The sequence below is a fragment of the Sciurus carolinensis genome, chromosome 2 (assembly GCF_902686445.1).
Source record: "Sciurus carolinensis chromosome 2, mSciCar1.2, whole genome shotgun sequence".
Lineage (NCBI taxonomy): Eukaryota > Metazoa > Chordata > Mammalia > Rodentia > Sciuridae > Sciurus > Sciurus carolinensis.
The window spans coordinates 53745930-53872953 of NC_062214.1; the positions used below are offsets into that span (position 1 = coordinate 53745930).

The following is a 127024-nucleotide window of genomic DNA, read 5'->3' on the forward strand; positions in this document are numbered from 1 at the left end:
AAAAAATTTTTTTTTAATTGTAGATGGACAGAATGCCTTTGTTTATTTACATGTGGTGCTAAGGATTGAACCCAGTGCCTCACACATGGTAGGCAAGCACTCTGCCATTGAGCCACAACCCCAGCCCACCATCATACATTTGCTGTATTTTTAAATATTTGTTTCCCCTGGTAGACTGTAAGCTCCCTGAGGGAGGACTGTGTATCTGTCTTGTTCACTATTATAAGCACAGCACATGCAATAATCGCATATTATAGGCAGTCCATAAATATTAGTAAAAGGTTTTTTTTTTTAATGAGGTATCTTAGAATGAGGCTTGTTGGACTTGTTCTAAGCCCACCAAACCTGATAATTTGGTTCCCCTTGGGTTCAAAAATAGCCAAGAATTTTCTTCTTGGGTAAACAAGTGCCCAATCCACAGAATGGTTCTGCTTCTCATTGAAAATTAGCAAGTGAATTTTAGTGCGCAAGTTCCATTTTCTTCTAACTGTGACCAGAATGAAGCAATCTTCTTGTGTTTGACCAGCTCAGGGTACTGAGCACCAAATTACAAAAGTCTGGCCCAGAGTCTGCCCAGGATAGATTAGCCAGGTTAGCGACATGTGTCAAAGCCCCTGGGACCCAGCATGAAGGCCTCTCCAGGGTGATGACCCTTGTGCTGAGCCACCTGTCACATTTCCAGCAGGTTCTCTCTGGTGTGCAGAAAGAACCAGGACTCTCTTACTTTATATTCTCTATTAGCCATTTTTTAAAGGTATATGCCCCTCTGGGGGGATGAGAGGGAAGCAGAAATTATGCCTCCTGGGTCTCATGACACCCCTGCTACCCTGGCCTCAGGAAGACATATGACCAGTGCTAAGGTTGTCTTTCTTGAGTGGAAACCATAGTCACAAGGGGAAGTCAGACTTGAATTATGAGAAGGGAACATGTAGGGTAATGGCCAGCAGGGTCCTGAGGTCACAGTCCTTAGCTGACCTAGTAACCATCTTCCCTTGGGCTTATTATCCAGGGCTTCCTTCAGATCCATGGGCTACCCTGGCACCTTTGATTCTGGTGCAAGTCAGAGCTGGTTTCTGTTGCTGGCAATTAGAAACCCAAATAGATGCAGATGTTCTCACTAGAGAAGATGGTAAAGGACAGGGATGGGCTCTCCCTTCCCCAAGAACCGAGGGTTTTCTTCTGGAGGTTGTTGTGAAGGTGAGATGGGGGAAGAGCATTGAAATGCCTGTTCCTATCCTGGAAGGGGAAGTAGTCAGGATGTCTTTGTACATCAATGGACACCTTTTAAAGCTAGAGGAAGATAGTTTAAATCTTCTTACCTCAGGGCATGGATGACCTTTCTATTACTGTGTAGAACTCTCTTTACAGCTCAAATCCACTGAGTTTGTTTAAAAATATACCCAGAGATTAATTCTTTAAAATTGCTAAATTCACCAGTAGCTGAATTCACAACTCACTCCATCTCAGAAAAGGGTAGAATCCTGTCAATTGGATCAGTGATGTCTGGGAATATTCAGAGGACATAAAAACCCCGAATACAACCCCACAGAAACATTTCCTTCTGATCTCCTTTTGCAGGAGAGAGCAAAGAGCTTCCCTCCTGCCCCACACTATATTACTATTCAGATGCCACATTTGAAATAATCCTGGAGAATAAGAAGCAGAATCACAGGGCTGGGGGATGGAGCTCAGTCAGTATAGCACTTGCTAAGCTTGCCCAAGGCTGAATTGGAGCCCCAGAACAGCCAGGCAATGGGGGAGGTGGGGGGAGCAGAATCATATCAGAAAAAAAAAGTCTTACTTGGAAGAAACCGTATCAACTAGCAGATATATATTGTCAAAAACATACAGAACCAGGAGTGGTGGCGCACGCCTGTAATCCCAGTGCTTGGGAGGCTGAGGCAGGAGGATCAAAGCCAGCCTCAGCAATTTAGCAAGACCCTAAGCAACTTAGCGATACCCTGTCTCAAAAACTAAAAAGGGCTGGGGATGTGATTCTGTGGTTGAGTGTCCCTGGGTTTAATCCCCAGTACCAAAAAACAAAAAACAAAAACAAACAACAACAAACATAGGATATTTATAGAAACGTATTAAAGGTGTTTGACCAAGATGAGAAGAACATACTTCTGGTTCAGGTTGTATTTATTGATATGTTCACATGTCAGAGATTCTTCACTTGGTATAGAAACTCATGTAATCAGATACAGTTCTGTTTTAGGGGACTTGGATAACACAACTCTGGACCAAATTTTGGCTCATACTATATTAAAAGACCTAACGAGCCAAGTGTGGTAGTGTGTGCCTAAAATCCCAGGTACTTGGGAGGCTGAGGCAGAAGGATCGCTTAAACCCAAATGTTTGGGGCCAGGCTGGAAAATACAGCAAAACTCCCATCTCATAAAAACAAACAAACAAACAAACAAAAACAAAAACAACCAAAAATCCAAGAAAGGAAGTAATTCAAAGATTTCAGAAGACAAAAATGCTTTATTGAGTCCCTGGCATGTATCCAACCCACCTGCCCTCTCATCGTCCTCTAGCAGGATTGGAAGGTGGGTTTCCTCCTTGCCCTGAGAAATAAATGGGTGAGGCTCTGCTGGCTTCCTCTCTAGGCCTGGAATGCTGGTTGGAAGAGCTGCTATAAATATAAACTCCCTGACTTCAGCGTCAGAGATAGTCAGGAACAAAGTTGGATGGATGGTCATGAAAATAGACATGGACATGGAAACCAGATCTTGAGCTATGGTTAATCAATCACTGAGTCCTGGGAATGAAAAAGGACAGGCAGTTCCTAAAATACCACCTAGTAAGTGTTGTGACTGGTCGGGCAGTAATTCCCGGTTGGGCCAACAGGTCTATCTCAAGCTGCCAAGGTAAAGTCAAGATCTCCCTCTCTAGATTTTAACTGGAGAGGAAGTCAAATATCCAAATATCTTTTTGAAGGAAAGGCTTATTTTAACATTTGATGCATATCGTGACCCTTCCTTGCAGCCTTCCCCCAAAAGGATCTGTGCCCATCTATCTAGGTCCATAGAAGGCTCTGGGGGACAGCAGTTTCCCTGGGTGCCTTAGGGGTAAGACATATGTATGTCAGAGGTCAGAGATAAATCACATGAAAACACAAACAATGCAAACATTGCCCCCTTGAAAACTTTCTGGGGGTTGAACATTTCCTTCATAAGTGGGCCAAACTCCTTACCACTAAGGCCTAATTCTAGGCAATGTGTGCCACTTTGGGGGATCTTACTCCAAACCAATTACTGACTGACCTAGTAGGCTGCTAGCTTTGAGCTGCTCCAAGAGCAAGTGAAAGCTCTCCCATGGGAAAAGCCTTTAGTATAACTGGTTCTGCCACGAGTTCACATGACCTGCCAGACTCAGTGGTGCTTAATGTGTCTGTCTGTGGCACAGCAGCAAGCCATGTGGAGCCTGTGACAGAGCAGAGTGCTCTAGGGAGCATGTGGCAAGTCCTGCTAAGAGATGTTTGGTAGGGGAACCCAGCATTCAGAACCAAGTGATGCTCTGGCCAACAGGGAACCATTATCCTTTTGAGAAATACCCTTCTGGTTCTCCACAAGGCTCTGGGGAGTCCATACTTGGCTATGGCAAGGCAGCTATGCTGTCCTCTTGGAATTGTGTGATCCACCAGCCATGAAGTCAGGTAGACACAGTCACTCCAGGATGGGACTCTAAAGGCACAAGCAGTATATGTGGATGGCTTACTCACTCCCCCACTAAGCCTCCTCCTACCACACTGCCAAGCTTCCCTCAGTCTACACCTATGACCCTAAGGCGGGGGGGCAGTAACTTGTTCTGGATTTGGATTGGTTCTCCTTACTCATCATGCCTCTCCCTCCATCAACATACAGTGAATTATCAAATGCCACAAATATCACTGTGGTATCCTCACACCTTATACTCAACCAAAGAATTCAGTTTACAACAAAAGTAATGGGTTGGTGCACAGGGCCTCCACTCATCTTGTGAGATTTCCATAGACCAGAAGCAGATGACTTGATAGGATGGTGAAATGGTGTGTTGAAAACTCAGCTATAGGGCTGGGGATATAGCTCAGTTGGTAGAGTGTTTGCCTCGCAAGCACAAGGCCCTGGGTTCAATCCCCAGTACTGCAAAAAATTAAAAAATAAAATAAAACTCAGCTATAGCACCAAATACAGCAACCTGAGAGGCTGACGCAGGCCTGCAGGAGAAAGTGTAAACTGAACCATCAATCAGACATGGAGCTATTTCCCGTACAGGGCTAGGAAGAGGTGAAAAGATGGACATGCTATCACCATATCTTACTGCTTTTCTCATGCTTGAGGTTTGGAACCAGGCTGGTGTAGAGGTTTCAGTTCCCAAGGGAGAAACACATCCTCAAAGAGGGAGTAATGATTCAACTGAAAGGGAAGCCAATCTCAGGTTCCTCATGCCTCTGAGGGACAGATAATAAGAGGTTATGGGCATAGCTAGAATGATGAACCTGTGGAGAGAAAATATGGTTGCTGCTACATGGCCAGGACTAGAGATGGACATGGAAGATTCCTGGTGTGCTTCCTGGTACTGCCATGTCTAGCAGTAAGTATCTGTCATAAAGGCAGCACCACTAAGGGCCTGGATTTCAGAACTGAACTCCAACAGGCCAAAAAGTTCTAATCATAGACACTAGTTCTCATGAGTAGCTGTAGAAATGGCCTGTAGTCTTTACTTATAACCATCTTTCTTGCTGGGTTATATAATTTTAGTTGAACATGGTTAATTTTACCAGTTTCATGGTTGAAGAATTTCAAAGTGGGATTTAGTTTGACAAAAATAAAAGAGGTAGATTATGACTAGTGACAACTGGACTTTAGAGAAACAGTAGCCCTGTCATTACACCTGGACTTAGTAGTTGGATATGACCTGGAGTTCCCTAAGGATAGAGAAATTTGCTTTTGGTTGTATGTGGAAGAGTCAATATATCAGATGGGAAGAACCATGTGTGTGTCGGGGAATATCTTTTGGTTTTGTCTACCAAACCCCTTTCTACCCTTCCACTCTCCACAATTCTTCTGGTAAGAATCCCCATCCTTTGAGAAACTGCCTCTCTCTCATTCTGTGAAGACATGAGCTCCAGACCAGCTTCTCTTACCTGGAATTTGGATCCTGAGTGGAGGGAGACACTGGGACCAATAACAACAACTCCTGGGGATGAGTACTGGAGCTGCCCTGGCTCCTGCTCTCCCCAGGGCTAATAAATTGTTCAACTATTCTTTTGGTTCCATGAACTACCCCAACATTTTTCCCATGAACCCTTCTTTTGCTTAAGTTGGTCCAAGTTCATTTCTGTTGCTCAAAACTCAAGCACCCTTTAGGATGGGCATTCTCTCCTGAGACTGCCTAGACATCTTTGCCTCCCAGCATATATGGGGCTGGCATAAAGTAGGTGCTCACTATATGTCTGCTGAATGAATGGGTAAATGAATAAATGGATGAACAATATTCCAGCTCTCAGTTCACCAAAGTAAGCTGGGTATGTAGGTTGGGAGAACTAAGGGCCCACTGGAGCAAGAGAAGGAAGTCGGGAACCACCTGAGCATAAAGGAGGTAGAGCAGTTAAAAACATCAGAATGGAGGGGGAAACATCAGGTGAGGAAAGGCCCTGGGTCAGGTGAGGTGGAACTGAGAAGCATGTAAGGGTCAGTAAGTAGCTGGGGGGCAGATGCTGCTTGACATCCAGACCGGTCTTGCTGTGATGGCGGCAGCCAGAGATACAGGGAGTTTCTGTAGAGTCCCCAACTCTGTTCTTCCTTTCTAGGTTCCTTCATTCATGTTCCTCTTCCAAACAAAGGTGCAATTCCAAAGTCATTAAGTCCCCAAACACCTTGCTAAGGGACACAAGCCATCAGCTCAATTGTACAACTAGCACAGACTGTCCAATTGTGGCCACAGAAGACTGAGCTGGAACTTCAGGCGAGGAGCCAAAACGTAGATTCGTTTTTCCGGTGGACCCAGGAACTATAAGACACCCTCAGATAGACCACCTGGGAAGAGGGGATCCTGACTATAACCACACCAGATGAGGGCAAGCAGGACACACGGTTGCTGCCTTTATTGCATTCCAAGGGGAACAGGCTAGCTCCAGACCTGCCCCACTCCAGGTCTCAAGGAGGGATGTCCAGGAAGGGCCCCAGATGTTGGGCCCAGCACATAATTTCCTCAGAAGCCCATACATGACGGCCCAGAGCTGGAGCCCCAGGATCAAGAGCTAATGGTTGGGGGCAAGGGGTCCTAATTCCCAGGTAGAGAACACTCCACCCAAGCAGGTGAACGGATCCTTCCTAGAATACCCACGTGTACTTCCCCATGAGGAAGAGCCCCAGCCCTTTATCCCTTTGAGAGGCGAATACAAATCTTGCTGTGACCCCACTCCTTTCAATATTAAGCCTGAGGCCCCTCAAAGTCAACACTCTCTCTCTGGCTATTGCTGCTGGCACCCTCATGCCAGGTCTCACCTCATGAGCAGAGACTCTGGGAGAGGTAGAGGAAGAGGGCACTAAAAGGGAGGGAGAGACCAGAGGGACTGGGCCTCACCTGAATAATGGTGGACTGGATGTGGGGTCAGGGCTAGGGGAGGACTGGGACAAAGGGACAAGCAAAGAATTGATGATGGGCAGTCAGCTGCAACTCAAAGAATGGGGTTGGGATGGAGGTACAAGAGAGCATGGGAGTAGGGGAATGAGTGCCCAAGTGATGGGAAGAAAGAGCAGGAGCACACATCATCAAAGACTACGGCAGAAGGACATGACAGGCTCTGGAAGGGCCCTGAGCACTGTGCATGCTCAGGGACAGTTAGTTGCGGGATAAGCTAGCATGAATCAAGCTAAGTAGCTGGAAGAAGATACCCTGAAAATCACCAGGTCAGACCCAACAGAGAAAAGTCTGGAGCCTTGAGGACAGGAAGAGATAGAGGCCAAATGGGCAAAACAGCAAATGTTGGCCCCCAGGCCCCCAGAGTACAACATTCATTGCAGTGTTTGGCTGGGGCAAGGGATCAGGGTACAGAAATCATGCAGGGGACTTGGGGAAGCCTCCAGCAGTGGCATGTGTAAACTTCAAGAAGGGCCTAGCTCTCCAGGCACTTGGAGGTGGGGCCTGCTTAAGGCCTGCAAGCCCTGGTTGACAATGGCACCAGGAGAGGCCAATGGGCTGTATGCCGTGCCCAAAGCCATCCAATGAGGAGTTGACTGAGGAGAGGCTGCTCAGAGAGGTCCCCAAGAAGTGCCTCCTTAGGGCACCTTCTCTGGTTTGTTCTGTATTGAGAATGTCTCCATCCGGTTCAAGCTGCTTCCTGGTTGGTCTGCTGCTGGGTGGAGGCTCCCAGCCTCCTGCTGGGGCTACCGCATGCCCTGGGCCTTGGAGCCTCCATCTTGGATGGGAGGCTGTCCCAATGACTGGATAGTGACTGCCTCTGAGGCCTGAGAGGTGGCCTTGGAGCTTGGAGCACTCTTCCGGGTGCCCTGAGGACTAGGGAGGCCTTTCTTCTGGGGCTGAGGACTCAGCTGGGGGCCCTTCCTGCCAGCAGATGGACTCTTGGAGCCTTTGGCCTTGGCTTGGGGGTGGGTAGTCTCAGGGCCCTTGAGGGGTTTCAGCCCCAGCATTGCACAGTAGGTGTTGCACTGGTGGGAAGAGACAAACTGGTCCAGCAGGGCAGGGAAACAGCTCTCCTTGAGGCCTTGGTATCTGCAGCCAAACAGTAAGAGCTGAGTGGGTCCCACCCTGAGTGACAGGCCCTTGGGAGCTGACTTTGGGGTGGCCACAACCAGGGTACATCCTGTCCTATTCCCCTGGGTGCTATTTCAGGTGGCGGCATCCCAAATATCGATTTTAAAACTGGTCATATTATACCTTGACACACAGGATTCACTTGTGGGCCATCCTGTGGTGTGAGAAGAGTTTTCCTTTTAAATATAAACTGATGCAGACTTGAGGTCAAAAGGCTAATCGCAGGACCCTTTCCCACCTGCATTGAGAAGGAGCAGAGGAGTCCCTGAAGGCCCAGAATTGCAGGAGAACATATATGTGGGCATTAATTATAGGTGCCAGTCCAGACCTGGGGTCAGGGGTCTTAGGGTCTTAGGTCTAGTCACACCCATGGCTATGGGTGTGACTAGAACCATTTGGCCCCAAGCCCAGCACCTCGGGGATGGAGAATCAGAAGGAATTAGGATATCCAACATCCTAAGAAGACCCTCTAGAGTGTGCTATCCCCAAGAACCACTCACCCTCGCAGTTTGGTAGCAATCTGAACATCAGTCATCTTCCAGTCAACCCCTGAAAAGAGAGAAAGTCAAGGGTTGATGGCAGCCTGGCTGGGTCCTAGGCCTCCATGTCTCTAGCATAGACATCACTTTAGATGGGAACTTCCCAGAGTTCACTAGAGGCAGGTCTTCAGGCATCCTCTCAAAAATCATCACCACCAGCCAGACTCACAGGCAGTTCACAGGCCTCTGTATTACTAATTGTTATGGTTTTGATCTGCAATGTCCCCCAGAAGCTCATGTGGTAAAGCTTGGTACCCCAATGCAGCAATGTCTAGAGGTGGGGTTTTTAGGAAATGATGGATCATGAGCGCTCTGACCTCATCAATGGATTAACCCACTTGATGGATCAATAATTTGAATGGATTATTGGGAGGTGGTACCTATTTAGAAGAAGTAGGTCGCTGAGTGTGTTCCCTGGAAGGATTTAGTTTGTTCTCAGTCCTTCTGTGTCTGTCTCTCTCTCTTTCTGTTTCCCTGCTGCCATGAGTTAACCAACTCTCTTCTGCCATACACTTCCACCATGATGTTCTGCCTCATCTCAGGCCCAGAACAATGGAATTGGTCAACCATGAAACCACAAGTGAAAATAAACTTTTTGTTTGTGGCAGGTATTTGGTCACAGTGACAAAAACCTAACACACTGGTATTAGTCATCTTCCCATTTTTTAAAATAGGCTCAATGACTTGGGCAAGTCATACTTATTCATTCAATAACTGAGCACTAATTATGCAATGATCATTGTGAGTCAAAGTAAATGTTCTGTTTTCCTGACTCCTAGAGCCCAAACTCTTCCAGCTATGTAAGCCTGCCTCTACTAGATCAAACCAGGTCACTAACTGGACTGGATTCTGGCTTTGGACTAACAACTCCTTCCTCTTAGAGTAGTAGCCTATCCAAGAGAAAGAAGATGGGAGTGAGAGGATAAGTGTGGTGTGGACCAGCAGAAAGGTATCACTGGATAAGACTGGCTTCTACCCTACTCATAAAGGCAGCAGGCAAGTGCTCCAGAAAGCCAGATGGTCAAGACAGCCTTGGAAGAACAGAGCCTGACCAAATGATGACGGAGAGAAAAATTTTCCACCCTTCTCAGTCCACCCTAGTATCTAAGCATTCATGTATTAGATTTGTGATCCTCTTTTCCCATTTTCAAACTGCTCAGCATTTTTCTAAGGGGCTGCCTTTCACTAACAGGGCTGAGGACCATCACATAATGGAGTAGAACAATGTTAGCTTTAGAACCAGACAGATCTAGATTTATATTTCAGTTTTCTCACTTCTAGGTCATGTGAATTTACCAAGTCACATAATCCTCTAATCTGCAACTGTGAAAGAAAACAATAATGCCCATCTTACAGGGGTGGTGAGAAGATCACAATACATGTAGGACTCTAGCTCAGTGTCTGAAGCACAGCTGTTATGAAGTAAATATCAATTTATTTTCATTTCTTTCAGTATTTCTCACATTCCATTTTGCATTATAATGATCCCTCACAATTGCACAGAATTTCAGTTTGCAGGCTTTCCAAAATATGATCTCATTTAATCCTGACAACAGGTAGGAAGACAGTATTCCTAGAGAGAGAAAGGAAATAAAAAGACCTAACCTGTCTGAGCTTTGGTTTTCTTCTTTGAGAAGCAGAGAAAGCAATGGGGCAATGGGGTCTGGACCTAAACTATTCTGACTCCAAAGTCATGGTGTCCTATGACACCATGTTATCATTTCATGGCAGAAACTATTTCTCACAGCTTCTTGAAGACAGTGACTATTACCAATTTATCTTTTATCTCCCCAATATTTAATGAATATTGAATAGAAGAGAGGAAGCATGCATTTGTGACTTAATAGGTTGAATAGTGATGGCTTGATATGTTATCAAATCCCCTCCTATACGCAATAATTATTGTATAGACTAACCCAGTGAAAAGCAACTTGGAGTCCATTTTATATCTCTGGCCCTTGGTCTTCTCTCTTTTATTTATTTATCTCATTTTATTTATTTATTTATTTATTTATTTATTTATTTATTTATTATTCTTGGGATTGAACCCAGAGTCTTTTTACCACTGAGCTACATCCCCAGCCCTTGCTTTTTATTTTGAGACAGGGTCTCACTAAGTTACCCAGGCAGGCATTGAACTTGCAATCCTACTGCCTCAGCCTCCTGAGTCTCTGGGATTATAAGCATGTGCCACAGTGCCTGGCTGGTCTCACTTTTTGCCTCAGGGACAAGACTTAATAATGTGCGATATTCCCAGCTACCTCTCTTCCCACTGTAGACAGCATTTTTTCTTTTTCTCTCCCCTGTCCAGTTCTGATTAAAGAGCTTGGCCTGGAGAGAATTGGTTAAAGAATGAAGGAGAATTCATGCTTTTGGCCTTCCTTTGTTATGGAGTTTCTGGGTAATGGGCACATATAGATGCAACAAAAAGGAGGCCAAACAGACTGCATTGGCTTATATTTAAAAGCTAACAAAAATGGAGGAAGAGGACAAGTCACAATAAAGCTATTGCACTAGGATGGAAGATAGTTTGGGAGGTTTGGAGAGTGAGAAAATCCAGAGCCAAGCTGCAGCGATAGGAAGTTTTGAAAACGGAAAGGGTAATTGTGGTTTTGAAATAGATCCTATGTAACATTACTTGAAACAGATTTCTTTTAACTTTTAGTGGGCCCGAATTTGACTCCTTTAAATGCAACAGCAGTTATAGATGGGGTGACGTGAGGGCCTGGTGTATATTAGGATTGCATGCAAAATTTTCCCTGTCCAATCTACATTATAAGACTGTTGTGAAAAGCAAAGGAGAAGAGATACAAACATGCTTTGTAAATTGTCAAACATGCACTACAGTTCTGCCTTCTCTGCATGCTTTTATATCCATGCACCTGTGCATCCTCACACCCTCATACCTGCCAAATCTGTGACAAGGAAGCTGCCATTTGTCCACTGATATAGCCAGTGCTGAAAGGTCTGGCATTTCTGCAAGGCCTCAGAGTTGCTAGATGCTGTTGGAGCCCCAGCACAGCCCCATTCCCGGGAACAGTAAGACTCCAGGGGCTTGCCCAGGTCCTCCTCCAGGGTAGCATATGGGATATTGTTGGCAGGCCGGTAGATCAGATAGAGTGGGATGATCCTAAACATAGTGGAACTCTGCAGTAAGCAGCATGTGTGGCCCCAGAGAGCGCATCCCTCCAACCCCATTCTATATTATTGATTCTAAAAGGAGGGTCTTTCCCAAAGGCTCCATCCTGAGTTCAGGAAAGGAAATGGAGGCCATTGACATCAGAGTCTTGTCTATTCTCTGTGATCAGTGGGACCAGAACCAAACCCTGCTATGGTCCCAGGTTGACTGTGCTTGGGCAAGGGCTGAGGTCAGTATGTGTCAGATAGAAAAGTTACCTCCAGAGAGGATTCAAACAAATCATGGCTCGATACCGGTCAAACCCCAGATATGCAAGGGTCAGAGTTCAAGTCTCAGAACAGAAACAATTATCACTCACAGCTGACTCCTACAGAAGTCTACACTAACCCTCCTGCACACATGGGAGAGTCCTGACCAGTTTGTTTAGCTTAGCCCACCCCACATCTTCCACAGAGACCCAGAATCTGCTATGCATAAGTTACAATAGGTAAATATTGGGTTAAAAGGTGGGGAATTAGGATAGGTGGGAGGAGACTCAACCAGAGACTTTTCTCAAGTGGAGAGTGAATCTTGAGGTCTTCATTTCTAGATATTGTAGGACCTTTGAGCTGAGCATGGGGTAGTATGAGCCTATTTGCACCTGGCCACAGGATGCCCCATGGGGGGCTGGGAAATCACTGTCTTTGCATAACTGTGAGGCAACAGCTCCACACACTGTATGTCCCCACTTCCCATGCACTTACTCAGGCACCTCTCCAAAGCCAGGTGATGCCCGAGCTTCAGCTGCGAAGATTTTACAGTACTCCCTGCTCATGTTCTGGATCTTGCACCCCTGTGGATTAGAGGAAACCAAATCTAATCAACAGGAAGTTCCCCAGCTCTGCCAAGGGACTCCAGGGGAATGCCAACCCTGGGGTACAGTGGGGCTCACTCCTTCCTGCTCCTTTCTCTGTGACTCATCTTCTCAATTGAATAACAAGGGCTACGGATTTTTTTCAAATTGAGGTTTTCAGAATGTTTCTGAACTGTTTCTTGGAGCCTTAATGCCAGGTGGCAGTGTCCCCGGGGCCCCTCAATGGAAAACAGGGTAGACTATCCTCCCTATCCACATCATTCCTTTTTTATCTCCCATGTAAATAAGACCTCTACGAGAGATCAGGTTTGAAGCAGGGGGAAAAATTTCTACTGCAAAAAAAAAAAAAAAAAAAAAAAAAAAAATATATATATATATATATATATATATATATATATATATATTTTTTTTTTTTTTTTTTTAAACTAGGTCCCAAATGGTTTTGAAGCTCTCATGTTCTCTGAGGTCATGTCTAGATTCCAGGCTATATCTTAGCTTCCCCTCTAGGGTCATTATAGGAACCTCATAAGACTGATATTGAGATGGCTTCTGTCCCCACATTGGGCTTCCCAATGAAACTGGGAAAGGAGAGGAGGTGAGACAGTACAATGACAAGAAGTAATACCTGAATGGTGACATCGTAGTTTCTGCCCAGGAGAGAAGTCTCACTGCTGGGCCCAAACACCAGCAGGCTGGACACCTTGATGATGCATGTGCGGCCTGACTCAAAGATGGGTTCCAGCCCGTAGATGACCTTGGCCTGGGAGGCCTTCCGAAGGTTACACCCATGTCCATCCCCTCGGAGCTCCTCACTCACCAGTCGCCCAAAGAGCTTGTCCCCCCAGCAGCCAGAGTCAGCCAGACCCTTAGCAAACACCATGGGGGTCATCTCAATCTCTTCTCCAACTGAAGGGGAACAGGAGAAATGTGGAAACTAGAAGACCCTGTCTGAACAACGAGGGATCCACAGGGATGAAAAGGACAGACCAGCCTCCCACCTGTCCACCTGTGTGCTCCCTTTCTGTTCATAACTGCTCTTGGTGGCCTTGAGGCCCCCACCAGACTGAAAGCTGCTTGGGGCAGAAATCGTATCTGATTCAACCCTTGTCATCAATAGTCTTGTGCGGTACCCATCATATAGTAAGAGCTCAGCAAGTATCCTCAGAAGGCAGGGGTGTTTTTTTGCCAGTAGCAGTCAATACAGAATACCAGAATTACTTTGCTCTAGAATTAGGTGTTTTGACCAAATGAATAAAGATTCCACCTCAACCAACCTGTTTGATGAAATAAAAAGTTTTCAGGACCAATCCAGTAGCAGTGAGCACCCCTAATGCTCAAATTGTGATTGCTAAAGACCATTTCCCACCAAAAGGAACCAGAGCTCCCTAAAGAAATGGTAGACTGCAGCACTTAGTTGGAAGTGCACAGGATAGATCTGAAATATTCTGTGAGACCAGAAAACAAGAAAGCTGTCAAAAACTACTGGAAACTGGGCACAGTGGCACATGCCTATAAATCCCAGTGACCGGGAGGTAGGAGGATCACAAATTTGAGGCCTGGACAACTTAGCAAGATCCTGTCTCAAAATAAGATTATTATTGTTTTTTTCTTTTTTCTTTTTGTACCACAGATTTAACCCAGGGGTACTTAACCACTGAGTCACATCTCCTGCAAATGCCATCATTTTATTCTTCTTTATGACTGAGTAATATTCTATTGTGTATATATATACCACCATTTCTTTATCCATTCATCTCTCAAAGAGCATCTAGGTTGGTTCCACAATAGCTATTGTGAATTGAGTTCCTATAAACATTGATGTGTCTAACCTTTTTTAATATTTTGAGACAGGGTCTCTCTAAGATTTAGGGCCTTGCTAAATTGCTGAGACTGGCTTTGAACTTGCAATCCTCCTGCCTTAGCTCCCAAGATGATGGGATAACAGGTGCGTCACCATGCCTGGCTCAAAATAAGATTTTTAAAAGGGGTTGGAGAAGTAGCACATCAGTAGAGGGCTTGCCTAGCATGTGCAAGGCACTCCATTCAATTCCCATAACTGAGAAAAGAAAAAAAAAAAAAAACCTATTGGAGACTTGTCAAAAGGACACAGGGAAGGGCAAACTCAAGTACTTATTCTTCATTTTCTTCTGGATCTGTATGTATCAGGATAAGCAAACAACCATACAGAAAAATTCTAGCTATTAAATTTAGACAATAGTTAGTGACTGCTAAAACCCCAAGATAATAAAGGGGGTTGTGTCAGAATATTTTTTTTTGGTGGTGCTGGGGGTTGTACCCAGGGTCTCACATCTCACACATTAGGCAAGCTTTCTACCACTGAGCTATATCCCAGCCCTTTTTAAAAATCTTATTTTAAGACAGGGGCTTGCTAAGTTGCCTAGGTCTCAAACTTGTGATCCTCCTGCTTCAGCCTCCTGAGTAGCTGGGATTCGGGTTAGGGTTTTAATTTTAAAAGGGATAGATCAGAACTGGGGATCAGCTCAGGGGTCAAGGGCTTGCCTAGCATGCTCAAGGTCTTCTGTTTAATCCCTGGCACCATAAAAAATTTTTTTAAAAATTATTTGATAACTGAACAAAGAACACTTGTTGGGTGAACATGTGATCAAATGTGATGGAATGAATGAAGGAATTAATGCATCTGAAGTTCCTTGAATGTCTCCATCACTCGTACTTTCCTGGGCCCAAGCCTTAGTGCAAGTCTTACAGGAGCAATATGGACCCTCCCCCTGATTTCTGAGCCTTTGAAGTGTTTGTTACACTTTGTGGGTATCTCACCATCACCAAATGCAGTGCTCCTAGGTCCTTCCTAGGCTTTAAGGATGTCTGCTGTGGGGGCCAAGAAGCTGCATTTTTAGCAGGCTCCCTGTGTGAATCTAATGCAGGAACCCACAGAGCATGGTGAGAAACTCTGGGTGGGGAGCTGGCAGGATAAGACATGCCCTGGTGGTCAATCCTACTCTTGATCAAGGACACTGACATAGGTGGAGAGCCCAGGGTTGAATTAAATCCTGGTGGAATTGTCCTCCTTAGCCACTTCCTCCCCCACAACCTTTTGAAACAGGAGTTCCCCGCCACCATTCTCCCCCAGTCATATCCTGAACTGGGTGGCAAAAGGCAGGAGCCAAGCCCTTACTGAAGATCCTCCCTGTAGAGGGCAGGGGTGGCAGGAACACCCTCCCATCCTCCCCCAGAAGGGCCACGTACCTTCACCTTCCTCCCTGGAGACGAATCCAGACAACACTATGTAGAGAAAAAGAAGAGGAAGCTGCTGCCTTCAGACTGGTCCACCCAGACCCTGTGCGGACTCTGCACTGGTGACTACCCCACTCCCAACCCTGCAGGGGCCAGGCCGGGCAGAACCCCTTCCCCACCCCACAGGGCACACTCACCCTCAGGGCTGAGGCAGAAGTCAGTGGAAGCAGAGCCGTGCTCGTTGTGAATGGTGCATCGATACACGCCGCAGTCTACCGGGGATGCCTGAACTATGGCCAGGGCCGCAGGTCCCTCATCCCCTGCACTGCAGAGAATGGAGACCCTTCTCGTGAGGGCCATCAGAGTGACACAGGGCCTTCAACCCCACTCTCAGGAGCTGCTGTGAACACAGCTCTGGGAGCCCTTGGGAGGCAGTAAGAGGTTCCAAGGTCAAGAACTGATCCTGGATCATGCAGGTCTGATTTGCAGTTGTGACACCTACCAGTTGTGTGACTTAAGACTTCTAAGCCTCAATTTCCTAATCTCTACTATGGGAATAACAGAAATCTCTTCTTAGGGTTATTGTGGAAATTAAATGAGGTGTAGATTCAAAGCATTAGGACAATACGCAACATGCTTATTATAATTAGTGAGCCAGATACATTGCATGTGGTATACAGGCTACATACCTCCTGCCCACCTCGCCCACTGGGCGCTGATCCTTGGCCCAAGTCAGGACTGAGTCACTAAGAATGTTGAAAAACTGGCACCAGAGCTTCAGGCTACCCGAGGCATCAGGAAATTGCTCCACCCGAATCTTCCGAATCACCTGTGGAGCTGAGAGCCGGAACCCAGTTAAAGGAAGGGGCCACATCCCCTGCTCCCCGCTGCATCTTGTGCCCTCTCTGGCCAGATCCCTGCTTCCTGGGCCTCCGTGGTAGAACAGGCAAGGTGAAAACAGAATTCTAGTCTCCACACAAACCCACAACTTCATAGCCGGAGTAGTCTCCCACCTGCCCCAACTCCCAGAGCAAGCATCTTAACTTGCCCACAACTCCACCTCATCCCAGGTTAAAGAGATCCTCAAAGAGGAGGACAAAAACAGCCACACAGAGAGGATCTTCAGTGTGCATTTTGGGTCCCTAACTCCAGACACCTGCATCTGAATCCTTCTCCACTACTTTGCAAACATGAACCAAATCTGTAAAGAGGTGCTTGTGATGGTGGAGGGAGGACACAATTGAAGCCAGGCACTAAGTCCTTGATGTATCTACCTCACAATGTTATAAGGTCAGCACTGCATACTATTGTCTCCATTTTGCAGGGATAAGGAGCCAAGACAAGAGCCAGGTCTGTCTGTCTTTCTATCTATCTATCTATCTATCTATCTATCTATCTATCTATCTATCTCTACCTATCTATGGTACTGGGGATTGAACCCCGTATCACTCTACCCTTGAGTTATACCCCCAGCCTGTTTCATTTTTATTTTGAAACAGGGTCTTGCTAAGTTGCCCAGGCTAGCCTTGAACTTGTGATCCTCCTGCCTCAGCCTCCTGAGTAGCTGGGATTATAGGCATGGACCACTGTGTACAGCTAGACCAGCCCTTTCTGATAGATACATAATGAAAAAAGAACATGATTTGTAAATCCCTAGTAGGGACGTACCATCCCTTGCAAGGTACTGCTGTGAGTAGCAGGGCCTCTCTGAAATTTTCTGGAAGCCTTCTTCCACCCTTTCCGTTGCTTACCTTTTAGCAGGTCTTTGGCTTTCTTGGGCTTGGCCAGAGCTTCCTGCTTGCCTTCATCCAGGGCAGGCTCTGTGTCCTGACCACTGGCCTTGGGACTGGAGCCCAGGTCTCCTGCAGCTGACTCCTCTTCTGCCCGAGGCACCTCCAACATGCCCACCTTCCTGCCCTGGGTAGGGGAGCGTCTCTCCCGCCCTGGAGTCCCTGGAGACCCAGGTGTCAGGCTCTTTCTGGAACCCCGGGGAGAAACACTAGGGCTCTCCCTTTCTTCAGGCTTGGTTGCCTCTCCATCTCCTGAAGCTCTGACCTTAGGGAGAAATCTTTTCCTCCGGGCCCCCAGAGCCAGTTCCTCAGGTGTAGCTGCGGGGAGACCTGTTAGAGCCTCCCCTGGGACCTCCTCCTCAGGGAAGGGCTCCTGGGTTCTGCTCTCTGTTTCCTGACTGCCCCCCTCCCCCAATAGCCCGCCCACGCCACTCTCCTGGGAGGTTCCCCAGAGGCCAGGTCCCTCAAGGGAAACCTCTCCCTCACCTACACTGGAACCTTCTGAGGTCAGCCCAGAGCCCTCCTCGCCCACCACAATGGTGGGGACAGTGAGTGGGTTGGGAGCCCGGAAGCCCTGGGCAGCAGCCAGGGCCTGCTGGCCAGCCTGCACCTCACGGTCCAGGAGGCCGGTGAGGCGACGGGAGGTACAGGGGCTCAGCAGAAGGGTCTGTGCACTCTGCACCAGATGATTGTTCTCCACACGCTCCAGGATGCGTCTTGATGTCCGGGGACTCAGCCCAGCTACTTCCACAGTGGGGGCCAGAGTGGATGTGGGCTCCAGACTTCCCACAGCAGCCCCCGCCTGGGACTGGGCCCCTGCTTCACTTGGCTGGGTGCTGGATAGCTTTAGCAGCAGAAGTAGGTAGTTCTTCAGAGAATCTATGAGGCCAGGATCACAGCTCCGGGGTCCTGGGGGCCTCCCCTCCATATCTGGCTCCTTGGCACAGGCACCCTCAGCACTGATGGCCATGACTTCTGCTGGGTGACTGTGAGTGAGGGGCTTTGACCCCAGGTGCTGTGTGGGGGCAGAACTCAGCAAGGACTGATCTCCAGAGGACAGGAAAGCACTTGGGCTCATATGCTGAGAGGTCAGGGTACTGTGCAGCCCCTCCTCAGTCCCAGGAAGAGAGGGCATGGTGGGTACCTCCAGGCTTGAGCCACCCAAATCCACACCCAGCACATCCCCTGGCCATTGCTCCTTGGGGCACTGGAGCACATTGTCCTCTGGCTTGGCCTTGACCAGGCCTGACCACTCTGATCCTTGACATCTCTCTCCTCTGGCCTGTTCCAGGTTCTCCTTAGGAGGCAGCTGTGCTGGGTGCCCGAGATTCTCAGACAGGGGATCCCATGCAATATCCTGATGGTTCCTGGAGGCTGTTACTGCTGGGTCCTCAGATCTGACCATGATGCCAGGTTTTTCTAGGTTACAAGATGTTTCTGGGGTCTGTGCAAAACATTCCATAATCTGAGAAGACCTAGGATGCTCTGAAGGTGGAAGTTTAGGGGCTCTGGATGGTGGGCTAAGGCTAGTCACAGCCCGATGCTCTGATTGGTTTTTGATAGCTGCAGGAACACTGGCTGACTGTGTCCCCTTTTCTTCCTGCGTCCCCTTTTCTTCCTGCATCCTTGTGTCTTCCCGTATCGTCCCACCTGCCTGTGCCTTTCTGCCTTTCTGCGTCCTTTCATCTGCCTGCGTCCTTTCTACCTGTGTCTCCACCCTTCTCTGTGTCACCACATCTTTCTCTGAGTTCCTGTCTAATTGTAACCTCTCACTTTCTTGTGTCACAAAATCCACCTGTGTCTTCCTGTCTGCCTGTGTCCTCTGGGCTGCTTGTGTTCTGTCTCCCTGGGTCTTCCCATCTGCCCACATCTTTCCATCTGTCTGTGTATTCTTGCCTCCAGTTCTTCCATCAGCAGATGTTCTCCCATGCTCCTGGGTTTCTGTATCCATGGGTTCAATGATACCTTGACTTCCAGAGGTGCTACAGCCAACAGAGGCTACACCAGAGTTGCTATTGGCAGATATGGTAGGAGCCATGGTTGCTCCAGGACCATGCTGAGACTCTAGGACCTGAGAACACATGGACAAAAGCAAAGACTTAACTGCACATGCACTAGGATCTCTTTAAAATAGCATCCTGGCCTCCTCTGACTCATACAGAACTGCTCTGAAGGAGATCCTACCACCTGGTTTCTCAGGCCTGCTGGAAGTTAGGAGGCAGACCTACGACAAAGTCCCAAAGCCCCATGCTCACCCACCACAATCCTTGATCCCAGAACCTAGACTAGGGACTCTCCAGGATCCAGGCCCAGCTCCGCCCTTTTGACGTCTCCCTGAAAAAATTCTGCCTTGCCTTAAAGACCCTGCTCATGGAGGCTCCCACCCTCAGTCCTGCCATGTGGAGGAGAGTGACTTCTTTCCAGGGTTCCCAGAGCTATCAATCTTTTTTCTCTGATGTACTGATTACCCTAGATAGACTTATGAGAGAAGTGGGAGTGTGCTAAACTGTGTTTTGATAATGCCTCAATGACAGCATCCACCAGGGACATTGGGCACATGGTAATAAACAGATAACCATCCAAACAGAATCAATGGAACTATGAATGGCATCTGTGTCAAGAAATCAATGAACAACTGGGCACGGTGGTGCTTGCCTATAATCTCAGTGGCTCAGAAGGCTGAGACTAGAGGATCTCTAGTTCAAAGTCAGCCTCAGCAATGGTGAGGCACTAAGCAACTCATTGAGGCCCTGTCTCTAAATAAAACACAAAATAGGGCTGGGGATGTGACTCAGTGGTTGAGTGCCCCTGAGTTCAATCCCCAGTACCCTGCCAAAAAAAACAATCAATGAAATATTGTAATGTTACCTTTGGAACACCTACTATTTGCAGAGACTTTACTCTGCATAATGATGGGAAATTCTTCTTCTTCTTCTTTTTTTTTTTTTTTTTTGGTACTGGGGATTGAACCCAGGGACACTTAACAACTTAGTCACATTCCCAGCTCTTTTCATTTTTTATTTTGAGACAGGATCTTGCTAAGTTGCTTAGGGCCTTGCTAAATTGTCAAGGCTGGCTTCCAACTTGTGATCCTCCTGCCTTGGCCTCCTGAGTTGCTAGGATCACAGGCATGCACCACCATGCTCAGCCACGATGGGAAATTCTTAAGAACATTATCCCCATTTTAGAGATGAGAAGAATGACAGTCAAAGAAGGAATGTGATTTGTTCATCTTTAGATAGTAAGTGGCAGAGTTTAGATTAGAAGCCAGGTGTATCTAGTTCCAAACCCCATTTTCTTTGCTCTTGTACCATAATGCCACACATTTAAATATAATTAAGGGCTGGGCATGGCAGGGTGGGGTGCCACACCTGTAATTCCAGCAATTCAGAAGGTTAAAGCAGGATCCCCAGTTGGAGACCAGCCTGGGCAATTTAGCAAGACCCTGTCTCAAATAAAATTTAAATAGGACTGTAGATGTAGCTCAGGCCTAGCAAGTTTGAGGCCCTGGATTCAATCCTCAGTATTACCAATATAAATACATACATACATACATACATACATACATAAAATTAAGGACTAACAGCCTTAATATAGTGGCATAAGTCAGTAACTTGCCTCCTTTCCTCCTAGATACCACCGATACCAACAAAGTAAACAAAAAAGATTAAAGCAAACTCTACTGTCAGTGAAACTGGAGACAAATAAAGCAAATAAAGCCTGTAGTGTCAGAAAACAAACGAAGGGATAAGGCTGCCAAAAGCAGATACGTGAAGACACTGATAGGCTGAGGAGGAACCAAAGCTGCTGGGGGCGGGGCACTAGAGAAGCAGTTCAGCAGGTGAATTGTGATATGGTTCGGCAACCTCAGAATATGCCAACAAAAACACACATGACGCAGAGGAGGGACTCTTCCTGAGGCAATAAATCCATGTGCTTCACATACACAACAGCTGTAGGGTCTGGAGGACTAGTGGGAGCTGAGCAGAAGACCTAGGGGCAGTGTCCAGCAGAGACAGGGTCAGGAGAGTGGAAGGGCCCTGTGGCAGCAGATCTCAGAAAAATGCCATGAAAAATACACTCCTGAAGAAGACTGAAAGGTTCTAAGCTGAGAAATCTGTTTTTGAACATACAAGGACTTAAGAATATCATTTCCATGAGCACTGCTTGAGGAAACTACTAGAGAACAAGCTTCAGTCAACCAAATGTGTGATTAAGGAAGCCACAGCAAAAGAACTGATGGAAAGCACTAAATATATTCATATTATATTAACATAGAGCCAAGACTAAAGCCAAGATGAACTGGCTCAGTGGTGCACACCTGTAATCCCAGCAACTTGGGAGGCTGAGGCAGGAGGAAACCCAGTTTGAGGCCAGCCTCAGTGTCTTAGAGAGACCCTGTTTCAAAATAAATAAATAAATAAATACAAAGGGTTGGGGGTGTAGCTCAGTGGTTAGAGCATCCATAGGTTCAATCCCCAGTACCACAAAAAAATAAAATAAAACAAAAGGCTAGGAAAAAGCTATTACTAAAAGCTGAGAATCCAAGTAACAGAAATATAAGCTATTTACACAAAGATAATCACTTAACATAGAAAGTTTGGCAACTATTAGAAGGGGAACAGGAAAAAAGCAGGGAGAACATATAAACACTTTGTTATTGCTCATTGTAAAAAAATTAGTAGATACTGACTAAACAGATCAAATAATTAACTGTATTACATGAAATCCAAATTATAAATTAAATCACTACATACAAATATTTATAATTTCAAGTCATACACAAATCAAAGCAAACATCACATTAATGAGACTCTTTAAAATATATGTAACACATTTAAATTATTATAGAATTTAAAGTTCCTTTACTAAATAAAAAATTTTGAATAAATGATATAAATATGGAAAAATTCATTTTCTGAATATCTCTGACAACCAAGGAAGACACTAACAGACAAATATGCCTTAGAGTCAACAAAGAGCAATCAGTAATATATTGGGACCTTCTTTTAACTGACTTTCTAGGATCTGTAAATTTACAGTACTGACTTCTTTCAGCCTGCTTTCTGCTGTTCCCAAGACTCCTAATTAAAGCTGCCTTCACTCCACTCCTGCTTCACTCGTGCAGCCTGATCAGGTCCTTGAGCCTATGTCCCTGTTACCTCAAAATTCATCCCCTCTGTTTCCACTGCCAACTGCCCCATTCGAGCTGCCCCCAATGGTGTCTGTGACTGAACTACTGTAAAGCCTCCTGATGGGCAGCCATGACTCTAATCTTTGCCTCATCTAAACTCTTTTCTTCACTGCAGCCTAAGTGATCTTTCCATAATACAAATCTGACCGTGACACTCCCCTGCTTAAAAACCTCTCAGTGGGAGCTGGGGATGTGGCTCAGTGGTAGAGTGCTTGCCTGGCATGCATGAGGCCCTGGGTTCAAGTCTCAGCACTACAAAACAAAAACAAAGGAACAAACAACAACAACATAAACTTCTCGGTGGCTTACTATCCTTTATAGGACAAAGCCTAAAATTCCTCCTAAAAGAGCAAAAAGGTTAATAATAGTCTCTGTTAGCCTGGGTATACAGCTTCTACAGATAGCAATGTGACATTATTTATTAAAATTAAAATTTTTTTTTGTGTGTGTGTGGTGCTGGGGATTGAACCCAGGGTCTTGTGCTTGCAAGGCGAGTGCTCTACCAACTGAGCTATCTCCCCAGCCCCAAAATTAAAAATATTTATGGTCTTAAACCCAACAATTCCAGTCCTAGGAATTGATTCTACAGATAAATTTTCAGATGCAAATGGACTAATATGCAAGAATATTCACTGAAGTTTAGTTTATAATAGCAAAAGACTAGAAATTAAATAACTTTCACCAATACAGGACTAATACAACGATGATATAGCCATAGTGCAAACAAATATTCAAATAAAAAGCAAAGTGGCCAGGTGTGCTGGTGCACACCTGTAGTCCCAGTTACTTGGGAGGCTGAGGTAGGAGGAGAGCAAGTTTGAGGCCTGGGCAATTTAATGAGATCCTATCTCAAAATAAAAAATTAAAAGGGTTGGGGGTGTAGCTCAGTGGTAGAGCAACCCTGGGTTCCATCCCCAGTATTGGGGAGAAAAAAACAAAGCAAGGTGCAGGCTATGTGCACCCCAGCTATTCAGATTCTCAGTAGGAGAATCACAAGTTTAAGGTCGGTCTGGGCAAGTTAGCAAGACCCTATTTCAAAATAAAAAATAAAAAGGGCTGGGGATGTAGCTCGGTGGTAGAGTGCCCTGGGGTTCAATCCCTAGTACTACAAAAATAAATAAAATAAAATAAAATAAAATAAAATAAAATAAAATAAAATAAAATAAAATAAAATAAAGCAAGGTGTAGAAAATACAGCATTCAAACCTTGTCTAGAAAATACACTAGTACACAAAGAAAACAGCTCTGGAAAGGATACCCAAAAAACAATCTTTGTCAACTGACTTCAGGAGAAGAAACAATGGTGGAGGCAGATAAAGGGAAGTACTTATAAAATTTTATGCTATATGCGTGGCATGTATTCAACAAAAACTCAATTAAAAATGAAAATAAGTAAGGGAATAAACTCTTTTAAAAAAATTTTTTTTGTAGTTGTAGATGAACTTCATGCCTTTATTTTATATGTTTATTTTTATGTGGTGCTAAGGATCAAACAAACCCAGTGCCTCACACATGCTAGGCAAGCGCTCTGCCACTGAGCTACAGCCCCAGGCCCAGGAATAAACTCTTGTGTGATGAATGAGGCCTGTCCTTCAGAAAGGGTCCTAGACCTCTCCCTCTAGGTTCATCTCTAGGGTCCCTCCACCTGACACTAACTAACTGCACTGGTGCTATTTTTTAACCGCTTTTTCTCTGCCAGATATTCTCACACTTCTCCTTGCCAAGTTGGAGAAGATCCATTTAGGATCTTGAAGATTTCATGGAAGTTTCTTCTCTTCTTTGAGGATTTTCCAAGATCACTCCTCGACCTCAAATAGCATTACTGGCTTCCTAACCTAAATATGCATAGCAAATGTACCTAATTCTATCATTAGACCCTTATTCTGTGTGGTAGTTATTTGTCTCATGTATATGTCACCTGCTAACCTGGGAACTCTATCCCTCTGCAGAGGGCTCAGCACCCGCCCAGAGTCAGATTTTCAGATTAACAAATATCCAATGGATGACTGACTGCTTACAAGGGTTGACCCTTCTAAACACTAGGGTTTGTGTGTGTGTGTGTGTGTGTGTGTGTGTTTGTGTGTGTGTGTGTATCTATGGTGCATTTCTCTCTCTCTCTCTCTCCCTCCCTTAGTTGTAGGTGAACACAATACATTTATTTTATGTATACATTTGTATGTGGTGCTGAGGATAAACCCAGTGCCTTACATGTGTTAGGCAATGCTCTACCACTGAGCCACAACCCCAGCCCCTCTACAGTGCATTTTTGAAAAACAAAAATTATGTAAACAGAGCAAACCTAGCTGGTTCTATGAAAGTTTTTTCATACAAATAACATTAATAGGTTTTATTTGCCATCATGTCTTTCCTTCTTGCCTCATAAATTCTCAGAGATTAAGGACCCACTTTGATTCAACATTGCATCTTTCACAAGCCCAAATACACAGAGGGTTCCCAGGAATGAACAACTGAATAAGTAGTCTGGTTGCTAACTCTGCAAAGAGGTGTGGCCCTGGAGCACTGACTTTGGGGGCGGGGGGGGGGCAGGAGAAAAAGCTAGGAGCTTAATAGGCACAGGACTGGGCAGTGTCAAGACCTGACGCCAGACCCAGGGCTGCTACTGGATTGGGAGAATCCCCCAGCGAAACCTTCTGGTCCTGAAGATTTCTTTGTTAGGAATTTTTACTACAAATTCAACTTATTTAATACTTATATGATTGTTCAAAAGATTAATTTCATTTTTGCATCAGTTTTGGTAGTTTGTAATTTTTAAAGAATTGGTCTACTTCATCTAAGTTGTTGAATTTATGTGCATTTTCATAGTCTTTTATTACCCTTTAGAAATATTACCAATCTTTTCAAATAACCAGCTTTGCGTTTCATTTTTCTCATTTTCCTTTTATTTCCTTCCTTCTGCTTGCTTTGGGTTCATTCTGTTCTTTCCTCTCTAGTTTTCTAAGGTAGGAGCTTATATGATTGGTTTTAGACTCTTTTTTCCTAATATAAACTTTTAATGCTATAAAGTTTTCTTAAAGCCCTGATTAAGCAGCATTCCAAATATTTATTTTCATTCAATTCAAAATGTTTCCCAATTGCCCTTAAAATTTCCTCCTTGAGCTAGGTAAGGTGATGTGCACCTGTAATCCCAGCCACTTGGGAGGCTGAAGCAGAAAGATCTCAAGTCAGAGGGCAGCCTGGGCGACTTACAGAGATTCTGTCTCAAAATGAAATAAAAAGGGCTGGGGACGTAGCTCCATGGTAGAGAACCCCTGGGTTCAACCCCCAATACTGCAACGACAGAAATAAAAACAAAAACCTTCCTTTCTGAACCCATAAAACTATTTTCTTTAATTTAAAATGTTTGGAGATATTCCTATTATCTGTCATTGATTTCTAGTTTAATTTCATTTTGGTCAGAGAACATATTTTCTATGATTTCAGTTTTTTTTTTTTTTTTTTTTTTTTTTGTGGTGCTGGGGATCGAACCCAGGGCCTTGTGCTTGCAAGGCAAGCACTCTACCAACTGAGCTATCTCCCCAGCCCTCAGTTATTTCACGTTTGTTAAGTTTTGTTTTATGATTCAGGATAAGATCTATTTGGTGAATTTTTATGTGCACTTGAAAAGAATTAGTATTCTATGTCTATTAGCTCCATTTGGTTGACAGTGCTATTCAGTACTTTTATATTCTTTCTGAATTTCTATCTACTACATTTATGAATTACTGAGAAAGGAGTGTTAAAGTTTCCAACTGTCTATTCTTCCTTTCAGTTCTACCAGTTTTTGTTTCAGGTATTTTGAAGCTATGTTGTTAGGTGCATACCCATTTTTATTATTATGCTTTCTTGGAATTGGACTTTTTATTATTAGTTAATTCACTATTTTGTCCTAGTTATTTTCTTTGCTTTAAAGTCTTCATTTGATATTAATATGGTCACTCCAGTTTTTGTTTGATTAGTATTTACAAGATATATATAATTCTATTATTTTACTTTTACATATATTATCATATTTGAAGTGAATTTCTCATAGACAGTGTTGGGAATGTTTTTTGTTTTTTTTTTTTCCATACTGGAGGTTTAACCCAGTGGCACTGAACTACATCCCCAACCCTTTTTTATTTTTTATTCTGAGACAGTGTCTCACTAAGTTGCTTATGGCCTTGCTAAATGCTAAACAGCTGCAGTTGGCCTTGAACTTGCAATCCTCCTGTCACAGTCTCTTGAGTTGTTGGGATTAGAGGTGTGTGCCACTACACCCAGTCAGGGAATATTTTTTGATTCAGTCTCATAATCTCTGTCTTTTAATTGCTGTATTAGACCATTTATATTTAGTATTTAATTATTTATATGTTTGGGTTTAAGTCAACCAATGTAGTATTTGTTTTGTATTTATTATCTGTGTTAGTCATCTTTCCATTACTATAACAAATAGCTTAGCAAATCAACTTATGAAAAAGAAAAAATTAGGGGTTGGTGTTGTAGCTCAGTGGTAAAGTACTTGCCTCACTCATATGAGGCACTGGGTTTGAGCCTCAGCACCACATAAAAATAAATAAATAAAATAAAGGTATTGTGTTCATCTACAACTAAAAAATTTTTTTAAATTTATTTTTGCTCACAGTTTTGAAGGTTTCAGTTCATGGTCAGTTGGCCCTGTTGCTTTTGGGCTTTTGGCAAGGCAGTGGATCATGGTAGGGAGCATATAGTGAAATAAAGCTGCTTACTTCATGGCAGTCAGGAAGTAAAAGAGAAAGGGAGGAAGGGATTGGGTTCCAATATCCCTTTCAAGGCCATATCCCCAGCGACTTGAAGACCCCAACTAGTCCCCACCTCTTCAAGTTTTACCACCTCCCAAAAGTGCCACACAACTAAAACTTTTACGCATGTGCCTTTGGGGACTTTTAAGATCCAAACTACAGAATTTCCTCTGTTTTTCCTTCTTCTTTCCCCTTTCCTGACTTCTTTTAGGTTATATGAGCATTTTTTAATATTATATTTTCACATATATTATGATTTTTACTGTATCTCTTTGTATAGTGTTTTAGTTGTTGCTCTAGGAATTACGATAAACATACTTAACTTGCCACAGTCTACTTACTGTCAATATTTGACCACTTTAAATGACATGTAGCAATCTCACCACCCTAAAGGTCTCCTTACCTTCTCCCTCTCTATGTTCTAATTAACTTATATAGTCACGTATATTAAAAACTCCAGCAGACAATGCTATAGTTATTACTTTCTAGTTTCAAACATATTATAAAGAATTCAAGAGGAAAAGACTAATGTATCATATTTATCATTTCTGTTTCTCTTCCTTCATTCTTTTAAAACTTAAAAAATTTTTCTTTTAGCTTGTAGATGAACACACCTTTATTTTTTTATTTATTTATTTATTTTTATGGGGTGCTGAGGATTGAACCCAGTGCCTCACACATGCTAGGCAAGCACTCCACCATTGAGCTACAGCCCCAGCCCATGTCTTCTTTCTTGATTTTGCAAGTTTCCTTCTAAAATTTTTGTTGATGTTGTTTTGGTGCTGGGGATTGAATCGAGAGGCACTTAACCACTAAACCACATCCCCAGTCATCACGTTTCATTTTTTATTTTGAGACAAGATTTTACTAAATTATTTAGGGCCTCTCACTAAGTTGTAGAGGTTAGCCTTGAACTTGCAATCCTGTCTCAGCCACCTGGGTCACTGAGATTACAGGTGTGCACCACCACACCTGGCTCAGTTCCCTTCTTAAACATTTACATTAGCAATTCTTTTGGAAGCGATCGGCTGCTAGTGTATTCTCTTAATTTTTCTTTTATCTGAGAATGACTTTATTTTGCCTTCAATACTTCAAGATATTTTTGTTAAAGAATTATAAGTAAGTTCTTTTATTCCAGCATTTAAAAAATGTTGTTCCTCTTCCTTTTGACCTCATTGTCTCATATGAGAAATCTGCAGTCATTCAAATCATTGTTGCTCTTTTAGTTTTTATCCTTGTTTATTTTATTTATTTTTTTAGATGTTGATGGACTTTTGTTTTATTTATTTATTTGTATGTGGTGCTGATAATTGCACCCAGTGTTTCACACATGCTAGGCAAGCACTCTACCACTGAGCCCCAGCTCCAGCCCCTTTCCTGGCTATTTTAAACATTTTTTTTCCAGCAGTTTGTTTGTTTCTGGATGTGGAATTATATGGGCTTATCCTGTTTGGAGTTTATTGAATTTCATGATCTTTATGTTCAAATTTTTGCCAAATTAGGAAAGTTTTCAGCCATTATTACTTCAGATTTTTTAAAATGCCCTTTCTCCTCTCTGGTTATTTGATGACATTTTGATATTATGTCATAGGTCCCTGAGGCTGTGTTCATTTATTTTTCTATTTTTTTCTCTTTGTTGTTCAGAAATGAATTATTTCTATTGCTATAATTTCAAGTTAATTAACCATTTATATATATTTGTATTTTGAGACAGGGTCTCACTTAAGTTGCTGAGGTTGGTCTTGAACTTGCTATCCTCCTGCCTCAGCCTCCCAAATAGCTGGGATAAAAATGTGTGCCACTATGCCCAGCTGTTTTATCTCTTTGTATCTTTTCATTTATTTCCAATGTTCACCCTTACTTGTCATATGTTTATTATAGCAATTTTTAAGTCAGATAATTCCAATATCTGTGTCTTCTTGTTATTGGCACTCTTTTGTGGAAATTTTCTTGATTTTTTTCATATTCCAAGTAATTTTGATTACATTGTGGACATTTTTGAGTATTACAAGACTCTGGTTCCTATTTAAATCCTATGGAGAATGTTAATATTTTTGTCTTAGCAATCTACCTGGTTGTGTTCAGGCTGCAAGTTCCATTCAACCCTGTGAGGTTGTAGTTTTAAGGTCATTCCCAATTTCAAAGTCTTTCCAATGCTATTTGGATCTTTCTCTCCTCTGTGTGTGCCACCCAGTGAGCAGTCTGGTACTTGGATGAGGGTCTGTTAGTTCCATTCTCAGTGTTTTTGGTATGTTGTTCAGAATCAGATCCTTGTATGAACAGCCTTGGAAATAAGCCCAGAAATTTGTAAGGAGTTTATAAACTCAGTGGTCATTAATGACTCTCCAAGGTCATTTTCCCAAGCCTCTCCTCCATGATCTCCTAGATCCCTAGGGCTTCTTTTTTCAGTCCTCTGGTCAGATAGCTGGGGCTCCATTTGCCTCACTCTGCCACATTCTTTGACACATGAACCTTGCCCTGGACCAAGAATGAGACTGGGGAGAGGGTATGTAATGGGACTTCATCCCACCCTCTTAGGACCACACCTCCTCCAAATGGAGAGGAGGATTCTTCTCCTTCAAAGTTTTAGGCATCTGTGGCCTCTGCTGCTACCACTGTACCTATTAGAAGTTCCCTTTCCCATTCCTCAAGCCTGGTCTAGAGGGTTTCTCCTAGACTCTTTCTGTCCGTGTTGATGCTTACTTATAGGTTTCAGATTGCAGTAAGACCAGGCCAGGAAATGCCAGAACAGGGAAATTAAGCTAAACGCCGCTTTCGTGTATGTGGTACTTGGGATCAAACCCAGAGCCTTGAACATGTCAGTCAGGCAAGTACTCTACCACTGAGCTGTGCCCCTAGTCTTTTTTCTTTTTTCCTTCCTTCCTTCCTCCCTCCCTCCCTCCCTCCCTCCCTTCCTTCCTTCCTTCCTTCCTTCCTTCCTTCCTTCCTTCCTTCCTCCCTCCCTCCCTCCCTCCCTTCCTTCTTTTAAGAAAGGTCTTATTATGTTGCCCAGGCTGGTCTCAAATTCCTGGGCTCAGGTGATTCTCCTACCTCAGCTTCCCAAGTAGCTGGAACTACAGCCACATGCCACCTCACACAGCTTCAGCAAGACTTTAAATTCTGGACTCCTCCAATCGATCACTATTATTTGCTTTTCAAAATTATCAAATAACTGTACCATGCATTTGCCTAAGTTTTAAGCTTCATTCAATTGGATGTACAGGGTGAAGTGTGAGAATTGTAGCTGCCATAACCATAGTAAATAATTTATTTTTCATTTCTGGAATTCTAGTTGGCTTATTTTCAAGTCTTCACCACTTTCTTTTTTGCAGTACTGAGGGTTGAACCTATAGCCTTGCTCATGGTAGGCAAGTGATCTACCTCTGAGTTGTACCCCCAGCTGTTTATATTTTACTTTGATATAAGGTCTCACTAAGTAGTTGCTCAGGCTGGCCTCAAACTTCCCATCCTCCTGCCTCAGGCTCCCAAGTAGCTAGGATTACACGGATGAGCTATCACATCTGGCTACTTCATATAGTTAATAGTTCTCTGCTGGAGTTTCCAATCTTGTTTTTTTGCCCTCTTGAATCTAGAAGTAGAGTTTTATATTTTTTTAAATTTTGTTTTGTTTGTTTTGTTTTTCTTTTCTTTCCTTTTTTTTTTTTTTTTTGCAGTACTTGAGACTGAACCCAAGGCCTCGTCTTACACATACTAGGTAAGTACTCTACTGCTGAACTACATCCCCAGTCCTTTCTATTTTTAATTTTGAAATATTTTGAAACAGAGTCTCGCTAAATTGCCAAGGTTGGCCTGAATTACGATCCTCCTGCCTCAGTTTCCCAAGTAGCTGGGATTACAAATGAGTACCACCAAATCTGGCAAGTTTTGTAACTCATGTCTAATAATTTCAAAAGTTAGAACTCTGTGGGCCTGTTTTTATTTTCTGCTGGTTTGGGCTAGTTCTTTTCATGTTTTCTTTTCCTGCTCATCCTAGATTGGTGGTAAATATTAAGCTTGACATGCTTTTTAAAAGTAATTTGAGGAATAAGATGATGCTGACATCCTTCAGATATGATTTTTGTTTGCTTCTGCCAGTTGCCTGGTGGCACTAGATATCTTGGATCACCTTAATCTAGTTTCAGGGACTGAGATACTGCTTAGTCATCCAGATAACTCAGAGTACATCAATAACTCAATTCCTGGTCCCCTTATTCCTAGGGTACAATCCAAAGCCCAACGGGCCTGTCTTGAGATCACGGACTCCATTTTTTGCTTACTTAATCCCATGAGAATGTCTAAAATATTGTGCAGTCTCATTCTCCTATTTTAGAATGCCAAACGCCTCCAGAATAAAAGTTATGCTAAATAATGGGCCCACCATTCTTCATTTCCAAATCCTCCTAGATACTGGATCAGTAATTCTTCATTTTGTTAGTTTTCCAATGCTTTGAAGCAGACATGCTTATATTTTGACCAGATTTTCTAGTTGTCCTCAGTGATAAAGTTGGTCTGAATTATCTAACCCAGCACTAATGGAAGATAATATTCAATACATTTTCGTTCTTTCCCCTTTCTGTCTCACCCCTAACCCTAGATAATGTTAGAATTTATGCAGGAACAAAAAAAGGTTGGGAGTAGGCAAAACACAAGACATGGATGGGAAGAAAACATGTTGAGAAGCTTCTAACGCATCAGGCATTAAAATTAAGACAGGGTGGTTTTGCAGTCTAGCCCACCACCTTACCTATGCTTCATCCTAGTCATCTGTTATAGGTTGTCTCCTTCCTCTCTTTCAGCTATGTACAGTGTCTATCTGGGGATTGTATAAACATTCTTTTATATTTTAAAAAAAATTCTATTTGATGTTTTTCTTTTTCTTTCTTTCTTTTTTTTTTTAGTACTGAATGTTGGACCCAAGAGTGCTCTACTCTGAGTTTATTTTGAGATGGGGTCTCACTAAGTTGCTGAGGGTCTTGCAAAATTGCTCAGGGTAGTCTTGAACTTGTGATCCTCCTGCCTCAGCCTCCTGAGTCGGGATGACAGACATGCTCCACTGTGCCCAGTTATTTAATGTTTTTCTAATATGACATTTCCAGTAATAAGTCCTTTACAAGCTATCCACAGTCTGGTCACTTTCCAGATGCCTTCCCTGGTGACTCCAGACCACAACACTTTTCCTGTGTGGAAAGGTACTGCAGTTACAATTCCCTATACTCTTCTTGCTCTTATTGTCTGGTGTGAGTCTCATCCCCTCAATTCAGTACACAATTTCTCAAAACAAGGATCATGTCTCTTCTCAAGAGCCACTCCATTCAACAGCTATCAGAAAATACTTATATTCATGTATTCCCTGAAAGCCAAAGAGCTCTTAGGGTGAGCAAGGAGTTCCAACATGTGAGGATGACTGTCCTCGGGACTTACAGTGTTTCTCAGTAAGAGACATTCTTCCCCCACCACACACACATCAGTAGCCCTTTTTATATTTTTTATTTTTTGGGGGGTATCAGGAATTGAATTCAGGGGCACCTGACCACTGAGCCACAGCCACAGCACTATTTTGTATTTTATTTAGAGACAGGGTCTCAATGAGTTGCTTAGTGCCTTGCTTTTTAGGCTGGCTTTGAACTTGCAATCCTTCTGCCTCAGTCTCCCAAACCGCTGGGATTACAGGCGTGTGCCACTGTACCTGGCCCCATTTTATTTTTTATTGCCCATACTGGCCTTGAACTTGCATTCCTCCTGCCTCAGCCTCCTGAGTCACTGGGATTGCAGCCACTGCTCCCAGCAGGAAAAGACATCCTTAGGTCTCAAAGCATTCAGCAGAGCTCTCCCATACATACACTGTCCCCTCTGAAGATTTGGACAGAAGGCATTCTACCATGTCTGCACACTGCTGAACCTCAGCTCCAGAGATTGGAGGCAATTGCAGAAAAAAATCTCAGGTTAGGGCACTAAAAAGCAGCTGTTGAGGGCATTGAAGGGCAGTTTCCACTCACCAGGTATTTGGGTGAGATTGCTTCTGCTCAGGGAAAGAGCTGCTTGAACACCATGGCCAGGCTGCAGGGAAGGATCTCTGAACATTCTTAACCATGAAAGAGGCCACAGTTCTAGCATATGTTCCTCATCCATTCCCAAGAGCAAAGCCTAACTCAAGCTCCTAGAGATACTTCTTATTTCTAGGAAAGGAAATCAAAACAGATTAGGGGTACCAGCATCCTAGTCCAGAAGCAGGGACTCTTAAAGTACCCAGTCCTGACAAAATACATGCTGGGAAGAAAAAAAACAAACAAACAAAAAGAAAAGAGAAAAGAAAAGAAAATTTGAGTAATGGAAATGAATACCATGTTTCCAGATGAGAAAGCTAAATATTACTGTATTGGTTTTCCCAAACGAAGTCTTATGCTTAATGCAATCCCAATCAAAATATCAGTGATATTAGAAAGAAAGCAGATTAGTGGTTGCCTGGGTTTGGAGTGGGAACAGGAAAGTACTACAAAATGGAAGAGGGATCTTTTTGGCACGATGAAAATGTCCTAAAACTGGATTGTAAATAATGGCTACACAGTTCTGAACTGTGTACATTAAATTATACACTTAGTGGAGGCCGGGTGCACGCCTGTAATCTGAGCCACTCAGGAGGCTGAGGCAGGAGGATTGCAAGTTTGAGGCCAGCCTGGGCAACTTAGATCCTGTCTCAAGGGAAAAAAAGAAAAATGGGGCTGGGGATGCAGTTCAGTGATAAAACTGTGCCCCTCTGTTCAAGTCCTAGTACAAAAATAAGTAAATAAATTATATACTTAAAACAGGTGATTTTCATTATATCATGCCTCAATAAAGCTATTTGAAAATGTATTTCTAAAAAGTTTTCCATAAGATTATTCAAAATGCAAATCTGGGGGCAGGCACGGTGGCACGTGACTGTAATCCTAGTCACTGGGGAGGCTGAGGCAGGAGGATTGCAAGTTCAAACCAGCCTCAGCAAAACTGAGGCACTAAGCAATTCAGTGAGACCCTGTCTCTGAATAAAATACAAAACAGGACTGGGAAGTTGGGGAGATAGCTTAGCTGGTAGAGTACTTATTTTTCAAGCACAAGGCCCTGAGTTCGATCCCCAGTACCCCAAAAAAAAAAAAAAAAAAAAAAAAAACAGGATTGGGCATGTGTTCAAGTGCCCCTGAGTTCAATCCCTGTGGTATTAAAAAGAAAAAAAAAAAAGGAAATCTTGGACTGGAAGTATATAGTTCAGTGGTAGAAGCCCTGAATTAATTCCAAGCACAGTAAAAATATATACATAAAAAATTTCAAGTCTTCCTTTAGTTATTCAAGAAAGGATTTAATTGGCTTTATAATCGCATTAAAAGTAATTCATCACTTTTTAAAAAATAAAATTTTGTTAAAATGGTGAACATAAAGATATAAAGAAAAGGCTGGGTATGGTGGAACCTGCCTGTGATCCCTGCAACTCTGGAGGTTGAGGCAAGAGAATTTCAAGCTCAAAGCCAGCCTCAGCAACTTAGCAAAGCCCTAAGCAACTCAGTGAGACCCTGTCTCAAAATAAAAAATATCAAGAGCTGGGGATGTGGTTCAGTGGTGAAGTGCCCCTGGGTTCAATCCCTAGTACCACCGAAAAATAAAAATTAAAAAAAAGATTATAGTCATTAAAAAGTATTTAGAGGGCTGGGTTTGTGGCTTAGTGGTAGAGCGCTTGCCTAACATGTGTGAGGCACTGGGTTCCATCCTCAGCACTGCATATAAATAAATGAATAAAATAAAGGTATTGTGTACCTCTACAACTGAAAAAAAAAAAGTATTTGGAAACCTTAGTGAAATGCTCACAAAATGAGAAGGAAGAATGATATAAAATTAAATCAGAGTAACAGTGAAAATTAAATTTTACAAATTAAACAATAATAAAACTGTATATAGTAGAGAGTGGTAGATACATCATGATATCCCACCATTTCTTGGATAATGGCTCTCTCTGGATAGGTGAATTTTACTTTCTCCTTAGAATTTTTAGGGGTTTCTCCCATATTTTCTTTCTTTCTTCTTCCTTTTTTTTTAAGTTGTCGATGGACCTTTATTTTATTTATATGTGGTGCTGAGAATCAAACCCAGTGCCTCACACATGCTAGGCAAGTGCTCTACCACTGAGCCACAAGCCCAACACTTCTCCCATATTTTCCTTTATGATCATATAGTTCTCTTATAAGCAGAAAAATAAGATTTAAAAAAAAATCATTTGTACCGAAGATTAAGCCCAGGGGTGCTGTACCACCAGACTACATCTCCAGCCCTTTTAATTTTTTTATTTTGAGACAGGATCTCACTAAGTGGCCCAGGCTGTTCTCAAACTTGGGATCCTATTGCCTCAGCCTCCCAAATTACTGGAATTACAGAATTACGTGTGCCCCATCATGCCTGGCTTAAATTTTTTTTTAATTTGGTAGGATAAAAATATGAAAAAACAAATTTATTCACTAAAAAAGCAACAACTTAAAAATATTCATCTACATTAAATATATTTTTCATGTGTATGGTATATTTCAAATAAAACTTTTTAAATAAAAAAATAAAATAAAAATTTCTGGGCATGGTGATGCATGCCTGTAATCCCAGCATCTTGGAAGACTGAGGCAGGAGGATCACAAGTTCAAGGCCAGTCTTAGCAATTTAGTGAGGCCCTAAGCAACTTAGCAAGACCCTTTTTCAAAATAAAAACTAAAAAGGAGGCTGGGGATGTGGCTGAGCGGTTAAATGCCCTGTTCAATCCCTGGTAACAAAAAATTTTTTTCATTAGTTAATTAATTTTAAAAAATTAAAACCACATAAGGTTTTGCAGAAGCAATGAAATCAATTCAACCTCTCAGGTGCCTGCACTGCCCCTTCCCTCCCCGACCTGAGAAGGGTAGGACTGGCACATCCCACTCTGTCCTGCCTGGAGGATGCAGCCGTCCTGCTGTGGGGATCCCCATACCGTAGGCAGTGAAATCAGATTTGCACACAGACTTGGCAGTCAGCCCGGTCACTTCCTAAATGAACTCCCTAAGGGCCTACAAGAGCCATCTTTCCAGAAAGGCCTGCTGTCCAACATGTAGGCAGTCAGGCATGTGGAGCAGTCCCAGCAAGCTTTCCTGGGCCACCAAGAATTTAGCATACCAGTATCACAAATTACCTGAGATCAAGCATTAAGCAGTCAAGTAAGGAATAGAGTTCAGAGGCTAGTCTGAGGTCCTTGAGGTTTGCCTCACTTTAAAGCCCTCTGAGCTACTGTTTCCACAGTCTGACCCTAGCACCCACTGAAATAAAACATGTCCCTGGTCACCCTTGAACCTGGGCTCTCCCTAATCTCCACCAAGCACTCTTTTCCCTTTGCCCTCCTGGAGGTGCTACGTCAGCTTGTCCCTCTTGTGTTTCTCTTCACTGTTCCAAGAAACCATCTGTCCTCTGCCCATACCCTTGTGAAACACTTCTGCCCAGTGTTCTTCCTGTTCTTCAGAAAGCCTCCATTTCCCCAGCCCAGGACTCCTGCTTCCTCTACCCCTAGAAAAAGTCTACCTTAGTTTCTGCCAAAATCAGAAGCTGTCTCCCTTTAAGAGGCAGCTTTTCCACTTATGGTTGCCAGATTTAGTAAAAAGAAATACAGGACACCCAATTAAACTGGAATTTCAGATAAGCAACTGATATTTCTTAGTATAAATATGTCTCCACATGCCTGTAATTCCAGTTACTTGGGAGGCTGAGACATGAGTATCACAAATTTGAGGCCAGCCTCAAAACTTAGCAAGACCCTGTCTTAAAATGAAATAAAAAGAGCTGGCGTGGTGGCACATGCCTGTAATCCCAGTGGCTCAGGAGCCTGAGGAAGGAGGATCATGAGTTCAAAGCTAGCCTCTACAAATTAGTGAGGCCCTCAGCTACCCTGTTTCAAAACAAAAAGTTCTAGGGATGTGGCTCAGTGGCCAAGCACCTCGGGTTCAATTCCTAATATCAAGAAGTTAAATAAATAAACAAACAAATTTTAAAAATAAAATAAAAAGGGCTGAGGACAGAGCTCAGTGGTAGACTGCTTGCCCAGCATGCAAGAAGCCCTAGTTTCCATTCCTAGTACCACTAATTGAACAAATAAACAGATAGATAATTAAGTTCCAATCTATTTTATTTATACCACCCTCACTCTTGAAACTCATAAGAAATATTGTCTTCTCTCTGTCATGCTGTACAACACTGTCCCCCTAATCCCCTGGGAGGTCCTGCCCTCCCTCTGCCCCTGGAAAATAAAACACTGACCCTACTGTTAATCTTTTCAGTCCTGTTCCTCCAGCTCCATAGTGTCTACACCCATTTGCCTCTGCCCTTAACAAGTGGATACCGCAATATCCCTGCACTTCATTCAAAATCTCATCTTTCCTCTGTTGCCTACCTGCTCCCCAGAAACTGATGGTACTCCAGCATATTACTATTTTTATACAAATTGCTATTTATTTAGTTCTTAATGTGCCAGGCTAAGCACCCCAGTTCTCACAAAAGCCCTGTGAAGTTCGTATTGTTATTGTTTTATGACTAGCCCAAAATCACAACATGGTAAGGAGCCAGGTGTATACCTGACTCTAAAACCTTAGGTGAGCCCATATTAAATCAGCATGTCCCAGACATTCAAAAAAATCTAATGAGCATCCAGGTCAGGCGGGACCTGCCACACACTCCAACACACTTCTGCTGCTAGTCTTCCCCATAGGAAAAAACCAATCAAACAACAACAACAAAAAAAAAAATTAAAAAACACCTCTCCACTGGCCCATTCCTCCCCAGAGAATGTCTTCCTTCGGCTTTCTGGGGCACAGTCCCCTTGGCTGTGCGTTCCCACCCTCTCAGAAGAGAAAAACACAGTCGAGTTGTGTTGTCTACATGTGTGGCAAGTGGAGACTGGCTGAGCAAGGTCCATGCCTATGGTCCCCTGCTCCTGGTTGGCACTCCATTGCCTCCCCACCCCCTTCTATAAATAGCCCACTGCTCACTGGCTGCCAAGCTGTTACAGCAAGAGTTTCCATGAGGTCAGCTTCCCAGAGCAGCCTCCAAGTACCCAAGACCCACACTTACCTCTCCTGGAGTCCTGTGGCCTGCTCGCCCCTGCAAAGGGCTGTCCCGGGTGCCATGTCTCCGGCGGGCAGGGGGTGTCGGCACCTGGGCAGAGGCCTGAGAAGGGGCCTTCCCTAAGTTCTGGGTCCCGCATTCTGGAACTTGACTCGAAGAAGAAATGGGCTTGCTGTCAGTGGTGGGCTCACTTTTGGGCTTCGGAGGGGCAAATCTCTTCCTGTTGAAAGGCCTAGCTGGCTGGGGAGTCAAGGAGGGTGTAGGCTGACCAGCGGTGGCAGACCCCCCCTCACCTCTTGCCTTGTTGGGTACCTTTCCCAAGGAACTGTCTCCAGGTGCCCTGACACTTGGGGGTGGGGACTCCTCCTTCCCCTGAGGCCTGACAGCTTGAGAGCTCTCCATGTACATGTCCTTCAGGGAGAAATACACCTCCTGGTCTGCTCCTGGGGTTGGGACAGGGGCTGGTGTCTGGGAACGGGCTGGAGCAGAGGCATCCTGGGCCTTGTCTTGAGTGCCCACAGTAGAGGCTGGCTGCCTGGTGCTATCTTTTCCAGAAGATCCAGGTCCCCGTGCCACCCTGCCTCTGGGATGGGTCTGAACCTCTTCTGTGTCCATGGGACCCTGTGTCCCACAGGAATCAGGCTTGTTTGAACTGGGGACACAGTTTTCTGAAGAGTGGTGGCTTCGGGCTGCCTTCTCTAATTCTGGCTTCCGCAGATCTGGCTTAGATTCCTCATCTTTTCTTTTCTTCTTGGCCCCAGACTCCTTTTGGGGGGCTCTCTGAGGCCCCAGCTCCATGGCCTCACAGATGTATGTCAGCAAGCCATGCTCCCCATCCTCCCCATTCTCAGGGGCAGGTTCCCCATTGGTGGGCACCTCTCCAGGAGCAAAACTGTTGATTAGACCCAGACCCGGAAGCTGAGCAGATTCACCCTCTCCCTCCTGCCAAGCTGCCGAGGTCCCATCCTCAGCCTCCCTAGTTGGGGCTGCAGACACTGGCACTTCAGCCCCGCTCAGCCGCCGCTTTCGCTGGAAACGGTCAGGGCTAAGCTTGCGCAGGGTGTCCGCCTCGTCCACAGCATCCTTCCCATGCTTCCAGTTCTGCTCAATCTCCCGCAACTTGGCTGCAGCCTTGCGCTTCAACTTGGCGAACCAGCGCTGGTGGATCTTGTACTCTGTCATGGTGCCCACCTCCAGGACCCCTGAGCAGGACACAATGCCCTTGGAGTTCCGGGCAGAGGCCTGGTAGATGGCAGCATCTTCTTCTCGACACCTAGAGGTAAGAGCATGAAGTGCCACCCCTTTCCCTCCTGGGAGGTGACAGTCCCCCTACTCCCCACAGCCAGAACCTTCCAGAGCTGAGCATGCGCCCCCTCCCCATCGCCAGACCTGCCCTAAGTGCCACATCCCACCTTAGACATCACCACATTCCACACCCTCAGTTGAGGAAACTGAGGCCACAAGAGGGTGGCAGCTGACCAAGTTCATGCTGTCCCAGAAAGGATTAAACTTGGGGCTCAGGAGAGCTCCCTTCAGAAGCAGGTGACCAGCAGAGCCCCTTGTGAAGTAATGATGACAGAGTTGCTTTTTTTGGCTGCTGACCTCATGGAAAATGTGTGTCAGGATCTCCTCTGATTGCACTCAGCTCTGTGGCTGTCAAAAATACTCCCACCCTGGCCTTAGGAGATCCCAGGCACTGGCAGATAGACACAGTTATCCAGGTGGTTCAACTCAATGGCAGAACCTGCCTCTCATTCCAGATAGTGCCTGGGCACCTCCACCCAGCCTGCTCCATCTCTGAGGGCACAATCCAGGCACAGGACCCTCAGGAGGGCAGAGAGGGCAGAATAGGCCACTGTCTCTCACCTGTATAGCTGCAGTGTGTGACGGTTGCCCTGATGGGTGATCTCGTATTTTGGCAAACCACAATAGCGGTCCAGTTCTGTGTCATCCTTGTACCAAGTCACCTCTGGTTCTGGGTATCCTGAGAAGGAAGCAGATTGGGTTGCAGGAAAGTGAGTTCCAAAATAGTGGGAGGAGCAAAAAGGAGGACTTAGCTCCCCGAGAGCACCTGAAGAGACTGGATAGGACCTCCTGCCCCAGGCCTGCTGGAAGTACAGGGCCCCTTGTGTGACTCAGCTTATTTTTAAAAATTAGAAAAACCTATGAAAGCTGAAAACATTTCTACTTTGAGCCAAAAGGAAAATATGAAGGAGAAACTTTCTAGCTTCATGTAGAAAGGAGAGTGAAGAATTTCCAAAAATCGTTGACTGGTAGTAATAAGCTTTCTTTCTATTTGGTCCATTCTATATCCTCAATTATAGTAAGGGCTTCATCCTCAGCAGTCTCCCCAAAACCCCACTACTACCATCAGTGCCAAGAGTCCTCCTCTTTTTATTCCAAGTTCCTGGGCTGCATTATTTGACAACACAACTTAAACATCCATCTGTCCATCCATTCGTTCATTCATTCATCACCCACCTATACACCCATCTACACCTACCTACCCAGTCAGTCACTGACGTGAGACCAACTGAGGTGTCTACCCAGCCCCTCTTCTCTGGGGACACCTAGCCACCTGCAGGGAAGAGATCTCAACTGTTACAGTCAAATGTCTCTTGCCCACTTGACCACAGCTGATTGACCCAGTAATAGACATCAAAAGAGCTAATCGAATCCAATCTTTTGACCTAGGATTTGAGAAATAGAACCAAAAAACAGTCTACCATTGTGTCTATAAATACAATCTCATGAACTAAGAAGTAGATAAAGCTGGTCTGCAGTGTGATGGGAAAATAAAATTGACATTCAGGATAGAATCAGAGGAAGGAGGCAAAAACTTCCAAATACTGCTTCCAAATATTGGTTCCATTCCCTGTCTGAACACAACCTAACCAATGAATTCTGCTTCATTTCTTGAGCTACATCCAACTGATTAGCATCACTTGTTAGAAATCAAAGACTCCTAACATTCATTCACTTAAACAAACACACACAAGCATGTAACCCAGGGACTTTGTATCTTCCACTAGAAAAGATAAGACATGTGCCCACACACAGGGGCAATGTGCCTGGCAACTGCAGGTGCTCTGCCTTCCCTACCGTCTGTGGATAAACCACACTTCTATCAAAAGTGGTCCCTCACTGAACTCCCCCTCCTCTCACCAATCAAGGCCATCTCTCCAACAATCATTCCTGCTCTCTCCTGCATCATCCAACTTTTCCTCTTTATAACATCATTCCTGTCCACATACAAGCCTGCTAAAGCGTGTTCTTTAAAAAGAACTTGCTTTGGCCCCAAATCCTCCTTAGCGCCTGCCCCCATTTCTCTGCTTTCTCCTTTACAGCAAAATCATTTAAAAGAGTTGTCTATTAACTGGGTGCCTATAATCTCAGTAACTGGGGAGGCTGAGGCAGGAGGATCCCAGGTTGAAGGCCAGCCTGGGCAACTTAGGGAAACCCTGTCTCAAAATAAAAGGGCCAAGGGGCTGGAGGTATATCTCAGTGGTAGAGTGCTTGCCTAGCATGTGTGAGGCACTGGGTTTGAGCACCACATAAAAAAACAAATAAAGGTATTGTGTTCATCTACAACTAATAAATATTTTTTTAAAAAAGGGACTGTGTATGTAGCCCTTATGGTAGGCATAAGAATTGTCCATCATATTCAGTAATGCCAAATGGGTGACTTTGGCAAGAGCAATTCAGAAACAGTGATGAGTGAAAAGCCTGGTTGGAGGAGGGGAAGTGAAGATATCAAGTATAGACACATTTTTTTCTTATTTTTTCTTTTTTTTTGGCAGTACTAGGACTTGAACCCAGGGGTGCTCTACCATTGAGCTACATCCCCAGCCCTTTTTATTTTTTATTTTATTTCTCACTAAGTTGCTTAGGGCCTCACTAAATTGCATAGGCTGGCCTTGAATTTGTGATCCTCCTACCTCAGCCTCCCAAGCTGCTGGGAATTATAGGCATGTGCCACCACACCCCACTGATGCTTTTTCTATTCCTTTCTTTTGCTCACATCTACTCCCTTAGACAATCCCATCGGCCCTCCCTTTAAAATAGATCCCAAGTGAGATCCCCTCTTGCCATTCCCCACCCAGCCTTAGTGTGGTCCACAACACCATCATCTCACATTTGGATTTCTGCAATAACTCCCTCAGCTGATCTCACCACTCCCAAGCTGACCTCTTTTCAGCTCATTCTCAGCACAACAACCAGAATTAATCTTTTGAAATAGAGTCAGTTCACAGCATACCTCTGCTCAAAACCCAACAGCTCCAGTATCACCCAAGCTTTTCTGGTCTGGGCCCTAGTACTGCAGTGGCCTCATCTCCTACCACTCTCCCCATTTCTTACCACACATACAAAAAAAGCATCATGTCTCAATTTCCCCAGGTTTCTGTTCCCATGTTACCTTCTCACAGAGGCCTTCCCTATGCCCTGGGCAAAATCTTTCCCCAGAACTTCCTATCCACCCCACCATTTTTTTTTTTTTTTTTTTTTTTTTTTTTTTTTTTTGGTCAGTACTAGGGATTGAACCCAAGAGTATTCTACCTCTGAACTACCTCCCCAGACGTTTTTATTTTTATTTTGAAATAAGGTCTTGCTAAGTTTCCTAGGTTGGCCTTGAACTTGCAATCCACCTGCCTCAGCCTCCCAAGTAACTGGAATTATAGGTGTGCACCACTGCACACATCTCTGATCCCTGTTAATGTTTGTCTTCAGAGAACACATTACTACCTGAAACACACTATGAGTTTGTTAGGTTATGAGTATCCTGCCCAACACTTCCCCCCATCTCCTGTGGAATATCAGCTCTATGACAGCAGGGACTTATCTGTGTTATTCACCACTGTGTCCCCAGTTCCTAGAATAGCACCTGATATGGAATCAACACTCATTAAATATTTATAGATGAATACATAAGCACTGTACAAAGAACTCAGGGTGCAAAGAAGGGAGCAATCACCTCTAGCTGGGAATTCGGGGAAGGCTTTTGAAGTGAGTAGCATTTGAATTAGACTTAAAGAATGGGCAGAATTTCAGACAATGTGGGTTCAGCACCTCCACTCAGTTCTAACACCACCTGCACTTCTCCTTTATAACTAATCACACTATTGTAATAGACTATTTCCTTGTCTCTTTCTCCTGCTAGTCTCAGGCCCCATGTGGGGAGGAATCTAACCTGGTTAACCTAACACGGTGTCTGGTACATAGTAGTTACTTAATAAAAACCTGTTGGATAAGCAAGTAAATGAGTGAGCAAACAAGAAGTGGATGGGAAGGGCATGCTTGACAAAAAACTGACAGCAACAGAGTGTGAGGGGGAAAGCAAAGGGCACTCTGAGGAACTGTGTACAGGAGCAGGGAGGCAAGCTGCAGCTGGCTCAGCCAGGATAAACTCCAGGCAGCCCTGGCTGTAAAGTGAGCCCCATGTTTCCACTGTGAGCTAAAGCCCCTGGTTACATCACTGTGTGTGTGTCCAGGGCCAGCACAGGTGTCCTCACCATCCCTTGGGATGATCTCATCCCTGCAAGGGCCCAGCTCAGTCTCCCTGCCCCCATGACCTGCCCAGCACAGCCTTAGCCTCCAGGGCATCTAAATCCAGACAAGCTAGGGGAGTGGGCAGTGTGAGGCAAGGAGAGGGATGTTGAATGAACTGCCCAGCCCCACTGTGGGCCCTCATCCCACAAGCTGTCCTCTTGTGCCGATATACAAAGTGCAGGTCAACCTGACAGCTTAGGGCTTCATAGTGACATTATGCTTGGAAGAAAATTTATGTGGGAAAAAAACACTGCCTTGTCCCCAGATAATGTGAACTATATTCTGAAACACACAAAAGCATGAGGGCTCTGGGTGCTTTGCTCCCAGCTGCTCACACATGCATGCTCTCACGTGTGTGCTTACAGGAAGGTGTGTGCACACACACATTTGGCTCTGGGCTGGAGTGCCATGCTGGTACTTGAGCATGTGGCCCTCCCTCTGCCCTTTCACACCCGTGATCTCTGTTTCACAGCCAGCAGGTTTGCCTGGGGAAGCCAACTCAGAGATCTGCAGTCTCACCCCAGTGGTTACTGGTTTGGAGAAGTTCAGATTCAGAAGAAGAAAAAGATATGGATATTTAGAGTTTTCAAAGAAATTTCAATACATGATTTCATTTGGACCTCAGAATAACTCTGTGCAAATAACTCTTCACATTTACTGAAGACTTACTGTGTGCCAGGTACTGAGATGAATGCTTTTCACGTATTCAGGATTTTATTTTTTAACCCAGGAGCTACATCCCCAACCCTTTTTAAAAATTTTTAATTTTGAGACAGGGTCTGGCTAAGTTGTGCCAAGCCTGGCCTTGAACTTGGAATCTTCCTGCCTCGGCTTCCTGAATCACTGGTATTACAGGTGTGTGCCTCCAGGACTGGTACTTTTTGTGTATTATGTTATTCTCACAAAAATTCAATGAGGAATTCACTTTTACAAACCCTCAATTTAAGGAAGAGGACATCAAGGCTCATGAAATTAAAGCTCCTGCCCCAAGTCATCTAGCTAGTAAGCAAAAGAGCCAGAATTCAAATCTCTCTCTGCTATAAAATGGCAGGTGTTTTAATCCCTACTTTACACAAAAGGAAAATGAGGCTCAGAGAAGCTAAGTAACATGCAGAGTCACACGGGAGCATGTGACATAGCCCCAGGTTTCCTTTTTCTTTTTCCAGTGCTCTTTCCAATGGGGTTTCTTAGATCAACATATGAGTTTTTGCTCACAGCAGCCATAGTAAATATGTTTCTCTAAAAAAGACTCATTCTGGAACTTCGATTCTTCCTAAAGTCTCCATCCCTCAGTCCAGCCTGCCTACTGCTGATGCTTCCTCATCCCACTCCAACATATGTGCACTTGCATGCACACACACACACACATCCCAACACGGAACCATCGAGGGTTGAGGAGAGTGGAGGAAGGAGGCCACCAAGCCGGGCAGAGGTGGGCAGGCTCAAGGAAGACAGCAGCACTCCAGCCAGAGGGCCTCTGAAGGAGCCAGGAGTCAGAAGGTCAGACAAGACCCACTAGCTCCCTATCTGTCCACTCTGGGAGGGAAGAACCTACAGAACTTTAAGTCCCTTCTCCAGGCCCCCAAGGGCATTCCTCCCAAGTCAACCAGCAGGAACCCCAGCACAGATGACTCTCCCTCACCGATACTAGGTCCTGACCACGAGGAAAGCATCACCTTTGCCTGCGGTGCCCTGGTGGGCTCACGTGTCCCAGCTTTGTTTAGGGAATGCCCTGGTTGGGGGAGGAGAGGCACATGCGGTCACTCTATCTCCACAGAGAGAAGCCAGGAGCAGCACAACAGTCTCACACAGAGGCCAGGCCCAGCCACAGATCTGGCCACCAACCACCTCTCCAGGCTGGGGAGAACCAATTTCTAATCTTGTTTCCTTAGTTCTCGGAGCCTTCAGTACCCTCCTCCCCATCCCCTGTCCTGTGGTCTAATTTTCTCCTTGCTAGTTGGAAAAGGTTTGTTTATGGTATACCATGGTAGGGACAGAGACCACTTTTCTAATCTGCTACGTAAAACTCAGGCAACCTGAGTTTATTGTTGTCATCACTGTTTTTTGTTTTGTTTTTGTTTTTAGTGCAGGGAATTGAACCCAGGGGTACTTTAACACTGAGTTACATCCCTAGCCCTTTTGATTTTGTATTTTGTATCTAAATTACCCAGGTTGGCCTTGAACTTGGAATCTTCCTGCCTTGGACTACCTGAGTTGCTGCAATTACAGATGTGCACTGCCCGCTCTCAGCAATAACCTGAGATTTTGGATGTATGTGGGGACATACATACATCCCCACAAGGGGAAAGTACAATAATGGACACAGGGATGGATATGACATATAGCCAGAACCTTAGAACTGTACAGTCTCAATTGGTAGTAATGTAGACCTTAGCAGAGAGGTGCTCCAGGGCAGAAGGCCCTGGTTGATGGTCACAAGATATGGGTATAAAAGTTTTCTCCTGGCCAGGTGTGATGGCATGTGCCTGTAATCCCGGCTTCTCAGCAGGGCTGAGACAAGAACATTGCAAGTTTGAGGCCAGCCTCAGCAATTTAGCAAGGCTTTACCTCAAAATTTAAAAAGCGGTGGGGATGTAGGTCAGTGGTAGGGTGCTTACCTAGCATGCATAAGGCCCTGGGTTTGATCCCAAGACCTACATAAATAAACAAACAAACAAATAAATAAATAGTTTGCTTACTTGGCTTGGGCTTGAAACAGGAAAAAGCTTAGTCCATAATGACATTGGGAGTATTCAATATAATGACCCAAGATTATATACGCCAGATGAATTTCTGGCATCACCACACTGCTCTCAGAGTTCATGACTTCAAAGGACAGGAGAGAGGGGGGAGCTATCCCTGGTGCTTGCTCCTCTTGAGTGGTCTCCAGTCCCCAGAGCAGCTGCTGTTACCACAGCACAGAAGCCACAGCTGAGGTAATTAGACAATGTGGAAAGCAGAGAAGATACTGATTTTGACATCAGCACAAGTCAAGGTTCACTGTGGTCATCCAGCACTGAACATTTTCTTTGTACCAGCTCCAGAGAGGCACGATGTGTCAGGGGGGTGACCTGTCCTTGCAGATCTCATGATCTTCTTGGAGACAGGAGAGAAATATGAACAAACTGTGCCATGGAGGATGGAGCAGGGCCCCCTTGGAAGTGCTGGAGATTACTTTCCAGGGGATTAGCCTTTGAGCTGGACCTTGAAAGGGGAAAAGGAATTTGCCAGGCAAAAAGCTCCTAGGTAAAAAGGCAGATGGGCCTAGTGTGGTTATGCAGGACTGTAAGAGAATTGAAAGTTTGAGGCCAGCCTTGGCAACTTGGAGAGACCTTCAGCAACCTAGCAAGACCCTGTCTCAAAATTAATTTTTTTTTAAAAGGACAGGGAAATAGCTCAGTGGTAAAGCATCCCTGGGATAAATCCCCAGTACCAAAAACCAAAAGCAAAACCAAAACAACTACGACAACGACAACAACAAAAACACCAGAGGAAATCTCCCAGAAAGTAGAACAAAAGATAGATGAAAGAAGAAAGGATAAGAAAACAAGAGGACAGGGCTGGGGGTGTAGCTCTGTTGTAGAACAGTTTCCTAGCATGTGCAGGGCTCTGGGTTCCACCCCCAGCAGCAAATAAATAAATAAATAAAATTTAAAAATAAAATAATAATAATAAGAAGAGTAAGTCCACAGGAGTAGATTTCCAAAGAGAAGAACACAGAAAAGAGGAGTAAGAAATCAACATCAAGGGGCTGGGGATGTAGTTCAGTGGTAGAGTGCTTGCCTAGCATGTGCAAGGCCATAGAGTCCATCCCCAGTACAATCAAAATAAATAAATAAAAGGAAATCAACATTATCAACATCAAAACAATCCCACATTTCCAAGAACTAAAGGTTCTCAGTTTCCAACTAAAAGCATCCAAGCGTGTCCCAGGATGAAAAGACCCATATCAAAATACATCATTATGAAATACAACACTCATACAAGCTTCCAGAAAGAGAAAACAGTCACATGCAATGAATTAGGAGCAAACTGTCTTCCCACTCTGAGCAGCAATATTGGAAGCAAGAGGACAACAGGGCAGTGTCTTTAAAATTCTGAAGCAAAATTATCTTCAACTTAGAATTCTTCAGTCAGCCAAACTCTCAACCAAGCATAAAGTAGTAAAAAGAGACATTTTTACACATGAGTCCAACATTTACTTCCCATGAACTATTTCTAGGAAGCTACCAAAATCAGAATGTAATCAAAAGAGAGAAAAATGTAGAATACTAAAAGTATTCCTACTTTTTTTTTCTATTATACAACAGAGAAGTGAACAGAGATGCTAAGTGACAACAGTGCAGGAGACACACAATGGTGCAGACTGATTCCAAGGAGAGTCAGGCCCAGAACTTACCATTACAACACCTTCTACTTGCTGAATATGCTTCTACAGCATATTCAGGACCCAACAAAACTACTGGAGGGAGTACTTCAATAAAGCAAGAGACTAAACCAATGCTGGGGACAGTGCCAATTCCTGTATTTCCAGTGACCTGGGAGCCTCAGGCATGAGGATCACAAATTTGAGGTCAGCCGGGGCAACTCAGTGACAAAAACAACTCAAAACAAAATAAAAAGGACTGGAGACACAGCTCAGTGGTAGAGTACTTGCCTACAATGTACAAGGCACTATATTCAATTCCTGGTACCACAAAAAGAAATTTTAAATTTAAAAACTAAGAAAGAGGAAGACATGCAATCCAGAAAGCTGAGTCAAACACAGGAAAAAAGCAAAGGGAAGACTCAGGGTAACAGTTGTGTATCAGGACTGGTCAGATAAAAGTTCAGATAAAAGAAGACTAGAGATCTTTAAGGAAAGTAACTGACAGATAACTGACAGCATTAACCTGCTGGAACATTGTATTAAAAGGCTATTAGGGCATGTGAGGCACTGGGTTCATCCTCAGCACCATATAAAAAGAGAAAACAAAGTTATAAAAAAATATGTTTTAATAAAAAAAGGGGCTGGGTTGTGGTTCAGTGGTGGAGCGCTTGCCTAGCACGTGTGAGACTCTGGGTTCAAGCCTCAGCACCACATAAAAAGATAAATAAATAAAAATAAAGGTATTGTGTCCATGTAAAGTTTATTTATATTTATATATATACATATATATGTGAGTATATATACATATACATATACATATATATGTGTGTGTGTGTATATATATAATTTTTTTAAAGTTTATTAGGAAGTATAAGAAAAATTAGCTGCTGGGCATGCACCTACCCTGGAGTTTGAGGTCAACCTAAGCAACATACTGAGACCACAACACCTCCCACCATCAAATAAAAAAGCTGGGAGTTGTGGTGCATACCATAACCCCAGCTACTCAGGAGGCTGAGGCAAGAGGATCACAAGTTCAAGGCCAGCCTCAGCAACTTTGTGAGATCATGTCTCAAAATAAAAAATAAAAAGGGATGGGGGCACTGGAGTATAACTCAGTTGGTAGAGTGCTTGCCCAGCATGCACAAGGCCCTAGGTTCAATCCGTAGCACCACCACCACAAAAAAAAAAAGGGATGGGGATTTAACTCATGTCCTCAGGTTCAAGCCCCAGTAAAAAAAAGCAAAAACAAACAAACAAAGAACATTAGAAATACCAAAAAACTAAACAAATAAAAAACTTAGGAAAGCTGGACACACATGCCTGTAATCCCAGAGGCTCTGGAGGCTGAGGCAGGAGGATCACAAATGCAAGGCCAGCCTCGGCGAAAGCGAGGTGCTAAGCAACTCAGTGAGACCCTGTCTCCAAATAAAATACAAAATAAGGCTGGGGATATGGCTTAGTGGTCGAGTGCCCCTGATTTCAATCCCTGGTAGCACCCCTGCTCAAAAAAAAAAAAAAACTAAGGGAAGCACTAATTGCAGGAAAAACAGAGGAAATATAATTACCTACAGTATGATTAAAGTATACAACATATATATAATTATTATGTTAAATACACATGCTCGTATACATTATAAATACAATGTATATATAATAGTGTAATTATAACATAGTACACTATTACAGTATAACATTATGTACAACAATGTTCAGTTATGAATCATATCACAAAGGCATAATAAGGCAAACAGTAAATATTAATTTAAGCAAAAATCACATTGTAACTATATGGAAAAGATAAGTGAAGGGAAACAGAGGAAAATGAAAATAGAAAAGCTAATTTCTGGCCAGGTACAATGTCTTACTCCTGTAGTCCCAGCTATTCAGGAGGCTAAGGCAGGAGGATGGCAAATTTGCCAACCTGGCAAACTGCAAGACCCTATCTCAAAATAAAATATAAAAGGAGCTGGGGACAGAGTTTAATGGTAGAGCACCCCTGGGTACAATTCCCAGTCACACACGCACGCAAACGCACACACACACACAAAGAAGATTCAAGAGTTAGAAGTACTCACTTATTACTCAGCACAGGTGGGAAGAGTCAGTTAAAAGCTGCAAATGGTTGCTTCCAGGAAGACAAATTGGTGGGAGGCATGAACTGTTATATTTTGGTAATGCTTTTTAGTATAATTTAAAGCCTTAAACTACATGCATGCATTAATTTGATAAAATTTAATTTTTTTTTAAAATAGGGATTATTAATGTCCTAAATAGAGAAGAAACCATGAAGTGGTGAAAGAACCAAATTTTTCTAGTAAACTGTTAGTGCCACAGTGGCACAGGAGATGCAGGCATAGACACGGCAGAGAGCAAAAGCAGGACTTCCTCCTCACCAGTCTTGTGAGACTAGACAGGTCACCTAGCCAGTTTCCAACTCTGCAAAACTTACTAATAATAGCACTTCCTTTACAGGGTTTTGCAAGAATTCAACGACAATGGAAACAGACAAATGTTGCAAAATGCACCGTGCAGGCCCCAGATAGGGGATCCAGGCAACTCTGTCCCTGGAGCACAGTGTTCTCAGCCTGGTGCTGCAGGGCTCTAGGGAAGGGGGAGAACTGTCCTTGGGAATCCCAATCCCAAAGAAGCTGTTGATCTGGGTCAGGTAGATGAACACCCCAGAGTGGAAATCATCTATGCCCTTGACTAGCTGAAAAAAATGGGCTCTCAGAAGCAGCTGGGACGGGGTCCCTTGACCTGGTGCTGTGTAGCTGGGAGGGGTAGGTACCCATGGGAGTGGATATCCTACAGGCTAGGGGCAGGTCAGGCCCTGCAATGTAGGCTGTGCGGGGCAATGTGGGGAGGGAATGATGCCTGCAGCCAGCTTCCCAGCACTCCCAGTTCCCACTTTCCCCTTCCAAGGTGTATCACTCCGCTTCCTATTTTGCCAAAGTTACTCCAAATCCACAGTGGAGCTCAGTGAAATACAAACTACTATAGTCTTAATTCCTAACACTTGTACGGTACTTTCTTGTATGCCAGGTACTGTTCCAAATGCTTTGTATTAACTCAGTCTCACAACCCTATGAAGTTCGTTGTATTATTGTTCCCACTTTACAGATGAAGCAGCTAAGAGGTGATATAAGCTGCTTAATACCATATACTAGACAGGAGTCAAGCCAGGACTCCAAGTCAGGCAGTTTGCCTCTAGGATCTGCAGTCAGAATCACCACATCATTGCCTCTCAGGCTTGATCCCGGCAAACCACAAACCACTCAACTGTAAAATGGGACTTTCAGAGAGATGGCTTCAAAGATCAACTCATCAGGGATGTAAGTATGCATGAGGGTGAGGAACCTTTACTGAGGACGAATTTTAAAGAAGAGCAGTGTAAATATGGGGCTCCAGAAGGGGAGGAGAAAGGAATACCGACCCACACAGGGAGATTAAACTGGAGACAAAGCTAGAAAGCAAAGGTCAACTTGCACAGTTTTGTACACATGATCCATCACCCCACCATGCGTGTCCTCCCAGCCACCCTGGACCCCACTCCATGCAGAGGCCCTGGCATGGAGCATACAGACAGTCTCATTACCTGTGACAATGCAGGTGAACCTGACGTCGCTGTCTTCGGACACAGCCCGGGACTTGAGTGTGGTCTCGAATAGTGGCTGGGTCTCCTCTGTTAGCTGAGCAATGATGGAGCAGAAGGTGCTCCTAGGAAAGGCAAAGAGTTATTCAGAGCAGCCCTCCCCCAGGAAAGTTACCAAAGCCTGAACTTGTCCAGGGCAGCTTATCTTACCATGTCTGTCTGTCATCCTATGGCCAAAGTTCCAGCCCTGGGGCAAGTCTTTCTTCAAGGAAGCCTGGACCTCTTGGCCAGGTTGGGATAGGGATGGTACCAAGGGTTTGGATGGAATCTTGACCCACACCCGTCAACAATAGGCAGGCTGCTGCCTGTAGGCTCCTGGTTCCAAAACAGAGCCTTGGACCAGCACTGGAAAGCCAGCTGTGGGTCTCTGCTCCATCCCTGGACACCACATGCTAAAGTGAAAACAGGGCCAGCAGATCCAGGACCAACCAGCAGGACTGCCAAGCCACAAATAGGGTCGTTCCTGCAAAAGCCAGGGGCCCTTAGTCCCCTGTGACAGTCCATCTCCCAGAATTCAGGGGGACCCTTGGGCTTACTAAGTCCAGAACAAACTCACCAACAATGCTCAGGGCTTACAGTCCACTCGTTCCTGGACACAGGAAGCAAACCAAACCATAGTGCCAACCCCTTTCATGGGCCAGCAAAGAGACAGTGCGTTCCCAGGCATGAAGCGCAACCACATAGACAGGTGGTGTGGTGCTCAAGCTGTGCCCGGCCCCCCACCCCTCCCAGGCACACACCCTCTGTGAGCAGCAGGGACAGTGAGGAGGAAGAGTGGACAGAGCAGGGGAACCATGGAGAAAGACGAACCATTCAAAGGTGCCTTTTTCCAGGCCTCAGAGGAAGAGGTGGTCCCCCAGGGGCTACGCTCATCTGTCCATGACTCTCCATCAGGGATAGTGTGAGAGTTTGTGGGAGCACAAGCAACCAGGATGGTACTCAGCAGGGAGAGCCTCTATATTCCGTGTATCTTTTCTACTAATGTTATTCTGGACTTGAGTTTGAGGAGAAAGGTTGAGCCCCGGGAAGAGTGTCTCAAATCAAGAAAGACTTCGGGACTGATGGGGGTCTACTGTGGTTTCTCCACAGACAAATGGGCATTCAGGGAACTGACAGGAGCCTTTCCCCAAAAAAAATCCACGGAGGATAGGGATCCTGACCTTTCACACACCTGCACTGAGCTGGGTCTGCAGTTGATACATTCTGAACACTCTCCGCAGCACCCTCTTGTCTAGAACTCACCTGCCCAATAAGTTTCTTTTGGTTCCTTTTAAGTCACTCAAACATAGTGTCCTTTGAGACCAAAGCTCTCAACTCCCTGAATACTCAGGAAACATTAACATCTGAAAATGTTTCTTGCTGTTGCCATACTGATAGCAATTTCTGACTGGGAAAATACCAAGCTTCCATTAACACTTTGTAGAAACTTCCAGGTCAAATGTAATCCAAGATCTATGGTTCTGTGACTAATTCAAAACATCCCTAATTATGACCTCCCTACACAGTTTGTATCCTACCTCATCTGTGAAGGAGCCTGGATCCAATATTCTGCTTAAGCTCTTAGGTAGAAAGCTGCTTGGGCAAGTCTAAGAAAATCATTTCCGCCATTGGATTAGTGAATAAACAAGGAAACTTCTTCAAGAAAACTTGCAAAGAAAGTGCTCATGCTAGACTCATTTTGAATGGAAAAGAACACTTTTCTTCAAGTTTTCACACAAGGACCTAAGCTACATTATAAAATAGCTTATTTTGGAAAACCACAGGTAACTCCTCAAAGTGTGGCTAAAAAGCCCTTCCTTTAGGGAAATGGGCTTGGGATGCATCTGTGGGGAAAGGGAGACCCACTGTATACACTGTCATGTTCTGCTGAATGTCTACAGTTTCCTGTTCCTATCCTCCAAACCATTCAGATGTGCATGGACTGAGTATGCTCTATTAGGTCTCCTAGAAAGCCAGGAGGTCCATGCACATCTGGAAATGGTCTTTCCAACCCTGACACTTCTGAGTCCTCTCAATTCCATGACTTCATAAGGACATCACTCACTGTCCAAAGAACACCAGAATCGTTAAGTTTTCATGATGTTCAATGGAACCTAATCTTGTCTTAGATTTGGTATGTACCTTGCTTTGAATAAACCCCAGGTCCTCTCTCTTTCAGCACTTTGAATTAGTTGGGATATACTCCCCTTCTGACCCTGAACAGTCTTTGATGTTCATTCCCATCAAGGACCATGTGCTTAGTAGGCACTAATCATACCTGTAGACATGGTTAGCTATTTAGAAATCAGGTAGTTATTCAGAAAATTTCCCATATCATGAAAAAGTAGCCAACTCTCCCTAAATCTTCTCGATTCTGGGATGGGGCCCAAGGGGTGGGAAGTAGCCAGAAAATGTTCCCACTGTGATGGTAACAGTTTAGCCAGGGGTAGAGAGTTGTCCCCAGCTTGGGAGGCAAGAGGACAGACAGTCTTTACACAAGTAAACATCAACCATGGGCTTATTCAAGGCCTGCCCTGGTTCTGCAGCAGGCTGAGAACAAGCTAATGCAGAAATACAGTTTTATGATATTCTCTGATCTCACGGAGTTCCCAGTTGCAGGAGTGGAGAGGAGTCAAAGAAAAGGAAAAAAATCAAAGAAAGAGGAGTTGAAAGAAGAACTTAAGGGACTGTGTGGGAAAAAATAAATGTTAGAGGCAGGAACCATGATTAGAAGATGAAATAAGGTGTTGAACCTAGATATGTGGTTACAAAAACCATGAAAACCTAGGATGGGGAAGAGGTTGGTCATGTGACTGGTGGCTCCCTGCTCTGTTTCCTGGGCGTTTGTCCCAAAGGCAAAGAGAGGTCACTGCAGGCAACTGAGGGCCCCACCCATAGGTCTATTCCTGGGTCCCTGTGCCCCTTTCAAATGGCCCATGCAAGCATCAACTCTGGTCCCTGTCCATGCTCACGTGAGTACCCTCTCACCCCCCCACCCTCCCCTCAACCCATGCAGTCTGGTTAGTGCACGAGCAGTCACCCAGTGGCCCCTTAAGGCCAAGACCCAAGAAAAAAGCAGTCCAAGAAATGTAACGCAATGTGCATTTACCTTCCAGAGCTGGGGTGAGACAACCGGTTGCTTGATAAGCTAAGCAAAAACAGCAAATGGAATCATTAGGCCGAAAAAGCAAGGAGAGGATGAGGCAAAATCAACAACAGTCGCAAAGTATTAATCGGTCACCATCTGGGGCCTGGAGGCCTTTCTATTAAAAGGGACCAGCTGTCTTAGTTGGCTTGCTCCAGTTAGCAAGTGGCCTCACCACTGGACACCAATGTATCTGAAACTGAGAGCTGGTTAAAGGCAGCAGAATTCAGGAAAATGGTTAGAAGGAAGGAGGCCCTTGGGGCTGTGCTGAGAGAAAGGTGTGCCTGGGGCTCTGCCCCAGAGGGAGCCTTATGACCATTCCCTACCCCTCAGCACACCAGGCTGGGGGCAGCTCCTGCTTCCACTCTCCACCTTTTGGGAGGGAGGGCCTCTGATCCTGGAAATTCCCCTCACAAGCTGGGAAGAAAACAGGTGGCTTGGAGAACACCCACCATTAATATGTTAAAGTTGGTTAAAGAGCAAGGCAAACCAGCTGGAAGAGTGAAGAAGAAGAGAAAAACAAAGCAGTTAATCCTGCAGGAGCCCCAGGGGACCCAGCTTGCTCAGATCAACACGAGGCCCCTCCAGCCTTGAGGTGCTGATCACCCTCCTGCCTGGGGCATTAACCAGGGCCTGGTTGGGGACTGAGGGAAGAGGCCCCACACAGGGCTGCCCAACTTTCACCTTTCCCTCCACCTTTTTTAACACCAATATCTTCAGGGGAGCCCTGAATCTCAGCTCCTTGGGAGATGGTCAAGGTCACCCGTTCATATCCCCTCCAGCTGCTGAGAAGTTCTCCCTTCTTTATTGACAACCCAGCCTGTACAACGGCAATTGTGATCTATATCTCTAACCATAAGAAAGCTCTAAGATTGCATGCAGCCTGAGCCCATGTGTGCTTCTTGTTTTTGTTTTTGTTTTCCTCTCTCTCTCTCTCTCTCTCTCTCTTTATACTAGGGATTAAACCCAAGGTTGCTCTAGCACTGAGCCAGTCACACCTTTATTTTTTTTATTGAGACTAGATCTCACTAAACTTCCTGGGCTACCCTTGAACTTGTGATTCTCCTGCCTCAACTTCTGGAATAGCTGGGATTACAGGTGTGCACCACTGTGCCTGGCATGAGTTTGGTTTTGTGGTCATAAATAAATTATCTTAGCTGGGCATGGTGGCACAGACTTGCAATTCTAGCAACTCAGAAGGCAGCTTAAGGAGACCCTGTCTCAAAAAAAAAAAAAAAGAATAAAAAAGGCTGGAAATGTAGATCAGTGGTTAAGTACCCCCAGGTTCAATTCCTAAAAAAATTAAAGGGATGGGGATGTGGTAGAGTGACCCAGGGTTTTATCCTCAGTACCACCAAAACAAAACTAAACAAAACAAAAACACTCATCCTGTTCCCTAAAACCTGGCTTCCCTCCAATACTCCTGGAGTTGTGGATACCACCAGCATTCTCTCAGATTCCTAAGGTCAAAACATGCCCTCTTAGACTGCTCTTTCTTCCATGCCTCAAATCTAATAAGTTAATAATTCTTGACCTTTCTTCTTTTCTCTCTGTTCCTACTGTTGGGCTCTGATCTAGATCCTCAGGTTCCATGTTTGATCACCTCAATCTTCTTCCTCCTTAACCCCTCATATCAAACTCCACCTCTTAACAAAATGCTGCAGGATCAACATGATATTGAGACTCAACTCCTTGACTCAGCATTTAAGGCCCTCCTTGATCTGCTCTCAGTCCCACTACAACTATGGTTCTCTCTGCTTCCCAATGGAACTCAGGTTCCATGCAGTCAGACCTGTCCCTGATTGGCATGGTTGTGTCTATGCCAATGGACACACTTTTGTTCTCTCAGCCCTGAAAGTCCTCTCTCCTTTCTGTTCAAGTCCTACCCACCCAGCCATCAAATCTAGTTCTTTTTGTAGTTTCTGTAGCTCCTAGCACAGAGCCAGACAAACAGCAGGTATTTAACCCATGTTTTCTGAAAAGAGAGAGGGAAAGGGAGAGAGAAAGGAAGAGGAGGGGAAAGAAGACAGGGAGGGGAAAGAAGAGTTAAGAATACATCTGTCAAACAGGAAGGGTCCTGTCCCCAAGAGGGAGCTGCTGCTCCAGAAAAGATGGAAAGAAGAACAAGAGGGCAGCTGCCTTTGCTCAGAGCCCTGAAAATCCTCTGGAGGCTGTGTGGGCGAACTTCCCTGGTTCCGAGGCACTGGCCAACTCCATCCTTTCCTTGTCCAAAAACTTCCTTTGTCTCTCTCTTTAGAAATGAGATATCTCTCCTTTAGGTTTGGATGTCTTCCCTGGGAAGGAGAGGGGGAGAGTCAGCTTTCTAAATTGGAGAAGAAAATGACAAGTTCTAGCTGCACATGGGCAAGGAACTGAACTAGAAAAGTGAGCCCTCCCGCCAGCTCTCTCCATGCTACTTATAAACCCCTGCTTCCTGGCCCCAGGTCCCGCTTTCTCCAGGAATTGCTCTTAAGTGTTAGGTCAGGAGGAATCCTGGGCTGATGGAACTCCTTCAGAAGGTGGAAGACCTGCCAGGACCCCCACTGACTGGGCAAGACGCAGGGCTCTGGCCCAGCCAGGAAGCTCCACATTTGCTGTCTCTGAGGAGTTCAGAATCAGAGAAATCAATTATTGGGGCAGAAAGACTTTATTTAAAGAATTTTTCATGTCACTTTCATGTTACAGAATGGAAATTCAAGGCCCAGGAAAGAAAGGTTTCTGCATAAAGGAGAAAAGTAGAGCTGGGGAGGGAACCAGGAGTGTCATGGAAACTGAGGGCCTGCCATTCTTTCTGTATTTCATGTATTCTGGGACAAAAAGGTGCTTGGAAAGTCCTAGTCTGATGCCTCAGTTTCCCTAAATATACTAACCCTAAAGAGCAGCAGAGCTTGTTTCAGAGCTATCTATAATAACATGAGAGTTTTGCTATTCCTCTGAGTCCACCAGGATCAGGGCCTCCATGAAATGAAATGAAACTTCTACCTACAGCTGTACCACCCTGAATATGCCCAATCTTGTCTGAAATGAAACTTCTGTATGTCACATAAAATCAAGTTTATCATAAGTGCTTCCACTCCTTATCCTACTTTAGCTATCCATACCCCACTTTCCTACAGGGGCGAGGTCCTACAGGCTGGGTGACTGAAGAGGCTTGGTCTTTCAGTCCAGACAGCTTGGTGGAACCCTCTGCACACCTCTAACCTCAGTGAGCCCTGTAAATATCCTTGCGCTGACATTGAACGGGAAACCCCTCCAAGGGCCTTGGGGTAAAGGGCAGTAAGATATGCATAGGTTCTGGACAGGGGACCAAGGCTTCTACAGTCTCAGTCATTGCCCAACTGTCTATAGGCTCCCAGGGAGAGTCTATTCTTACCAGGGCCCTTGTGAATAATGCCTCAAGAGCTCCATGACCGATTTGTGTAAAAATACTCCCAGAAAATGTTGGGTCTCAAGGTAGACCCAGTTGAGTGGAGTCAAGAATGAGTGGGGACAGAACTTTGTCTTACAGTCAGCAGGACCCTGTGATAGTCAAGGCTCAGCTGGACTGGAGCCAGATACAGCTAACAAGTTCCTCAAAGGACCCCCTTTCTCCCTTGGGCCTTCTGCCCATCCCCACAGGCAGTCAGGCTGTTCTGAGGGATAGCAGACTCTGTGAGTGCCTCCTCCAGCTGGCCTTCCCTAGTGCATCCCCATCCACATTCTCCCCTTTGTGGTCAAAGACTTTTCCAAAGACCAAACAAGTCTCTCTCCCCTTGTCCCACAGAGCTTGTGAAGGGGGAGTGGGGCGGGAAGGGGCCTGTGTCCAGTTGGCAAGAAACGAAAAACTACAGGAGCAAAATAGTCCAAAATCCAAGACTGCAAAACCCTCTCTCCCATTGCTCCTGTCCTGTCCCTCTAAAAGAGAGGAGACTCTTTTTGGGTGTGGGGATATAGCTCAGTGGTACAGCAATTGCCCAGCATGTGTAAGGTTCTGGGTTCAATCCTCAGGACTGGAAAAAGAAAAGAAGAGACTCCTTTTAAGAGCATCCCCTTCAGGTTCAAGGGGTCTTGAGACTGCCACTTCCTTCCACCTGTTGCTCTCTGGCTGGCACACTACTTTGAGTTCATCAGACGTAGAGTGAAAAGGTTCATCACACAACTGCCCAGCCAGACAGCAGCCCTGTGTCCACTCTCCAGCCTTGTTCCCAACAGCCCTCTCCAATCTGCATGGTTTTTGAGCCACCCTTCCTTCCCTTCCTGATTACTGCTTAAGAAGAATCCTGTTTTCTTTCTCCTTGGTGCACTGGTATTGGCAAAGGCCAGAAGCAGATGACACAAGCCCAGACAAGCCAGGTGTGGTGGTGCACACCTATATCCCAGTGTCTCTGGAGGCTGAGGCAGGAGATCTCAGCCTGGGCAATTTAGGGAGACCTGTATCAAAATAAAAAATAAAAGGGTTGGGGATGTGACTCAGTGGTAGAGCACCCCTGGCTTCAATCCTCAGTACTGAAAAATAAAAAATTTTAAAAGCCCAGACAAGTCACTGTGACAAGTGTGAGGCCCCCACAGGGAATCTCCTTCATTAAAGACCAGAACAAATGACCACATTTCATTCCTGCGTTTAAGTAAAGACAGTACTTAAGAGGAAGGGGCATTCTTTCCTGGCAGCCAGGGGCCTTCTCAAGTCTGACTCAGTCACTAACAGGAGCCCTCGGCCCTGCCCCAGACATGTGACACCATTTGACGCGTTTTATGCAGAAACAGGTTCCGATTACATTTGAACTTTTCCAACTCCAAGGTCAATAGGACTCAGTCAATCCAAGAGGAAGTGCCCAGGACTTTTCCTGAACGTCCTTGATGTCTGTTTTTATGCTCTTTTATGAAAGGAGAACAAGAGATCTCTAAACAGTGTCTCAGAGGAAAGTCTGTTTTCTGCATAATACACAACAAATTCTAACTAGGAAACAACACCCATCCCAATAGCCAAACCATCACATTTCCCTTTGGAAAACAGGCTCCAGAGTGGAACAAAACTTAGTTGCCCACAGTGGGCAGGAAGTGTCTGTCTTCATGGCAATGCAAGTATCCTTATGGGTCTGTGTACCTCTGGGTGCCTGTATGCTTGTGGATTGTCTATGTGTCCTTATATCTATGGGCAGCCTCCTCCTAAAACAAAGCCTCCACACTCTAACTCTGGAAAGACCAGTGAAGGGTCCATCAGTTCTACCCCTCCCTTGTCATCTCACCCGACCCCCAACAGGGCAGGGCAATTGGCTCCCTCAGAGCTTCAGGTATCCTTGGTATCCCAGATAGAAACCAACCCTTGATTCCACCTCTTCATCTCACCAGCCCTGACATAGATCCTTGGAAGAAGATCAGTGCCCTGGGCTCAGAGGAGGACTCTTACTTATTACAAGGTTTCTTCCTGGTCAATGTCCTCCATCCTGAGCTAAGCAGGTCCCACTCAGGGGAGTCCCCATGTCCCTCTTCCCTGCTCCCAGTGCTCTCCCCCTCCCTTCCAACAGAGAGGAATTTCAGCCACTCTGATTTTCCTTATCGCTAACTGTGGAATCCAGTCCAGGGAGTAGCCGCATGTGGGGTTGGGAGATAAAGAAAACCTTCAGGCCCTGCAAAATCCCCCCAAATAGGGCCTTTCCCCTCTCTTGGGCCTCTAAGTTGCCAGAGGCCTGAGGTCCTCGGGGTCAGGAGGAGCCATGAGGGGCCATTCTGGCCTGTCCCTGTCCCCAAGACTTGGACTTTGGGCTGACCGTGCTCGAGGGTGCGGGCCCCACCCAGGTCTCCAAGGCTGAGCAGCCCCGGGCCGGCGTGGGGGGCAGTCGATACCCTGAGCCTCGCCCGCCCCAGTCGAGCCCTGCCCCAGCGGCCCGACCCCTCGGCGCCACTCACCTGGTTTCGGGCCGCACGCTGAGCAGGTAGCTGCGGCTGGCCGGACTCGGGGTCCACACCGGCCCGTCGTCCTCGCCGTCCGCCCCCGTTCCCGCCCGCCCTCCCAGGCCCCAGCCGCGACTGGGGGCCCTCCGCGACCCCATGGCGCCGCCGCCCTGCCCGCCCTCCAGCCGGCCTCCAGCCCAGTCGCCGGCCGCTGCCGCCTGCGGCGACGCGCCCCTATTTATAGCCCGAGGCCGCGCTGTCACCTGCTGCTGTCCCTCCCCCGCCGACCCGCCACGGCCTGCCCTGGAGGGGCCGGCGCCGGGTCCCTCAGCCACCCGACGACGACTGTTGTGGCGTCGCAGCGAAGAGCCCGGGGAGGCGGGAAGCGCTGTCTTTGAAACAGAACCGAAGGGAGACTTGAAACAGAACCACCGAAGGGGACTCCACGACCCCAGCTTCCCGCCCACACTCCTTCCTTGCTCCCCTCTGATTTTGCCAATGAGGAAGATTCCCAGAAGCAGCCCCTGGGATGGGGAGCCAGGCATGCTGTTTGGGAGCTTGAGCTAGATTTACAGGAGCCAAGGGAGCCTGAGAACCAGGTCCCTTGTGGCAGCACCACCTCCACACTGACCCCCTAGGCTACCGGTCCAGCACTTACACAAACCCAACCAATTCCATTAGTGACCCCCATCCCTGGGAGGCTGGAACTCTTCTAGGTATATGTCTTGTGTCTCCCCCTATCCCTCCCAGGATCTATTATAAATCAGGGCTCAATAAATGCTTCTAGAGTAATCTAACTTCCTCCACCTCTTCAGCCTTCATTCCCCAGGGCCTGGGGAAAAAAATGGGCTGAGGCCTAATAAGCCCAGAAAATAATTAAATCATCCAACAATTGCTGAAGTGAGGTGCTAAGCACTGCTTCAACCTGTTGTTAAATATTAGGAGTAATCACAATCTTTTTACCCATCCTTTGTTTTTCTATGTTCCTGAGTGCAACCAGAAAGTGTGTGGAGCTGAATGGATATAATTGTTAGAAAGTGGGAGTAAAGGAGTTCAACCCCTCAGTTCTCCAAGATGCACCCACATCCCCATTCCTCTTAGAAATGGTTTTCCCCCTCTCTGTGGTTCCAAATGGCTTCCCACCCCTGACCTCAGTCAATTGACATTTGACTCAAACCAGGCTATTCATGGAAACCCATATCCCTGACCACAGACATCAAGCTGTATCTGTGAAAGTTCTCCACCAAAGCATACTTTGCTGGAATTGGGAATGAAAGCTGGTGAGATCCAAGCTGTCAGCAGTCATATTTTCTACTGAGTGGAGGAGGCCAGTCTTCAATGAAAAGAAGGAAGTTTTCAACAGAGGTAAGGGCCACAGGGTCCTGAGGGCTTTCAGGTACCTTGTTCCAGGTGTTCCCAAGGTCCAGCTTTGTCCTTGGCCTTCCTGTAGGTTGGCATTTCAAACTTTCCTTGGAATCTGTGTGCCAAAAAATCTCTCCTTTGCTCAAGCTACTTCAAATTAGGGTTCTATTGGTCGAATCTAAGAATACTGACCAATACTAAAGTGTTTTCTCCTAGGGAGCCCAAATCCATCTCTCAATCACATGCCTCCATTCAGCCTGTTCTTGGGTCTTTAAAGGTGCACGCATTAACATGTCTTTAGTCATCTATGGTGTGATCCATCAAACATTTGAAAATCATTGGAAGTTTTGGTTCATTTGTTTAAATCAAGTGAGTACCCATGTGTCAGGCTAGGGCACCTGTGCTAGAAGCAGGGGCCACATGATCTCTACAAGAAGCTTAAGTCTAATAGGGGAGACAGGTATACAAGCAGGGTGAAACATACAATTGCAAAACTATATATAAGGGAACATGAAAGTACTGAGGAAAGAGCCAAGCATGGTTGTGCATAACTGTAATCCCAGCAACTTGAAAGGCTGAGGTAGGAGGATCACATGCTCAATATCAGCCTCAGTAAATTAGAGAGACCCTGTCTCAAAATAAAAAATTTTAAAAAGAGCTGAGGATGTAGCTCAGTGATAAAGCACCTCTGGGTTCAATCCCCTCAATCCCCAGTGCCAGGGGGTGGGGAAAGTATAGAAAAAGATAGAAATAAGAAAGCAAAAAAGCATAGAGAAAAGAAAGTAGGGGCTGGGGTTGTGGTTCAGTGGTACAGTGCTTGCCTAGCAGGTGTGAGGCACTGGGTTCGATTCTCAGCACGGCATATAAATAAATGAATTAAATAAAGGTCCATCAACAACTTAAAAAAATATTGGAAAGAAAGTAGTTCTGCCTGGGAATTAATTTTCTTTCCCTTCTTTTAGACCTGGGGATTGAACCCAGGGATGCTCGGCTGATAAGATGCATCCCCAGTCCTTTTTATTTTTTTATTTTGAGACAGGGTCTCACTAAGTTGCTGAGGCTGGCTTTGAACTTGCAATCCTCTTGCCTCAGTCACTAGGATTCCAGCTTTGTCTAGGGATATGGTTAGGACAGTTTTAAAAGGAAGGAGGAAAAGATTGAGAAGGATTTTGAAAACAGGTGCTCACCAACTAAACTGTTGTGGGTGGGGCTGGAATATTTCAGATAGAAAGGATGGTATGCATAAACATATAGCAGTATGGATGTCATTCAAGTGTACAGGAGATGGACAAATGGAGAGAGACAAGGACTAGGCAGGGACCCGAGTCCAGAGGCCTGTGTAGCACATTGTGGGATTGGACTTTTCTTTTAGACCATTTCTCATGTAACAGTGGGTATGGTAGCCCTAGCTACCCTATTTAGACCCTCCAGCTTATCCGTTTCTTTTTGACAATGTGGCCCCTGAAGAGGTTAGATTATGGTAGCTATCACAAAATTAGCATCTCTCTACTTTTGGGCTCCACCCACTAATAACTTTTTTGGCAGCCACATTGTTTCATTGACTCCTGAGTCTATATGTTTTCAACATGTACCACTGTTTACCAAAGTCCTCCCTACTCCTAACTATGTAAAATCTTTTTTTATGTTAAGTGCAAAAATCTTACCCTGGTTTCAGTTTTGTTTTTAGTTAAATCTCATCTTTTTTTCTCACGCTCACTTTTCTTCTTATCTAGATCTTTTTGAATTCTACCCTGTCGCCAGTGTTAAGCTATAGGATAATCCATCTTTCTCAGCTTTCTGTTGTCTGCAGATTTAACAAACAGATTTTCTTTGTCTTCAACCATGTTCCTAGGGCCAGGGATGGAGCTCAGTAGTAGATATCTTGTCTAGCTTGCTGAAGATTCTGGGTTTCATCTCCAAAAGGGGAGGAGGGTGGTTAGGGGAAAGACAACCAAGTTTCTGGTGATGGGTGAAAGTTGAATAAGGCTTGTGAAGCCAGAAATGGAGAGATAAATAATGTCTTTCCTCTCCAAGCTTACAGTCCAGCAAGAGGAGAAAGAACACATAAAGTGGTGTTGTCTACGGAGGGCCAGGTGAAGAGTCTGGAGACTAATCCTGTTCTGCCAACTGAGCAGCTGTGTGAACTTGGACCAAGTGGCTTACCATCCCTGGGCTTTAGTTTTCTCCTTTATTGCTCAGGCTGGCCTTGAACTTGCAATCCTTGTGTTTCAGCCTCTCAAGTCTCTCAGATCACAGGTGTGTGCTACTGTGTCGGGCTAACTTTCACCTTTGTAAAAGGGAGTAGGGTATTCTATTTATGATCCTGATGGTCATAGCTGTTCATTTGACTAGCACTTAAGCAACAACTAACTACTCCATGCCAGGCTTTATGCCAGGAGCTGAGGGTTCAGAAATGAATGTAGTTTAGTCTCTGCCCTTGAGAATTAATCTCTCAAGCCTGAAGGAAAGATAGAAAAATTAACAGCCATAAATTGCTGGAGTTGTGGCTCAGTGGTAGAGCACTTGCCTGGCATGTGTGAGGCACTGGGTGCAATTCTCAGCACCACATATAAATAAATGAATAAAATAAAAGCCCATCAACAACTAAAACATATTTTTAAAAAAATAGCCATAAATCATTTGCTAGAGATTTGTACATGGTGCTGGAAGAGTCCAGAGGAGCACATGCTCTGGTTCTCCATTAGAAATAATCTAGCACAATGCAGTCAGTGTTCACCATTAAACATGAGCACCAATGAAGCATTGTAGGAGCTTGCTATTGGTACCAGCATCCCTCCTTCCAGTTGTTTCACCCAAACTTCCTGGGTGCCCAGAGCAAACTGGGTGCTTGCAGTAGGAAAATGTTGGGCTACTGTTAACATTCTTGGCCTAACGGGAAGCTGCTCCCTGCCAGAGCATGGTGGAGTCCCCTGGACACTGGCTCACTTACCTCAGGTTTGGATGAATTTGAACATGACTTGTATTTTGACTTAGTTGCATCTCTTCTCCTTCCTACTCAACTTTCTCCCACTCAAAGTTAACAAAAGTCAAAGGGACAATTCATCCTCCTTTGAAGCTTTGATCATAGCATACATTGACCAATACTTACCTCCGATTTATTTGTTTTGGTTTGGTTTTATGGTACTGGGGATTGAACCCAAGAACTCATAGGCAGGTGCTCTACCACTAAGCTATATACCCATCCCTTTGACTTTTTATTTTGAGACAGGGTCTTGCTAAGTTGCTGATGCTGGCCTAGAACTTTTCTCCTACCTCAGCTTTTACCCCCAATATTTATTAGCCATCAGGACACTATACCACATTTCTCACCACCCTCCACCTGAATTTATTAAAAACAATGACCATCTCACATTGAGTGCCACTGTGCTACACCAGGCTCTGGCCCCCCACCATCATGCTAGCTCTTCAGATGACTTGGTCAGCCCCTTGGCAACAGGTCCATTGGCTTCATTCTCTCAAAGGCCTTCACCCTTATTTGCTTTTGGCAACCCAATCAAATGCCCTCCACTGGAACCTTGTCACCACGTCTTCCATCACCTCTAAAATGCCACCCTGTTACCTTTCGACTTTCTAAGCCTGTCCTTGGCTTTAGACCAGCACCAGACCTCAACTCCCCACTCCCCACCCCCCACCTCTACACTCTCACATTCCTTCCTGACTTTTCTCTCTTTTTTTAAAAAAGTATTTTTTTTTTAGTTATCAATGGATCTTCTATTTTATTTATTTATTTATATGTAGTGTAGAGTATGGAACCCAGGGCCTCACACATTTTAGGCAAGCACTGGTACCACTGAGTCACAACTTCAGCCCCGCTTCTTAACTTCTGTTATCCACCCTTACCACACATGGGCATAGTGGAGAGTGGACAGTACACTCTCCTCAGGGACTGCCTTTCACTTGCCCATTGACCTTCTACTGGACTGACCTTATCAATGTCTAATCTGGAATCTGGTTATGTGGCTACTTTTTGCTCCAGAGAAGGCCAATATTTCTGGTGTTCAATCTGAGGCTTGTCTCCTGCAGTTTGGCAATCTTTTGACATTCTCCCAAGCTGACCTTTTTCTTTCCCTATGGCAACTGTTTCAAACAAGATTCCAACCTCCCCTTCCCCTTCCTCACTTCTAAGGGTGAACAGTTCCTTCAACACACAGGAAGAAATAAGACCATTGGGTGAGAATGTCAACTCTGAAGGACAGACCAGCTTTATCATCCCTGTGTCCCACCAACCTCTGCCTTAAAATGTTTTATTGTTCCCTTCCATGGCTCCCAAACTTCAGGCCTTCTCAGTCATCTTGCTCTAATAGCTTCTGTCCCCTGTCTGGCTTCCCTCCCCACAGCTATGAAGACTATCCAGTGTTAATTTTTCCCTAAGACATTTATCCCTTCACTGCCAAACTTCTCAAAAGAGCCCAAGGGAACCAGTCACAATATCAAGCAGTAATGGGTTAGAAAGCACAAACATCGGCTTCTGGAACAAGGCAGAAACTGCTGGAGCTACAACATAAGCTCAGAATCAGGCATGCCCAACAAAAGCAGCCAATCACCAGTCCCTGAGGGTTAACGTGGAACTCTGAGGCTCAGGCTAGGTTCCTGGCTGGGGTCAGGGGGAAGTGAGGGGAAGAACATGTAGCTCTAACTATGTACTAGGGAGGAGACAAGAGGCAGGAAGCAGTCAGGGTGGCAGGAAAGCAACTTTGCTATTATTAAGTCTCCCCACCTCAATCCCCACCCTGCCATTGCAGAGCAGGGTCTCAGCACTATCTAGGGTACTCCTGTGAAGGTGCCCCAGCCTGTGCATGGACACCTCCAGAGGGTAAAATATGCTCCTCTCCCAGGCATCCTGTTTCATTTTTAGGAGGATTTTCCTTTTATTCCAAGTCAAATTCTGTTCAGAGGCCACATGAAAGTCTAGCTCCTTTTTCATAAAACAGCCCTGCAAAGGTGTGAAAACACTGTCTTATTTCTTTTCCTGATGAAATATCAAGTTCCTTCAACAGCTCCTTGTGTGAAATGGCACGGAGAGCCCCATGCCTGGCAGGATGTTCCTTTCTGGACATGTCTGCCAACGTCCACTTCAGGCTACTGTGCTGTGAGCAGTTACACTTCACATATGAGCTTTTCAGGGCAAAGTGTTTACAAGTATCACCAGCTTCACTATGACTGGTAGACTGCAGGTCTTACTTTTTACTTTCTTTCTTTTTTTGGCACTCACATGGACTCATACCGAGGTGGCTTGTTCCATAAACTGTAGCACAGGAGTAGGGTAGACATCAGTGAGGACTTCCACCCCAGTCCTTAAAGCTCCACAGACCTGTGGCCTGTCTCAGCGAGTCGGTAACAGCATGGTAACTAAATCAAACACCTGCGCACTCTCTCTAGGTCTCCTCTTTCCATTCTCCTCCTCTTGATGGCATTTATTCTAAAGTCAAGTCTTGGCTCTGAGCTCAAAAAACCCCAAATCTCTGCTGGTCCCACACTCCCACAGGAACCTACTCTCTTACACTGCAAGCAACCCTTTTTGCTGGCTGATCTGCAGTGCTCCTGACTGCCTGACTAATTTCCTCCTGGAGCTACCACAGGTCCCAGTTCAGACAGCTGAGTCTCTGTTCCTGAAGGGTGGAGCCTCTGGGTCCTGCTGCCCTGGGATGAGCTAGCCACTCTGGCATGCTTGTATCCAGGGACTGGAGATGTGGCCACAGCTGTGCTGGTGTAAGTGGACACCAATGAAAGGATTACTGGCAACAAGAAACCACTCCTAATTCTATTTTGATTGAAAGGGGAGTTGGGGTTCATGATAGGGCTGCCCCAGCTAGGGGTCCCCCAATCTACTTGCTCTGATTCCACAGACTGCCACAAATCTAAGCACTTTCCAGATGAGAGGGTGACTCTGTGGTCAGGGGCAGCAATTAGTCAGTTGGATTCAGGACACAGATTCATCTTTTTTTGAACCTAAGAAAGGTTGTTCCCAGCCCAGGCATCTCCTTTCAGAGTGAATCAGCCTTTTTCCTTCAGGTTTTTTTCCTAAGGGAACATTCCCCCGACTCCCCCTCCCCGAGTACTGGGAAATGAATACAGGGGCCTCTGTCACTGAGTTAAATCTCTTTTTTTTTTTTTCTTTTTTACAGTACGGGATTGGATATGGGGAAGGAACATATTACCACTGAGCTACATCTCAGATCTTTATTTTTTATTTTGAGCCAGGGTCTCCCTAAGTTGCTAAGGTTGACCTCACACTTGAGATCTTCCTCCCTCAACCTCCTAGGTAGCTGGGATTATAGGCTTGCACCTCCATGCCTGGTTGACTAAGGGAACGTTTTGTATCTCAGCCTTTCTTTTTCTTGACAGCTGTATTTTCTTAAATCTTCTAAAAATTTGAATACCTCCCAGTCACAGTTGTCATTATTACTGCTCACCCAAGGGATGCCACAGACAAATCAAGCCACCAAGCTCTAAGCTGTTCAAACTTTCCTGCCTGTTCCTCACAACTTTTTTTCTTCTGTGATGCTAGGGATGGAACAGGACCTTGAGTGTGCTGGGCAAGCACTTTCCCACTGAGTTATTGCCCAGCTTTCCTCAACTTTGTAACCCTTTTCCTGCCATCACCTCCAAACTGTCCACTCAGCCTCCTCCATCTCTGTCTTCTTTATGCATTTCTAAATCACATCCAAAGCCCTCCTCAAAACCAGTCTAGGAAAGAATGTGAAGCTTCCTCTGTTGACAAAGAACTCCTTAGAAAGCAGTATCCCCTCCAAAGATACCAAAAATATTCAGTCCTGTCTATGCACAATGAATTTAGGGGAAAATTCTAAGCATATTGGTCTGTGGACTAGAAAAATCCAGAGTAGAAAAACTGTGTACAGTATGCCCTGGGCTGTAATTGAAAAGAGAGGTTTGGAAACAATGGGGTTTCCCAGTTTAGTGAATGGCAGGTGGAAGAGAAATTTAACCACTCTCTCAGGCATCAAAAGCACAATCAGCTGTTCCCCTTTTCAAGAGAACAGAGGCAAAAGTGATGGGATTCAACTTTCAGAAAGTTTAATAGGTCTGGACAGTTGATGTCTATGCAATACCATGTCCACTCTTAAAGTGATCTGGTGCTGCAGTTCACTATCATTTGAGCACAATGATGGGGACTCTTCCCAGATAGAAATGTTGTAAATAGCTTCATCACATTTTTTCATGTTTCATATTTAATATGATCAATTACATTTATTGATTTTATTTATTTGGTACTGGGGATTGAACCCAGAAGCACTTTACCACTGAGCTACAGCCCCAGAACTTTTTTGTTTGGGATTACAGACCACTACACCTGGCTATTTGTTTTTATTTGTTTTGTTTTGTTTTGTTTTGATACCAGGATTGAACCCGGGGGTGCTTAATCACTGAGTCACATCCCAACCCTTTTTATGTTTTAAGACAAGGTCTTGCTAAGCTGCTTGGGGCCTTGCTAAACTGCTGAGGCTGGCTTTGAACTTGCAATCCTCCTGTCTCAACCTCCCAAATTATTGGGATTATATGCGTGAGCCACCACGCTGGGTTCTTTGTTGATTTTTTTATTTCCACATTAAAACACTTTAAATTTACAAGTGGTTAAAAGAAAGAAAAGAAAGCTTTTTAAGAGCCAATGCATAGCACAATGAACTTGCTAAGAAATTCATCTGAATATAGTCTCTAATGTGCTTGATGACTGAAGGATTTAGGGATGCTAGGGAATTATCCATAGTTCAAACTTGGAAAGTCTCAACAAAAGTCAAAGGAAATAGTCTTAAAGAGCTAGTTTGTCCCCGCTACCCCAGTGCTGAAGACTGAGTCCAGAGGTCTCTGCCACTGAGCTACATTTCTAACCCTTCCTATTTTATTGTTTTGAGACAGGCCTGCTAAGTTGTTGAGGCTGGCCTTGAACTTGTGATCCTCCTGCCTCAGTCTCCCAAGTTGCTGGGATTACAGGCATATGCCACTGTGCCTGATGAACTAGAATTCTATCTGAAAAAACATAAATCTGATACAAATTGAAATACAAATTCAAATAAAAGTGATACATCTGGTAGGAGGCAAAGGGGGGTCTTTCCCATTTCTTTATAGATCTAGGTCAAAAGTAAATAAACAAAGAGGAAATACTGTAAGAATTATTGCTTTTGTGAAGGTCTTCTCTATTTTGACCTGAATATATATATAGGGATAAGAAGATATAATCTAGCCAAATTCAAGATACCCAGAGATATAAACCAACTTCTTCATTTGACAGGTGAGAAAACTGAGGGCAAATGACTGTCAGATAGACTGGAACCTAAGGGTTTCTAACTTTTGGTCACTGGCCTTCTCCATTCTGGTATCACACTGTCATCAAGATTACTCAAGGAATAATAGGGACCAACTCCTGAGGAAAAATAATTCTGCAGAAGTAGACGAAGTAGGAAATGGAAGTTTTAAACAGGAAATGGTTAATTAAGTAAATTATGTTGATTTGGCATGATGAAAGTCATTGAAATAATTGTAAATTATTTCAAGGCTATGTCTACAGAGACTCAGAAAATGTTCATGACATAATGTTAAATGGAAAGAAGAATGTTTTGAAATCAGAGACAAAAGAGTGTTAGTTACGCCTGAGTGTGAATCCCAGTTCTGCCCCTTGCTAACTTTGTAGCCCTAGGGAAATCATTCAACCACTCCGAACCTCAATTTCACTGACTCCAAAATAATAACAGTAGCATCTATCACATAGGATTGTTATGAGGCTAAGTAAATGAATGATTGTGAGCCAGGTGTGGTGGCACATACCTATAATCTTTGTGGCTTGAGAGGCTGAGGTAGGAGGATTGCAAGTTCAAAGTTAGCCTCAGCAACTTAGTGAGACCCTGTCTCAAAATTAAAAATAAAAAGAACTGGGAATGTGGTTCAGTGGTTAAGCACCCCTGGATTCAATCCCCAGTAACCCCCCCCCCACCAAAAAAGTGAATATAAGAACATCTGCTACTGTTTGTATTAAAGTAGATATATATACATAGAAATGTTCAATATGAACCACTGTTATTAGCATGATCATGCCATAAATTCAACCACAAATGTGCTGAACAAGGACTGGAATGTGATATAGCAAAAATGATACTGCAATGGTAAGAGGATGAGATTACAAATATACACGTTTTCTATCTTCTCTAATGTTACAGCGTTTTCCAATAAGAAAGAGGCATTTTAAATAGGGGCCTGAAAAAAAAAAATCCCATATTCAGGAGGAGAGTTCTAGGCTCTGCTCTTTCCTCTAGGGGCTCAGGTCATCCTGGGTCCACTTCTGAGGGCTACTGTGGCATCTGTAGAGGAGATGAACAGCAGTCTGAATTCCTTGGAAGACAAGAAGATAAATTCTAGAAATCTAGAAGGTCCCATCTTGAGCAGGTCAGACCCTGAGAGAATTTTGTAGTTACCACTTGAATCAGATTTATTCATTCATGCACACATTCATTCACTCATCCATACACTTTTAGAACCACTACTGTATGCAAAGAACTGTGCTAGAAGCTTTCAAAGAATTACGATGACTCAGTCTATGAGTTTGGAGCAATCTTAAACTACTATTAAGTGAAAAAAGCAAGCTTCAAAACACTGTGTATAGAATGCTACCATTTGTATTAAAAATAGATATATAAATATACATATTTATAAATTTGTAAATGCATAGAATTGCTCTGAAAGGATATACAAGATATCGATAACAGTGATTAACTTTGGAAAGGGGACTAGAGGCTGACCTCCTTTGGGAATTTACTTTTTATCGTATACCCTTGTACTGTTGAGTGTCTTACCATGTATATGTATTAATTTTTCAAAACAAACAAAAAAATAAAAGAAACAGCCTGGTACTGCATATTCAGTGGTGAACAGGACAGAAGTTCCTTAGTCTTGGGAGAGGCAAAGTATGGAACTTGCTGGGCCACAACTGGTATGTTTTAAAATCCAGACTGTTTACATAAGTTGAAGTTCTTTCTACAACAATTAGCTCATAGTAATTCAGCATATCATTTTACAGAGATAAAGCAGTTGGAGAATAAATACTAATCATTTGTCAAGCTTCAGAGTGTATTAAATGATAGTTTCTACAGAGCAGGGATCTTATCCGTTTAACTTGATCAGCAGAGCATTCACTGCAGCAGTTAAGTGCCTGTTACAGCAAGCAGTCTCTGATGATGACAAATGATAGCACAACCATTAAAAAATAAAAACATGAAAAAGAAGATCAGAAGATACTGGACTCTGAGGGAACCATGTGTTCCCTATGAAGGTTAGGCAACATTTTCTGGATAATCCTCAAAAAATGATGGTATTCAAATGGCAAAGTAAATCCCCATGAGAACCAATGTTTGTAGACACTGCATGTGCTTCAGGATTTCACAAGCAGGTGCGATGCACAGGGGGACAAGGCATAGATGGACTCCAAAGAGAACCTGGCACTTGTGGAGCACCCCAACAGTCTGGGAAGCAGAAAAGTGGACTTCAGGATGTCTGCAAACCACTGATGGGCAGGCAGCCAGCCTAAGTAGCTTTGGTCACTAAGGCAGCACAGTGGTTGACAGGTTTGACTCACTTGTACTGTCACCCAATACATCCATTGTTCAATCTGAGTCTGTTTTCTTCTCTGTAAAATGGAGGATAACTGAGATCTTTGTGAGGATTAAATGAGAGAGTCACCAAAAGTGTCTAACAAGATGCTGGGCATGTGAGCAGGGCTTAAAACTATCATCTCTATTACTAAATAATGGAGCTGTGCCAGGCCAATTCTTAACTAAGGTCAGCATCCAGCTGTGAATGGCAAACAGGCATGTGCCATCCTCCAAGTCCTCAAGTATGGATTCCCCATGTTCAGATAGTGTTGTAAAAACTAGAAGTGCATGCAATTCATGATCTCACAAAAGCCTGTGAAGGGAGTTGAGTAAGAATTACTAGTTACATTTTGAAGGGGAAAGGCCCATGGTTGAGAGCTGGTTAAAGGCAAGATCCAGGTCATGACCCAGGATTCCCAGTGGGCAGTTCACATTCTTCCCTCAGAGAAGATTCTAAGTCTCTGCCTCCTCTGCCTGTGCTCCAGCTACCTCTGTTTCTAAGCAGGAAGAAATTTAGTCATCCACTTCAAATACCTCCATCTGCCTCCTCCAGAACCTGTTTTTAAGAATGGACATAGGGCACACAGGGCTAGCTCCCTGCAATTGTAATTAGGAAAGGGACAAAAGTTAAGTAAGGGCTTGCTCTGGCTTTGCAGGCAGCCAGAAACAGGCCCAGCTTGCCCTCACTGCCAGCTGTGAAAGCAGGGACTGTGGTGGACTTGCCATGAAGAGCAATCATTACAATGGTACAGATGGCCAAAGTCTCTCTGAAACTGAGCAAGTGCTAACCCTTCCCACTGCCATTAACATTTCACCAAAAAATTGGCATTTGATAGAAGGAAAAAAATATTTTTCTTCAACTATGAAAAGGTCAGACATATTTATCTGACTTAGTTTATAATTGCTTCCCTTGAAAGATCACCTCTGAGTACCTAGTCAGTACTCGATCCTACAGGGCCCAGCCTGAGGCCACTTGGGTCATATGACAGAGGACAACTTCTCACAGCCTACTCCTTGTGCTTGCGCAGATCCTAACTCCACAAATTAGTGAAAGGGCAGCCCTACCTCCCAAGTCTAATTTCCATTCTGCCACATCTGAATTCTTTGTGGCAGAAGCAATACCAAGGTCTTGAATGCTGCCAGAAAATTACAGAATTCCTCCTTTTCATCCCTTTACCAACAAAAGATTATACTAGGTTGAAAATCCCTTTGTAGGAAAAATGGAGATGCTCAGAAAAGTTTGATAGGCCTTAAGGCTAATGTACTAGCCCAGGGGAGACCTGGGAGGTGACTCTCCACTGGCAATGAGACCTCCCCTTGTTCCTTCAGAAGATCTCCAGAGAACCAAGAAGTATGGGGCTCCTGGTTTCCTCACCACAAGTGCCAGAACCTAGAGGACCTTCCTTGGATAACAGGAAGCATCTTTTTCCCTCAGAGATGGAATAAACAATAGAAGTCTGTGGGAAAGACCCTCAGGTGGAGCAGGGAAGGGCCAGGCTCACTAGAAGAGGAATACAAGAGCCTACCTGCATGGTAAGAAGATTTTTTTATTTGAAATATAGTCTGAGCAACATGAGTGTAGCCGAGAGGAGGAGGGGCTGGTCTGCCTGTGGCAGCAGCCTCTCTAATGGCACAGGAGCAAGAATACAAATATTCCAATGTCTGTGTGCCCCGAACCCCACTTGTCAGGGAAGGCAGACAGCAGCAGAGCAAAGACCCACCCACAGCTCCTTCTGAAGGAGATCTGACTCTCAGTGCCTGCCTTTGCCATACCTCCTGCTGTCCCTGGTTTCAAACAGGGGTGTGTTTAAGTTCCTCCCACCCACAGAGACATGATAAGCCAATGTAACAATTAGTTCTCAAGACTATTTTTGAGGGAAAGAATCAAAGAAGACAGGAAGGAAGGGCAAGGTAACCAAGGGCCCTGGCCAAGTCAGGCTGGGAAGAGCTCTCCTAGAGGGACTGTGTCAGCACCCCTCACTCTGCTCCTTCTCAGGCTCTGAAAGAAGGAAGGAGAGCTGGTGTTTGCAGGCAAATTGAGCTCTGAGGAGTCCCCTGGCTAAAGGCAGCAAGCAGGAGCCTCCTAGAAGAGGACAGACGCTGAGGGGTTTTGAGCTGAGGTGACAGCATTGGAGTTGGGTCACAAGAACAGCCTGGGGTTGGAAGGACACAGACAAGAGTTGGGGTACCAAGAAGCAGCACACAGGCATAAATAACAGAAGCAAATTCAGAGCTGTGAGGGTCCTGGGTGATCCCTATTTCCTGGGGTTAGGGGACACCCAGCACCCACAGCTCAGGGCAGACACTGCTCCAGGGCACAGTGGCCACACATACACCATGGCAGAGCCTTTTATTTCCCACAGTCTGCATGGCAGGTGAAGGATGCCATGGGCCACCCTGACCGAACACATTGCAAAGCCTCCAGTCACACCTGAGGGGATAGTGCATGGCTGTCCTGGTCCTGAGAGGCTTGTGGTTGACTCTGAGCATCTTGGGCACTGTCCTCCTCTGGGGCCAGGCCTAATGATCTCCTTGCCCCTGGGTCAGCCAACAAAGGCTCACCAGCGTATTCTTCCAGTCCATTTTCTCTAGTTTCCATGGCCACTTCCTCCCCAGAGCCCTCCTCCAGCTCTGCGGTCTCCACCTTCACTTCCACTATCTCCTCCTCCTCTTCCTCTTCTTCTTGGTCTCTCACTTTGTGGACAATGAAGAGATGGCGGCTGAGGGAGCTGGCAGAGGTGTAGCATAAGCCACAGAGGAGACACTGGGCTGTGGAGCTGTCCACCTGGTGCTGAGGTATGTGGCTCTGAAACTCGAGCCCTGAGTCTGTGGCAAAGCTACATTTTGCACACTGAAAAAGGGACTTGTGCCTTTTGGTGGAAGAGACAGTCGCGCCATTGCTGGTGCCTGGAGCATCCCCTGCTGCGCTGACTGGTCTTTTCAGATGGTTCACCTGAAAGGAGAGAGAGAATGAGCAGAATCCAGGCCAAACCCTGATGTGAGCTCCTAGAAATGATCAGGTTACCCAAAGCCCTCAAAGAGCACATCTCCCAGGCCAGGGTCACCCAGACCTAAACACTGATTTGGTTCATTCCTATTCTTTGTGGTTTTTAATGTAACATATATGTGGCACGACATTCCAAATATATAAACATTTTAAGTCTCTGCTCTCCAAAGAACATGACTTTACCACTTTGTGCCCATTCCAAGAGATTTTTTTTTTTCCCTATGGTTCTGGGAATTGAACCCAGGGGTGCTCTACCACTGAGCTACATCCCCAGCCCTTTTTTGTTATTTTAGTTTTGAGTCTAAGCTTCCCAGGCTGGCCTCGAATTTAGGATCCTCCTGCCTCCCCAGTAGCTGGGATTACAGGTGTGCACCATTATGCCTGGTAAATGATATCCTATGCACATACAAAAACAAAGCTATTGTCTTTTACAAAATGATCATGTGCCATGCACACTTCTCTTCACTCTGCAAATTCTACTTGACAACATATACTGGAGCTTGTCTCCATTAGCGCACATACAGAGGCTTCATTCTTCTAATGGCAGCACACTAACCCATTGTGGGGATGACAGTTCCCACTTGCAAACATTGGTTGAGTTCTATCTTTGTTACTGCACACAGCAGTGCAGTGAACATCCTTGAACACACTTCTTTATGCCCAAGGCCAAAGCTTTCTACAGATAAGATCCAGAAACAGAATTGCTAGACCAGAGAGTATGTACATTTTGAGAGAAAGGGAGAATACGCATTTTTCTTATGGAAAGAGAATATCTATTGACACCCCACCTACTATGTTTGAAAGGGTCTTTGCCAACAAGCACCACTCTGAATAGGCCAAGAAAGTTTTGAGAAAGCCTTGGAACTATAGGTAGCCCTCAGAGTTTCTCAGATATGGGAAGAGTCTGCAGTGAGGAGGGGACATAAGCTGCTCCAAAGTTTAGCAGAAATAAGAATAGGGTACTGGTTAGAGATGAGGTCAGGGAAAGGATCTCAACAGCAGGTCTAGATGTGACTCCTCCCATAACTAGTCAGGCAGGGAGGTAACTAACACAGACATCATGACTCTGGCAGCCCTGCCTCATAGGACTGTGATGAGACAGAAATAAGATGGTGTGTGTGAAAGTGCTCCAATGTCCATGGAGCACAACCACACTGAAGCAGGGGGTCACAGTGACAGGGAAACAATACCAACAGAAGGCTGACAGATCATCTTTGTCCCTGTCCTCTACTTGTGTGAAGTGCCCAGGTGGGTCACAGACTAGAGTGACCCACATTGAGGGTTGTTCCACAGCCATGACTACAAATGGGCCCCCTGTACCCTTCCTAATGACTCCTGAACCCAGGCCTAACTGAGCAGGCAGTCCACACTCACCTGAGGGGAATGTGCACCCAGATGTCTGACTTTGGATGTCTGGCTCAAGTCAGGGTTTCTGATGCCATGCATAAGGCTGATGTGGCTCTCTAGGAGTGAGGGCCGAGGAAAGCTGGGACTGTCCTCAGTGCAGTACCTGCAAGAGTCAGCCAGAGTTGGGGTAAGATCCCAGGCTGCAGGCTCCCTTGGTGCTCTTCAAACACCAGGAGGGAGAATGAAGCAGGTAGACAGCTGTGTCCTTAGGCTGCCTTGTGCTGGCACCGGGTGCCCCCAGCGAAATCCATGCAGCAAACCAGTCAAGGTGGCAGACAATAGCACGTCAGCCTGCCTTCACACTTGCCACCTGGCCCTCAGCCACCATCTCACTCCCTAATATCACTGTCCAGAGGTCCCAGTGCTGGGCTAGTGGTCAGAATGAAAGGACCAGGGTACATGCTGAAGCACTGGTAGAGAGTCACAGGAGTGGGACAGGAATGCATTACATCACCTGACTCCTTTTAAACCTCAGGGGCCCTCACTACAGACTGTGTAGGCTAGGGCCAGGGAGACAGGGAAGGCTCAGGAGCCACCAGGTCTTGGAAGCTGGTCTCTCCCTGACTTCTGACTTAGCTGCAGTGTTTTTCAAGTTAGAAACTCATTAATCTCCTGCATCAGATCCCTGAACTCACAGCAGAGAAAAGTCCCAGGGGGCTACAGGAAGTCTTTTGAACTTTAGGCCTCTTCCCCTCCAACCCTAGGGACTCACCCACAAGTATAGACCTTCTTTACTGTGTCATGGTTGTTGCGGATGTGTTTGCGCAGGCTGTTAGGTGTGTGGAACGACTGTTCACACTGCCGACATGGATATCGTTTCAATGTCTAAGGAAAGAGATGACAAGTCACAAAGCATCAGAACCAGAAGATAGTTCTGGGTGTATCTTTCTTCTCACATGATATGGACAGAAAGGAAGATGCTCCCAAAGACCTCAAGATCTGTGGCACCAACCTGCCCTAAGTACCAGTAATGCTATGAGGTCAGCCGCATAAGGGGCAAAAGTCCACTGTACTGTGACCATATGGCTGCACTTACCCGACCATGGCTCTTTTTCATGTGGGACACATAGCTCTCTCGATCAGGAACCCATTCCTGGCACTCTTGGCAGGTCCAGCCAGTGTTCCTCAGTCGAGGCCTAGCTTCAGCCCTGCGATGAGCTTCGGGCCTACCCCAGCGGCCAGAAGGCAGGGAGCTGCCCCGACCAGCCACACTGGTGGTTGGGGACTCAGTGGAAACTCGGGAGCCAGGGCGGCTTGAGGACATGTCCGCTGAAGACTGGAGGCTTGATAGCTCGTCCACATTTCGGGGAACACCGTGGGTGCTCTGGGGATGGGGAGAGCGATTACTGACTGGGCAAGGGGAAAGATGCACAGAGTCAGACCACCGGCCTGAGAAAGTTACCCTCCTCCCCAGCCTCCACCCCCATGGCAGCCCACCTTGACATGCTGCATCAACTCTGGTTTCTGCAGGAATAGGAGTGGGCACTCAGGGCACTTGAAGACGCCTGCCTGTGCCTTGCTGACATTCTGGTAAAAATGCTGCTGAATGTGCCTCTTCTTGTTGAAGACCATTTCACAGGAGCACTTATAAATGAGCCTGATGAGACAAGCCCCACAGCATGAGGTGGCCAAGGCTCTGCTGGCAGAACCACACAGCCCTGCCACCCTTCTCTGCTCTCTCTAAACAACAGTTAGGTTTGGGAAAGCACTACCCTGAGCCACTACAGATCCTCCCCTGCCTAAGGATGTCTTTAACAGTCTCCAGGTGTCTCTGCCACTAGCCTCAGCTCCCCAGTCCAACCCTAAACCACCCCTTACAGCACCCAGGCCACTCCTCTCTGCCCCACAGAGCCCACAGGCCTTGGAGCTGCACTCACTGGGAGGGTCTGTGGGGCTGGGTGGGGTGCTGGGTGGCGCTGTGGTCCGCGGTACTGCTGGCAGTCTTGAAGGCCATGGGGCAGAATGCACATTTGTGGAAAACCTGACAGTGTCGCTCCTGGATGTGGCTTTTCAGCAAGGCCAAGGTCAGGTGGACAACACCACAGTGGATACACCTGGATGACAGAGGGGAGGGGGTGTTACACCCAGTGGTGGGGCTGGAAGAAGAGGGTTAGAGGACAAGAACAGAGCCATCCCAGGGAACCTCTCTCTCCCTCATTTAAGCACTCGGGCTTCCATCTTCCACATGTACATCCTGAAAGCATGCTTGCTGCAATCAGGCACAGTGTAGACACCCATGGCCCCTGAAGCCCAAGAGTATGCTTGGTAGAGAAGCAGGAAGAAACCCTTGCTGTCCCTCTACAGGCTAGAGAATGCCCTTGTGCCGACCATTAACCTGAGCCCACCTGCGAGAAGGTGGGAGTGGCAAGGGAGGAGAATGATTTAGTAGCCACATGAACAGTATTGATTTTAAAGTGTGACACAACCACAAGAGGCCAGAAGGAGACTGCAAAAAGCCTTCGCCTTTCCCTGGGCTGGTACTGAGTTAGCAGGGATGTCACCTAAAGAAATGCGCAATCAAGAAATGCTTCGCTCACCTAATAACAAACACAGTAAAACAACTCTTAAGAGACCAGCAGGAGGTATTCCAGAGCAGCATTCTCCAGTGGCACTTACTGTGACAAAGGAAATATTCTGTGCTGTACTGTCCATGTGGCTATTTAAATTTAAATCAATGAAATCAAATTAAAAGTTCCATTTCTTAGTTGCACTGGCCACACTGTAAGCGTTCAACAGCCACACATGACTGGCACCATTCTGGACAGGGCAACTCTAAAGTGTCATAACGACTCCTTGATAGGACAGCAGTTAACGTTTCATTTGTTTTTCTCCCTACCAATTTGTATTTTCTACCGTGTGTTTGGTATATGTACATTTTAATTCTGTATAAATAAATAAAATAAGGAATTATCTTTCGTCATTTTTCTAAAACTGAGGCCATGCAAGATTTTTCTTTCAACCTCAAAACATCTCTCCAGAAATACTGTCTTTTTTTTTTTTTGGTATCAGAGAAAAAGAGATGGCTTTTCCCCATGCCACCTGCACCCATTAAGGTTCACAGTCCTGGGGCTGCAAGTGTGGCTCAGTGGTACAGCCTAGCATGCTTGAGGCACTGGGTTCAATCCTCAGCACCACATAAAGATAAATAAACAATAAAGGTATTGTGTCCATCTACAACTAAAACAAAAGTTCACAGTCTCTCTTAAGTGTTCAGTGTTTTCCTACACACAGGTTTCCCTACATGAGAAAACACCTTCCTTGCTCCCAGCTGTTTCTTTTATCTTCCTCTGTAACAATGTTGCCTGCCCCTATGACTTTACTTGCCAGGAGGCATTAGAAGAGAGGTTCTTGATTTACTCAAAGGACCTGCTTTTACTTAAGAATTCTTTCACTCCTGTGCCTGGAGTGGTTGTGCACACCTGTAATCCCATTGACTCAGGAGGCTGAGGCAAGAAGATGGCAAGTTCGAAGTCAGCCTCAGCAATTTAGTGAGACACTGCCTCAGGATAAAGAAAAAAAAAATGTGTGTGGGGGGTGCATGCCTGTAATCCCAGAGACTCGGGAGGCTGAGGCAGGAGGGTGGCAAGTTTGAGGCCAGCTTCAGCCACTTAGCAAGATCCTGTCTCAAAATAAAAAATAAAAAGAGCTGGGATGTAGTTCAGCAGTAGAGTGCCCCTGGATTCAACCCCCAGTATCAGTATCAGAAAAAAAAAAAAAAAAAAAAAAAGAATTCTTTGACTCCTGAATGTCAACCTTACCTATATTAGCCCATTTCCACAATCCACATAAATCATCCCATAATTCTGATCAATTCTTTTTTTTTTTTTTTTTTTTGCTTGTATGGCAGGGTTTGAGGGGTAAAGGACCACAGAATCGCTTTGGCAAACCTTAGCAATGAAGATCAGACCAGAGAATTAGAAAGCTATTTGCATTAAACTATGAAGCCCACTTAGTACTAAATCTGTACATGCTTTAAATTACAAAGATTCTATACAAACTACTCAATTATTTTCTTTTCTTTCCTGGCAAACAAAATAATGAAACGGGAGGAACCGGGGTCAAAAAAAAGTGAAAACCAATTTCTAGCACACAGAAGTATTTCTACAATACGAGGTTATTATGAGGAAAAAAATTTACATGTTCCAAATTCATACAAAGTGGCCAAACACACCTGATGTGTTAAATGGTCTTTATATGTGCAGTTTTACTAAATTCCTACAGAAACAACTTAAATGTTCTTTTCATAAATGCCACAGAGAATTCATTCTATGTATCCAATGGATATTCTTTGAGAAACCTCGCTGAAAGGAAGAACATGAAGGATAGAGCTGGGGCTGTAGTTGGATAGTAGAGCACCTGCCTGCTAAAGTGATAAAAGGGCAGGTGAAGTAGGCTATCACATGTGATGTAGCATCTGTGAAGGCTGAGTCTAGCAGTATTTACAAACTGATGAAAAAGCATCCAGAAAAGAAATCCCATTTTGTGACACAAACTTTGACCACATTTTAAAAGAGAAAATAGACAACACAGCATCATATGTTGTGAAATATGGAAAGTTTTAGAAAAAAAAAACATAAAATATTTAACTTCACTAACGATCACAAAAAATAAATATTATTAAAACAGTCTAATCTTGCTTCCTTGTGATACTATTCTATTCTCCTATTATCAACAGAGAGCAGAATAAGTTTTAAAATTCTAAATATATGTGTGTATATATACATTTACATAAATATATATAAATTATGTATATAAACATATAAAATAGATTTTTTACATTGTCTTCAAGAAAAAGCAAAAATAGTATAAAACATTAAAAAATATTGTAAAACTCTGTAGTACAGTTCAATGAAATGGAACATAGGTTATCTTTTTAAAGTCCACTAAAAAGCATTAACACCAAGAGAATCGGGAGAGATATTTGCAAATCATATATCTAACAAAGGACTTATATCCAGAATACATAAATAAGTCTTACAATTCAATAAGATGACAGGGGTTAGGGATATAGCTCAATGGGAGAGAGTGCTTGCCTAGTATGTGGAGGCCCTAGGTTTGAACCCCAGCACTTTTCTCTTTAAAAAAGTAAATAATAAGATGACAAATAACCTAATCTTAAAAATGGGCAAAGGATCTGAATAGACATGTCTCAAAAGAAGATATAAAAGTGACCAAAGGATGCTCATGACCAACACCATTATTTATTAGGAAAATTGTAAATCTCCATAAGGATAGTTACAACCAAAAGTCAGACAATAACATGTACTGGCAAGGATACAGGGAAGTCAAAAACTTCATAAATTCCTGATAAGGATGTAAAAATGATGCAACCACTTTCAAAAATAATCTGGTATCTCCTCAAAAAGTTAAATATGGCCGGGTGTGGTAGCACACAACTGTAATCCCAGTGACTTGGGAGGCGAGGCAGTAGGATTGTGAGTTCAAAGTTAGTCTCAGCAATTTTGTAAGGCCCTCTACAACTTAATGAGACCCTATCTCAAAATAAAAAAATAAAAGGGCTGGGGATGTGGTTCTGTGGTTAAGTGCTCCTGGTTCAATCCCTGGTACTGGGGCGGGGGGTGGGGGAGTTAAACATGATTTGACCCAACTATTGCACTCCTAGGTACATATACTCAAAAGAAAGGAAAACAGGGCTAATGTGCTTGCCTAGTGTGTTCATGACTCTGGATTTGATCAGCATCACAAAAAGAAAAGAAATATGTTCACACAATATGTACACATGTGTTCATTAGAAACATTATTCATCACAGGCAGAAAATGGAAACAATCCAAATATCTAACTGATAAATGGATAAAAAAAATGTAGTATATCCATACAATGAACTATCATCCCACCATAAAAAGGAATGAAATACTCATATGTTACATGTGTGAATTTTATAATATTATGCTAAGACCATATTTATATGAAACATCCAGAAGAGGTAAACCTACAAGACAGAGACACAAAGTAAATTTGTGAAGGGATGGAGGTATTGGTGGGCAAGGGGTTTCTTCTGGGGGATCAAAAATGTTCTGAAATTATCTATGGCAATTATACAACTCTGGGAATATACTTAAGACCACTGTGTATTGTATACAGTACCTTAAATGGGCGAATTGTATGGTATGCAAATGCATTTCAAAAAATTACAAAAAGACTAATAGTTGACATAGTTGTATGTCTTCTGAGTTCAACCACAGATTACTGAAGATTTTAATGTCACTCACTCTTCAGTAATTTCTCTAGCTAAATCACAACACAATTTTTTTATCTAGCATGCCTTATAAAAAATCTTCACAGCTTGAATTACTTTTGAGATACTATGTTTTCTTTTACAGAAAAAAGTAAAATATTTAATTGAAAAACAAAATAAAGTCCTATGAATACACACTGTACAACTGAAAATTTCTTGGATTCAAGAGTCAAAGATAGGAGCTGCAAGTGGAGCTCAGCAGTAAAGCACTCACCAATGCAAGCATAAGGCCCTGGGTTCAATACCCAGCACCGCAAAAAAAAAAAAAAAAAAAAAGATTCAAAGATAAATATTACAGTATTAACTGCACTGTTACTGGATTGGGTTTGAGATTAGAATAAGCAGTGTACACTCAAGTCACAATGTGAAAGGTATTTTTAAATGTTACAGAATACTATAAAACACATGCTCTAAACTGGGCATGGTGGTGCACACCTGTAATCCTAGCTACTCATGAGGCTGAAGCCAGAGGATTGCAAGTTCAAGGCCAGCCTGGGCAACTTATCAAGACTCTGTCTCCAAATTAAGAAAAAAAAAAAAAATTAAAAAAGGCTGAAAACGTGGCTCAGTGGTAAAGCCACCCTGGGTTCAATCTACCCAGTACCATAAAAAAAATGTACCGTAGGATACTGCCAAGTAATGTTCTTCTGCAACATGTGGTAAGGGCACTGTATAACCCCATGTCCAGTTTGTTTCTAACACACTTTAGATTCTCCATCTTCAGTAATCCAAATTAAAAAAAAAAAAAAAAATCAGCCTACATTTGCAAATATTTACACCAAGTCAGCAACCTGGGAGTCATCACTAACCCTTCCCCACCCCTCTCTCTCATATAAAAGCTACTATGAAATCCTAATGCTTCTAATCCCTAAGTACCTTCTCTCTATCCCCATGGTTTTTGAGACACAGCCAAATGTTGCCCAGGCTGGCCTTGAACTTACCATCCTCTTGCCTCTGTCTCCTGAATAGTGAGGCTTACAGGATGGGATTGCCTGTATCACAGTGCCCAGCACAGCCATGTCTTAGCTAAAGGCCTTAGTATCTCCTCTGGACCATTAAACTTATTTCTCAGGCAGCTTCCAGCCTCCCCCTTGTGTAATTCCTGTGTCAAATTCTCAGAATGATCTCTCTAAAATAGATGAGACAGATCACACCCCTGCTGCAAATATCTGAAGCTCCTCACTGTCTACTGAATAAAGTCCAAATGTCTGGTAAGGAACACAGGTCTTGCATGTCTTGGTCTCTGCCAATTCCCCAGGATTGTCTCTTGCTACTACCAGGTTCATCCTGACATTTCTCTATGCAACTGCTTATCATTTCTGTAATGCTTTTTATTATGTCTGTTGGGCCCCTACCTGTACGTTTGCCAGATATGCTCTTCCCCTCTCTTCTGCCTAGAAACTCCCCAATATCTCCTTTAGGAAACTTTTCTGATCATTCTATTACTATGGGAGCACTTTGAGTAATAATTACCAGATGAACGCCCACTTGAGGGCAAGAGCTATGTGTTAATCATCTCTGAATCCTGAGTATCTAGAATAATGCCAAAAACACACAACATAAATATATACAACAAAAAGTCAAATGAACTAAATTAAAAAATTCTGAAATTCCAAAGAGTGGAAAACTCGATCAAATTTGATCAAAATTATTTTCAGGACCACTTCTTCTGTCCCCAAGGCCACCCCTGCCACTGCTGTAGAATCACCTGCCTTGCTGCAGACAAAGAAAAGCAAGTAGCAATTGAACCAGAAAAGAATGGCATTGAAACAGATTTCCAGCAACAAGTGCTTTGGGGGATTGCAGAAAGTGTTTGAACATGACAGTGTTGAGCTGAACTGCAAAATGAAATTTGCTATCTACTTACCACCAAAGGCAGAAAATGGAAAGTGCCCTGCGCTATATTGGTTGTCTGGTTTAACTTGCACAGAACAGAATTTTATATCAAAATCTGGTTATCATCAAGCTGCCTCAGAACATGGCCTTATTGTCATTGCTCAAGATACCAGCCCTCGTGGCTGTAATATTAAAGGAGAAGATGAGAGCTGGGATTTTGGCACTGGTGCTGGGTTTTATGTGAATGCCACTGAAGATCCTTGGAAGACTAACTACAGAATGTAGTCTTATGTAATGGAGGAGCTTCCCCAACTCATAAATGCCAGTTTTCCAGTGGACCCCCAGAGGATGTCTATTTTTGGCCACTCTATGGGAGGTCATGGAGCTCTGATTTGTGCTTTGAAAAATCCTGGAAAATACAAATCTGTGTCAGCATTTGCTCCAATTTGCAACCCAGTGCTCTGTCCTTGGGGCAAAAAAGCCTTTAGCGGATATTTGGGAACAGATCAAAATAAATGGAAGACATATGATGCAACACATCTTGTGGAGTCCTATCCAGATTCTCAGCTGAACATACTAATTGATCAAGGGAAAGATGACCAGTTTCTTCTAGATGGACAACTACTCCCTGATAATTTCATTTCTGCCTGTGCAGAAAAGAAAATCCCTGTTGTTTTTAGATTACAGGAGGGTTATGATCATAGTTACTACATTATTGCAACCTTTATTGCTGATCACATCAGACATCATGCAAAATACCTGAATGCATGAAAAACTTCTGACAAGAGAATCTCTTCAAGATTATAAAAATTATAGAATTGCTGAGGGAAAATATCTCAAAACATTGGATTTCTTAATGCCAAAAGAACTTCATTGTACTATTGAATCACCTGAATAAATATATAAAATTAAAAAAAAATTATTTTCAAAAGTGAAAATGATAAAGTAGGAGCTCCTAACTGGGAGAACTAATTGGGTCAATGCAAACATTACAGATCAATGAATTTTCTCCCTGCATTTTGATCTATTTCATAAAAATGACTTCTTGCTTATAAATGTTTAACACAATGAAAGACAGTTCAGTCAAAATAAGAATTTTCTTGGTTTTATTATAAGGCTGACAATTTTTTTCCATTCTCAGGTTTTGTCTGTTTCTCACAAATTCACAAAAACTAGCTAAAATGATGACGAGAGTCCTTTGAGGTTGGTGTCACAATAGCCCCATTTGTTAATGAAAACCAGAAACATTTTAAAGTACTGCAATTAATAAGTAAACTTATTACTGAAACAGTACTTAAAATTTAGTATGCCAAACACAGTAACTTATGAACAAATTAAATGTACATACCTTTTAAAACCAAATTGACACCATGAATATTCTAACCTTCCCAAAACCTTCCCTTTCAAAGCTTTTTAAAAATATATATTTAATTTTTAAAAAATTCATTCTTGCCTCTCGTTCTTGCCTTCTATAAAATAAGAACATCTATCCACCAATGTTCTTATCCTATTAGGCTTTAAGACCAAACCTCTCAGTCTCAGGAAAAGGACCAGCCATTGGGCAATACCAGGACAGTAAGCCAGGAAGCACCCACCTGTAGCCCACCTTACGGGCATAGTGCAGGCAATTCTCCTTTACATGGGTCTGGAAGTAGGCAGAACGACAGAGGACCCCACACTCCGGACAGCAGTAGGGGGACTTGTGTGCATGAATCCGCTGGTGGGCACAGAAACTGCACTGGTTGGGCAGCAGCATCTGGCACACCTGGCAGGTCTAGGAAAGAACACCAAGAAAGCAGATCATGCAGGTGCTGTAGACCTGTGACTCCTATCAGAGCTGTCTGGCTCTCCCAAGACAGGGGTCAGAATAACCTCCTTTCCCAAACATTCTTATTTCCAACTCTTCTAGGACACTGTAAACAATCCCAGACCTCCTTCAAAGTATTGATAGTGACACCCGAGCAAGCATTGTCAGCCAGCTTATTAGTCAGAGACAGACCTGGCCCTATTTTTTCTACATACCTCTAGGCTTGTTTTTCTCTCCTCTATGGGCAGATCCCAGACAGACCAGAAGGGGACAGCAACAGACTGAGCTGGAACCTAAATCTTGGAGAGGTCTTCTGTATTTTCTTAGTGAAAAAGGGATACTTGTACTACTCACTAAGGAGCCACTGACCTGGAGTCAGAGATGCTCAGAGGGACACATCAGGGACAACAAGAAAGATCTCTGCTTAAATCAGAAAATTCAGAATGAGGGACTCCTATAGGACAAACCACCCAATGTTTTTAAAAAATTGCAAGGGGGAACAAAAAGGACAGAGAGGGAAGGGGAACTTATAAATTAAACCAATTGCAATGTACAGCTCATATTTGAATCTTGATTCAAACAAGCAAGTATAAAAAGAAATGAGACAATTAGAGATATTCCAACATTAAGTTAATGATAACAATATTAGGATATTTCACACAATATTAAGATTTAATAAGAATTATTATTATTATTATATTATTATTGATTTGGATTTTTGTTGCTGGATGTTGCACCCAGGGTCTTGCACATGCTAGGCAACTGCTCTATCATTGGACTACACCCCCAGGTCTCTATAGTGTATTTGAGACAGGGTCTTGCTAAGTTGCCCAGATTGGTCTTGAACTCACCATCTTCCTGGCTCAGCCTCCTGAGTAGCTGGGATTATAGCATGCATCACTGCTCTCAGAGTTAAGTATTACTATTATTATTATTATTATTGGTACCAGGGATTGAACTCAGGGACACTAAACCACTGAGTCACATCCCCAGTCCTTTTTTGTATTTTATTTAGAGACAGGGTCTCACTGAGTTGCTTAGGGCCTCACTAAATTGCTGAGTCTGGCTTTGAACTCGATCCTCCTGCCTCAGCCTCCAGAGCCACTGGGATTATAGGTGTGCACCACTATGGCAAGAATTATTAATTTTTAGATGTGATTTTTTTTTTTTTTTTTTTTGGTGGCAGGGGAACCTTTATCTTTTAGAGCTTTCTAAGAGTTTGTCTCTGGAGTGCCCCCCAAAGGCCCATGTGTTAAAGCTTGGTCCCCAGATAGTGGCACTATTGTGAGGGGGGTGGAATCTTTAAATGGTAGGGACTAGTAGGAGATCTACTGCCCTCCTAGGGGTTAGTAGAACCTCAGCCCCTTCTGTTTCTTCCTTTTACATCCTGGCTATGAAGTGAATGATTTTGTTCCATCATACACTCCTGCCATGATGCGCCACCACAAGACCAAGGCAATGGGGCCAACTGATCATAGACTAAAATCTCCAAAACTGTAAGTCAAAAATAATTTTTCTCTATAAGATGATCATCTAGTAGAAATTTGACAAAAACATAGCTACATACTAAAATATTTACAGATACAATGATGCTGAGATTTGTTTAAAAATAGCCAGGCACAGTGGCACACACCTGTAATCTCAGAAGCTTGGGAGGCTGAAACATGAGGATCACAAGTTCAAAGTCAGCCTCAGAAACTTAGAGAGGTCCTAAGCAATTTGGCAAAACTCTGTCTCAAAATAAAAAATAAAAAGGACTGGGGAGGTGGCTCAGTGGTTAAGTGCCCCTGGATTCAATCCCTGGTTCCAAAAAAAGAAGGGTTGGGGATGTATCTCAGTGATCCCTAACTCAATCCCCAGTACCAAAAAAGGACATAGGAGCCAGCTTGAAGGGGGTCTGACTGACCAAAGATGGGATAACCTGAGCATTAGAATTTGTCTAGCAGGCTTTCTATCTATTGCTGGAAGCTTACCCCATGTAATTTATACTTAACAACAGAGTTGGTTTTCCTGCACAAAATAATAATAAAATACATAAACATACTGAATATATCAAAATCAATGAGTGCATGATGACACTAAAACTAAAAATGATAGAAGCGATTATATCACAATCATTAGGATAGTTAATAAAATTTAAAAAACAAAAAAATAATAAATGTTATGAGAATGTAGGAAAACTAGGCCCCTTGGGCACTGTTAGTGGGAATATAAAATGGTACAGTTGTTGTGAAAAATAGTATGGTGGTTCCTCAAAAATTAAACACAATTATCACATGATTCAGTAATGCCATTTCTAGGTATATAACCAAAAGAATTGAAAACAAAGTCCAAAAGAGATAATGCTATACCCATATTCATATTAGCAATACTCAGGCTAAGCTAAAACATGAAAAAAATCCAAGTACCCATAAATGGATTAATGGATAAATAAAATGTAGATACACATATACGAAATGGAATATTATTGAGCCTTTTAAAAGAAGAAAATTCTAGGTAGGCTCGATGGTACAAATCTATAATCCTAGCTACCCAGCAGGTTGAGGTGGGAGGATTTCTTGAGTCCAGGAGCTTGGGGCCAGACTGGCCAACACAGTATAACCCCCATACCCTCCCACCAGCCCCGCAAAAGAAGAAAATTCTGACACATGCTATATAGATGAAACATGCCAAGTAAGATAAGCCAGTCACAAAATGACAAATACTGTAGGATCCTCTTAATCTGAGTCTCTGAGGATAGTCAAATTCACAGACACAGAAATAGAACGGTGATTGCCAGGGATTGCAGGGAGAGGGGAAAATGCAAGTTCTTGTCCAATGAGTACCAAGTTTCAGTTCTGCAAGACCAAAAGCATTCTAGAGATTGATTACACAGCAGTGTGAATGCACTTAGCTAAACACATTTATTGTTCATTTTAATTAGGTATAATAACAACAAATAGTTAAAGAAAAGCTTAAGAACATGAAAAAAGTAGTCCCTCGGTGCTGAAATATTTTCCTAACAAGGTGACTTGTTAACTCTTGTTAACACAAGAGGAAGGATGAAAAGACCCTTCAGTCACTGCAAAGGGAGGCAGATTCGGTTTAGGAGCAGACTTCCAAGAAGAAGATGGAGAGCCCAAACATATGGTCCAAATGGTCCCTGCTGTGGCGTGGAGCCCCACCCTACCCCACCCCATCTGTGCACACCCTGCCCTGGACATGTGGCCCAAAGCCTGGGTACTGTCACAGGGAAACCCAAGCCTAACAGCCTCCGAGGTTAGTTTTTGATCCCAGAGCTCCAGTCCAAGCCTCAGAAGTGGCATTTACTGGTAGGAGATTTTATAAAGGATTTGAGCTAGGCTGAGAGAAGCCTGACAGCATTCCTGTGCCTGCCTTGCTTTCCTGTATGGGGCTATGTGTGCTTGTGTGGCTCCCGAAAAGGGGAGAATGACACAGATAAGTATAGGAAAAGAAGAGTACTAGCCTGGGATCCTACACCCTGATCCTTGTCTACACAGATTGTAGAAGATGGGTGAGAAGCAGTATGAAAAACCCACAGGCCCCCAGGTCCACAGCCAAAGGTGCTCAATCACATGACTCAGAAAACTCAACCATGCTGGACAGCAAGAACACTGAAGTCCCTGGGGAAGGGGCCAGGTGACTACACTCCATCTGACTCATCAGAAGGAAAATGAGACAGAGAGAAGGTAAAGATGAGAGGCCACAAAGTGATCCATAAGGCATCCCCTAGCCCCTTTAGGGCCAAGTACTCTACAGAAGCCCTGCACACCTACCCAGCTTGCCCTCCTGCCTCTGCCCCTACACTCATGGCCAGTCTCATACCCAACAAACACCTGCCCCTCAAACCCACTCTGCACTTGTTTCCTATACCGAGTACCCTATCTCTCCCTCCTCCAAACTTAACCTTGCAGGTCAGGAAGAGACCACATTCCTGAAGGGACCTGCTAATACAGGGTATACTCAACACAGGCAGCTGTATTTTTTAAAAAACAGACCTCATCAAGCATAACCAAAAATGAGAACAAGCAGACAAGATCAGTTGCTTTCCTGGAGTGAAGAGAACATGGATGAAAGGAGGCTGCCAAAGTCTCCACCATGGGCCCACATACCCATCTACCCTCGTTTCTTTCACCTCAGCCCTACTGCTGGTCCTACTGAAGTATCCCCAAAAGGACTCTGCAAAACAGCTGTGTCCACTGCAGGGCAGAACAACAATGTAAAGATAGTTGTTAGAGGAACAGAGTTAGGCAGAGCAATGACTCACCTATCTCTGTCCCTAGGTTCTTTGGGCACATGGAGAACTGTGCTAACACCTTCCAGAGACCAGAAAAAGATCATCCAGCATTGACAGGTCCCACAATGGACCTCAGAGCCCACTGGAGTGGGAGTTGAGTAGGATGCGGTGCACATCCACAAACACATTTGTTAGATCTTCATGGTCTCCCTTAGTTACAGATAGGCCATCTTTCCCAATAAACACAAAGCACTATCTATTCATGTGGGCCACTAACCATTAAGCCAGATGTCCTCTTCTAAGACTCAGAAATTTCTATCACTGCTCCCACATCATTGAGCCTTTCTCTCCACGCTCAATCAGAACCCATGTGAGCCAGGGGCTTGACACCCATCACAGTGCAGGTCTGTGCTTACCAGCCCCTCAGTTTCCTCTGTTGTCCTCTGGAAATGTGCAGCCAGGACCATGTAGTCCCTCATCTGCTTGTGACATTCAGGACATTTGGTTCCATACCGGATGAGCCTCACAGGGTCTGGGTAAAGAGGAAAGGCTGGAGGTGGGGGGCTGGGGCTGGCGCTGCCCAAAGTGGGGCCGTGTTTGGGGGAGGAGGAAGGGGCTAGGGTTGCTGGTGCCACGGAGTTTGCAGGAGCCGACACGAACATCTGGTCCGCAGAGATGGGTTTCACGAGCAGCTGAGAACACTGCATGACGAGCCCCTTGCTCTTATGGTCACGGGCGTGACGAAGCAGGCTGCACTTGTTGAAGAAAAGCAGTGTCTTGGAGCACAGTGTGCACAGCACCTCGATGTGGACACTCCGCCGGCCATAGTGCTGGCTTAGACTCTTCTCTAAGGCAAATGCGTCTCCACACTCCAGGCAGCAGTACCCACTGGCTGGCACGTGGATCCTGCTGTCCGCAGGTGGGCTGAGATTTGGCGCATAGAGGGGCACAGGGTTGGAGCTGTGGAGGACCTTATTGAAGACCTCCACGATAAGAGGGGCAGCCTTTTTCACCTGGTGAACCAGGGGCACTGACATTTGCGTGAGCTGAGGCTGGTTCCGTCTCTGGGCTGAGGACTTGGCTGTCACAGATGCGGCAACACTGTGGGGGACCAGGTTCAGGTTGGCCAGGTGCACGGCTTTGGGCAGAAGATTGGCAGGGGCCAGGGTTGATGCCTGCAGTGCTGTGCTCTGTTGCTTCTTGCCCATCTGTGAGCTGGGGGCAGCCCCCTTTGGGACCCGGGACCCAGAGTTACAGCAGGGAGATGTAGAGTCAACAGACTTTGTCATGCTTTCATCCTCTTTCTTGTCTCTCTGGGGACTCCCTGAATTTGTGCCTACCTCAGGAAAGTGCTCCTCTACAGGCACAGCTGTGCCTTCATCCCCTGGCACCTCACTTGGGGGCTCAGCAATGGCACTTCCTACAGGTGACCCAACAGGGGACTTACTTGGATCATCAGGGTCTGGCAAAATCCTGGTAACTGTCCTTTTGATCTCCCCTGATGATGTTTTAATGGTTTTGATTCTAACTTTGGGAATTGCTGGTGGGGAGCTGGCAGCCACAGAAGGGGAGCCTTTGCTGCTGCTGTCACTGCATATGCTCCGAGGGCTGTCTGATGGCTTGATACTTTTTCTAGCGGCCTCCAGAGGGCTCCGGGGACTCTTTGGTGACTTGGGCATTTTGGGGCTGCCTTTAGAACCCTCTTTAGTGGGCCCAGAGGGATCCTTTGTGTGACCAGGCTGATCCTCCTTGGTGACACTAGCCACCCTTTTGGCCTGCAGGGCTACCAAGGCTGCAACACAAGAGGACAGTTTGGAATGAGCTGGCTTAAGACGCTGCCTAGGGGGTACTGATGAGCGGGTACCAAACTCTGGGGCAAGCTTCTTAGGCTCTCCAATACTGTTGCTAGGGTGGCTGTTGAACCCCAGAGCTTCCCCAAAGAATCGACTGGAATTCAGCTCTTCGTGAGGCTCCACCACCTTCTGCCTGACTCGCTCGTGCTCCTCGTGGCTCTCTAGAGGCAGGGGTTCTGGCTTTGGTTCTTTCTTACCAAAGTGATCAAACATATGCAGCTCTGGAACTGGAAACTTGGCCAAAGCCTCCAGGACTGGACCCCCCACAGCCCCACACCCAGGAGTGGGTGGGAAATAACTGTCAGAATGTTTAGGCTTTATCCCAAACCCGTTATCTTTGATGGGATCCTCAGGTTCTGGGCTGGAGATTGGACTGAACTGGTTGAAGGTGGGTAATGGCTCTGACTTGGGAGGCTCCAGTTTGCCAGGGAAACTCCGGGTACTGTCTCCATTCATGAAAGTAGAATCAAATTTTCCACAGTTGTGGGGGTCTGAAGGCAGGTCTGAGCCCCGGAATCCATTGTGGAGGAGGCTGGGAGCAATGTGGTCTTTCTCCGCTTCAAATGACTCCTGACGGCTGGTGTTCTTGACAATGACACTCACGGCCGGCACATCTGGGGCTGATCCTGAGTGAGACAAGGACACACTCTCATCTATACACATGCCCGAAGGCTTGAGGGGACTCTCATTCTCCTCGCTGGGAGCCTGGATGGCCTCCTTGGCATCAAGGCTGGTGGGGTCTGGGATGTCGAAGGCAGCCAGAAGGTCATCAAAATCTGGGGTTTTCATATCCCCCATGGCTGGATAGCTGGCAAGGGCTATGACAGAAACAGAGAACAGAGTCAGTGACCACCAAGTTCCCACTGGACTGACCTGTATCATCTTCACTGGACACCTGTCACACTAACACACATACACAGGTGGAATACCAAAGCAGAAACCTATGTTCCATGATAGAAAGTCACATACCTGAGACTAAATTCTGGAAGGGAGGAGAGGGGTGAAAAGAGCTTATATGTAATGACAAGCCTATCTGGCAAATTATTGACTGGTTGCATGGCCTACCACATTCCTAACACTATAGTTGTGTGCCCTAGCCAAAAGCCTAACACTCAGTCCCCACCCCCTTTTAAAAGCATTGTTCAACACTTCCTTCCTTGAGAAAACTTCTGATTCATATGTGAGATTCAACCTTGTACACCTCCTTGGTAATTTCTTCTCTATTCAGCAAACACACTTGATTCCTAATTTTGGTTGGTTTGTTTGGTTGGTTGTTTTGTTTTCTGTAGTACTGGGGATTGAACCCAGGGTCTCACCTATGCAAGGCAAGTGCTCTTACAACTGAACTACAACCCCTGTTCTTTTAACTATTTTTGATTTTGAGACAGGGTCTTAATAGGTTGCTGAGGCTGGTCTTGATCTTATGATCCTCCTGCATCCACCTTCCAAATCACTGGGATTTCAGATGTATGTCATCATACCTGGCTGATTCCTTGATTTTTCACCCTAAAATTGTTACTGGTTGAATGGAGCATTAAACGTGAGAAGCAAAGTGATTCAAGGTACCACGCAGTTATCAAACTGGCCAGGTGACAGTTTGGGGAAAGGTTAAATTCTATTTTAACTTAATATACAAAAAATAGAATAACAATTCAAGTTTAACTTAATACACCTGTTTCCTTCTTAGTCTGGGGAAGTAGAACTACAGAAACATTGTGACAAAGGAAACCAAGGCCCTAAGAAGAGGCCCTCTGCAAGGCTGATGGTGCACACCTCTAATTCCAGCAACTTGGGAGGCTAAGGTAGCAGAATCACAAGTTCAAGGCCAGTCTCATCAACTTAATGAGACCCTGTCTCAAAATCAAAGTAAAAAGGCCTGAGGATGTAGCTCAGTGTTAGATAGCTCCTGAGTTCAGTTGTCAATAACAAACCAAGCAAACAAACAACAACGACAGACCAAAAAAAAAAAAAAAAAAAAATTAAAAAAACACACAAGAGTCCTTCCATATGAAAAATTACTGTAACACTCACACTTAGATGAAACATGAAACTGGCTGGCTCAAACCTGCTGGAGAAAAAAAGAAAACCTTCACCATCTCCCTTATTCAGCCCTTAAATCTTAATTTCTACTTCAGTATCCCAAGGCCTTTCTGACTTACATATTTTTTATACCATGTTGATGCTGAAAACCATTGTGGAAGCAGACAGGCACAACTCTGTTAGAAAACAGAGTCACTACACAGTACCAGGAAAGTGGCAATCTTGAGTCCAAGAACTCCACTTCCAGAAATTTATCCTAAGGACAAAAATTTCCAAAAGCTATACACAAAATTATGCTATAGCATTATGAAAACAGTACAAAAAAGCCAGGCATGGTTACATGCACGTGTACTTGCAGAACTGAGGAAGAGCAGGCAGAAGGATCATTTGGGCCCAGGAACTCAAGACCGGCCTGGGCAACAGTGCTAGGTGAGACCCTGTCTTACCTAGCATGCACAAGGCCCTAGGTTCAATCCTCAGCACCAAAATATAAAAATAAAATAAAAAATATATAATAGAAAATACATATACACAGACAATGATTACAATGTAAAACTAAATATGTATCTGAGTCATGATTAAAAGAAAAATACAGGGTTGTGAGATAACTGCTAGGTTATTTTTTCAAAACTATTTTGGGGGTTACTGCTTTATAATTCCCGCCCCTCTTGGTGGTACTGAGGATTGAACCCAGGGGAACTCTACCACTGAGCTACATCCCCAGCTCTTTTGTTAAACAAATGTATTTTGAGAAGTTCTCACTAAATTGACAAGTCTGGCCTCAGAGTTGTAATCCTCCTGCCTCAACCTCCCAAGTAGCTGGAATTATAGGTGCTCACCACTACATCCAACTACTTTTATAATTTCTCAAAGGGAAAATAAAAAAACAAAACACACAGACCACAAGAACAGGTGGCATGGCAGAGTATATCTCTAACCACCCCATGGGATGATCAGGTTTGTAGATTTGGTTTCGATCACACCCCCCAAAACACATCTGCCTGTAAATTAGCCAGAAAATGAAATATACAACCCCCCACCCCACCACTGGGAAGACACTTAATTAGGGTAGGTAATCATAAAGTGAAATACCAATTATCTAAACACAAGTTGGCAGAATACCTCACTAAAATGAATTTTTATTGTTGTTTTGCAGGACTGAGAATGGAACCCAGGGCCTCTGGCATGCTAGGCAAGCACTAGACTGAGACACATTCCCAGTCCTGAGATACATCTTTATAACAGAACAAGTGGTTGCCTTCTGGATTAGGAAGTATCAGAGCCCATAAACAAGGGGAAAATACTGAATATCACTGAAAGCACTGACGTCCCAATGCCAAGTGACTACTATGCAGGGTGATCATAACTATGAAGAGACACCTCTGTGGTATTTACGGTCTTGTTCCTTTCTCCTCCCCTCACCCTTCCTCATCTCTCTCTCTCTTTCTCTTGAAGAAGCACAGAATACATTGGTTCTTTTAAGGAGCTGGTAAGAGCATGTGAGCGAGGAGGGGGAGTAGTTGGTAGAGTGAGAAGGATTAGCTGGAAGCCAGTTGTCATCTAACAGGAAGTTGCAGGGGCTTGACACAGAAAGATATTACATCAGAAGAACGTGATGTTCTCCTAACAGAGACATTCAGGGATGGGCTGAAAATGGTCAGAGGTTAACATATCTTTTGCTAGAAAATCAGAGATAGTAAATGGTATGGCAGCTCAATATCGGCAGCAGGAAAAACTTCCATAAGGATTTTAAATATCAAAGCTGAAGTCTTTAAAAGTCAAAGCCTACATTCTGTTTTCTTTTTAGCTCTGCTAAGGAACACCAAAACAGCAGCAATTAGTGACTAAGGGACTCACCATACCTAAATGTTCAGTTCATACTTCTTTGAACCTTGCTCTAAAGTATCACATTGTTTATAAGTAGAAAATGGAATTAAAGAAAATGTATCCTCTTACAAAAGCAAAGAAGAAACTGTAAAGAAAAAGACAATCAATGCCAGGCAAGGTAGCACACATATGTAATCCCAGCAATTTGGGAGGCTGAGGAAGGAGGATTGCAAGTTTGAGGCCAGCCTGAGCAATTCAGCAAAATGCGAAATAAAATAAAAAGGTCTGTGATGTAGCTCAGTGGTAGAGCACCCCTGAGTTCAATCCTCAGTACCCACCCCTCGTCCCTTGTCCCGCCAAAAAGAAAGAAAGAAAGCAAGAAAAAGACAACCAATTAAAAGTTCCATTTGTCAGGGCGAGGGCTGGGGCTCAGTGGTAGAGCTCACCTGGCATGTATGAAGCACTGGGTTCAATCCTCAGCACCACATAAAAATAAATAAATAAATAAAATAAAGGTATTGTGTCCATCTACAACTTAAAAAAAAAAGTTCCCTTTATCAAAAATTTCCTCAAAATTAAAAGGCAAACAAACCAAAAGGCATATCTGCAGTAGTCACAATCACTAATATCTTAATTAATAGGTAAAAAAGACCTAACAAAGTACTAAGTAAAAGATAAGCAACTCAGTAGAGCTAAGGTGATGAGTAGGTTATTTTTAAAAGAAACACAAGTGGACAATTAATATATTTAAAAAGTTATAACCCCACAATAAATTGGAGAAATACAAATTAAAGTAATAAGAAACCACTTTTGGATTTTAAAATTGACCAAAGTTTTTTAAAAAGTGATAATCCCCAGTGTTGGCAGAGATGTGGAAAATAAGCAATATAAAATTTGTAAGTAGTATAAATTAATATAACCTGTCTAAAGGGCAATTTAACAGTGGATACAGAAAGTCCAGTAATATATCCAAAAATATATCCTAAGGAAATACAGATGCTCATGACAAAGACAATTATTATAGAATTTATAATAAAAAATGACACATGACCTAAAGATTCAATAATAAGAATACATCTGAGAAATTATAGTACTATATACAATTGAATATGAAAATATTTAATAAATACAATTAAATACAATTAATTAATACAATTAAATACTAGGCATCAGTATTAATAACATTACAGATAAATATATAGGCCTAAAATGGACTGACACTTGGGCCAGACACAGAGGCACACACACACTTCTAATCCCAGCAACCTGGGAGGCTGAGGCAGTTGGATCGCAAGTTCAAAGCCAGCCTCAGCAACTTAGCAAGGCTCTAAGCAATTTAGCAAGAGCCTGTCTCAAAAATAAAAAATAAAAAGGGCTGGGTTGTGGCTCAGTGATTAAGCACCCTGGGTTTGCTACTCAGTACAAAAATTAAAAAAAAAAAAAAAAAAAGTGCTCCTGATATAAAATAAGAAAAAGGATATTGTAGCAAATAACATTTGAAACAAAAATTTAAAAAAATATATTTTAATGAAAAAGGCAGTAATACCCCAAAGTGTTAAAAGTATTTCCAGATGATGAAATTATTTTCTTTCATTTATCTTCATCTTCAACATATTTATTTAAATTTCTTTCAGATTCTATTTATAAAATTTTATTAGTTTATATTTTTAATATACAAAAAAGAAGAGGAAAATAGGACAAAAAATTTGAAGAGGTCCTTATACAAGACTATAAACATTATTAATAAAAAATTCTTAAAATACATTTGGCATGACTTGGCAGGGGAATGCTAGCTAGAAAGCAATGGAGTAACTTAATTAAAATAAAAGATATGTTAAAATAAAAAGTTTCAGCATACACCAGTGTCTACAAACTGTTGAAAGCAGCAAGCAAAGTTGGGAAGAGCAAGCAGCTACATATCTTGCTTGAGGGCAATCACACGGTGTGCGAACACCAGCCTAGGAACAATGGTCCGCCATGCAGGGCATTTGGCAGAGGTTCACCCTGAAGCATTTGAACAAACTAGATTCAGGCCTGGTGATTTCTCTGATTTACAGCAGCCTGGTCAACATGTAAGACAAGATCACTGGTTCTCTATGGCCTAGACTGAGAGCAAATTTCACCCAAGCTCCCTTAATAGTGAAACTATACAACAATATATACAACCGCCTGGGAGATAGAGAACAACTCCAAGACTGGAAGATTGACACTATACCCTATTCTTGGGATAAGTTTCCAATTCAGGGATGATCTATAAATTATTTAAAAGTAAAGAAACATTTCCATTGTTTGTTTCAGGGTCTACTAACGTATCCAAGGAATTTTACCCAATACTTAGGAAAACACATCAACTGGATGGAAGAAAGGAACATCTTGACTTTGGAAGGGTCTTCGCAGGTCTAATCAGCCTATTAGAATTCTTCAAAGGGATAAAAACAGTATGATTTTATATGATTCAGGTAGTTAGAATTTCTATAGATTTTACTTGCCAAAATTCTACCAAAACCAGCTTGGCATGGTGGTGTATGCCTGAAATCTCAGCAGCTTGGGAAACTGAGGCAGGAGGATCGCAGGTTCAAAGCCAGCCTCAGCAATTTAGCAAGACTGTAAGTAACCTTGTGAGGCTCTATCTCAAATTTTTCTTAAAAATCAATCAATAAATAAGGGTTAGGTATGTGGCTCAATGGTTAAGCACCACTGGGTTCAATTCCTGGAACCAAAAAAACAAAACAAAACAAAACAAAAAACCAACTGCATTCCATAGAACTTAAATGCATGTATGATGTTTATGTGTGACTTTTTGTGATTGTTTTTTTACAGGGAACTATGAACAGTGGTGTTTTTAACTCATTGACCTGTTCTGGACTAGAGCTTACCTAGCATGGTAGATCCCAACCCATAATGTGACCAACTACAGTTTGGGTCTTGAATGTCCCCCAAAGGCTCATGTTGAAGGTTTAGTTGCCAGTCCATAGTTCTTTTGGGAGGTGGTAAAACTTTTAGGAGGTGGGACCTAGTAGAAGAAAGTTAGGTCATCAGAGGTATGCCCTTGAAGGGAATGTTTGGATCCCAGTTCCTCCTCTTTCTCTCTTTTTAATTCCAAGTTGTCATGAAGTAAGCAGGTTTCTCCACCACATGTTCCCCAGCATATGGTGCCATGCCATAGGCCCAAAGCAAAAATAGAGCCTTATGAACAGGATCTCCTGAAATCATAAGCCAAAATAAACCTTCCCTCTTTTTAAACTGATTACCTCAAGTATTTTGTTACAAAAAAGTTGATTAACACAAGATCCAACTTCAACATATATGTGTTCTCAATGATTAGCTACTAGAAACACCACTACCAAATGTGGAGTCAGGAAAAACTTATTTTAAAAAGGAGGTCTCACACTCAAAATGCTTTGGGAACCAAAAGTTAGTCTGTAAGTCTTATAAAGGAAGAGGCTTATGTGTCACATTCATTGCTGAATTTCTCTTTAGATATTTAATAAATAATTGTCAAAGCAATGAAGTAAAAGTTCCAAGTTTGCAAAATGCCTTAAAGCTGTTCCAAAGCAAAATGCAAAATTAAAAAGCAAGTTCTTAAGAGGCTGTATAAATAGGGGAAATTATGGCAAACGATTCATCAATGAAAGTAAATGTGAAGGAACACTTAAGGAAAAGCAATTCCAATTATACTTTTAGAATAATGGGTTCTAATCTAAACTGTTCAACAAAGAGGCCTGGGCATCGGTTTAGCCAGTTCCCTCTAGGACACCACAATGCTTGTTTCATCACGAAAGGCCCAAAAGGATACTGGAAACAAATTAAAACTTGTGAACCTCCCGTTATTCAAAACTTCTCTGTCCACAGCTACATGTGCCATGCAGTTTTGGTTTCCCACACCTTAAGAAAAAACACATTAGGGACTGTGGATATAGTTCAGCAGTAGAGTGTTTGCCTAACACATGTAAGGCACTGGGTTCAATCCTCAGCACAACATAAAAATAAATGAAATAAAAGTATTGTGTCCATCTGAAACTCAAAAAATTTTAATTAAATAAAATAAAATAGAAAGAAAGACATCAGAGTTGGAAAAGGTCCTGAAGTCATAAATACAAGCAGACAGAAGAGTGTTCTAACAAGAACCTCAAGATTACAGCTATTTCAAGGGGAGCAAATTATGTTTCATGCATATATGAACATGTCAAAATGAACCACACTAGTAAAAACATAAAATGTTTTTTAAAAATAAAACTATTTCATTTTGAAGACATGAGGATTTAGGAGAAAGGGGAAATCATAACCAAAGTATAGGTTTATTCCTCAAACCTGAAAATATCAGAGGAAAGAGCAATATTTTAAAATTTTAAATAAAAAACGTAGGCAAATAAAAAGTGACTTTATCCATTAGTCAAAAAATACACTGAAGTTGTTACAGGGGGAAAAAAAAAAAAATATATATATATATATATATATATATATATATATATAGGGGCTGGGGATATAGCTCAGTGGTAAAGCTTTTACACAGCATGCCCAAATTCAATCCCCAGAAATGCAAAAGATATGTACATATATATGTATATATATAAAGTATTATTGTTAGGCTCTGAAGAACTAAGAACAAAGACTTGGCACTAAACCCATGAGTTTTCTTTCCTGCTAAGCATCAAAGCCTTCAAATTTCAAATAACATTAAACTTGGTCATCTGTTTTTCTTAGCAATGCTAAATTCAGTAATAGCAGATTAATAAAAGTTAAGTAATAGGACATCAAGGAGGCAGAAGCACTCCAAAGCATTAAGAAAGGTCTGATGTCTATTCAGTGTATTCTGTGTAATAAGGGAAACAACATGAAGCAGATTTACAAAAGGAAAATGAAGAGCCTGGTGCAGTGGTGCACACCTGTAATCCTAGCAGCTTGGGAGGCTCAGGCAGGAGGACTACAAGTTTGAGGTCAGTCTCAGCAATTTAGCGAGAATGTAGCTCAGTGGAAGAGCACCTGCCTAGCTTATGCAAGGCCCTGGGTTCAATCAGTAGTACTGAAGGGGAAAAAAAAAAAGGGAAAATGAAAGGCAGCATGGTTTTAGGAACACTGGACTATGGGACAACAAAATTAAGTGTTTTGTGGGTTTGTTTTTGTTGTTGTTGTTGTTGTTGTTTGAGGTTTTTTTTTGTGGGTGTGTGTGTTTAATTTGCCATGTTTGTTGGATGAGGCCTGGCAAGAAGAATGGGTGGATGGATGCTTTACAACCTATGGGTGAACTCTTAATTCGGCTCCCCCACATAATTGCCTACAGCTTATATACTGACATCATCTGTGCTCAATTATTATTTATACAAGTTAAGGATTTTTAAATGGGCAAATGAAAGTTGCCCTCAGTTTTCTATTTTAGAGAAAAGAGCATCCCAGGGAACAACAGAGGAAAAAATAAATAAATAATTCAAACTATGAGATGAACAGGGGGCTAGGGGCCTGCAGGGCAGGGGGTAAGGGGTAAGTGAGTAGGGAGATGGAGGGATAGGGAAAAAGATATGGAGGAACAGAAACAGAGGGAGGGGGAGGGGGACACACAAGGATGGGAAGGGCAGAGGGAGGGGCAATTGTTACTTAGCAGTAGCTGAGACCAGAAGGAAGCATTGTTGAGTTGGGTACCAGGCAGAGGCACTTCTTTTGTACCAGAAACGAAGACTAGACAAGAGGAAAGACAGAATGAGCAAGCAAGGTCCAGAGAATGCCACTGCTCCCAAGACCTGTAGGAACTTGGGCCTGGACTCTGGCAGAAACACTGATCAGAGGGAGACACTGCTTCCATGGGTGGTGCTGAAGGGAGCTCTGTGAAACTTTGACCAGTCAAAGGAAACAGTAAAAAGTCTGATGTTTCTGGATCAGAATGAAGTCCCAGTACAGGAATGACAGAGTCAAAATAATAAGGAATTGTGAAGCACAGGAACCAGCTCTCTTCCCTCTGCTGTTGCTAACTGCCTTCATGGAAACCTTGGGCAGGCCTTGAATTAATATGTAAAATTAAACTCTTTAAGGACCTCTGAGTCCTTGAACAGGCTAAGCCGCAACAGTTGAGCAAATTAACCTAGAGCTAATGGATCCACACATGTACTTACTCCTAATGTGGAAAAGCAGAAGTCTATCATTTACACATCACAGCCCCCCTGAGTACAGTCAGGACTGCTCACAGGTCAGGCGAACCCAAGTCACAGATCTTCCCAGCCAGTCAGGAGCCAGTGTTTCATTCCATGAGACACCTGGTGTTCAAAACATTAGCAAAAAATGGCTCAAAGAGATTTCCAGCAGTATACAGAAAATAGCTGTCCCAATGGACCCAGGCGAAACAACATTTTTCAGTTATCTTCTCCCTCCTCCAAAATACAATTTGCCAGAATGGTTGCTGTGAAACATACATTGGATTAGAAATGTCTCTGCTCAAAATCACCATCATCTTCAAGATAGAGGTCAACCGCTCAGTCTCACAGAGAGCTCCATTCTGATTTTGTCTTTGTCCAACTTCAGTCACTTCCCAGGGCACCTCTATATCCTAATTGTACTGGGGTCTCTCACTTTCTCCTGCCTCCACGTGAGGACTCAAGCCATTTCACCTGACTAAAGAATACCTGAGAGCCCAGATCCACCCTGGCCCCAAACATAATCTGCCTGACAACTCCTCCTCTTCCTGAGTTTCGGTTCTGGATTCCCTCTTTCCTGATTCATTCTCTGAGCACTGCAACATCAGTCCTCTGCCCTCCAACTCCTCCTCCAGTTTCTCCTGACACCAGGGACTCCCTTCTTCTATGGCAGCACTTTTCACAGTGGGCCAGAACAGAATCATGAGTTTTCTTATCAGTCCTTCCCATCAGTTTGTGAGCCTCTCCAAAGTTGAAGTCATGTCTTTCACTGCCATTTTCAGGACTTAACACACCTGGCTCCCAGTGACAGAGGACTGACCACTGTTCCTAGAACCATTATTCCTAAATGCCTCTCCAAACCCCTGACTGATGTGTCTGCCCTTGCCTACCCTGAACAAGGTGTCTTTCTCCTCCCCACTCCATCCTTTTCTACCCCAACCAAAGATCCCATGTCCCAAGCACAGAATTAATTCCATGGCAGGCATTCCAACAAGTCTCATAGATAACCTCTGAAATTCTTCTGGTCCAGTGGCTTCCAAAGGCTCATGTGCAGGTTGCTACTGGCCTGAGTGCAGAAGAGTAACATAGAAAAGACAAAAATATAGACGCTAGGCCCCAGCTACGGAAATTCTGACTCAACAGATCTGGGTTGGATTCCTACTTTGGGGTTTTAAAACTTCTCAGTTGTTTCTAGCGCACTGATCTAGTCCAACATCTCCATTTTACACCTAGAGAATTGGGGTTGAGAGATGGAAAGTTCATCTATCAGTTACCAAATGCCAAGATTTATGATTGGCAGCTTATAGAGAACATAAAGCTAAAGGTCTAGACCCTACTCTGGAGCACCCCCCCCCCACTGAAAACATCTGCAGGCATCACTGAGGACTTATTAAGGATCTGGAATTTCTATAGAAGTCAACCAATCCTCTTTTATGCTTCCCTTTGTGTTACTTATTATTCTCCCTGGGATAATTTTCTACCAATAGTTATTTCAGTGAAATGTTCACTCTCTAGCTATTTTATAACCCCCTCAATAGGCACTCACTAAATGATTAATTGGTATTTCTAGATTTTTCTTGTCTAATAGACATCTCACACTTAATATGTCTAATTTATAACCACTGATTTACAATCACCACCACTTTCGCAAATGACATCTCCCATCCTTCCGCTTCCTTAGGCCAAAACCTTTCTTTCCTTCAAACCCTTCATTCAATCCTCAAGCAAATCCTATCAACTCCACTTTCAAAATATACCCAAATCCAACCACTTCTCACCACCTCCACCGTCATCATCTCTACTGTATTCCCACAAATGCCTGCTAACTGGTATCTTTGCTTCTGCCCTTGCCTCAACCAGTCATTCTGAACACAGCAGCCAGAATGTCCCTTTGAAAACCTGTCAGGGAGCTGGAAATGTGACTCAATGGTAGAGTTCTTGCCTGCCATGCATGAGGCCCTGGGTGGAATCCCTTCACTGGCAAAAACAAAAACAAAAAACACCTAAATCAAATCATGGACAACCCTGCCTCAAAATCTTCCAGTGCTGTCACATTTCCCAAGTAAAATCCAGTCCTTTTTGCCCATCTCCCAAATATCTCCTTCATATCCAGTGTTTCCCAGCACACAAAGACTCCTCACCATTCCTCAAGCATGCTGGTAACATCCTGCCTCAGGGCCTGTGAATTCACTGTTTCCTCTGCTTGAAAGTTGCCCCAGATCTCTGTGGGCTCACTCCCTCAGGTCCTTCAGGTCTTTAATCCTATATCACTTTGTCAGGCACTTTCCATGGCCAGCCAATATGAGATACCAATCCCCACCACCAATCTCTAGCCCTTTTCTTTGTTTCTTTTCCTGGCACTTATCACCACTGGATATATATTATTGTTCATTGTTTTATTATCTGTTTATAAACACCACTGTGTTTACTGGAAGGTATCCGCCATTAGAATTTGACAAGTTCATCTGCTCAGAGCTAAGATTGTTCAAAGACACTCACAGATTCCCAGGCAGGTCAAACATTTGGCAAATATGCAATATATTGTGTTTAGCTTTTAAAACGTGTGTGTGCAAGCACATGCAAGCATACACACTGTGGAGATTAACCCCAGGGTCTCACACATGCTAAACATGCTTTTCCACCCCCAGTCATTTAAAATTTTTTTTTTTTTTTAATAAATAGTTAGACCTTGATGGGACCTCACCAGTGAGAAGGGACCTACACAAAATAGCCCTTTGTCTATGAATCATGAATCCTGGGCCCTGCAGGGGCTTATTTTTTTTTTTTTTTTTTTTTTAGAGTGGGTATTGGAGGGTGAACTCTTAACCACTAAGACACATCCCCAACCCTTTTTATTTTTTATTTTGAGACAGGGTCTTGCTAAGTTGCTGAGGCTGGCTTTGAACTTGCAATCCTTCTGCTTTAGCCTCTTAAGCCTCTGGGCTTACAGGCTGGCACCACTGTACCTGGCTAGATTTAAATATTATATCAGTGGAAAATGCCTACTGGCCAAGGTCCCCACAATAAGGACATCTGTGTTGATGAGTGTGATACCATTGGAGTGGGAAAGCTAGCTCTGAGAATCATAGCAAAGAGGAAGGCACAGGGTCCTGAATCTTAAGACGTGGGGATACAACTCTGTGAAGAAACCAAAAACCATTGACTTATGCAATTTAAGTGGGGAAATTGTATGATATGTGAATTATATCTCAATAAAGCTGTTATATTAAAAGAAAAAATAGAGAACTGGAAGGGGTTGGGCTTATGCATAACTATGAGGCAAACAGAGAAGTACAAACTAGATATAGGCAGCAAAGTTTACAGAGCTGAGAATTTAGATAAAAATGAATACTTTGTAATCTTCACCCCTTTCACCTTTCCTTATTTTGAGACTGATTCATCATTATCTGAAACTGATTCATCTCCAATTTGTGAGAAAAGGACCCAGAGATTTGAAAGAAAGGGAGACAGGACTTTTCTTGCTCACACACCATTCTGTGGGCATCATTTCTTGGGGATAAGGACTCCCAATCAAGAAGCCAAACAGCCTCAGACCTGCTGGGAACCAGACCTCAACTCCTGAAAATAGAAAGTGTCCATCCCACCAGATTCTGAGCCACCACCAGTCTCATCTACCACAGGGAAATGACAATCTCAAAGATTCCAAAAGTGAAAAATTTGTAGGGACAAAAGGAACATGCTGTTAGTCTTCAGGTTCAGGTGTTCCCACTTAGTGAGGCTCTATCTAAAAATAAAAAATAAAACAGGGCCGAGGATGTGACTCAGTGGTTAAGTGCACCTGGGGTTCAATCTCTAGTATTGCCCCCTGCGCTTGGGGAAAACAAGAAAGAAAAACAGACAAAACAAAAACAAAGAAAATAAAATCAATTGCCATTGTAATGGCATTAAGAGGTGGGGCTTCTAAGAGTCCCTTAGGCCACACGGTTTCACCTTCATGTATGGATTCATGATGACAGGAGCAAGTTCCCTGACAAAAAGAATGTGTTCAGTCAGATTCTGTATCTCACACATATGCCCACTAACCCTTTCATCAATGTATGGCACAGTAAGAAGGCCTTCACCAAATGTAACCCCTTGACCTTGGGACATCCCAGCCACTAGAACCATGAGCTAAATAAACTTCTATTGTCTGTAAATTACCCAGTCCGTGGTATTCTGTTATAGAAGCAGAACAGGAACTAAGACATCAAACCTCATTGTCTAGCAACACAGCACATTGAAGAACATGGGTGGTTCATCCTCATGATCTCACAGCTGACTAGGAAGTGTGGCTGGGAACTGGGAACATATCAATAGCCAGAGACACAAACAAAATTCAAAACTGGAAATGTGCATACAAGCATACACTTTCACACCATTGTGTAGTCAAAACAGAAAGCTGGGAACCATCTGTACTCTTTCTCATCCTCTCTCCCTTTATTCCTTTCTCTATTATGCACTTGCTGACTTACTCCCACTCACTCTTCTCTTCCTCATTCCCTTCTTCCTCCCTCTTCTAGATCTGGGTGGCCTCCTTCAACAAGATTGTTTGAATCTAAGGACAGTCAACCTTCTGTAGGAAAGCAGGACCCCAACCAAGGCAGCCCTTCCCCCAATAACCCAGCATGGCAATGGATCTAATGTTCACATGTGTTCATGTGTGCCCACTGCATATGTCCTTGTTGATTTGAGAGAATGATAGGGAATAACCTGCTCAAAGGTACAACACTAAGTGCCTTTCTATCATCACAAAAAAATGATTATTAGGAGCCCTTATCCTAACCAGGTGCAGAGGTATGTGACAGCAGTTCTAACTAGTTGGGAGACTGAAGCAGGCATTCTAGGCCAACCTGGAGACCACATCTCAACAAAACAAAACAAAGCCCTTTTTAAGACACATAGTGAAATGCTTACAGATAAAATGATACGGCATCTGGGATTTGCCTCAAAATAACACAGGGGCAGAAGAGAGCTGGGAGGGCACATAAATAAAACAAGATTGATCATAAACTGTTAACTGTTGATTTAGGGTGAGAAATACATGGAGATCTGTATCAAATTACTTTTTCTACTTTATACATTTTAGGACAACAGGGACCTAGCCCTTGGCTAGTAGACTCCATGGGTCCAACTAGATAATCACCAAGGTTACTTAAACCCATCAGGAAGGCTATTTAAAAGAAAAAATCACCAGAAAATAATAAACTGTTGATGAGAATATGAGAAACAGGAGCCCTTTTATATTCCCACTGTTGGTGGGAATATAAAATGGTATAGCCACTATGGAAAATGGTATGGCAGTTCCTCAAAGATGTGCATGGTGGTACACACCTATAATCTCAGTGAGTCAGGAGAGTGAGGCAGGAGGATCTCAAGTTCAAAGTCAGTCTCAGCGACTTAGCAAGACCCTGTCTCAAAATAATAAAGAAAAAGGGATAGGGATTATGGCTCAGTAGTAGAGAACCCCTGGATTCAATTCCCAGTATGGAAAAAAAAAAAAAAATTAAACATGGAATACTACATGATTCAGCAAATCTGTTCCTGGATGTATACTCAAAAGAATTAAAAGCAGGGTCTCAAGATACCTGAACACTCATGTTCATAGCAGCTTTATTCACAATACCCAAAAGGTAGACACAACCCACATATCCATCAATGGATGAATAGATAAACAAAATGTGAAATATGCAAATATTATTTAGCTTTTAAGAGGAAGGGGGTTGAGGGTATAGTTCAGTGGTAGAGCACTTGCCTAGCATGAGTGAGGCCCTGGGTTCAATCACCAGCACCACTTAAAAAAATTTTAAAAAAAGAAGGAAACTGACACATATTACAACATGGGTGAACCTTTCAGACATTATGTTAAGTGATACAATAAGCTAGATACAAAAAGGCAAATATTGAATGATTCCCCTTATATGACATCCCTAGAGTAGGTAAAATAATAGACGGAAAATAGAATGGTGGTTGCCAGGATTATAGGGTAGAGAAACAAGGAGTTGTGTGATAGCTACTGAGTTTTAATATGGGATGGAGATGGATGGTGGCGATGGCTGCAAATTGTGAATGTACTTAATGCCACTGAACTATATACTTTAAGATAATAAATTTTGTTGTTGTATTTTACCACCAAAACAAAACCAAACCCAAGGAACAGAAAAGCTCTCTTGTGTCCAAAACTCAGCTCTTCAAGGCCATCTCAGGTCAGCCTAGACATCATACCTTAGTGAGGTTCTCAAAACAAGGGTGTGGTGAGCGTTGCTGGGGGAGTAGAGCTGCGGAGAAAGGAAAAACTACCTAGGCACATGGTCTAGTGTCCAAACACCACCTATGGAAAGAAGAAAAACAAAATGTTTTTTAAATGAGTTTGAAGGTAAATGTTAAAGTTAGGAAAGAGAGTTTAAAAACTAATAATAATCATCCCAGGGAAGAACCTGAGAAAAATCTCCAAACATAAATTCAAAGCAGGCCCCAAAAGCAGTCAAGGAAAAAAACTCTTCCCAGCCCCAGATCTGCCTTCCCGCTATCATTGTGCAGTAGTTCAGAGCAGACTCCACCTAGGTTCAAATCCCAGTTCAACTGCTTACTAGAAATGTAATATTGTGCAAGATGCTGCACCTGTGTTGTTAGTTTCCCCATACATAAAACGGGGCTATCAAAGAGATTCAGTGAGTTAATATTTGTAAAGTCTTTCACATTGCAAATGCATGTGTTTGTGAGTACTCTGCCACCAACCTCGGTGGTCAGCAAGCTTTCCCTCACATGTTGTCAGTGGACCTCAGCAGCTTGATGAAGGGAAGCATGCAGAGGACAGAGAGGCAAGGGAAGTGAAACTAGTTTACCCCTCTACACAGTTTCTCCTCCAGTGCTCAGGATGCCTGCTAAGGCTGAGGAAGCAGAGTCAGGGGACAGGTGGCAGGTAAGTTGAGGAAATCGAATAAGGTGGGGGTGAGGCAGAGGGGATAAGCACTGAGCAGGTGATGAGAATGAGAAAAAAAAATAGGAAAAGCTGCTGTGCGCCATGGTGCACATCTGTAATCCCAGCAACTCAGGAAGCTAAAGCAGGAGAATCACAAGTTTGAGGCCAGCCTCAGCAACTTAAACCCTAAGCAACTTGGTGAGACCTTGCCTCAAAATAAAAAATAAAACAGCTGGGGATGTAGCTCAGTGGTTAAATGCCCCTGGGTTCAATCCCCATTACAAAAAAAAAAAGGTAGTTTTCAACTGTGACCAAATTCAGAATCACCTTGGGAATTTTGGAAACTACTAATCCTTGGCCACGATCCATCAACATTCAGATGTAACTGGTCAGTGTTCAGAAAAATGAGCTAATGCTCTATCAGGTATTATGTATTCACAAATAAAAAAATCAAAGGTCTCACCCCTGAACTTTTAATATTCTGCCCTTTCTTATTCTAATCCTGCATTCCTTTTTTTTTTTTTTTTTTAAGTTATGGATAGACCTCTACTTGTTTACATGTGCTGTGAGGATTGAACCCAGTGCTTCACACATGCTAGGCAAGCGCTCTTCCACTGAGCCACAACCCCAGTCCTAATCCTGCATTCTTAACCTCCTCTTTGTCTTAACCTTGCCAGATTAGCATTTAGTTTAGGTTCTAAGTTAGAAGTATAGACTTTTAAATTTTTTTTTTTTTTTTATTGGTACTGGAGATTGAGCCCAGGACCTCATACATACCAGGTAAGTGCTCTACCATTGAGCTACATTCCCAGTGAGAGATAGAGAATATTTGGGGGTGAGGTACCAGGGATTAAACTCAGGAGCACTGAACCACCGAGCCACATCCCCAGCCTTAATTGTATTTTATTTAGAGACAGGGTCTCATCAAGATGCTTAGCGCCTTGCTTTTACTGAGGCTAACTTTGAACTTGATATCCTCCTGCCTCAGCCTCCTGAGTCACTGGGATTGCAGGTGTGTGCTACCATGCCCAGAGAGATATATAGAATACTAACAGAAAATTTAAAATGTAAGAGAAGGAAACCAGTTACCCCAATTCTACAGAAGAGAAATAGGGATAACTTTTCTAATGTTTTCCCTTTCTTATTTGAATCTTCACATTTTGAAACATAAACTAATGAGCAAACACTATAATATCTAAATGAGAGGGACCTGGACCTGTCTTGGCTCTACTGTCCAATAGTAAATAAGTTCAAAGGTGCTCTAAAGAGCATCACTCCAGGGTCACTTCAGTGCCTCCAGCGATGGGATTCTGTGGGGCTATGCAGATAGTCTTTCCTACACAAGTAAATGCAGCTTGGCTGCAGAGAGGGGCTAACAAACCTGAGCATCCGGCTTTACTGACCCAGAATGGCTGCTTCTCCCAGATTAATTACATATGCACATGGAGGTGTATAGGAGCTTTATAGTTTGTAACTATTTCCATTTCACAAGGTCTTATCAGTGAGTGAGCCAAGACTAGCCCTCAAATGAGTGCTCAGGGTTCCTGCCTGCCTCCAAGGACCAAGTTGCCTTATACTCTGAGCTCTAAACTGGGAGGTCAGTTTCACATTTCACATTTCCCAATACCTTCACCTTCCCATACTAGATAGGGCACAAATTTTCCTTCAATTTGGTATTGAGACATCATTCCCTTTAGCCCTTACCATAATTATGACATAACTTAGCATGTTGTAAGATCAGGATTAGAAAACACTGTTCTACAACAGTATTATAGATTAGAGGTTTTTCCAACATCAGAAACATTAAGAACTGTCAGAGCCAAAAAAGATTCTAGGAAACTACTGAATTTAAGTCACTCACTCTACAAACAAGGAAACTGAGGCCCAGCAACATGAGGTAATCAAATTAGAAAAAGTACATAAACTGAAGAGTTTTTATTACTGTGGAAGATTCCTGTTATCCCTGCTAGGTCAGAAGGCCCTGAATAACCTTCCCATCAGAGGAGCTAAACTCTCCTACTCACAGTTCCCATTCAAATCTGTCCATTAAATACTCAGAAAAGGATTGATTTAATCCTTCAGTCCAGTGATTCTCAGCCCTGAAAGCACATTAGAAACACCTGGGGACCTAAGTCCTGACCCAACTCAGACTCATTACAGTTGAATCTTCAGGGTGGGCCTCTGCTCTGGTACCTTCCCTCACACAGTTACTAAGCACCTTAAGCGCTCTGGCTACAGGGCTTTTGTGTTTACTTTTTTCTCCACCCCATTACTCTTCCATATTTGCATGGGTCCCTCTCTCACCTCCTTCTGGCCTTCACTCAAATATCTTTTCATCAGTGATATTTCTCTCTCTTTTTTTTTTTTCTTTAACCCAGGGGCACTGAGCCACATCCCCAGCACAAACCCCCTCTCCTTTTTTCTACATACTTGTTTCCAGTCCTTTTTTTATATTTTATTTAGAGACAGGGTCTCACTGAATTTTTGAGGCAGGCTTTGAACTCACCATCCTCCTGCCTCAGCCTCCCAAGCCACTGGAATTACAGGCATGCACCACTGCATCTGGCTTTATCTGAGTTCTTTATTTTATTTATTTTAATTTTTTAGTTGGGCTCTCACTATATTGCTGGTCTTGAACTTGCAATCCTCCTACCTCAACCTCCTGAGTAGCCAGGATTACAGGTATGCATCATCTTGTCCAGCTTGACTTCTCCATTAAAATAGGAACTCTGTCTACTAAGCTCCCAACCCACGATCCCTGCTTTATTTTTCTCCATATATTTTTCGCTATCTCTCATCCTTAATATTATTCTTGTTCACTGTCTATAAACCCACAATCACTAGAATATGAGTTCCTTGAGGGGAAGATTTTAATTGTGTTCCCTGCACCAGTGCCTGGAACAGCATAGCAGACCCTCAAATATTTATTCAAGAAATTAGTGAATACTCAGAAACATCAACCTCAAGACATGATTTATACCAAAAAAAAAAAAAAAAATCATAAAGAAGCTAATTATACCAAAAGTATCTTCACTGATTCCATCTTGGGAAAAGCCTTTTTAAAAGAAGTCTAATGAAAGAGAAAACATTTAGAAATAAGTATTTCCAGTCAATTAATCCAATCCAAATGAACTTATGAGCTGAAGACAATTTGTCCTGAAAAACAGAAAGAACTGTAAAGAACAAAAAATGAAGTTGAAAGATGACAGAGGGATTGGGGCTGTTGTTCAGTGGTACAGTCAATGCCTAGTATGCATGAGGTCCTGGGTTCAACCCCAGTAACACACACACACACACACACACACACACACACACACACACAAATTTACTCTTCTCCATATCGCATCCATCAATCAGGAAAAATTATGAGGGATATGTTTTCTCCTTTAATGTTTCCAATTTTTTTAAAAACTAGGCATATATTATTTTTTAAATAAGTAAACAAAACAAAAACAATCTTCCCAACCCTTGCAGGCTCTACTCAAATTCCACCTGTTTCAAAACCCTTGTACTGATGCTAGCCCACACTATACACCATTCCCCTGCCAACAGGACCACCAGATGGGCCTAGTATCAGCAGGGAGGTGGCTCAGCAGCACTGCCTGCAGAAACTGATATGCATGAAAAGTTTCTTTTGCTGCCCTCAGTTCTCTCCTGTCATGCAGGACTATGTCCCTTCAGACACCCTAGCCCCCAAGTGTCTGGCTGGGTACCAATCTTTGTTTCAGTTGACTTTAATTAATTCTGGGTAATTAAAGCTACTGATTGCTGATGAACTACTAAGAGTATGACCTCTCCCGGGGGTGTAAATATTTTAAAAGAGTTCTCCAAAATGGAAAGGCAAAAATCTTAGGCTTAGGAATGGAGTACAATGGAATGGCAGGTGCTGGAGTTCACATTTAGGGACAGGGGATTCCTCTTCCTACAAAGTGCAGGCACTTTGGGAAATAGTGTCAAGCAGAGATAAGTGAAGTAATGAAAGATGAGATTACATCACTGCCACTACTCCTCTCCTTCCAAACGGCCATTCAACACATCTTGGGTACTAAAGAACGTTCCCCAAAGGTAACTCCAGTCACCTCAAAGAGTGACCTCCTGTAGTAAGTAGCCACCACCCTCAGAAAGAAAGCCTGCTTAAGACACTTCTGGTCTAGAAGCAAATTGTTCTCTAATTGCCTTCAGTGGGAGAACTCCTGAGGGCAAAGTTCATCTCGCATGCTTCTTTTATGCTCCACAGAGTATCCAGTTCTGGGTTGGGCCTAGGGTAGGCCTTTCACATCCAACTATAGATTACAGATCAGTGATAGCCCAGTTTCAAAGAGGTTCAGCAGAATTTTAAATACAAGTAATTCTAATTAAGAAAACAGTAGTATTAATCACACATGTAATATTTTTTTGCTTTTGTTTTTGTTTTGTTGCAGTACTGGGGATTGAACTCAGGGCCTTGGGCTTGCAAGGCAAGCACTCTACCAACTGAGCTATATCCCCAGCCCCACACATGTAATATTTTTAAGGGCCTAAGATTCATAGTCTTAATGAAGTATTAGACAATGAAGTTTTACAATCTAGGCTAGTTCAATTTAGGTCTAGAGGTCTGTCTAACAAGAATAAGACAGTAAGCAGTCCTTCCAAGGCCAGAAGAATTTGAACAGCTGCTCAGTGCCCACCCCTCTGAAAATGCCAAAGTTCTGCCTCAGATGTGTTTTCAGACCCTACAACAGCCCGGAAATGGTTTGCAGTTACAATGGACAAATACCTTCAAAACCCCTCCCAATGGCCTTACTCTGCCCCTTGGCTTGCTAAAAGAACATATTCAACTTCAGAAACTGAATTGGCAGAAAGGAGTAGAATGCTGAAAACTGCAGCAACCTGGGGAATAAAAATGGAGCCATAGCCCATCCCACTGGCTCCCACTCAGCTCCAGCTTGCCAAGGACAGTGTGGGTAAAATGCTCCTGCATCCAAAGACTAGAAGGAAGAAGCAGACCCCACTTCACTCCCAGGATGGGCTGAGACCCAAACGGGAAGAAATCCCAGGAATGCATGTGAGGCTTAGATGGAACTCCATCTCTTACAGTCCCTTGGCCCCCAAGTTGTAACAGCAAAACCTCTAGCCACCCCATATGGGTATGGAGGAGACTAAGCCCAATGGTCCACAGGAGACCCCAGGTTCCTCTACAGAAAGTGTCCAGCCAGGTGCAGTGTCACATGCTTGTAATCCAGTTACTTGGAAGGCTGACGCAAGAAGATCACAAATTTTAGGCCTCCTGGACCTTGGGCAACTTAGTGAGACTCTTGTCTTAAAATAAAATTTTAAAAAGGGCTGGGGATGTAGCTCCGAGGTAGTAGACTCCTGGGTCAAACCCCAGTACTGCAAAAACAAAACAAAACAAACAAAAAAACTCCCAACAAATAAACCTAGAAGCCAAGTCACACATCACAGCCCTAGCTCTCTGAATTTAGGAACTATCCCAGAGGTGCTAGCCTAATGCACCTGGCAGGATGGGCTGCCCCAAATGCATATCTAACAAAGGAATCTTCTCCTGAGAATGACCTAGGAGGTACAGCTAATTACATCATCATACCTCTTCTACAGGGCCACAATTCTAGGCAATGAGTTTTTGCTGTACAGTACTGCACCTGCCTAGCATGTTTAAGGCACTGGGTTTGATCCTCAGCACCACATAAAAATAAATAAAATAAAGGTATTGTGTCCTTCTACTACAAAATTTTTTTTTTCTTAAAAACATTAAAGAGATAACCACCCTAATTCCATCCCTCAGAGGTAAGGAGATCTTATGGCAAACTCTGTCCTTCAGAGTGGAACCAATCCTATTCTGAGTTAGACTTGGGATACCACTCTTGCATTCTCTGTATAAGCTTGTGAATTTATTTTTGTGGAGGATTCGTAATGCCCAGTTAAAATAAAATAATTAAAAATAAAATTTTAAGACATTTTTAAAGTTTCAGAATCTCTGAGGGGGCCCCAATAATCCTGGAGCTCTTAAAAACAGATATAAATTAAAGTCCCACAGACCCCCACCCACATACATACTGATTTGAGAGCAGGAGTTGATCTGCTCCTGACCAGGAGCGGACATACTCCTCTTCCTCAACATTCTGGCAGTCTTCCCACAACCAACCACATATACAGTTATCACATCCTTTTCACTGCCTGGTGTAACTTAATAAGCAGGGGAGGGGCTTGCTCCCCCCCCCCCCGCCCCTACTGGGGACTGAGACCAGAGGTGCTCTAACCTCTTGAGTTACATCCCCAGCACTTTTGAGACAGGGTCTCTATAAGTTGCTAAGGTGGCCTAGAACTTGTGATCCTTCTGCCTCAGCTTCCTAAGTCTCTGGGAATACAGGTGTATGCCACTGCACCTGGCTCACCATTACTTTTTTTTTTTTTTTTTTTTTTTGCAGTGCTGGGGATCGAACCCAGGGCCTTGTGCTTGCAAGGCAAGTACTCCACCAACTGAATTATATCGCCAGCCCACCATTACTTTTTGATAGAAATATCTTCAGAATCTAAAATGGGGATGGTAAGGAACTTAACCAAAGTCACGGTTAGCAAAAGACAATACAAACTTTGGTGACTCCATTTTGGGAGACAAAAAATGGATCATATGTTATTTCAACATACATTTCCCTGCTGTCAAGTAAAAGCAAATGGTTGGGTGAAAAAATAAATCTCAAATGTAATTAGCTACTTAACATTACATCCTGCACCCCTACAGCAAGCAAAGACCAGATGCCCACAAATGGAAACATTCAGATTCTGGATACATGCAACTGCTCTACCTCACTGGATATCAACTGTCAAAACTTTCTCCTATTCAGGATGTTGCTATTTTTGCAAGAAAAGAAGTTAAAACAAACATACATGTATAAATAGGGATGGAGATAAAGGTCTAATACAAATCCAAAATATTAAAATGTTAACAATGGCCCTAGGTTGTAGGATTTATCACTGAGCTTTATTTGCTTTGTATATCCATATATTTCCTAAATCTCCCAAATGCATATGCGTATGTATTTCTTTTCCTTCCTTCCTTTTTTTTTTGGGGGGGGGGTGGCAGGGTACTGGGGATTTAACTCAGGGGCGCTTGTTTTTTTTTTATTTTAAGATGGGTCTTGATAAATTGCTTAAAGTCTTTTTTTTTTTGTGTGGTGCTGGGGATTGAACTCAGGACCTTGTGCTTGCAAGGCAAGCACTCTATCCACTGAGCTATCTCCCCAGCCCTTAAAGTCTTGCTAAACTGACGAGGCTGGCTTTGAACTTGTGATCCTCCTGCCTCAACTTCCCAAGTCACTGGGATTATAGGCATGTGCCACTGCGCCTGGCTTGAAAATGTACTTATTATGTAATTGTTTTTAGAGTTTCAAAAACAAAATAATTAATCCACAATCTGAGTTAGTCTATTTGGACTTATTTTCACTGAAGAAAAGTAAAGATTCTAATCAGGCACAGTGATACACACCTGTAATTCCCAGTGGACTAGGAAGACTGAGTCAGGAGGACTGCAAATTCAAGACCAGCCTGAGCAATTTAGAGACTCAGTCTCAAAATAAAAAATAAAAAGGGCTGGGGATGTAACTCAGTAGTAGAGCATCTCTCCTGGGTTCAATTCCCAGCACCACCAAAAAAAATTTTTTTTAAGATTCTAAACTCTAGAGGGTCTATCACTCTTCCCACTATTGCAGAAGTAGAAATATAAGATGAAGCTCAACTTCATGAAAATTCCAGTCCAATAGGAAAGCTCACCCAATGACTGAGCAGGTTGAGGGCATGAATTATTACTTCATTATGTAGGAAAGACAAAGGTTCTAAAAAAATCTCTCCAAGTGCAACCAAAAGTTCCCTACCATCTCCAGGAGGTCACAGATCTCTCCTCCCAGAACAGTTTTCAATACATTTGTCCCACACCACTGCTCAGCCACAAAATTACCCATAACACTTAGAATCTGCATACCTTCTCCATTAACCCAAATCTAGGGAACCTTCTTTTCTGATATCTCTAAAAAGTTATTCTTGCCAGGCGTAGTGGTGCATGATTGTAAATCCCAGCTACTCAGAAGATCACAACTTTGAGGCCAGCCTCAACAACTTAGAGAGACCCTGTCTCAAAATAAAATAAAAAGGGATGGGGATGTAGTTCAGCATGTGTGAAGCCCTGGGTTCAGAGACTGGGGGACAGGGGGTATTATTCCTCCTCTTCCTCAAGTTTCACAATCACCCAGTGATACAGAATCATTCATTCTATCAATTAATAATGACTGCTGACTACGTTGAATAGTACTTAAGGAATGATTATATTAGGAGAAAGGGTTTGTTTTTATGCAGTCTGAGTGAAACAAACAAACTGAGTGAGAGTTTGGTAGTGTCCCAGCCCTGGCCAGAAAAGAGTGGGGGCGGGGGCGGTGGCCAAAGGACAGAAACATCTGTCATTCAGCAGTTTCATCTCTCATGGTCAGTTAATATCCTAAGTTATTCATCAGTCTCTTCCAAGTTTGGTGAGTGAAGTCAGTCTCCCTGGACCCAATCAGCTCAGTGCCCTACAAAACTAAATTTCTAGTTTACAAAGTTGAGAACCAGATCCCAAGGCACAGTGATCCCACAGAAATAAAGCTGCCTCAGGATGACACCTGTTACAACTCTCCAAATGCAACACCCCTCACAGAATGTATTTGATGTATCTAATACTCTCCAGTACCTCCCAAGGTCCAAAATTCTTGATCTGTCTTTCACAGCCCCAATTCAGTCTTCCAGCCTCATTCCCAGACAACAGGACCTCTCATTGCTCTGCATTTTCACATTTACAGTTCTCTCTGCCTAGAATGTCCTTTGCTCAATCTTATTTGCCTGCAAAACTCCTATTCTTCCTCCAAAGTCCTCCCTGAAGCATTCCTGACTTCACCAGGTATTTTGTTCTTACTGTTCTTGGCAGATTTTTTTGTTTTTGTTTTTGTTTTTTCCTGTACTGGGGATTGAACTCAAGGGTACTTGATCACTGAGCCACATCCCCAGCGCTATTTTGTATTTTATTCAGAGACAGGGTCTCACTGAGTTGCTTAGTGCCTCACCATTGCTGAGGTTAGCTTTGAACTCATGATCCTCCAGTCTCAGCCTACAGAGCTGCTGGGATTACAGGTGTGTGCCACCATGCCAGGCCTCAGCAGCTCTTTAACCACAACTGTAATGGAGAATTTAAATATATACTGTAGTTCATTCTTTATTTGACTTCTCTTAGATACTCTGAGCTCCTGGAAAGAAGGAATTCATTTTGTATCCACAACTTCTAGCACAGTGTCAAAGCATGAAATAAGAGATCAATGTTGACTGATTGATCACATGGAACAGCATTAAGTTATTAAGAGAAAAGCAGAGGGGAAAAGATAGTTACAGAAAATTCAGGAACTGAATTACCTATATATTTAATCTCATCTAAAATGACCACAGTATGACTGGGAAGCAGCATGGATATTTTATTTATTTTTAGCCTGAACATTAAAAAATTTAAATAATAGCAACTGACATTTGAACTAAGTGATAAACTTTTTACATGGCTTCATTTGATCTGCACAACAATCTTATAAGGTAAGTACTTTTATTTGCATTTAAGATGAGGAAACTGAGGCACAGAGAGGTTAAATAACTCAAGATCTTTTGGTTAGTAAGTAGCAAAAGTAAAATACAAACTTTAGTGGTCAGACTCCAGAGCCACCAGTGGGCTCTGGAATCAGACAGACATGGGTTTGAATTCAGAATATTACTAATAGGACTTTGGATAAATCATCTATCCCCTCCGGGCTTGTTTCCTCATAAAATGGGTATGATAACCTTTCTCCTAGAGAACAGAGAGGATTAAGTTAAATACGATTACATATACAAAAATCATTAAAATCGGTTCTTCTACCTAGCATGCACTCCATAAATACTAATTCAGTTTTCCCTTCCCTTTCTAAATGCTGGGTAAAGCCCACTCACAGAGGAAAAGGATCTCCCAGGGACTGCTTAAGACTTTTTCAAACAGATCAGGTAGTTAGGATACTCAACATAGAAACCCTTGCCTTACCGACTTATCTCAAAGTACATTCCCTGCATGGGGGCCAGAGACCTTTTAAAATGTAAATGTTCCTAATTACACTAGAGACACAATCCAAACTAAAGAGGGAAAGCATTTCCCTCAGGCCTGGACGCTCTGACCTGCCATACCTCTCTGCAGACATTTATCTCCCCTCTCCCCTCACCCCACTCCCTTTCCTCCTCCAGACCCACAGGCCTCTTTCACTTCCTCCAACTTGCCAACCTCTGTGCTGTTCCACACATGGTTAACTCTTAAACCTCCTCAGGTTCTGCCTAAATGTCTTCCACAGGGAAGCCTTCCTCAAGCCCCTAACTCAGATCAATCTCATTTACTTCTCTCACCAGTTTGAAATTATTAGTTTACCACTTTTTTCAAAGTTTTATTCCAAAGACACCTTCTGAGGCTGGGGTATAATTCAATAGTGAACCAAGAGGCCCTAGCTTGATGATAACAACAACAAAAACCCAGGCCACTCAAGTGTAAATTCAACCCCCCCACCCCTGATACCTCAGATTCTCTTTCCCTGTTTTCTTCTTTAGTGTTTATCACTTTTTAGCATGTTATTTTTATTATATGTTATTGTCTACCCCCCCCACACACACACACTAGCATGAAAACTCCTCAAAGGCAGTTATTTTGCTTGCTTTATTCATTGCATCTAAAACAATGCCTGGCACATATTTGTTGACAAATACTTGTTGCTGAATGAATTTTCTTTGTTATTTATTATTGAACTTTCCCACTAGGCTAAAAGCTCCAAAACTAAAACCTGGTGTCTTTCTGGTTTACCTCAATACCTGCAACACCCACTTCAGTCATGGGCATGTAGTAAGTGCTCAGTAAAAATTTAGTCAGGCATGGTAGTGCCTGCCTGTAGACCCCGCTACTTGGGAGGCTGAGGCAAGGGGATCACTTGAAACCACGGGTTTGAGGTCAGCCTGGGCAACACAATAAGACCCCATCTCAAAAAAAAAATTTTTTTTCTAACTAAATGAATCAAAGTCATAAGTAGTGGAAAAATTGGAAAACGGTCAAAATAGTCCCACTAGCATGACACTTCCTCCACTCCTTCACTGTGTAATTTACCTGTGAGTTTTAGGAAATAGATCCCTGAATCCCAAGGGGTTCCGACCAGGCCAAGCACCTATGTGTCCACATCCTGTGTGCTCAGCCACACTGTACACTTGACACAAGCACCCTACAGGCCCTACATGAACACAGGACTGAATGCAAGTGGGTAAATATCATTTTACCTCCTACCCCAAGTCTCTCTCTTCTACCGCCAGTCCTATCTAGGGTAGTCCTGGATGCCAAAAAAGCTTCCCTGGGTGGGCCTGCAGATTTATTCCAATCCAGGACTTTTAATGTCACCTCCGGCCTAATAATAAAAAAAAAAGTTGAAAATCCCTGAACAGCTCCAATATTCCTGCGATTCTCAAGAGCAGGCACACCTAAGGTCATACGGACCCCTCCCCCTCACAAACGTTGATCCAAGGCCAGCAGGCCATCTGCCCAGCAGACGCTCCCCTATCCTCCCTCGGGTCACACTGAGCCTTCCCCCAACCCCCAGGTTGGCAAGAAGAGTCACTGCAGAGAGACAGATTCTACTCTAATCAACAGGCCCGTTCTCCCCTGAGAACCCTAACTCTGGAGCAGGAATACCTGTCTGCTCCGGGAGAAACCTTCCCAGGGTCAGAACTTGGGCGGAGGGGAGGGGAGGTGGAGGGGCGCGGAGGGGCGCGGAGAGGGTAGATCTTCGAAGTGCCTGCCCCATGACGGCGCCAGCTCTTCGGGCCGCGGGGACAGTCGGGCTGACAGGGCGTCCCGACCTGGCAAAGTGGCACCGTTATCCCCGCCCGGGCGGGGGTCGGCGGGCTGTCTTCGAGGGCGGCCGCCCGTCCCGCGCGGGGAGGACAGCGGCGCGCCCGGCCAGCCCGGAGCGGCGATCACCGCGGCGGAAGGGGCCTGTGGCCGCGGCCGGGGGCGGGGTGGGGTGGCGGCAGGGCCCGCCAGGCGGCGGTCCGGGCAGTGGCTGCCGCCTCGGGCGGCGGGCAGGGTCCGCAGGCTGCAGGGCCCGGCCGGACGCGGGCGCAGGCTGGGTCCCGGCGCCGCTCGACCCTAGCCTGCGCTGAGGCAGCCTGGCGGCGACCCCGGCGCAGTCCCGCCCGGCCCGGGTCCGGGGGGCGCTTACCTGGCGGCGGCGGCGGCGGCTACAGGCCCCGGGATCGGCCGCGCGCGTCCCCAGCGCCGGCTGCGGGCGCCACAACATGGCGACGGCGGCGGCGGGCGGGGCCGCGGCTCCGGGGGCGGAGCGGGGGCGGGCGCCGGCGGCGGGGCTCGGCCGGGCGCGGGCGGGGCGCGGGCGGAAGAGACTCGGACCTGGGCACCGGCCAGGGCAGTGAGGCCGAGGGGCTGCCCCGGCGCGGGCCGGCGTCCGCCTCCCGCCCGAGGCGGGTGCGCCGCGCAGCCGACGGCGGCGGCAGGCGGGGCGGGGCCGGCGCCGCGCAGGGCTACACGCGACCCCGCGGCCCCCGCCCGATCCGGTCCGCCCGCCCCACTGGATTCAGTGGTCAGGCCCTACGGCAGCTCCCGGCGACCTGGGCCTCAGTCCGCTGGCGTGCCTTCGGGCAGGGACCTTCAGTGGGGCTGTGGCCGCCCACTAGAGGAACCAGACCTGACCACGCGACTGTTTCACCTTGGAGGACAACAGGCGACTCAGGAACCGGGACTGCGTCTTCTTCATTTAGATCTGACGTGTACTGCGGCCTAGTAAAAGCTGTTGAGTGAAAGGAAGCAGGGGTGGCGTGGGCCTGTCACTCAGGTGCTCACTAAACATCTGGTCATTGCTGGACATAAGGACATGCACGCAGGCTTGGAGGCGCTGGGCGCTCGGACACGTTGCCTCTGGAGTGACTAAGGAACGCGCAGCCAGCGGAGCTGGGCCACTGGCAACGGGTGCCTCTCAGGGTAAACTGGAAGGCTCTCGGGGTTTTACTGGGGAAGCTATGACTGCCCAGGTTATACTCGGAGAGGTGGGCAGAAGGCCACGAGGGTGACCGGCAGGACCTTCCAAGAACCCGACATACCTGGAAATGGGTCTGCAGCATTAAAGCAGTAAGGAGATCAGAGTGTGGGAATGTGCAGACAAGACTCTGAAGACTGGCGGTGAGCACCAACTGCTAACCATGGAGAAATTCCTTTTGAAGAACAAGACAGGACACCGCAAGAGACTGGAAATGACATTCACCCGGGCCTGCTGTGCACCAGGCCTTGAGCCCAGTTAAGCCTTGGGTAAGGAGTAAGAAGAATGTTGGTAATGAAGGCAGTAAAGGGTGAGAATTCTTTCCAGGAGTTTAGCAGGAAGAGATAAAAGTAGGTTTATGACCCGTGCGGTGGTGCACGCCTGTAATCCCATCCACTGGGGAGGCTGAGGCAGGAGGATCGCGAGTTCAAAGCCAGCCTCGGCAAAAGCAAGGCGCTAAGCAACTCAGTGAGACCCTGTCTCTAAATGAAATACAAAAATTAGGGCAGGGGGTGTGACTCAGTGGTCGAGTACCCCTGAGCTCAATCCCCGCTACACCCCCCCCCAAATAAGTTGGTTTATAGCTCAAGGGCTTAGTAAGAGTAAAATAGAGAGGTAATTTTTTTTTTTTAATTTTAAAAGTGAAGGAAAAAAGTTTATCCAATTTGAGAAATCTCAAATAAAGGAGTTGAGAAGGGAGATAGAATAATTAATGGTGCAAGTTTTCAAAAAAGGAAAAGGAGATTGGAGGAGGAAGAAGTTAGAAAAGAGGATCTAAAGGATGCATTAAGATAGAAGTTTTTTTTGGAGACAGGGTCGTGCTAAATTGTTTGACTAACTTCGATTTTGTGATTCTCTGCCTCAGTCTCCCAACTAAGTGGGACTGCAGGCCTGGGTCAATAGAAGTATTTTGAAGCAGGGAGATATGCATGGTTCCATGATTGGCTTCCTGGATGACCTTCAGAGGCATCATAGGGCAGGTAGGTTCGCTGCCCTTTAAAACTTAAGAACTATTGGTTCAAACCCCTACATCATTTATCATGAGAAACTCCATATACTTGCCAATATCTCCAGAGATTCTTGGGAAACCTGTATTTCTTATCATTATCTCTGGTCCCTTTTTTTTTTTTTTTTTTTTTTTTTTTTTTTTTTTTCCAGTACTGGGAATTGAATCTAGGACACTTTGACACTATTCTTTTAATTTTTCATTTTGAAACGGGCTCCCTAAATTGCTGAGGATGGCCTCAAACTTTTGATTCTCCTGCATCAACCTCCTGAATAGTTAATTTACAGGTGTTTGCCACCACTTTGGGCTGAGATTTGACCCAAGCCCAAATTTCTTGTTTACTAAATTTCTATTGTGTTCTTTCAGGATATTTGTCCCTATACATTGGATCACCCATTTACTCTCTCCCAACATTGTGTACATGCATTTAAACAAAATGACAATGTTAAGATTGTTAGTTTATTTGTAGTCTTTAAAAAGCATGTTGAAGAAAAAGAATGACATTAGAAATACTTGTAATTAAAAAACACATTGTAAGGCAATATAATGTGTATCATGAATAGATTAAAAATAGGACTTTTATTTTTCTCTCTGACTTCTGTATTTTTTTCATTTTTTAATTGTTCTATTTAGTTATACATGACAGCAGAATGCATTTTGATTCATTGTACACAAATGGAGTACAACTTTTCATTTCTCTGGTTGTACATGATGTGGATTCACACCATTCATGAAATCATACATGTACATAGGGTAATGATATTTGTCTCATTCCACCATCTTTCCTTTCCCCCCACCTCTGCCCCTCCCCTCATTGACTTCTGTATTTCTTACTTTTATAGTGCATTTTTATTTTCTTAGACAGAGGGGAAATTGCTTTTTAACTAGATTTTTGAAGTATTTTAGGAAATATTTTTTAAAGATATTCATGAAGTTGGAAAGGAAAATATATTAGGATTCAAGAAAAGGAAATTGGAAGTGGAATCTATGAAATGTGGGTGGGACTTTAGCAAGCAGAGATAGACAAGGTCAGGAGACTATCCCAGGCAGAAGGAACAGTGCAATCAAAAACCCAGAGTGGGAAATGTATAGGGTGCCCAGGGAACACCAAGAGGTCTATTTGGCAGGAACACAGGGAGAGGGAGCTCAGTCTGGAAAACTCAAGTAGGGCTATACTAAAAATGGTCCTAATGCTGAGGTGAACCCTTTGGACTTTGTGGGTCAGGAGGATAACTGGGACTGTGCAAATAATTTTTTTTCCAGTTATGGGGATCAAACCCAGGGCCTTGCACATGCCAAACAAGCACTCTAGTGCTGATCTACATCCCTAGCCCACAGATGATAAAGTTTGAGGTAGATTTTTCCTATAATCTCTTACTCAGTGAGGTCTCAGCCCTTCAGTCCTAATATTTGAACATCTGATTGACTCAGAACGAGGTAGGGATAACAGTCATTGCATTCCTGCTATTTATAGAGTGAGAATTGAGTCTTGCATCTCTGGTTATTACTATAATTTTATTCACTAGATGACAGCAGAGTTTTGGAGAGACAGCAAATTAGCAAAGAGTAAAAGGAGAAGAAATGTGCATCTTAAACTAGGGGTTTGAAAACTTTTTGATTGTGATCCTCCATAAGAAATGTATACCTACATCTCAACCCAGAATATACATGTGTAAACATACACAAATACTTCTAAAGCAAAAGTTTCATGAAGTATCACCCTTATTTCATACAATATATGATGATATTTTAAATTTTATTTCCTTTTAAGTGCTGATCAGGACTGATCACATTGATTCTATTACCCACTACCAGCTTACAACATGATTTAAAGACATTGAAAAGAAGCTAGACTATCCCCTGCCATTTTTCAGTTCTCATTTTGAATAATCTTATAGCCTGTGACCTTGCCATGTTTACATGTCCCAGAAATCATCAGGGCAGACAAGATTCTCACAAGGAGATGTGGCGGAAGTGATAGAAGGGTTGGCAAAAACCATGTTTGGGTACCTTTTCATTTATCAGTAAATATTTCCTACTATCAATATTTCTCAGGGGCCATAAATATTTTGTCCAGCTTGAGATACAGATTGAAACTTCAAACGAGGCAAACTATTGCCTACAGACTAAAGACAATTTTTTCATTTAAATTAACAAAATCATGGACTTAAATAAAAATTATCTCAACTGTTATTGTTATTTATGACAATACATGGAATTCATTTTATTCAACACTGTTAGAGAATTATAGGGACAGTAAGTATCATCCCCTCATAAGTTTGGATCTAATGAGCTGGGCACAGTACATACCTGGAGTTCAGCCTTAGCAAAATCTGTCTCGAAAAGGTTTGGGGATGTGACTAGTGGTAAAGCATCCCTGGATTCAATCCCAGTACCCATCACCCAACCCCCAACCAAAAAGGCCTACATACGCACTCCAATCTTTCGTTTTACTTGAAATCTATAAGGAACACCTGCTTAACTTTTTTTTTTTTTTTTTTGGGGGGGGGGTACTGGGAATTGAGCCCAGTAGTACTTTACCACTGAGTTAATCCCCAACCCTTTTTGTTTTTCATTTTGAGACATGGTCTCACTAAGTTACTGAAGCTAGCCTTCAAATTGTGATCCTCCTATCTCAGCTTCTTGAGTCACTGGAATTACAGGCATGTACCACTGGACCTGGCCCATTTAACAATCCTTACGT

The 127024-nt window shown here is 43.9% G+C and overlaps 3 protein-coding genes and 1 non-coding gene across 7 annotated transcripts; 2 read left to right on the forward strand and 2 right to left on the reverse strand.

Annotated features, from left to right (window-relative positions):
* Window positions 1-2163: 2163 nt before the first annotated feature.
* Window positions 2164-61082, reverse strand: Alpk3 (alpha kinase 3). The gene is made up of 14 exons (XM_047538830.1): window positions 60925-61082; window positions 55003-55041; window positions 51858-51979; window positions 40210-40327; window positions 38350-39616; window positions 17260-19369; window positions 16198-16345; window positions 15706-15833; window positions 15521-15556; window positions 12921-13201; window positions 12186-12274; window positions 11210-11433; window positions 8265-8313; window positions 2164-7722 (listed from the first exon to the last, which is right to left on the reverse strand). The coding sequence occupies exons 1-14, from the start codon at window positions 61065-61067 to the stop codon at window positions 7377-7379; spliced, it is 5100 nt and encodes a 1699-aa protein (XP_047394786.1). The 5' UTR covers window positions 61068-61082; the 3' UTR covers window positions 2164-7376.
* On the forward strand, window positions 4060-4133 carry Trnaa-cgc (transfer RNA alanine (anticodon CGC)). The gene has a single exon. It is a non-coding gene; the product is annotated as a tRNA-Ala (tRNA).
* Window positions 61083-71902: 10820 nt separating the features above from the next.
* Znf592 (zinc finger protein 592) lies at window positions 71903-122549 on the reverse strand. 4 transcript variants are annotated; one of them, XM_047539673.1, is made up of 11 exons: window positions 122484-122549; window positions 109506-109611; window positions 95326-95359; window positions 91858-94112; window positions 86993-87171; window positions 79182-79358; window positions 78742-78901; window positions 78341-78628; window positions 78017-78129; window positions 77272-77407; window positions 71903-75843 (listed from the first exon to the last, which is right to left on the reverse strand). In XM_047539673.1, exons 4-11 carry the CDS (start codon window positions 94090-94092, stop codon window positions 75316-75318), a joined length of 3816 nt encoding a protein of 1271 aa, XP_047395629.1. In that variant the 5' UTR covers window positions 94093-94112; window positions 95326-95359; window positions 109506-109611; window positions 122484-122549; the 3' UTR covers window positions 71903-75315. The 4 variants fall into 4 exon arrangements, with proteins under 4 accessions (XP_047395629.1, XP_047395628.1, XP_047395627.1 ...); XM_047539672.1 differs by having other exon boundaries at window positions 95326-95362; XM_047539671.1 differs by lacking the exon at window positions 95326-95359.
* Window positions 85233-86306, forward strand: LOC124976758 (S-formylglutathione hydrolase-like). The gene is given in 1 exon segment (XM_047539676.1): window positions 85233-86306. A coding segment is annotated over 1 exon segment (849 nt). The 5' UTR covers window positions 85233-85319; the 3' UTR covers window positions 86169-86306.
* Window positions 122550-127024: the final 4475 nt, after the last annotated feature.

Coding starts and splice junctions, on each gene's coding strand:
- Alpk3 (XM_047538830.1), bottom strand. CDS start 61,067: ATGGGGTCGCGGAGGGCCCCCAGTCGCGGCTGGGGCCTGGGAGGGCGG. Junction 51,980..55,002: donor TCTCACCCCAGCTCTGGAAG/GTAAATGCACAT, acceptor TGCCTTTCCTAG/GAGCACCTTCTGCTCCATCA. Junction 16,346..17,259: donor AGCCAAAGACCTGCTAAAAG/GTAAGCAACGGA, acceptor TCCGGCTCTCAG/CTCCACAGGTGATTCGGAAG.
- Znf592 (XM_047539671.1), bottom strand. CDS start 94,092: ATGGGGGATATGAAAACCCCAGATTTTGATGACCTTCTGGCTGCCTTC. Junction 79,359..86,992: donor GCCCGTAAGGTGGGCTACAG/GTGGGTGCTTCC, acceptor TCTGTCATCCAG/GTGTATCCACTGTGGTGTTG. Junction 77,408..78,016: donor AAGAAGGTCTATACTTGTGG/GTGAGTCCCTAG, acceptor TGACTCTTGCAG/GTACTGCACTGAGGACAGTC.